The sequence below is a fragment of the Anser anser genome, assembly GCF_964211835.1.
Source record: "Anser anser genome assembly, chromosome: 22".
Lineage (NCBI taxonomy): Eukaryota > Metazoa > Chordata > Aves > Anseriformes > Anatidae > Anser > Anser anser.
Genome location: NC_139743.1, coordinates 9,816,776 through 9,958,012, shown reverse-complemented (window position 1 = coordinate 9,958,012; position 141,237 = coordinate 9,816,776). Strand labels below are relative to the sequence as shown.

The following is a 141,237-nucleotide window of genomic DNA, read 5'->3' as shown; positions in this document are numbered from 1 at the left end:
CAACAGGACTCTGCGTCTTCACTCTTTCCAAACAACCCTAAACATAACCCTAACCGGAACAAGAAGCTGAACCCGAGTTAGACCCGAAAAAACACGGACGGTGCCACTTTCTGCCATCAAAAAGTGCTCTCAGCGGAAGCCTTTGGGTACACCTGAACTCCCTGGGGGAGCCTTTACGCAACCCCACACTCAACAGGACTCTGCGTCTTCACTCTTTCCTAACAACCCTAAACATAACCCTAACCGGAACAAGAAGCTGAACCCGAGTTAGACCCGAAAAAACACGTACGGTGCCACTTTCTGCCATCAAAAAGTGCTCTCAGCGGAAGCCTTTGGGTACACCTGAACTCCCTGGGGGAGCCTTTACGCAACCCCACACTCAACAGGACTCTGCGTCTTCACTCTTTCGTAACAACCCTAAACATAACCCTAACCGGAACAAGAAGCTGAACCCGAGTTAGACCCGAGAAAACACGTACGGTGCCACTTTCTGCCATCAAAAAGTGCTCTCAGCGGAAGCCTTTGGGTACACCTGAACTCCCTGGGGGAGCCTTTACGCAACCCCACACTCAACAGGACTCTGCGTCTTCACTCTTTCCTAACAACCCTAAACATAACCCTAACCGGAACAAGAAGCTGAACCCGACTTAGACCCGAAAAAACACGTACGGTGCCACTTTCTGCCATCAAAAAGTGCTCTCAGCAGAAGCCTTTGGGTACACCTGAACTCCCTGGGGGAGCCTTTACGCAACCCCACACTCAACAGGACTCTGCATCTTCACTCTTTCCTCACAACCTTAAACATAACCCTAACCGGAACAAGAAGCTGAACCCGAGTTAGACCTGAAAAAACACGTACGGTGCCACTTTCTGCCATCAAAAAGTGCTCTCAGCGGAAGCCTTTGGGTACACCTGAACTCCCTGGGGGAGCCTTTACGCAACCCCACACTCAACAGGACTCTGTGTCTTCACTCTTTCCTAACAACCCTAAACATAACCCTAACCGGACAAGAAACTGAATCCGAGTTAGACCCGAAAAAACACGTACGGTGCCACTTTCTGCCATCAAAAAGTGCTCTCAGCAGAAGCCGTTGGGTACACCTGAACTCCCTGGGGGAGCCTTTACGCAACCCCACACTCAACAGGACTCTGCGTCTTCCCTCTTTCCTAACAACCCTAAACATAACCCTAACCGGAACAAGAGGCTGAACCCGAGTTAGACCCGAAAAAACACGTACGGTGCCACTTTCTGCCATCAAAAAGTGCTCTCAGCGGAAGCCTTTGGGTACACCTGAACTCCCTGGGGGAGCCTTTACGCAACCCCACACTCAACAGGACTCTGCGTCTTCACTCTTTCGTAACAACCCTAAACATAACCCTAACCGGAACAAGAAGCTGAACCCGACTTAGACCCGAAAAAACACGGACGGTGCCACTTTCTGCCATCAAAAAGTGCTCTCAGCAGAAGCCTTTGGGTACACCTGAACTCCCTGGGGGAGCCTTTACGCAACCCCACACTCAACAGGATTCTGCGTCTTCACTCTTTGCAAACAACCCTAAACATAACCCTAACCGGAACAAGAAGCTGAACCCGAGTTAGACCCGAAAAAACACGGACGGTGCCACTTTCTGCCATCAAAAAGTGCTCTCAGCGGAAGCCTTTGGGTACACCTGAACTCCCTGGGGGAGCCTTTACGCAACCCCACACTCAACAGGACTCTGCATCTTCACTCTTTCCTAACAACCCTAAACATAACCCTAACCGGAACAAGAAGCTGAACCCGAGTTAGACCCGAAAAAACACGTACGGTGCCACTTTATGCCATCAAAAAGTGCTCTCAGCGGAAGCCTTTGGGTACACCTGAACTCCCTGGGGGAGCCTTTACGCAACCCCACACTCAACAGGACTCTGCGTCTTCACTCTTTCGTAACAACCCTAAACATAACCCTAACCGGAACAAGAAGCTGAACCCGAGTTAGACCTGAGAAAACACGTACGGTGCCACTTTCTGCCATCAAAAAGTGCTCTCAGCGGAAGCCTTTGGGTACACCTGAACTCCCTGGGGGAGCCTTTACGCAACCCCACACTCAACAGGACTCTGCGTCTTCACTCTTTCCTAACAACCCTAAACATAACCCTAACCGGAACAAGAAGCTGAACCCGACTTAGACCCGAAAAAACACGTACGGTGCCACTTTCTGCCATCAAAAAGTGCTCTCAGCAGAAGCCTTTGGGTACACCTGAACTCCCTGGGGGAGCCTTTACGCAACCCCACACTCAACAGGACTCTGCATCTTCACTCTTTCCTAACAACCCTAAACATAACCCTAACCGGAACAAGAAGCTGAACCCGAGTTAGACCCGAAAAAACACATACGGTGCCACTTTCTGCCATCAAAAAGTGCTCTCAGCGGAAGCCTTTGGGTACACCTGAACTCCCTGGGGGAGCCTTTACACAACCCCACACTCAACAGGACTCTGCATCTTCACTCTTTCCTAACAACCCTAAACATAACCCTAACCGGAACAAGAAGCTGAACCCGAGTTAGACCCGAAAAAACACGTACGGTGCCACTTTCTGCCATCAAAAAGTGCTCTCAGCGGAAGCCTTTGGGTACACCTGAACTCCCTGGGGGAGCCTTTACGCAACCCCACACTCAACAGGACTCTGCGTCTTCACTCTTTCCAAACAACCCTAAACATAACCCTAACAGGAACAAGAAGCTGAACCCGAGTTAGACCCGAAAAAACACGTACGGTGCCACTTTCTGCCATCAAAAAGTGCTCTCAGCGGAAGCCTTTGGGTACACCTGAACTCCCTGGGGGAGCCTTTACGCAACCCCACACTCAACAGGACTCTGCGTCTTCACTCTTTCCTAACAACCCTAAACATAACCCTAACCGGAACAAGAAGCTGAACCCGAGTTAGACCCGAGAAAACACGTACGGTGCCACTTTCTGCCATCAAAAAGTGCTCTCAGCGGAAGCCTTTGGGTACACCTGAACTCCCTGGGGGAGCCTTTACGCAACCCCACACTCAACAGGACTCTGCGTCTTCACTCTTTCCTCACAACCCTAAACATAACCCTAACCGGAACAAGAAGCTGAACCCGACTTAGACCCGAAAAAACACGTACGGTGCCACTTTCTGCCATCAAAAAGTGCTCTCAGCAGAAGCCTTTGGGTACACCTGAACTCCCTGGGGGAGCCTTTACGCAACCCCACACTCAACAGGACTCTGCATCTTCACTCTTTCCTAACAACCCTAAACATAACCCTAACAGGAACAAGAAGCTGAACCCGAGTTAGACCCGAAAAAACACATACGGTGCCACTTTATGCCATCAAAAAGTGCTCTCAGCGGAAGCCTTTGTGTACACCTGAACTCCCTGGGGGAGCCTTTACGCAACCCCACACTCAACAGGACTCTGCATCTTCACTCTTTCCTAACAACCCGAAACATAACCCTAACCGGAACAAGAAGCTGAACCCGAGTTAGACCCGAAAAAACACGTACGGTGCCACTTTCTGCCATCAAAAAGTGCTCTCAGCGGAAGCCTTTGGGTACACCTGAACTCCCTGGGGGAGCCTTTACGCAACCCCACACTCAACAGGACTCTGCGTCTTCACTCTTTCCAAACAACCCTAAACATAACCCTAACAGGAACAAGAAGCTGAACCCGAGTTAGACCCGAAAAAACACGTACGGTGCCACTTTCTGCCATCAAAAAGTGCTCTCAGCGGAAGCCTTTGGGTACACCTGAACTCCCTGGGGGAGCCTTTACGCAACCCCACACTCAACAGGACTCTGCGTCTTCACTCTTTCCTAACAACCCTAAACATAACCCTAACCGGAACAAGAAGCTGAACCCGACTTAGACCCGAAAAAACACGTACGGTGCCACTTTCTGCCATCAAAAAGTGCTCTCAGCAGAAGCCTTTGGGTACACCTGAACTCCCTGGGGGAGCCTTTACGCAACCCCACACTCAACAGGACTCTGCATCTTCACTCTTTCCTCACAACCTTAAACATAACCCTAACCGGAACAAGAAGCTGAACCCGAGTTAGACCTGAAAAAACACGTACGGTGCCACTTTCTGCCATCAAAAAGTGCTCTCAGCGGAAGCCTTTGGGTACACCTGAACTCCCTGGGGGAGCCTTTACGCAACCCCACACTCAACAGGACTCTGTGTCTTCACTCTTTCCTAACAACCCTAAACATAACCCTAACCGGACAAGAAACTGAATCCGAGTTAGACCCGAAAAAACACGTACGGTGCCACTTTCTGCCATCAAAAAGTGCTCTCAGCAGAAGCCGTTGGGTACACCTGAACTCCCTGGGGGAGCCTTTACGCAACCCCACACTCAACAGGACTCTGCGTCTTCACTCTTTCCTAACAACCCTGAACATAACCCTAACCGGAACAAGAAGCTGAACCCGAGTTAGACCCGAAAAAACACGTACGGTGCCACTTTCTGCCATCAAAAAGTGCTCTCAGCGGAAGCCTTTGGGTACACCTGAACTCCCTGGGGGAGCCTTTACGCAACCCCACACTCAACAGGACTCTGCGTCTTCCCTCTTTCCTAACAACCCTAAACATAACCCTAACCGGAACAAGAGGCTGAACCCGAGTTAGACCCGAAAAAACACGGACGGTGCCACTTTCTGCCATCAAAAAGTGCTCTCAGCGGAAGCCTTTGGGTACACCTGAACTCCCTGGGGGAGCCTTTACGCAACCCCACACTCAACAGGACTCTGCGTCTTCACTCTTTCGTAACAACCCTAAACATAACCCTAACCGGAACAAGAAGCTGAACCCGACTTAGACCCGAAAAAACACGGACGGTGCCACTTTCTGCCATCAAAAAGTGCTCTCAGCGGAAGCCTTTGGGTACACCTGAACTCCCTGGGGGAGCCTTTACGCAACCCCACACTCAACAGGATTCTGCGTCTTCACTCTTTGCAAACAACCCTAAACATAACCCTAACCGGAACAAGAAGCTGAACCCGAGTTAGACCCGAAAAAACACGGACGGTGCCACTTTCTGCCATCAAAAAGTGCTCTCAGCGGAAGCCTTTGGGTACACCTGAACTCCCTGGGGGAGCCTTTACGCAACCCCACACTCAACAGGACTCTGCATCTTCACTCTTTCCTAACAACCCTAAACATAACCCTAACCGGAACAAGAAGCTGAACCCGAGTTAGACCCGAGAAAACACGGACGGTGCCACTTTATGCCATCAAAAAGTGCTCTCAGCGGAAGCCTTTGGGTACACCTGAACTCCCTGGGGGAGCCTTTACGCAACCCCACACTCAACAGGACTCTGCGTCTTCACTCTTTCCTAACAACCCTAAACATAACCCTAACCGGAACAAGAAGCTGAACCCGACTTAGACCCGAAAAAACACGTACGGTGCCACTTTCTGCCATCAAAAAGTGCTCTCAGCGGAAGACGTTGGGTACACCTGAACTCCCTGGGGGAGCCTTTACGCAACCCCACACTCAACAGGACTCTGCGTCTTCACTCTTTCCTAACAACCCGAAACATAACCCTAACCGGAACAAGAAGCTGAACCCGACTTAGACCCGAAAAAACACGTACGGTGCCACTTTCTGCCATCAAAAAGTGCTCTCAGCGGAAGCCTTTGGGTACACCTGAACTCCCTGGGGGAGCCTTTACGCAACCCCACACTCAACAGGACTCTGCGTCTTCACTCTTTCCTAACAACCCTAAACATAACCCTAACAGGAACAAGAAGCTGAACCCGAGTTAGACCCGAAAAAACACGTACGGTGCCACTTTCTGCCATCAAAAAGTGCTCTCAGCGGAAGCCTTTGGGTACACCTGAACTCCCTGGGGGAGCCTTTACGCAACCCCACACTCAACAGGACTCTGCGTCTTCACTCTTTCGTAACAACCCTAAACATAACCCTAACCGGAACAAGAAGCTGAACCCGACTTAGACCCGAAAAAACACGTACGGTGCCACTTTATGCCATCAAAAAGTACTCTCAGCAGAAGCCTTTGGGTACACCTGAACTCCCTGGGGGAGCCTTTACGCAACCCCACACTCAACAGGACTCTGCGTCTTCACTCTTTCCTAACAACCCTAAACATAACCCTAACCGGAACAAGAAGCTGAACCCGAGTTAGACCCGAGAAAACACATACGGTGCCACTTTCTGCCATCAAAAAGTGCTCTCAGCGGAAGCCTTTGGGTACACCTGAACTCCCTGGGGGAGCCTTTACGCAACCCCACACTCAACAGGACTCTGTGTCTTCACTCTTTCCTAACAACCCTAAACATAACCCTAACCGGACAAGAAACTGAACCCGAGTTAGACCCGAAAAAACACGTACGGTGCCACTTTCTGCCATCAAAAAGTGCTCTCAGCGGAAGCCTTTGGGTACACCTGAACTCCCTGGGGGAGCCATTACGCAACCCCACACTCAACAGGACTCTGCGTCTTCACTCTTTGCAAACAACCCTAAACATAACCCGAACCGGAACAAGAAGCTGAACCCGAGTTAGACCCGAAAAAACACGTACGGTGCCACTTCTGCCATCAAAAGGTGCTCTCAGCAGAAGCCTTTGGGTACACCTGAACTCCCTGGGGGAGCCTTTACGCAACCCCACACTCAACAGGACTTTTCACCTTTACTCTTTCCTAACAACCCTAAACATAACCCTAACCGGAACAAGAAGCTGAACCCGACTTAGACCCGAAAAAACACGTACGGTGCCACTTTCTGCCATCAAAAAGTGCTCTCAGCGGAAGCATTTGGGTACACCTGAACTCCCTGGGGGAGCCTTTACGCAACCCCACACTCAACAGGACTCTGCGTCTTCACTCTTTCCTAACAACCCGAAACATAACCCTAACAGGAACAAGAAGCTGAACCCGAGTTAGACCCGAAAAAACACGTACGGTGCCACTTTCTGCCATCAAAAAGTGCTCTCAGCGGAAGCCTTTGGGTACACCTGAACTCCCTGGGGGAGCCTTTACGCAACCCCACACTCAACAGGACTCTGCGTCTTCACTCTTTCCTAACAACCCTAAACATAACCCTAACCGGAACAAGAAGCTGAACCCGACTTAGACCCGAAAAAACACGTACGGTGCCACTTTCTGCCATCAAAAAGTGCTCTCAGCGGAAGCCTTTGGGTACACCTGAACTCCCTGGGGGAGCCTTTACGCAACCCCACACTCAACAGGACTCTGCGTCTTCACTCTTTCCTAACAACCCTAAACATAACCCTAACCGGAACAAGAAGCTGAACCCGAGTTAGACCCGAAAAAACACGTACGGTGCCACTTTCTGCCATCAAAAAGTGCTCTCAGCGGAAGCCTTTGGGTACACCTGAACTCCCTGGGGGAGCCTTTACGCAACCCCACACTCAACAGGACTCTGCATCTTCACTCTTTCCTAACAACCCTAAACATAACCCTAACCGGAACAAGAAGCTGAACCCGAGTTAGACCCGAAAAAACACGTACGGTGCCACTTTCTGCCATCAAAAAGTGCTCTCAGCGGAAGCCTTTGGGTACACCTGAACTCCCTGGGGGAGCCTTTACGCAACCCCACACTCAACAGGACTCTGCGTCTTCACTCTTTCCTAACAACCCTAAACATAACCCTAACAGGAACAAGAAGCTGAACCCGAGTTAGACCCGAAAAAACACGTACGGTGCCACTTTCTGCCATCAAAAAGTGCTCTCAGCGGAAGCCTTTGGGTACACCTGAACTCCCTGGGGGAGCCTTTACGCAACCCCACACTCAACAGGACTCTGCGTCTTCACTCTTTCGTAACAACCCTAAACATAACCCTACCGGAACAAGAAGCTGAACCCGACTTAGACCCGAAAAAACACGTACGGTGCCACTTTATGCCATCAAAAAGTGCTCTCAGCAGAAGCCTTTGGGTACACCTGAACTCCCTGGGGGAGCCTTTACGCAACCCCACACTCAACAGGACTCTGCGTCTTCACTCTTTCCTAACAACCCGAAACATAACCCTAACCGGAACAAGAAGCTGAACCCGAGTTAGACCCGAGAAAACACATACGGTGCCACTTTATGCCATCAAAAAGTGCTCTCAGCGGAAGCCTTTGGGTACACCTGAACTCCCTGGGGGAGCCTTTACGCAACCCCACACTCAACAGGACTCTGCATCTTCACTCTTTCCTCACAACCTTAAACATAACCCTAACCGGAACAAGAAGCTGAACCCGAGTTAGACCTGAAAAAACACGGACGGTGCCACTTTCTGCCATCAAAAAGTGCTCTCAGCGGAAGCCTTTGGGTACACCTGAACTCCCTGGGGGAGCCTTTACGCAACCCCACACTCAACAGGACTCTGTGTCTTCACTCTTTCCTAACAACCCTAAACATAACCCTAACCGGACAAGAAACTGAATCCGAGTTAGACCCGAAAAAACACGTACGGTGCCACTTTCTGCCATCAAAAAGTGCTCTCAGCAGAAGCCGTTGGGTACACCTGAACTCCCTGGGGGAGCCTTTACGCAACCCCACACTCAACAGGACTCTGCGTCTTCACTCTTTCCTAACAACCCTAAACATAACCCTAACCGCAACAAGAAGCTGAACCCGAGTTAGACCCGAAAAAACACGTACGGTGCCACTTTCTGCCATCAAAAAGTGCTCTCAGCGGAAGCCTTTGGGTACACCTGAACTCCCTGGGGGAGCCTTTACGCAACCCCACACTCAACAGGACTCTGCGTCTTCACTCTTTCCTAACAACCCTAAACATAACCCTAACCGGAACAAGAAGCTGAACCCGAGTTAGACCCGAAAAAACACGGACGGTGCCACTTTCTGCCATCAAAAAGTGCTCTCAGCGGAAGCCTTTGGGTACACCTGAACTCCCTGGGGGAGCCTTTACGCAACCCCACACTCAACAGGACTCTGCGTCTTCACTCTTTCCTAACAACCCGAAACATAACCCTAACCGGAACAAGAAGCTGAACCCGAGTTAGACCCGAAAAAACACGGACGGTGCCACTTTCTGCCATCAAAAAGTGCTCTCAGCGGAAGCCTTTGGGTACACCTGAACTCCCTGGGGGAGCCTTTACGCAACCCCACACTCAACAGGACTCTGCGTCTTCACTCTTTCCTAACAACCCTAAACATAACCCTAACCGGAACAAGAAGCTGAACCCGAGTTAGACCCGAAAAAACACGTACGGTGCCACTTTCTGCCATCAAAAAGTGCTCTCAGCGGAAGCCTTTGGGTACACCTGAACTCCCTGGGGGAGCCTTTACGCAACCCCACACTCAACAGGACTTTTCACCTTTACTCTTTCCTAACAACCCTAAACATAACCCTAACCGGAACAAGAAGCTGAACCCGACTTAGACCCGAAAAAACACGTACGGTGCCACTTTCTGCCATCAAAAAGTGCTCTCAGCAGAAGCCTTTGGGTACACCTGAACTCCCTGGGGGAGCCTTTACGCAACCCCACACTCAACAGGACTCTGCGTCTTCACTCTTTCCTAACAACCCGAAACATAACCCTAACCGGAACAAGAAGCTGAACCCGAGTTAGACCCGAAAAAACACGGACGGTGCCACTTTATGCCATCAAAAAGTGCTCTCAGCGGAAGCCTTTGGGTACACCTGAACTCCCTGGGGGAGCCTTTACGCAACCCCACACTCAACAGGACTCTGCATCTTCACTCTTTCCTAACAACCCGAAACATAACCCTAACCGGAACAAGAAGCTGAACCTGAGTTAGACCCGAAAAAACACGTACGGTGCCACTTTCCGCCATCAAAAAGTGCTCTCAGCGGAAGCCTTTGGGTACACCTGAACTCCCTGGGGGAGCCTTTACGCAACCCCACACTCAACAGGACTCTGCGTCTTCACTCTTTCCAAACAACCCTAAACATAACCCTAACAGGAACAAGAAGCTGAACCCGAGTTAGACCCGAAAAAACACATACGGTGCCACTTTCTGCCATCAAAAAGTGCTCTCAGCGGAAGCCTTTGGGTACACCTGAACTCCCTGGGGGAGCCTTTACGCAACCCCACACTCAACAGGACTCTGCGTCTTCACTCTTTCCTAACAAGCCTAAACATAACCCTAACCGGAACAAGAAGCTGAACCCGAGTTAGACCCGAAAAAACACGGACGGTGCCACTTTCTGCCATCAAAAAGTGCTCTCAGCAGAAGCCTTTGGGTACACCTGAACTCCCTGGGGGAGCCTTTACGCAACCCCACACTCAACAGGACTCTGCGTCTTCACTCTTTTTTAACAACCCTAAACATAACCCTAACCGGAACAAGAAGCTGAACCCGACTTAGACCCGAAAAAACACGGACGGTGCCACTTTCTGCCATCAAAAAGTGCTCTCAGCAGAAGCCTTTGGGTACACCTGAACTCCCTGGGGGAGCCTTTACGCAACCCCACACTCAACAGGACTCTGCGTCTTCACTCTTTCCTAACAACCCTAAACATAACCCTAACCGGAACAAGAAGCTGAACCCGAGTTAGACCCGAAAAAACACGTACGGTGCCACTTTCTGCCATCAAAAAGTGCTCTCAGCGGAAGCCTTTGGGTACACCTGAACTCCCTGGGGGAGCCTTTACGCAACCCCACACTCAACAGGACTCTGCATCTTCACTCTTTCCAAACAACCCTAAACATAACCCTAACCGGAACAAGAAGCTGAACCCGAGTTAGACCCGAAAAAACACGTACGGTGCCACTTTATGCCATCAAAAATTGCTCTCAGCAGAAGCCTTTGGGTACACCTGAACTCCCTGGGGGAGCCTTTACGCAACCCCACACTCAACAGGACTCTGCGTCTTCACTCTTTGCAAACAACCCTAAACATAACCCGAACCGGAACAAGAAGCTGAACCCGAGTTAGACCCGAAAAAACACGTACGGTGCCACTTCTGCCAGCAAAAAGTGCTCTCAGCAGAAGCCTTTGGGTACACCTGAACTCCCTGGGGGAGCCTTTACGCAACCCCACACTCAACAGGACTTTTCACCTTTACTCTTTCCTAACAACCCTAAACATAACCCTAACCGGAACAAGAAGCTGAACCCGAGTTAGACCCGAAAAAACACGTACGGTGCCACTTTCTGCCATCAAAAAGTGCTCTCAGCGGAAGCCTTTGGGTACACCTGAACTCCCTGGGGGAGCCTATACGGAACCCCACACTCAACAGGACTCTGCGTCTTCACTCTTTCCTAACAACCCTAAACATAACCCTAACCGGAACAAGAAGCTGAACCCGACTTAGACCCGAAAAAACACGGACGGTGCCACTTTCTGCCATCAAAAAGTGCTCTCAGCAGAAGCCTTTGGGTACACCTGAACTCCCTGGGGGAGCCTTTACGCAACCCCACACTCAACAGGACTCTGCGTCTTCACTCTTTCCTAACAACCCTAAACATAACCCTAACCGCAACAAGAAGCTGAACCCGAGTTAGACCCGAAAAAACACGGACGGTGCCACTTTCTGCCATCAAAAAGTGCTCTCAGCGGAAGCATTTGGGTACACCTGAACTCCCTGGGGGAGCCTTTACGCAACCCCACACTCAACAGGACTCTGCGTCTTCACTCTTTCCTAACAACCCTAAACATAACCCTAACCGGAACAAGAAGCTGAACCCGAGTTAGACCCGAAAAAACACGGACGGTGCCACTTTCTGCCATCAAAAAGTGCTCTCAGCGGAAGCCTTTGGGTACACCTCAACTCCCTGGGGGAGCCTTTACGCAACCCCACACTCAACAGGACTCTGCGTCTTCACTCTTTCCTAACAACCCGAAACATAACCCTAACTGGAACAAGAAGCTGAACCCGAGTTAGACCCGAAAAAACACGTACGGTGCCACTTTCTGCATACAAAAAGTGCCCTCAGCGGAAGCCTTTGGGTACACCTGAACTCCCTGGGGGAGCCTTTACGCAACCCCACACTCAACAGGACTCTGCGTCTTCACTCTTTCCTAACAACCCTAAACATAACCCTAACCGGAACAAGAAGCTGAACCCGAGTTAGACCCGAGAAAACACGTACGGTGCCACTTTATGCCATCAAAAAGTGCTCTCAGCGGAAGCCTTTGGGTACACCTGAACTCCCTGGGGGAGCCTTTACGCAACCCCACACTCAACAGGACTCTGCATCTTCACTCTTTCCTAACAACCCTAAACATAACCCTAACAGGAACAAGAAGCTGAACCCGAGTTAGACCCGAAAAAACACGGACGGTGCCACTTTCTGCCATCAAAAAGTGCTCTCAGCGGAAGCCTTTGGGTACACCTGAACTCCCTGGGGGAGCCTTTACGCAACCCCACACTCAACAGGACTCTGCGTCTTCACTCTTTCCTAACAACCCTAAACATAACCCTAACCGCAACAAGAAGCTGAACCCGAGTTAGACCCGAAAAAACACGGACGGTGCCACTTTCTGCCATCAAAAAGTGCTCTCAGCGGAAGCCTTTGGGTACACCTGAACTCCCTGGGGGAGCCTTTACGCAACCCCACACTCAACAGGACTCTGCGTCTTCACTCTTTCCTAACAACCCGAAACATAACCCTAACCGCAACAAGAAGCTGAACCCGAGTTAGACCCGAAAAAACACGGACGGTGCCACTTTCTGCCATCAAAAAGTGCTCTCAGCGGAAGCCTTTGGGTACACCTGAACTCCCTGGGGGAGCCTTTACGCAACCCCACACTCAACAGGACTCTGCGTCTTCACTCTTTTTTAACAACCCTAAACATAACCCTAACCGGAACAAAAAGCTGAACCCGAGTTAGACCCGAAAAAACACGTACGGTGCCACTTTCTGCCATCAAAAAGTGCTCTCAGCGGAAGCCTTTGGGTACACCTGAACTCCCTGGGGGAGCCTTTACGCAACCCCACAGTCAACAGGACTCTGCGTCTTCACTCTTTCCTAACAACCCGAAACATAACCCTAACCGGAACAAGAAGCTGAACCCGAGTTAGACCCGAAAAAACACGGACGGTGCCACTTTCTGCCATCAAAAAGTGCTCTCAGCGGAAGCCTTTGGGTACACCTGAACTCCCTGGGGGAGCCTTTACACAACCCCACACTCAACAGGACTCTGCGTCTTCACTCTTTCCTAACAACCCTAAACATAACCCTAACCGGAACAAGAAGCTCAACCCGAGTTAGACCCGAAAAAATACGTACGGTGCCACTTTCTGCCATCAAAAAGTGCTCTCAGCGGAAGCCTTTGGGTACACCTGAACTCCCTGGGGGAGCCTTTACGCAACCCCACACTCAACAGGACTCTGCGTCTTCACTCTTTCCTAACAACCCGAAACATAACCCTAACCGGAACAAGAAGCTGAACCCGAGTTAGACCCGAGAAAACACGTACGGTGCCACTTTCTGCCATCAAAAAGTGCTCTCAGCGGAAGCCTTTGGGTACACCTGAACTCCCTGGGGGAGCCTTTACGCAACCCCACACTCAACAGGACTCTGCGTCTTCACTCTTTCCTAACAACCCTAAACATAACCCTAACCGCAACAAGAAGCTGAACCCGAGTTAGACCCGAAAAAACACGTACGGTGCCAATTTTATGCCATCAAAAAGTGCTCTCAGCGGAAGCCTTTGGGTACACCTGAACTCCCTGGGGGAGCCTTTACGCAACCCCACACTCAACAGGACTCTGCGTCTTCACTCTTTCCTAACAACCCTAAACATAACCCTAACCGGAACAAGAAGCTGAACCCGAGTTAGACCCGAAAAAACACGTACGGAGCCACTTTATGCCGTCAAAAAGTGCTCTCAGCGGAAGCCTTTGGGTACACCTGAACTCCCTGGGGGAGCCTTTACGCAACCCCACACTCAACAGGACTCTGCGTCTTCACTCTTTGCAAACAACCCTAAACATAACCCGAACCGGAACAAGAAGCTGAACCCGAGTTAGACCCGAAAAAACACGTACGGTGCCACTTCTGCCAGCAAAAAGTGCTCTCAGCAGAAGCCTTTGGGTACACCTGAACTCCCTGGGGGAGCCTTTACGCAACCCCACACTCAACAGGACTTTTCACCTTTACTCTTTCCTAACAACCCTAAACATAACCCGAACCGGAACAAGAAGCTGAACCCGAGTTAGACCCGAAAAAACACGTACGGTGCCACTTTCTGCCATCAAAAAGTGCTCTCAGCGGAAGCCTTTGGGTACACCTGAACTCCCTGGGGGAGCCTATACGGAACCCCACACTCAACAGGACTCTGCGTCTTCACTCTTTCCTAACAACCCTAAACATAACCCTAACCGGAACAAGAAGCTGAACCCGACTTAGACCCGAAAAAACACGGACGGTGCCACTTTCTGCCATCAAAAAGTGCTCTCAGCAGAAGCCTTTGGGTACACCTGAACTCCCTGGGGGAGCCTTTACGCAACCCCACACTCAACAGGACTCTGCGTCTTCACTCTTTCCTAACAACCCGAAACATAACCCTAACCGCAACAAGAAGCTGAACCCGAGTTAGACCCGAAAAAACACGGACGGTGCCACTTTCTGCCATCAAAAAGTGCTCTCAGCGGAAGCATTTGGGTACACCTGAACTCCCTGGGGGAGCCTTTACGCAACCCCACACTCAACAGGACTCTGCGTCTTCACTCTTTCCTAACAACCCTAAACATAACCCTAACCGGAACAAGAAGCTGAACCCGAGTTAGACCCGAAAAAACACGGACGGTGCCACTTTCTGCCATCAAAAAGTGCTCTCAGCGGAAGCCTTTGGGTACACCTCAACTCCCTGGGGGAGCCTTTACGCAACCCCACACTCAACAGGACTCTGCGTCTTCACTCTTTCCTAACAACCCGAAACATAACCCTAACTGGAACAAGAAGCTGAACCCGAGTTAGACCCGAAAAAACACGTACGGTGCCACTTTCTGCATACAAAAAGTGCCCTCAGCGGAAGCCTTTGGGTACACCTGAACTCCCTGGGGGAGCCTTTACGCAACCCCACACTCAACAGGACTCTGCGTCTTCACTCTTTCCTAACAACCCTAAACATAACCCTAACCGGAACAAGAAGCTGAACCCGAGTTAGACCCGAGAAAACACGTACGGTGCCACTTTCTGCCATCAAAAAGTGCTCTCAGCGGAAGCCTTTGGGTACACCTGAACTCCCTGGGGGAGCCTTTACGCAACCCCACACTCAACAGGACTCTGCATCTTCACTCTTTCCTAACAACCCTAAACATAACCCTAACAGGAACAAGAAGCTGAACCCGAGTTAGACCCGAAAAAACACGGACGGTGCCACTTTCTGCCATCAAAAAGTGCTCTCAGCGGAAGCCTTTGGGTACACCTGAACTCCCTGGGGGAGCCTTTACGCAACCCCACACTCAACAGGACTCTGCGTCTTCACTCTTTCCTAACAACCCTAAACATAACCCTAACCGCAACAAGAAGCTGAACCCGAGTTAGACCCGAAAAAACACGGACGGTGCCACTTTATGCCATCAAAAAGTGCTCTCAGCGGAAGCCTTTGGGTACACCTGAACTCCCTGGGGGAGCCTTTACGCAACCCCACACTCAACAGGACTCTGCGTCTTCACTCTTTCCTAACAACCCGAAACATAACCCTAACCGCAACAAGAAGCTGAACCCGAGTTAGACCCGAAAAAACACGGACGGTGCCACTTTCTGCCATCAAAAAGTGCTCTCAGCGGAAGCCTTTGGGTACACCTGAACTCCCTGGGGGAGCCTTTACGCAACCCCACACTCAACAGGACTCTGCGTCTTCACTCTTTTTTAACAACCCTAAACATAACCCTAACCGGAACAAAAAGCTGAACCCGAGTTAGACCCGAAAAAACACGTACGGTGCCACTTTCTGCCATCAAAAAGTGCTCTCAGCGGAAGCCTTTGGGTACACCTGAACTCCCTGGGGGAGCCTTTACGCAACCCCACAGTCAACAGGACTCTGCGTCTTCACTCTTTCCTAACAACCCGAAACATAACCCTAACCGGAACAAGAAGCTGAACCCGAGTTAGACCCGAAAAAACACGGACGGTGCCACTTTCTGCCATCAAAAAGTGCTCTCAGCGGAAGCCTTTGGGTACACCTGAACTCCCTGGGGGAGCCTTTACACAACCCCACACTCAACAGGACTCTGCGTCTTCACTCTTTCCTAACAACCCTAAACATAACCCTAACCGGAACAAGAAGCTCAACCCGAGTTAGACCCGAAAAAATACGTACGGTGCCACTTTCTGCCATCAAAAAGTGCTCTCAGCGGAAGCCTTTGGGTACACCTGAACTCCCTGGGGGAGCCTTTACGCAACCCCACACTCAACAGGACTCTGCGTCTTCACTCTTTCCTAACAACCCGAAACATAACCCTAACCGGAACAAGAAGCTGAACCCGAGTTAGACCCGAGAAAACACGTACGGTGCCACTTTCTGCCATCAAAAAGTGCTCTCAGCGGAAGCCTTTGGGTACACCTGAACTCCCTGGGGGAGCCTTTACGCAACCCCACACTCAACAGGACTCTGCGTCTTCACTCTTTCCTAACAACCCTAAACATAACCCTAACCGCAACAAGAAGCTGAACCCGAGTTAGACCCGAAAAAACACGTACGGTGCCAATTTTATGCCATCAAAAAGTGCTCTCAGCGGAAGCCTTTGGGTACACCTGAACTCCCTGGGGGAGCCTTTACGCAACCCCACACTCAACAGGACTCTGCGTCTTCACTCTTTCCTAACAACCCTAAACATAACCCTAACCGGAACAAGAAGCTGAACCCGAGTTAGACCCGAAAAAACACGTACGGAGCCACTTTATGCCGTCAAAAAGTGCTCTCAGCGGAAGCCTTTGGGTACACCTGAACTCCCTGGGGGAGCCTTTACGCAACCCCACACTCAACAGGACTCTGCGTCTTCACTCTTTCCTAACAACCCTAAACATATCCCTAACCGGAACAAGAAGCTGAACCCGAGTTAGACCCGAAAAAACACGGACGGTGCCACTTTATGCCATCAAAAAGTGCTCTCAGCGGAAGCCTTTGGGTACACCTGAACTCCCTGGGGGAGCCTTTACGCAACCCCACACTCAACAGGACTCTGCGTCTTCAGTCTTTCCTAACAACCCTAAACATAACCCTAACTGGAACAAGAAGCTGAACCCGAGTTAGACCCGAAAAAACACGGACGGTGCCACTTTCTGCCATCAAAAAGTGCTCTCAGCGGAAGCCTTTGGGTACACCTGAACTCCCTGGGGGAGCCTTTACGCAACCCCACACTCAACAGGACTTTTCACCTTCACTCTTTCCTAACAACCCGAAACATAACCCTAACCGGAACAAGAAGCTGAACCCGAGTTAGACCCGAAAAAACACGGACGGTGCCACTTTCTGCCATCAAAAAGTGCTCTCAGCGGAAGCCTTTGGGTACACCTGAACTCCCTGGGGGAGCCTTTACGCAACCCCACACTCAACAGGACTCTGCGTCTTCACTCTTTCCTAACAACCCGAAACATAACCCTAACCGCAACAAGAAGCTGAACCCGAGTTAGACCCGAAAAAACACGGACGGTGCCACTTTCTGCCATCAAAAAGTGCTCTCAGCGGAAGCCTTTGGGTACACCTGAACTCCCTGGGGGAGCCTTTACGCAACCCCACACTCAACAGGACTCTGTGTCTTCACTCTTTGCTAACAACCCTAAACATAACCCTAACCGGAACAAGAAGCTGAACCCGACTTAGACCCGAAAAAACACGGACGGTGCCACTTTCTGCCATCAAAAAGTGCTCTCAGCGGAAGCCTTTGGGTACACCTCAACTCCCTGGGGGAGCCTTTATGCAACCCCACACTCAACAGGACTCTGCGTCTTCACTCTTTCCTAACAACCCTAAACATAACCATAACCGGAACAAGAAGCTGAACCCGACTTAGACCCGAAAAAACACGGACGGTGCCACTTTCTGCCATCAAAAAGTGCTCTCAGCGGAAGCCTTTGGGTACACCTGAACTCCCTGGGGGAGCCTTTACGCAACCCCACACTCAACAGGACTCTGCGTCTTCACTCTTTCCTAACAACCCTAAACATAACCCTAACCGGAACAAGAAGCTGAACCCGAGTTAGACCCGAAAAAACACGGACGGTGCCACTTTCTGCCATCAAAAAGTGCTCTCAGCGGAAGCCTTTGGCTACACCTGAACTCCCTGGGGGAGCCTTTACGCAACCCCACACTCAACAGGACTCTGCGTCTTCACTCTTTCCTAACAACCCTAAACATAACCCTAACCGGAACAAGAAGCTGAACCCGACTTAGACCCGAAAAAACACGTACGGTGCCACTTTCTGCCATCAAAAAGTGCTCTCAGCGGAAGCCTTTGGGTACACCTGAACTCCCTGGGGGAGCCTTTACGCAACCCCACACTCAACAGGACTCTGCGTCTTCACTCTTTCCTAACAACCCTAAACATAACCCTAACAGGAACAAGAAGCTGAACCCGAGTTAGACCCGAAAAAACACGGACGGTGCCACTTTCTGCCATCAAAAAGTGCTCTCAGCGGAAGCCTTTGGGTACACCTGAACTCCCTGGGGGAGCCTTTACGCAACTCCACACTCAACAGGACTCTGCGTCTTCACTCTTTTTTAACAACCCTAAACATAACCCTAACCGCAACAAGAAGCTGAACCCGAGTTAGACCCGAAAAAACACGTACGGTGCCAATTTTATGCCATCAAAAAGTGCTCTCAGCGGAAGCCTTTGGGTACACCTGAACTCCCTGGGGGAGCCTTTACGCAACCCCACACTCAACAGGACTCTGCGTCTTCACTCTTTCCTAACAACCCTAAACATAACCCTAACCGGAACAAGAAGCTGAACCCGACTTAGACCCGAGAAAACACGTACGGTGCCACTTTCTGCCATCAAAAAGTGCTCTCAGCAGAAGCCTTTGGGTACACCTGAACTCCCTGGGGGAGCCTTTACGCAACCCCACACTCAACAGGACTCTGCGTCTTCACTCTTTCCAAACAACCCTAAACATAACCCTAACCGGAACAAGAAGCTGAAGCCGAGTTAGACCCGAAAAAACAAGTACGGTGCCACTTTCTGCCATCAAAAAGTGCTCTCAGCGGAAGCCTTTGGGTACACCTGAACTCCCTGGGGGAGCCTTTACGCAACCCCACACTCAACAGGACTCTGCGTCTTCACTCTTTCCTAACAACCCGAAACATAACCCTAACCGCAACAAGAAGCTGAACCCGAGTTAGACCCGAAAAAACACGGACGGTGCCACTTTCTGCCATCAAAAAGCGCTCTCAGCGGAAGCCTTTGGCTACACCTGAACTCCCTGCGGGAGCCTTTACGCAACCCCACACTCAACAGGACTCTGCGTCTTCACTCTTTCCTAACAACCCTAAACATAACCCTAACCGGAACAAGAAGCTGAACCCGAGTTAGACCCGAAAAAACACGTACGGTGCCACTTTCTGCCATCAAAAAGTGCTCTCAGCGGAAGCCTTTGGGTACACCTGAACTCCCTGGGGGAGCCTTTACGCAACCCCACACTCAACAGGACTCTGCGTCTTCACTCTTTCCTAACAACCCTAAACATAACCCTAACCGGAACAAGAAGCTGAACCCGAGTTAGACCCGAAAAAACACGTACGGTACCACTTTATGCCATCAAAAAGTGCTCTCAGCGGAAGCCTTTGGGTACACCTGAACTCCCTGGGGGAGCCTTTACGCAACCCCACACTCAACAGGACTCTGCGTCTTCACTCTTTCTTAACAACCCGAAACATAACCCTAACCGGAACAAGAAGCTGAACCCGAGTTAGACCCAAGAAAACACGTACGGTGCCACTTTCTGACATCAAAAAGTGCTCTCAGCGGAAGCCTTTGGGTACACCTGAACTCCCTGGGGGAGCCTTTACGCAACCCCACACTCAACAGGACTCTGCGTCTTCACTCTTTCCTCACAACCCTAAACATAACCCTAACCGGAACAAGAAGCTGAACCCGAGTTAGACCCGAAAAAACACGGACGGTGCCACTTTCTACCGTCAAAAATTGCTCTCAGCGGAAGCCTTTGGGTACACCTGAACTCCCTCGGGGAGCCTTTACGCAACCCCACACTCAACAGGACTCTGCGTCTTCACTCTTTCCTAACAACCCTAAACATAACCCTAACCGGAACAAGAAGCTGAACCCGAGTTAGACCCGAAAAAACACGGACGGTGCCACTTTCTGCCATCAAAAAGCGCTCTCAGCGGAAGCCTTTGGCTACACCTGAACTCCCTGGGGGAGCCTTTACGCAACCCCACACTCAACAGGACTCTGCGTCTTCACTCTTTCCTAACAACCCGAAACATAACCCTAACCGGAACAAGAAGCTGAACCCGAGTTAGACCCGAAAAAACACGGACGGTGCCACTTTCTGCCATCAAAAAGTGCTCTCAGCGGAAGCCTTTGGGTACACCTGAACTCCCTGGGGGAGCCTTTACGCAACCCCACACTCAACAGGACTTTTCACCTTCACTCTTTCCTAACAACCCGAAACATAACCCTAACCGGAACAAGAAGCTGAACCCGAGTTAGACCCGAAAAAACACGTACGGTGCCACTTTCTGCCATCAAAAAGTGCTCTCAGCGGAAGCCTTTGGCTACACCTGAACTCCCTGGGGGAGCCTTTACGCAACCCCACACTCAACAGGACTCTGCGTCTTCACTCTTTCCTAACAACCCGAAACATAACCCTAACCGCAACAAGAAGCTGAACCCGAGTTAGACCCGAAAAAACACGGACGGTGCCACTTTCTGCCATCAAAAAGTGCTCTCAGCGGAAGCCTTTGGGTACACCTGAACTCCCTGGGGGAGCCTTTACGCAACCCCACACTCAACAGGACTCTGTGTCTTCACTCTTTGCTAACAACCCTAAACATAACCCTAACCGGAACAAGAAGCTGAACCCGACTTAGACCCGAAAAAACACGTACGGTGCCACTTTCTGCCATCAAAAAGTGCTCTCAGCGGAAGCCTTTGGGTACACCTCAACTCCCTGGGGGAGCCTTTATGCAACCCCACACTCAACAGGACTCTGCGTCTTCACTCTTTCCTAACAACCCTAAACATAACCATAACCGGAACAAAAAGCTGAACCCGACTTAGACCCGAAAAAACACGGACGGTGCCACTTTCTGCCATCAAAAAGTGCTCTCAGCGGAAGCCTTTGGGTACACCTGAACTCCCTGGGGGAGCCTTTACGCAACCCCACACTCAACAGGACTCTGCGTCTTCACTCTTTCCTAACAACCCTAAACATAACCCTAACCGCAACAAGAAGCTGAACCCGAGTTAGACCCGAAAAAACACGGACGGTGCCACTTTCTGCCATCAAAAAGTGCTCTCAGCGGAAGCCTTTGGCTACACCTGAACTCCCTGGGGGAGCCTTTACGCAACCCCACACTCAACAGGACTCTGCGTCTTCACTCTTTCCTAACAACCCTAAACATAACCCTAACCGGAACAAGAAGCTGAACCCGACTTAGACCCGAAAAAACACGTACGGTGCCACTTTCTGCCATCAAAAAGTGCTCTCAGCGGAAGCCTTTGGGTACACCTGAACTCCCTGGGGGAGCCTTTACGCAACCCCACACTCAACAGGACTCTGCGTCTTCACTCTTTCCTAACAACCCTAAACATAACCCTAACCGCAACAAGAAGCTGAACCCGAGTTAGACCCGAAAAAACACGTACGGTGCCACTTTCTGCCATCAAAAAGTGCTCTCAGCGGAAGCCTTTGGGTACACCTGAACTCCCTGGGGGAGCCTTTACGCAACCCCACACTCAACAGGACTCTGCGTCTTCACTCTTTCCTAACAACCCTAAACATAACCCTAACAGGAACAAGAAGCTGAACCCGAGTTAGACCCGAAAAAACACGGACGGTGCCACTTTCTGCCATCAAAAAGTGCTCTCAGCGGAAGCCTTTGGGTACACCTGAACTCCCTGGGGGAGCCTTTACGCAACTCCACACTCAACAGGACTCTGCGTCTTCACTCTTTTTTAACAACCCTAAACATAACCCTAACCGGAACAAGAAGCTGAACCCGAGTTAGACCCGAAAAAACACGTACGGTGCCACTTTCTGCCATCAAAAAGTGCTCTCAGCGGAAGCCTTTGGGTACACCTGAACTCCCTGGGGGAGCCTTTACGCAACCCCACACTCAACAGGACTCTGCGTCTTCACTCTTTCCTAACAACCCTAAACATAACCCTAACCGGAACAAGAAGCTGAACCCGACTTATACCCGAGAAAACACGTACGGTGCCACTTTCTGCCATCAAAAAGTGCTCTCAGCAGAAGCCTTTGGGTACACCTGAACTCCCTGGGGGAGCCTTTACGCAACCCCACACTCAACAGGACTCTGCGTCTTCACTCTTTCCAAACAACCCTAAACATAACCCTAACCGGAACAAGAAGCTGAAGCCGAGTTAGACCCGAGAAAACATGTACGGTGCCACTTTCTGCCATCAAAAAGTGCTCTCAGCGGAAGCCTTTGGGTACACCTGAACTCCCTGGGGGAGCCTTTACGCAACCCCACACTCAACAGGACTCTGCATCTTCACTCTTTCCTAACAACCCGAAACATAACCCTAACCGCAACAAGAAGCTGAACCCGAGTTAGACCCGAAAAAACACGGACGGTGCCACTTTCTGCCATCAAAAAGCGCTCTCAGCGGAAGCCTTTGGCTACACCTGAACTCCCTGCGGGAGCCTTTACGCAACCCCACACTCAACAGGACTCTGCGTCTTCACTCTTTCCTAACAACCCTAAACATAACCCTAACCGGAACAAGAAGCTGAACCCGAGTTAGACCCGAAAAAACACGTACGGTGCCACTTTCTGCCATCAAAAAGTGCTCTCAGCGGAAGCCTTTGGGTACACCTGAACTCCCTGGGGGAGCCTTTACGCAACCCCACACTCAACAGGACTCTGCGTCTTCACTCTTTCCTAACAACCCTAAACATAACCCTAACCGGAACAAGAAGCTGAACCCGAGTTAGACCCGAAAAAACACGTACGGTACCACTTTATGCCATCAAAAAGTGCTCTCAGCGGAAGCCTTTGGGTACACCTGAACTCCCTGGGGGAGCCTTTACGCAACCCCACACTCAACAGGACTCTGCGTCTTCACTCTTTCTTAACAACCCGAAACATAACCCTAACCGGAACAAGAAGCTGAAGCCGAGTTAGACCCAAGAAAACACGTACGGTGCCACTTTCTGACATCAAAAAGTGCTCTCAGCGGAAGCCTTTGGGTACACCTGAACTCCCTGGGGGAGCCTTTACGCAACCCCACACTCAACAGGACTCTGCGTCTTCACTCTTTCCTCACAACCCTAAACATAACCCTAACCGGAACAAGAAGCTGAACCCGAGTTAGACCCGAAAAAACACGGACGGTGCCACTTTCTACCGTCAAAAATTGCTCTCAGCGGAAGCCTTTGGGTACACCTGAACTCCCTCGGGGAGCCTTTACGCAACCCCACACTCAACAGGACTCTGCGTCTTCACTCTTTCCTAACAACCCTAAACATAACCCTAACCGCAACAAGAAGCTGAACCCGAGTTAGACCCGAAAAAACACGGACGGTGCCACTTTCTGCCATCAAAAAGCGCTCTCAGCGGAAGCCTTTGGCTACACCTGAACTCCCTGGGGGAGCCTTTACGCAACCCCACACTCAACAGGACTCTGCGTCTTCACTCTTTCCTAACAACCCGAAACATAACCCTAACCGGAACAAGAAGCTGAACCCGAGTTAGACCCGAAAAAACACGTACGGTGCCACTTTCTGCCATCAAAAAGTGCTCTCAGCGGAAGCCTTTGGGTACACCTGAACTCCCTGGGGGAGCCTTTACGCAACCCCACACTCAACAGGACTCTGCGTCTTCACTCTTTCCTAACAACCCGAAACATAACCCTAACCGGAACAAGAAGCTGAACCCGAGTTAGACCCGAAAAAACACGTACGGTACCACTTTATGCCGTCAAAAAGTGCTCTCAGCGGAAGCCTTTGGGTACACCTGAACTCCCTGGGGGAGCCTTTACGCAACCCCACACTCAACAGGACTCTGCGTCTTCACTCTTTCCAAACAACCCGAAACATAACCCTAACCGGAACAAGAAGCTGAACCCGAGTTAGACCCGAAAAAACACGTACGGTGCCACTTTCTGCCATCAAAAAGTGCTCTCAGCGGAAGCCTTTGGGTACACCTGAACTCCCTGGGGGAGCCTTTACGCAACCCCACACTCAACAGGACTCTGCGTCTTCACTCTTTCCAAACAACCCGAAACATAACCCTAACCGCAACAAGAAGCTGAACCCGAGTTAGACCCGAAAAAACACGTACGGTGCCACTTTCTGCCATCAAAAAGTGCTCTCAGCGGAAGCCTTTGGGTACACCTGAACTCCCTGGGGGAGCCTTTACGCAACCCCACACTCAACAGGACTCTGCGTCTTCACTCTTTCCTAACAACCCTAAACATAACCCTAACCGGAACAAGAAGCTGAACCCGAGTTAGACCCGAAAAAACACGGACGGTGCCACTTTCTGCCATCAAAAAGTGCTCTCAGCAGAAGCCTTTGGGTACACCTGAACTCCCTGGGGGAGCCTTTACGCAACCCCACACTCAACAGGACTCTGCGTCTTCACTCTTTCCTAACAACCCTAAACATAACCCTAACCGGAACAAGAAGCTGAACCCGAGTTAGACCCGAAAAAACACGTACGGTGCCACTTTCTGCCATCAAAAAGTGCTCTCAGCGGAAGCCTTTGGGTACACCTGAACTCCCTGGGGGAGCCTTTACGCAACCCCACACTCAACAGGACTCTGCGTCTTCACTCTTTCCTAACAACCCTAAACATAACCCTAACCGCAACAAGAAGCTGAACCCGAGTTAGACCCGAAAAAACACGTACAGTGCCACTTTCTGCCATCAAAAAGTGCTCTCAGCGGAAGCCTTTGGGTACACCTGAACTCCCTGGGGGAGCCTTTACGCAACCCCACACTCAACAGGACTCTGCGTCTTCACTCTTTCCTAACAACCCTAAACATAACCCTAACAGGAGCAAGAAGCTGAACCCGAGTTAGACCCGAAAAAACACGGACGGTGCCACTTTCTGCCATCAAAAAGTGCTCTCAGCGGAAGCCTTTGGGTACACCTGAACTCCCTGGGGGAGCCTTTACGCAACCCCACACTCAACAGGACTCTGCGTCTTCACTCTTTCCTAACAACCCGAAACATAACCCTAACCGGAACAAGAAGCTGAACCCGAGTTAGACCCGAAAAAACACGTACGGTGCCACTTTCTGCCATCAAAAAGTGCTCTCAGCAGAAGCCTTTGGGTACACCTGAACTCCCTGGGGGAGCCTTTACGCAACCCCACACTCAACAGGACTCTGCGTCTTCACTCTTTCCTAACAACCCTAAACATAACCCTAACCGGAACAAGAAGCTGAACCCGAGTTAGACCCGAAAAAACACGTACGGTGCCACTTTCTGCCATCAAAAAGTGCTCTCAGCAGAAGCCTTTGGGTACACCTGAACTCCCTGGGGGAGCCTTTACGCAACCCCACACTCAACAGGACTCTGCGTCTTCACTCTTTTTTAACAACCCGAAACATAACCCTAACCGGAACAAGAAGCTGAACCCGAGTTAGACCCGAGAAAACACGTACGGTGCCACTTTCTGCCATCAAAAAGTGCTCTCAGCGGAAGCCTTTGGGTACACATGAACTCCCTGGGGGAGCCTTTACGCAACCCCACACTCAACAGGACTCTGCGTCTTCACTCTTTCCAAACAACCCGAAACATAACCCTAACCGGAACAAGAAGCTGAACCCGAGTTAGACCCGAAAAAACACGTACGGTGCCACTTTCTGCCATCAAAAAGTGCTCTCAGCGGAAGCCTTTGGGTACACCTGAACTCCCTGGGGGAGCCTTTACGCAACCCCACACTCAACAGGACTCTGCGTCTTCACTCTTTCCTAACAACCCTAAACATAACCCTAACCGGAACAAGAAGCTGAACCCGACTTAGACCCGAGAAAACACGTACGGTGCCACTTTCTGCCATCAAAAAGTGCTCTCAGCAGAAGCCTTTGGGTACACCTGAACTCCCTGGGGGAGCCTTTACGCAACCCCACACTCAACAGGACTCTGCGTCTTCACTCTTTCCAAACAACCCTAAACATAACCCTAACCGGAACAAGAAGCTGAAGCCGAGTTAGACCCGAAAAAACAAGTACGGTGCCACTTTCTGCCATCAAAAAGTGCTCTCAGCGGAAGCCTTTGGGTACACCTGAACTCCCTGGGGGAGCCTTTACGCAACCCCACACTCAACAGGACTCTGCATCTTCACTCTTTCCTAACAACCCGAAACATAACCCTAACCGCAACAAGAAGCTGAACCCGAGTTAGACCCGAAAAAACACGGACGGTGCCACTTTCTGCCATCAAAAAGCGCTCTCAGCGGAAGCCTTTGGCTACACCTGAACTCCCTGCGGGAGCCTTTACGCAACCCCACACTCAACAGGACTCTGCGTCTTCACTCTTTCCTAACAACCCTAAACATAACCCTAACCGGAACAAGAAGCTGAACCCGAGTTAGACCCGAAAAAACACGTACGGTGCCACTTTCTGCCATCAAAAAGTGCTCTCAGCGGAAGCCTTTGGGTACACCTGAACTCCCTGGGGGAGCCTTTACGCAACCCCACACTCAACAGGACTCTGCGTCTTCACTCTTTCCTAACAACCCTAAACATAACCCTAACCGGAACAAGAAGCTGAACCCGAGTTAGACCCGAAAAAACACGTACGGTACCACTTTATGCCATCAAAAAGTGCTCTCAGCGGAAGCCTTTGGGTACACCTGAACTCCCTGGGGGAGCCTTTACGCAACCCCACACTCAACAGGACTCTGCGTCTTCACTCTTTCTTAACAACCCGAAACATAACCCTAACCGGAACAAGAAGCTGAACCCGAGTTAGACCCAAGAAAACACGTACGGTGCCACTTTCTGACATCAAAAAGTGCTCTCAGCGGAAGCCTTTGGGTACACCTGAACTCCCTGGGGGAGCCTTTACGCAACCCCACACTCAACAGGACTCTGCGTCTTCACTCTTTCCTCACAACCCTAAACATAACCCTAACCGGAACAAGAAGCTGAACCCGAGTTAGACCCGAAAAAACACGGACGGTGCCACTTTCTACCGTCAAAAATTGCTCTCAGCGGAAGCCTTTGGGTACACCTGAACTCCCTCGGGGAGCCTTTACGCAACCCCACACTCAACAGGACTCTGCGTCTTCACTCTTTCCTAACAACCCTAAACATAACCCTAACCGCAACAAGAAGCTGAACCCGAGTTAGACCCGAAAAAACACGGACGGTGCCACTTTCTGCCATCAAAAAGCGCTCTCAGCGGAAGCCTTTGGCTACACCTGAACTCCCTGGGGGAGCCTTTACGCAACCCCACACTCAACAGGACTCTGCGTCTTCACTCTTTCCTAACAACCCGAAACATAACCCTAACCGGAACAAGAAGCTGAACCCGAGTTAGACCCGAAAAAACACGTACGGTGCCACTTTCTGCCATCAAAAAGTGCTCTCAGCGGAAGCCTTTGGGTACACCTGAACTCCCTGGGGGAGCCTTTACGCAACCCCACACTCAACAGGACTCTGCGTCTTCACTCTTTCCTAACAACCCGAAACATAACCCTAACCGGAACAAGAAGCTGAACCCGAGTTAGACCCGAAAAAACACGTACGGTACCACTTTATGCCGTCAAAAAGTGCTCTCAGCGGAAGCCTTTGGGTACACCTGAACTCCCTGGGGGAGCCTTTACGCAACCCCACACTCAACAGGACTCTGCGTCTTCACTCTTTCCAAACAACCCGAAACATAACCCTAACCGGAACAAGAAGCTGAACCCGAGTTAGACCCGAAAAAACACGTACGGTGCCACTTTCTGCCATCAAAAAGTGCTCTCAGCGGAAGCCTTTGGGTACACCTGAACTCCCTGGGGGAGCCTTTACGCAACCCCACACTCAACAGGACTCTGCGTCTTCACTCTTTCCTCACAACCCTAAACATAACCCTAACCGGAACAAGAAGCTGAACCCGAGTTAGACCCGAAAAAACACGGACGGTGCCACTTTCTACCGTCAAAAATTGCTCTCAGCGGAAGCCTTTGGGTACACCTGAACTCCCTCGGGGAGCCTTTACGCAACCCCACACTCAACAGGACTCTGCGTCTTCACTCTTTCCTAACAACCCTAAACATAACCCTAACCGCAACAAGAAGCTGAACCCGAGTTAGACCCGAAAAAACACGGACGGTGCCACTTTCTGCCATCAAAAAGCGCTCTCAGCGGAAGCCTTTGGCTACACCTGAACTCCCTGGGGGAGCCTTTACGCAACCCCACACTCAACAGGACTCTGCGTCTTCACTCTTTCCTAACAACCCGAAACATAACCCTAACCGGAACAAGAAGCTGAACCCGAGTTAGACCCGAAAAAACACGTACGGTGCCACTTTCTGCCATCAAAAAGTGCTCTCAGCGGAAGCCTTTGGGTACACCTGAACTCCCTGGGGGAGCCTTTACGCAACCCCACACTCAACAGGACTCTGCGTCTTCACTCTTTCCTAACAACCCGAAACATAACCCTAACCGGAACAAGAAGCTGAACCCGAGTTAGACCCGAAAAAACACGTACGGTACCACTTTATGCCGTCAAAAAGTGCTCTCAGCGGAAGCCTTTGGGTACACCTGAACTCCCTGGGGGAGCCTTTACGCAACCCCACACTCAACAGGACTCTGCGTCTTCACTCTTTCCAAACAACCCGAAACATAACCCTAACCGGAACAAGAAGCTGAACCCGAGTTAGACCCGAAAAAACACGGACGGTGCCACTTTCTGCCATCAAAAAGTGCTCTCAGCGGAAGCCTTTGGCTACACCTGAACTCCCTGGGGGAGCCTTTACGCAACCCCACACTCAACAGGACTCTGCGTCTTCACTCTTTCCTAACAACCCTAAACATAACCCTAACCGCAACAAGAAGCTGAACCCGAGTTAGACCCGAAAAAACACGTACGGTGCCACTTTCTGCCATCAAAAAGTGCTCTCAGCGGAAGCCTTTGGGTACACCTGAACTCCCTGGGGGAGCCTTTACGCAACCCCACACTCAACAGGACTCTGCGTCTTCACTCTTTCCTAACAACCCTAAACATAACCCTAACCGGAACAAGAAGCTGAACCCGAGTTAGACCCGAAAAAACACGGACGGTGCCACTTTCTGCCATCAAAAAGTGCTCTCAGCAGAAGCCTTTGGGTACACCTGAACTCCCTGGGGGAGCCTTTACGCAACCCCACACTCAACAGGACTCTGCGTCTTCACTCTTTCCTAACAACCCTAAACATAACCCTAACCGGAACAAGAAGCTGAACCCGAGTTAGACCCGAAAAAACACGTACGGTGCCACTTTCTGCCATCAAAAAGTGCTCTCAGCGGAAGCCTTTGGGTACACCTGAACTCCCTGGGGGAGCCTTTACGCAACCCCACACTCAACAGGACTCTGCGTCTTCACTCTTTCCTAACAACCCTAAACATAACCCTAACCGCAACAAGAAGCTGAACCCGAGTTAGACCCGAAAAAACACGGACGGTGCCACTTTCTGCCATCAAAAAGTGCTCTCAGCGGAAGCCTTTGGGTACACCTGAACTCCCTGGGGGAGCCTTTACGCAACCCCACACTCAACAGGACTCTGCGTCTTCACTCTTTCCTAACAACCCTAAACATAACCCTAACAGGAGCAAGAAGCTGAACCCGAGTTAGACCCGAAAAAACACGGACGGTGCCACTTTCTGCCATCAAAAAGTGCTCTCAGCGGAAGCCTTTGGGTACACCTGAACTCCCTGGGGGAGCCTTTACGCAACCCCACACTCAACAGGACTCTGCGTCTTCACTCTTTCCTAACAACCCGAAACATAACCCTAACCGGAACAAGAAGCTGAACCCGAGTTAGACCCGAAAAAACACGTACGGTGCCACTTTCTGCCATCAAAAAGTGCTCTCAGCAGAAGCCTTTGGGTACACCTGAACTCCCTGGGGGAGCCTTTACGCAACCCCACACTCAACAGGACTCTGCGTCTTCACTCTTTCCTAACAACCCTAAACATAACCCTAACCGGAACAAGAAGCTGAACCCGAGTTAGACCCGAAAAAACACGTACGGTGCCACTTTCTGCCATCAAAAAGTGCTCTCAGCAGAAGCCTTTGGGTACACCTGAACTCCCTGGGGGAGCCTTTACGCAACCCCACACTCAACAGGACTCTGCGTCTTCACTCTTTTTTAACAACCCGAAACATAACCCTAACCGGAACAAGAAGCTGAACCCGAGTTAGACCCAAGAAAACACGTACGGTGCCACTTTCTGCCATCAAAAAGTGCTCTCAGCGGAAGCCTTTGGGTACACATGAACTCCCTGGGGGAGCCTTTACGCAACCCCACACTCAACAGGACTCTGCGTCTTCACTCTTTCCAAACAACCCGAAACATAACCCTAACCGGAACAAGAAGCTGAACCCGAGTTAGACCCGAAAAAACACGGACGGTGCCACTTTCTGCCATCAAAAAGTGCTCTCAGCGGAAGCCTTTGGGTACACCTGAACTCCCTGGGGGAGCCTTTACGCAACTCCACACTCAACAGGACTCTGCGTCTTCACTCTTTTTTAACAACCCTAAACATAACCCTAACCGGAACAAGAAGCTGAACCCGAGTTAGACCCGAAAAAACACGTACGGTGCCACTTTCTGCCATCAAAAAGTGCTCTCAGCGGAAGCCTTTGGGTACACCTGAACTCCCTGGGGGAGCCTTTACGCAACCCCACACTCAACAGGACTCTGCGTCTTCACTCTTTCCTAACAACCCGAAACATAACCCTAACCGGAACAAGAAGCTGAACCCGACTTAGACCCGAGAAAACACGTACGGTGCCACTTTCTGCCATCAAAAAGTGCTCTCAGCAGAAGCCTTTGGGTACACCTGAACTCCCTGGGGGAGCCTTTACGCAACCCCACACTCAACAGGACTCTGCGTCTTCACTCTTTCCAAACAACCCTAAACAAAACCCTAACCGGAACAAGAAGCTGAAGCCGAGTTAGACCCGAAAAAACAAGTACGGTGCCACTTTCTGCCATCAAAAAGTGCTCTCAGCGGAAGCCTTTGGGTACACCTGAACTCCCTGGGGGAGCCTTTACGCAACCCCACACTCAACAGGACTCTGCATCTTCACTCTTTCCTAACAACCCGAAACATAACCCTAACCGCAACAAGAAGCTGAACCCGAGTTAGACCCGAAAAAACACGGACGGTGCCACTTTCTGCCATCAAAAAGCGCTCTCAGCGGAAGCCTTTGGCTACACCTGAACTCCCTGCGGGAGCCTTTACGCAACCCCACACTCAACAGGACTCTGCGTCTTCACTCTTTCCTAACAACCCTAAACATAACCCTAACCGGAACAAGAAGCTGAACCCGAGTTAGACCCGAAAAAACACGTACGGTGCCACTTTCTGCCATCAAAAAGTGCTCTCAGCGGAAGCCTTTGGGTACACCTGAACTCCCTGGGGGAGCCTTTACGCAACCCCACACTCAACAGGACTCTGCGTCTTCACTCTTTCCTAACAACCCTAAACATAACCCTAACCGGAACAAGAAGCTGAACCCGAGTTAGACCCGAAAAAACACGTACGGTACCACTTTATGCCATCAAAAAGTGCTCTCAGCGGAAGCCTTTGGGTACACCTGAACTCCCTGGGGGAGCCTTTACGCAACCCCACACTCAACAGGACTCTGCGTCTTCACTCTTTCTTAACAACCCGAAACATAACCCTAACCGGAACAAGAAGCTGAACCCGAGTTAGACCCAAGAAAACACGTACGGTGCCACTTTCTGACATCAAAAAGTGCTCTCAGCAGAAGCCTTTGGGTACACCTGAACTCCCTGGGGGAGCCTTTACGCAACCCCACACTCAACAGGACTCTGCGTCTTCACTCTTTCCTCACAACCCTAAACATAACCCTAACCGGAACAAGAAGCTGAACCCGAGTTAGACCCGAAAAAACACGGACGGTGCCACTTTCTACCGTCAAAAATTGCTCTCAGCGGAAGCCTTTGGGTACACCTGAACTCCCTCGGGGAGCCTTTACGCAACCCCACACTCAACAGGACTCTGCGTCTTCACTCTTTCCTAACAACCCTAAACATAACCCTAACCGCAACAAGAAGCTGAACCCGAGTTAGACCCGAAAAAACACGGACGGTGCCACTTTCTGCCATCAAAAAGCGCTCTCAGCGGAAGCCTTTGGCTACACCTGAACTCCCTGGGGGAGCCTTTACGCAACCCCACACTCAACAGGACTCTGCGTCTTCACTCTTTCCTAACAACCCGAAACATAACCCTAACCGGAACAAGAAGCTGAACCCGAGTTAGACCCGAAAAAACACGTACGGTGCCACTTTCTGCCATCAAAAAGTGCTCTCAGCGGAAGCCTTTGGGTACACCTGAACTCCCTGGGGGAGCCTTTACGCAACCCCACACTCAACAGGACTCTGCGTCTTCACTCTTTCCTAACAACCCGAAACATAACCCTAACCGGAACAAGAAGCTGAACCCGAGTTAGACCCGAAAAAACACGTACGGTACCACTTTATGCCGTCAAAAAGTGCTCTCAGCGGAAGCCTTTGGGTACACCTGAACTCCCTGGGGGAGCCTTTACGCAACCCCACACTCAACAGGACTCTGCGTCTTCACTCTTTCCAAACAACCCGAAACATAACCCTAACCGGAACAAGAAGCTGAACCCGAGTTAGACCCGAGAAAACACGTACGGTGCCACTTTCTGCCATCAAAAAGTGCTCTCAGCGGAAGCCTTTGGGTACACCTGAACTCCCTGGGGGAGCCTTTACGCAACCCCACACTCAACAGGACTCTGCGTCTTCACTCTTTCCTAACAACCCGAAACATAACCCTAACCGGAACAAGAAGCTGAACCCGAGTTAGACCCGAGAAAACACGTACGGTGCCACTTTCTGCCATCAAAAAGTGCTCTCAGCGGAAGCCTTTGGGTACACCTGAACTCCCTGGGGGAGCCTTTACGCAACCCCACACTCAACAGGACTCTGCGTCTTCACTCTTTCCTAACAACCCTAAACATAACCCTAACCGGAACAAGAAGCTGAACCCGAGTTAGACCCGAAAAAACACGGACGGTGCCACTTTCTGCCATCAAAAAGTGCTCTCAGCAGAAGCCTTTGGGTACACCTGAACTCCCTGGGGGAGCCTTTACGCAACCCCACACTCAACAGGACTCTGCGTCTTCACTCTTTCCTAACAACCCTAAACATAACCCTAACCGGAACAAGAAGCTGAACCCGAGTTAGACCCGAAAAAACACGTACGGTGCCACTTTATGCCATCAAAAAGTGCTCTCAGCGGAAGCCTTTGGGTACACCTGAACTCCCTGGGGGAGCCTTTACGCAACCCCACACTCAACAGGACTCTGCGTCTTCACTCTTTCCTAACAACCCTAAACATAACCCTAACCGCAACAAGAAGCTGAACCCGAGTTAGACCCGAAAAAACACGGACGGTGCCACTTTCTGCCATCAAAAAGTGCTCTCAGCGGAAGCCTTTGGGTACACCTGAACTCCCTGGGGGAGCCTTTACGCAACCCCACACTCAACAGGACTCTGCGTCTTCACTCTTTCCTAACAACCCTAAACATAACCCTAACAGGAGCAAGAAGCTGAACCCGAGTTAGACCCGAAAAAACACGGACGGTGCCACTTTCTGCCATCAAAAAGTGCTCTCAGCGGAAGCCTTTGGGTACACCTGAACTCCCTGGGGGAGCCTTTACGCAACCCCACACTCAACAGGACTCTGCGTCTTCACTCTTTCCTAACAACCCGAAACATAACCCTAACCGGAACAAGAAGCTGAACCCGACTTAGACCCGAAAAAACACGTACGGTGCCACTTTCTGCCATCAAAAAGTGCTCTCAGCAGAAGCCTTTGGGTACACCTGAACTCCCTGGGGGAGCCTTTACGCAACCCCACACTCAACAGGACTCTGCGTCTTCACTCTTTCCTAACAACCCTAAACATAACCCTAACAGGAGCAAGAAGCTGAACCCGAGTTAGACCCGAAAAAACACGGACGGTGCCACTTTCTGCCATCAAAAAGTGCTCTCAGCGGAAGCCTTTGGGTACACCTGAACTCCCTGGGGGAGCCTTTACGCAACCCCACACTCAACAGGACTCTGCGTCTTCACTCTTTCCTAACCACCCTAAACATAACCCTAACCGGAACAAGAAGCTGAACCCGAGTTAGACCCGAAAAAACACGGACGGTGCCACTTTCTGCCATCAAAAAGTGCTCTCAGCAGAAGCCTTTGGGTACACCTGAACTCCCTGGGGGAGCCTTTACGCAACCCCACACTCAACAGGACTCTGCGTCTTCACTCTTTCCTAACAACCCTAAACATAACCCTAACCGGAACAAGAAGCTGAACCCGAGTTAGACCCGAAAAAACACGTACGGTGCCACTTTATGCCATCAAAAAGTGCTCTCAGCGGAAGCCTTTGGGTACACCTGAACTCCCTGGGGGAGCCTTTACGCAACCCCACACTCAACAGGACTCTGCGTCTTCACTCTTTCCTAACAACCCTAAACATAACCCTAACCGCAACAAGAAGCTGAACCCGAGTTAGACCCGAAAAAACACGGACGGTGCCACTTTCTGCCATCAAAAAGTGCTCTCAGCGGAAGCCTTTGGGTACACCTGAACTCCCTGGGGGAGCCTTTACGCAACCCCACACTCAACAGGACTCTGCGTCTTCACTCTTTCCTAACAACCCTAAACATAACCCTAACAGGAGCAAGAAGCTGAACCCGAGTTAGACCCGAAAAAACACGGACGGTGCCACTTTCTGCCATCAAAAAGTGCTCTCAGCGGAAGCCTTTGGGTACACCTGAACTCCCTGGGGGAGCCTTTACGCAACCCCACACTCAACAGGACTCTGCGTCTTCACTCTTTCCTAACAACCCGAAACATAACCCTAACCGGAACAAGAAGCTGAACCCGAGTTAGACCCGAAAAAACACGTACGGTGCCACTTTCTGCCATCAAAAAGTGCTCTCAGTAGAAGCCTTTGGGTACACCTGAACTCCCTGGGGGAGCCTTTACGCAACCCCACACTCAACAGGACTCTGCGTCTTCACTCTTTCCTAACAACCCTAAACATAACCCTAACAGGAGCAAGAAGCTGAACCCGAGTTAGACCCGAAAAAACACGTACGGTGCCACTTTCTGCCATCAAAAAGTGCTCTCAGCAGAAGCCTTTGGGTACACCTGAACTCCCTGGGGGAGCCTTTACGCAACCCCACACTCAACAGGACTCTGCGTCTTCACTCTTTCCTAACAACCCTAAACATAACCCTAACCGCAACAAGAAGCTGAACCCGAGTTAGACCCGAAAAAACACGTACGGTGCCACTTTCTGCCATCAAAAAGTGCTCTCAGCGGAAGCCTTTGGGTACACCTGAACTCCCTGGGGGAGCCTTTACGCAACCCCACACTCAACAGGACTCTGCGTCTTCACTCTTTTTTAACAACCCCAAACATAACCCTAACCGGAACAAGAAGCTGAACCCGAGTTAGACCCGAAAAAACACGGACGGTGCCACTTTCTGCCATCAAAAAGTGCTCTCAGCGGAAGCCTTTGGGTACACCTGAACTCCCTGGGGGAGCCTTTACGCAACCCCACACTCAACAGGACTCTGCGTCTTCACTCTTTCCTAACAACCCGAAACATAACCCTAACCGGAACAAGAAGCTGAACCCGAGTTAGACCCGAAAAAACACGTATGGTGCCACTTTCTGCCATCAAAAAGTGCTCTCAGCGGAAGCCTTTGGGTACACCTGAACTCCCTGGGGGAGCCTTTACGCAACCCCACACTCAACAGGACTCTGCGTCTTCACTCTTTCCTAACAACCCGAAACATAACCCTAACCGGAACAAGAAGCTGAACCCGAGTTAGACCCGAAAAAACACGGACGGTGCCACTTTCTGCCATCAAAAAGTGCTCTCAGCGGAAGCCTTTGGGTACACCTGAACTCCCTGGGGGAGCCTTTACGCAACCCCACACTCAACAGGACTCTGCGTCTTCACTCTTTCCTAACAACCCGAAACATAACCCTAACCGGAACAAGAAGCTGAACCCGAGTTAGACCCGAAAAAACACGGACGGTGCCACTTTCTGCCATCAAAAAGTGCTCTCAGCGGAAGCCTTTGGGTACACATGAACTCCCTGGGGGAGCCTTTACGCAACCCCACACTCAACAGGACTCTGCGTCTTCACTCTTTCCTAACAACCCTAAACATAACCCTAACCGGAACAAGAAGCTGTACCCGAGTTAGACCCGGAAAAACACGTACGGTGCCACTTTCTGCCATCAAAAAGTGCTCTCAGCGGAAGCCTTTGGGTACACCTGAACTCCCTGGGGGAGCCTTTACGCAACCCCACACTCAACAGGACTCTGCGTCTTCACTCTTTCCTAACAACCCTAAACATAACCCTAACAGGAACAAGAAGCTGAACCCGAGTTAGACCCGAAAAAACACGGACGGTGCCACTTTCTGCCATCAAAAAGTGCTCTCAGCAGAAGCCTTTGGGTACACCTGAACTCCCTGGGGGAGCCTTTACGCAACCCCACACTCAACAGGACTCTGCGTCTTCCCTCTTTGCAAACAACCCCAAACATAACCCTAACCGGAACAAGAAGCTGAACCCGAGTTAGACCCGAAAAAACACGGACGGTGCCACTTTCTGCCATCAAAAAGTGCTCTCAGCGGAAGCCTTTGGGTACACCTGAACTCCCTGGGGGAGCCTTTACACAACCTCACACTCAACAGGACTCTGCGTCTTCACTCTTTCCTAACAACCCGAAACATAACCCTAACCGGAACAAGAAGCTGAACCCGACTTAGACCCGAAAAAACACGGACGGTGCCACTTTCTGCCATCAAAAAGTGCTCTCAGCGGAAGCCTTTGGGTACACCTGAACTCCCTGGGGGAGCCTTTATGCAACCCCACACTCAACAGGACTCTGCGTCTTCACTCTTTCCTAACAACCCTAAACATAACCCTAACCGCAACAAGAAGCTGAACCCGAGTTAGACCCGAAAAAACACGGACGGTGCCACTTTCTGCCATCAAAAAGTGCTCTCAGCGGAAGCCTTTGGGTACACCTGAACTCCCTGGGGGAGCCTTTACGCAACCCCACACTCAACAGGACTCTGCGCCTTCACTCTTTCCTAACAACCCTAAACATAACCCTAACCGGAACAAGAAGCTGAACCCGAGTTAGACCCGAAAAAACACGGACGGTGCCACTTTCTGCCATCAAAAAGTGCTCTCAGCGGAAGCCTTTGGGTACACCTGAACTCCCTGGGGGAGCCTTTACGCAACCCCACACTCAACAGGACTCTGCGTCTTCACTCTTTCCTAACAACCCTAAACATAACCCTAACCGGAACAAGAAGCTGAACCCGACTTAGACCCGAAAAAACACGTACAGTGCCACTTTCTGCCATCAAAAAGTGCTCTCAGCGGAAGCCTTTGGGTACACCTGAACTCCCTGGGGGAGCCTTTACGCAACCCCACACTCAACAGGACTCTGCATCTTCACTCTTTCCTAACAACCCGAAACATAACCCTAACCGGAACAAGAAGCTGAACCCGAGTTAGACCCGAAAAAACACGGACGGTGCCACTTTCTGCCATCAAAAAGTGCTCTCAGCGGAAGCCTTTGGGTACACCTGAACTCCCTGGGGGAGCCTTTACGCAACCCCACACTCAACAGGACTCTGCGTCTTCACTCTTTCCTAACAACCCTAAACATAACCCTAACCTGAACAAGAAGCTGAACCCGAGTTAGACCCGAAAAAACACGGACGGTGCCACTTTCTGCCATCAAAAAGTGCTCTCAGCAGAAGCCTTTGGGTACACCTGAACTCCCTGGAGGAGCATTTACGCAACCCCACTCTCAACAGGACTCTGCGTCTTCACTCTTTCCTAACAACCCTAAACATAACCCTAACCGGAACAAGAAGCTGAACCCGACTTAGACCCGAAAAAACACGGACGGTGCCACTTTCTGCCATCAAAAAGTGCTCTCAGCGGAAGCCTTTGGGTACACCTGAACTCCCTGGGGGAGCCTTTACGCAACCCCACACTCAACAGGACTCTGCGCCTTCACTCTTTCCTAACCACCCTAAACATAACCCTAACCGGAACAAGAAGCTGAACCCGAGTTAGACCCGAAAAAACATGGACGGTGCCACTTTCTGCCATCGAAAAGTGCTCTCAGCGGAAGCCTTTGGGTACACCTGAACTCCCTGGGGGAGCCTTTACGCAACCCCACACTCAACAGGACTCTGCGTCTTCACTCTTTCCTAACAACCCAAAACATAACCCTAACCGCAACAAGAAGCTGAACCCGAGTTAGACCCGATAAAACACGGACGGTGCCACTTTCTGCCATCAAAAAGTGCTCTCAGCGGAAGCCGTTGGGTACACCTGAACTCCCTGGGGGAGCCTTTACGCAACCCCACACTCAACAGGACTCTGCGTCTTCACTCTTTCCTAACAACCCTAAACATAACCCTAACCGGAACAAGAAGCTGAACCCGAGTTAGACCCGAAAAAACACGGACGGTGCCACTTTCTGCCATCAAAAAGTGCTCTCAGCGGAAGCCTTTGGGTACACCTGAACTCCCTGGGGGAGCCTTTATGCAACCCCACACTCAACAGGACTCTGCGCCTTCACTCTTTCCTCACAACCCTAAACATAACCCTAACCGGAACAAGAAGCTGAACCCGAGTTAGACCCGAAAAAACACGTACGGTGCCACTTTCTGCCATCAAAAAGTGCTCTCAGCGGAAGCCTTTGGGTACACCTGAACTCCCTGGGGGAGCCTTTACGCAACCCCACACTCAACAGGACTCTGCGTCTTCACTCTTTCCTAACAACCCGAAACATAACCCTAACCGGAACAAGAAGCTGAACCCGAGTTAGACCCGAAAAAACACGTACGGTGCCACTTTCTGCCATCAAAAAGTGCTCTCAGCGGAAGCCTTTGGGTACACCTGAACTCCCTGGGGGAGCCTTTACGCAACCCCACACTCAACAGGACTCTGCGTCTTCACTCTTTCCTAACAACCCTAAACATAACCCTAACCGGAACAAGAAGCTGAACCCGACTTAGACCCGAAAAAACACGTACAGTGCCACTTTCTGCCATCAAAAAGTGCTCTCAGCGGAAGCCTTTGGGTACACCTGAACTCCCTGGGGGAGCCTTTACGCAACCCCACACTCAACAGGACTCTGCATCTTCACTCTTTCCTAACAACCCGAAACATAACCCTAACCGGAACAAGAAGCTGAACCCGAGTTAGACCCGAAAAAACACGGACGGTGCCACTTTCTGCCATCAAAAAGTGCTCTCAGCGGAAGCCTTTGGGTACACCTGAACTCCCTGGGGGAGCCTTTACGCAACCCCACACTCAACAGGACTCTGCGCCTTCACTCTTTCCTAACAACCCTAAACATAACCCTAACCGGAACAAGAAGCTGAACCCGAGTTAGACCCGAAAAAACACGTACGGTGCCACTTTCTGCCATCAAAAAGTGCTCTCAGCGGAAGCCTTTGGGTACACCTGAACTCCCTGGGGGAGCCTTTACGCAACCCCACACTCAACAGGACTCTGCGTCTTCACTCTTTCCTAACAACCCGAAACATAACCCTAACCGCAACAAGAAGCTGAACCCGAGTTAGACCCGAAAAAACACGTACGGTGCCACTTTCTGCCATCAAAAAGTGCTCTCAGCGGAAGCCTTTGGCTACACCTGAACTCCCTGGGGGAGCCTTTACGGAACCCCACACTCAACAGGACTCTGCGCCTTCACTCTTTCCAAACAACTCTAAACATAACCCTAACCTGAACAAGAAGCTGAACCAGAGTTAGACCCGGAAACACACGTATGGTGCCACTTTCTGCCATCAAAAAGTGCTCTCAGCGGAAGCCTTTGGGTACACCTGAACTCCCTGGGGGAGCCTTTACGCAGCCCCACACTCAACAGGACTCTGCGTCTTCACTCTTTCCTAACAACCCGAAACATAACCCTAACCGCAACAAGAAGCTGAACCCGAGTTAGACCCGAAAAAACACGTACGGTGCCACTTTCTGCCATCAAAAAGTGCTCTCAGCAGAAGCCTTTGGCTACACCTGAACTCCCTGGGGGAGCCTTTACGGAACCCCACACTCAGCAGGACTCTGCGTCTTCACTCTTTCCAAACAACCCTAAACATAACCCTAACCGGAACAAGAAGCTGAACCCGAGTTAGACCCGAAAAAACACGGACGGTGCCACTTTCTGCCATCAAAAAGTGCTCTCAGCGGAAGACGTTGGCTACACCTGAAGTCCCTGGGGGAGCCTTTACGCAACCCCACACTCAACAGGACTCTGCGTCTTCACTCTTTCCTAACAACCCTAAACATAACCCTACCCTGAACAAGAAGCTGAACCCGAGTTAGACCCGAAAAAACACGGACGCTGCCACTTTCTGCCATCAAAAAGTGCTCTCAGCGGAAGCCTTTGGGTACACCTGAACTCCCTGGGGGAGCCTTCACACAAACCCACTCTCAACAGGACTCTGCGTCTTCACTCTTTCCTAACCACCCTAAACATAACCCTAACCGGAACAAGAAGCTGAACCCAACTTAGACCCGAAAAAACACGGACGGTGCCACTTTCTGCCATCAAAAAGTGCTCTCAGCGGAAGCCTTTGGGTACACCTGAACTCCCTGGGGGAGCCTTTACGCAACCCCACACTCAACAGGACTCTGCGCCTTCACTCTTTCCTAACCACCCTAAACATAACCCTAACCGGAACAAGAAGCTGAACCCGAGTTAGACCCGAAAAAACACGGACGGTGCCACTTTCTGCCATCGAAAAGTGCTCTCAGCGGAAGCCTTTGGGTACACCTGAACTCCCTGGGGGAGCTTTTACGCAACCCCACACTCAACAGGACTCTGCGTCTTCACTCTTTCCTAACAACCCAAAACATAACCCTAACCGCAACAAGAAGCTGAACCCGAGTTAGACCCGATAAAACACGGACGGTGCCACTTTCTGCCATCAAAAAGTGCTCTCAGCGGAAGCCGTTGGGTACACCTGAACTCCCTGGGGGAGCCTTTACGCAACCCCACACTCAACAGGACTCTGCGTCTTCACTCTTTCCTAACAACCCTAAACATAACCCTAACCGGAACAAGAAGCTGAACCCGAGTTAGACCCGAAAAAACACGGACGGTGCCACTTTCTGCCATCAAAAAGTGCTCTCAGCGGAAGCCTTTGGGTACACCTGAACTCCCTGGGGGAGCCTTTACGCAACCCCACACTCAACAGGACTCTGCGTCTTCACTCTTTCCTAACAACCCTAAACATAACCCTAACCGCAACAAGAAGCTGAACCCGAGTTAGACCCGAAAAAACACGGACGGTGCCACTTTCTGCCATCAAAAAGTGCTCTCAGCGGAAGCCTTTGGGTACACCTGAACTCCCTGGGGGAGCCTTTACGCAACCCCACACTCAACAGGACTCTGCGCCTTCACTCTTTCCTAACAACCCTAAACATAACCCTAACCGGAACAAGAAGCTGAACCCGAGTTAGACCCGAAAAAACACGGACGGTGCCACTTTCTGCCATCAAAAAGTGCTCTCAGCGGAAGCCTTTGGGTACACCTGAACTCCCTGGGGGAGCCTTTACGCAACCCCACACTCAACAGGACTCTGCGTCTTCACTCTTTCCTAACAACCCTAAACATAACCCTAACCGGAACAAGAAGCTGAACCCGACTTAGACCCGAAAAAACACGTACAGTGCCACTTTCTGCCATCAAAAAGTGCTCTCAGCGGAAGCCTTTGGCTACACCTGAACTCCCTGGGGGAGCCTTTACGCAACCCCACACTCAACAGGACTCTGCGCCTTCACTCTTTCCTAACAACCCTAAACATAACCCTAACCGGAACAAGAAGCTGAACCCGAGTTAGACCCGAAAAAACACGTACGGTGCCACTTTCTGCCATCAAAAAGTGCTCTCAGCGGAAGCCTTTGGGTACACCTGAACTCCCTGGGGGAGCCTTTACGCAACCCCACACTCAACAGGACTCTGCGTCTTCACTCTTTCCTAACAACCCGAAACATAACCCTAACCGCAACAAGAAGCTGAACCCGAGTTAGACCCGAAAAAACACGGACGGTGCCACTTTCTGCCATCAAAAAGTGCTCTCAGCGGAAGCCTTTGGCTACACCTGAACTCCCTGGGGGAGCCTTTACGGAACCCCACACTCAACAGGACTCTGCGCCTTCACTCTTTCCAAACAACTCTAAACATAACCCTAACCTGAACAAGAAGCTGAACCAGAGTTAGACCCGGAAACACACGTATGGTGCCACTTTCTGCCATCAAAAAGTGCTCTCAGCGGAAGCCTTTGGGTACACCTGAACTCCCTGGGGGAGCCTTTACGCAGCCCCACACTCAACAGGACTCTGCGTCTTCACTCTTTCCTAACAACCCGAAACATAACCCTAACCGCAACAAGAAGCTGAACCCGAGTTAGACCCGAAAAAACACGTACGGTGCCACTTTCTGCCATCAAAAAGTGCTCTCAGCAGAAGCCTTTGGCTACACCTGAACTCCCTGGGGGAGCCTTTACGGAACCCCACACTCAGCAGGACTCTGCGTCTTCACTCTTTCCAAACAACCCTAAACATAACCCTAACCGGAACAAGAAGCTGAACCCGAGTTAGACCCGAAAAAACACGGACGGTGCCACTTTCTGCCATCAAAAAGTGCTCTCAGCGGAAGACGTTGGCTACACCTGAAGTCCCTGGGGGAGCCTTTACGCAACCCCACACTCAACAGGACTCTGCGTCTTCACTCTTTCCTAACAACCCTAAACATAACCCTACCCTGAACAAGAAGCTGAACCCGAGTTAGACCCGAAAAAACACGGACGGTGCCACTTTCTGCCATCAAAAAGTGCTCTCAGCGGAAGCCTTTGGGTACACCTGAACTCCCTGGGGGAGCCTTCACACAAACCCACTCTCAACAGGACTCTGCGTCTTCACTCTTTCCTAACCACCCTAAACATAACCCTAACCGGAACAAGAAGCTGAACCCAACTTAGACCCGAAAAAACACGGACGGTGCCACTTTCTGCCATCAAAAAGTGCTCTCAGCGGAAGCCTTTGGGTACACCTGAACTCCCTGGGGGAGCCTTTACGCAACCCCACACTCAACAGGACTCTGCGCCTTCACTCTTTCCTAACCACCCTAAACATAACCCTAACCGGAACAAGAAGCTGAACCCGAGTTAGACCCGAAAAAACACGGACGGTGCCACTTTCTGCCATCGAAAAGTGCTCTCAGCGGAAGCCTTTGGGTACACCTGAACTCCCTGGGGGAGCTTTTACGCAACCCCACACTCAACAGGACTCTGCGTCTTCACTCTTTCCTAACAACCCAAAACATAACCCTAACCGCAACAAGAAGCTGAACCCGAGTTAGACCCGATAAAACACGGACGGTGCCACTTTCTGCCATCAAAAAGTGCTCTCAGCGGAAGCCGTTGGGTACACCTGAACTCCCTGGGGGAGCCTTTACGCAACCCCACACTCAACAGGACTCTGCGTCTTCACTCTTTCCTAACAACCCTAAACATAACCCTAACCGGAACAAGAAGCTGAACCCGAGTTAGACCCGAAAAAACACGGACGGTGCCACTTTCTGCCATCAAAAAGTGCTCTCAGCGGAAGCCTTTGGGTACACCTGAACTCCCTGGGGGAGCCTTTACGCAACCCCACACTCAACAGGACTCTGCGTCTTCACTCTTTCCTAACAACCCTAAACATAACCCTAACCGCAACAAGAAGCTGAACCCGAGTTAGACCCGAAAAAACACGGACGGTGCCACTTTCTGCCATCAAAAAGTGCTCTCAGCGGAAGCCTTTGGGTACACCTGAACTCCCTGGGGGAGCCTTTACGCAACCCCACACTCAACAGGACTCTGCGCCTTCACTCTTTCCTAACAACCCTAAACATAACCCTAACCGGAACAAGAAGCTGAACCCGAGTTAGACCCGAAAAAACACGGACGGTGCCACTTTCTGCCATCAAAAAGTGCTCTCAGCGGAAGCCTTTGGGTACACCTGAACTCCCTGGGGGAGCCTTTACGCAACCCCACACTCAACAGGACTCTGCGTCTTCACTCTTTCCTAACAACCCTAAACATAACCCTAACCGGAACAAGAAGCTGAACCCGACTTAGACCCGAAAAAACACGTACAGTGCCACTTTCTGCCATCAAAAAGTGCTCTCAGCGGAAGCCTTTGGCTACACCTGAACTCCCTGGGGGAGCCTTTACGCAACCCCACACTCAACAGGACTCTGCGCCTTCACTCTTTCCTAACAACCCGAAACATAACCCTAACCGGAACAAGAAGCTGAACCCGAGTTAGACCCGAAAAAACACGGACGGTGCCACTTTCTGCCATCAAAAAGTGCTCTCAGCGGAAGCCTTTGGGTACACCTGAACTCCCTGGGGGAGCCTTTACGCAACCCCACACTCAACAGGACTCTGCGCCTTCACTCTTTCCTAACAACCCTAAACATAACCCTAACCGGAACAAGAAGCTGAACCCGAGTTAGACCCGAAAAAACACGGACGGTGCCACTTTCTGCCATCAAAAAGTGCTCTCAGCGGAAGCCTTTGGGTACACCTGAACTCCCTGGGGGAGCCTTTACGCAACCCCACACTCAACAGGACTCTGCGTCTTCACTCTTTCCTAACAACCCGAAACATAACCCTAACCGCAACAAGAAGCTGAACCCGAGTTAGACCTGAAAAAACACGTACGGTGCCACTTTCTGCCATCAAAAAGTGCTCTCAGCGGAAGCCTTTGGCTACACCTGAACTCCCTGGGGGAGCCTTTACGGAACCCCACACTCAACAGGACTCTGCGCCTTCACTCTTTCCAAACAACTCTAAACATAACCCTAACCTGAACAAGAAGCTGAACCAGAGTTAGACCCGGAAACACACGTATGGTGCCACTTTCTGCCATCAAAAAGTGCTCTCAGCGGAAGCCTTTGGGTACACCTGAACTCCCTGGGGGAGCCTTTACGCAGCCCCACACTCAACAGGACTCTGCGTCTTCACTCTTTCCTAACAACCCGAAACATAACCCTAACCGCAACAAGAAGCTGAACCCGAGTTAGACCTGAAAAAACACGTACGGTGCCACTTTCTGCCATCAAAAAGTGCTCTCAGCGGAAGCCTTTGGCTACACCTGAACTCCCTGGGGGAGCCTTTACGGAACCCCACACTCAACAGGACTCTGCGCCTTCACTCTTTCCAAACAACTCTAAACATAACCCTAACCTGAACAAGAAGCTGAACCAGAGTTAGACCCGGAAACACACGTATGGTGCCACTTTCTGCCATCAAAAAGTGCTCTCAGCGGAAGCCTTTGGGTACACCTGAACTCCCTGGGGGAGCCTTTACGCAGCCCCACACTCAACAGGACTCTGCGTCTTCACTCTTTCCTAACAACCCGAAACATAACCCTAACCGCAACAAGAAGCTGAACCCGAGTTAGACCCGAAAAAACACGTACGGTGCCACTTTCTGCCATCAAAAAGTGCTCTCAGCAGAAGCCTTTGGGTACACCTGAACTCCCTGGGGGAGCCTTTACGGAACCCCACACTCAGCAGGACTCTGCGTCTTCACTCTTTCCAAACAACCCTAAACATAACCCTAACCGGAACAAGAAGCTGAACCCGAGTTAGACCCGAAAAAACACGGACGGTGCCACTTTCTGCCATCAAAAAGTGCTCTCAGCGGAAGACGTTGGGTACACCTGAACTCCCTGGGGGAGCCTTTACGCAACCCCACACTCAACAGGACTCTGCGTCTTCACTCTTTCCTAACAACCCTAAACATAACCCTAACCTGAACAAGAAGCTGAACCCGAGTTAGACCCGAAAAAACACGGACGGTGCCACTTTCTGCCATCAAAAAGTGCTCTCAGCGGAAGCCTTTGGGTACACCTGAACTCCCTGGGGGAGCCTTTACACAACCCCACTCTCAACAGGACTCTGCGTCTTCACTCTTTCCTAACAACCCGAAACATAACCCTAACCGGAACAAGAAGCTGAACCCGACTTAGACCCGAAAAAACACGGACGGTGCCACTTTCTGCCATCAAAAAGTGCTCTCAGCGGAAGCCGTTGGGTACACCTGAACTCCCTGGGGGAGCCTTTACGCAACCCCACACTCAACAGGACTCTGCGTCTTCACTCTTTCCTAACCACCCTAAACATAACCCTAACCGGAACAAGAAGCTGAACCCGACTTAGACCCGAAAAAACACGGACGGTGCCACTTTCTGCCATCAAAAAGTGCTCTCAGCGGAAGCCTTTGGGTACACCTGAACTCCCTGGGGGAGCCTTTACGCAACCCCACACTCAACAGGACTCTGCGCCTTCACTCTTTCCTAACCACCCTAAACATAACCCTAACCGGAACAAGAAGCTGAACCCGAGTTAGACCCGAAAAAACACGGACGGTGCCACTTTCTGCCATCGAAAAGTGCTCTCAGCGGAAGCCTTTGGCTACACCTGAACTCCCTGGGGGAGCCTTTACGGAACCCCACACTCAGCAGGACTCTGCGTCTTCACTCTTTCCAAACAACCCTAAACATAACCCTAACCGGAACAAGAAGCTGAACCCGAGTTAGACCCGAAAAAACACGGACGGTGCCACTTTCTGCCATCAAAAAGTGCTCTCAGCGGAAGACGTTGGGTACACCTGAACTCCCTGGGGGAGCCTTTACGCAACCCCACACTCAACAGGACTCTGCGTCTTCACTCTTTCCTAACAACCCTAAACATAACCCTACCCTGAACAAGAAGCTGAACCCGAGTTAGACCCGAAAAAACACGGACGGTGCCACTTTCTGCCATCAAAAAGTGCTCTCAGCGGAAGCCTTTGGGTACACCTGAACTCCCTGGGGGAGCCTTTACACAACCCCACTCTCAACAGGACTCTGCGTCTTCACTCTTTCCTAACAACCCTAAACATAACCCTAACCGGAACAAGAAGCTGAACCCGACTTAGACCCGAAAAAACACGGACGGTGCCACTTTCTGCCATCAAAAAGTGCTCTCAGCGGAAGCCGTTGGGTACACCTGAACTCCCTGGGGGAGCCTTTACGCAACCCCACACTCAACAGGACTCTGCGTCTTCACTCTTTCCTAACCACCCTAAACATAACCCTAACCGGAACAAGAAGCTGAACCCGACTTAGACCCGAAAAAACACGGACGGTGCCACTTTCTGCCATCAAAAAGTGCTCTCAGCGGAAGCCTTTGGGTACACCTGAACTCCCTGGGGGAGCCTTTACGCAACCCCACACTCAACAGGACTCTGCGCCTTCACTCTTTCCTAACCACCCTAAACATAACCCTAACCGGAACAAGAAGCTGAACCCGAGTTAGACCCGAAAAAACACAGACGGTGCCACTTTCTGCCATCGAAAAGTGCTCTCAGCGGAAGCCGTTGGGTACACCTGAACTCCCTGGGGGAGCCTTTACGCAACCCCACACTCAACAGGACTCTGCGTCTTCACTCTTTCCTAACAACCCGAAACATAACCCTAACCGCAACAAGAAGCTGAACCCGAGTTAGACCCGAAAAAACACGGACGGTGCCACTTTCTGCCATCAAAAAGTGCTCTCAGCGGAAGCCTTTGGGTACACCTGAACTCCCTGGGGGAGCCTTTACGCAACCCCACACTCAACAGGACTCTGCGTCTTCACTCTTTCCTAACAACCCTAAACATAACCCTAACCGCAACAAGAAGCTGAACCCGAGTTAGACCCGAAAAAACACGGACGGTGCCACTTTCTGCCATCAAAAAGTGCTCTCAGCGGAAGCCTTTGGGTACACCTGAACTCCCTGGGGGAGCCTTTACGCAACCCCACACTCAACAGGACTCTGCGCCTTCACTCTTTCCTAACAACCCGAAACATAACCCTAACCGGAACAAGAAGCTGAACCCGAGTTAGACCCGAAAAAACACGTACGGTGCCACTTTCTGCCATCAAAAAGTGCTCTCAGCGGAAGCCTTTGGCTACACCTGAACTCCCTGGGGGAGCCTTTACGGAACCCCACACTCAACAGGACTCTGCGCCTTCACTCTTTCCAAACAACTCTAAACATAACCCTAACCTGAACAAGAAGCTGAACCAGAGTTAGACCCGGAAACACACGTATGGTGCCACTTTCTGCCATCAAAAAGTGCTCTCAGCGGAAGCCTTTGGGTACACCTGAACTCCCTGGGGGAGCCTTTACGCAGCCCCACACTCAACAGGACTCTGCGTCTTCACTCTTTCCTAACAACCCGAAACATAACCCTAACCGCAACAAGAAGCTGAACCCGAGTTAGACCCGAAAAAACACGTACGGTGCCACTTTCTGCCATCAAAAAGTGCTCTCAGCAGAAGCCTTTGGCTACACCTGAACTCCCTGGGGGAGCCTTTACGGAACCCCACACTCAGCAGGACTCTGCGTCTTCACTCTTTCCAAACAACCCTAAACATAACCCTAACCGGAACAAGAAGCTGAACCCGAGTTAGACCCGAAAAAACACGGACGGTGCCACTTTCTGCCATCAAAAAGTGCTCTCAGCGGAAGCCGTTGGGTACACCTGAACTCCCTGGGGGAGCCTTTACGCAACCCCACACTCAACAGGACTCTGCGTCTTCACTCTTTCCTAACAACCCGAAACATAACCCTAACCGCAACAAGAAGCTGAACCCGAGTTAGACCCGAAAAAACACGGACGGTGCCACTTTCTGCCATCAAAAAGTGCTCTCAGCGGAAGCCTTTGGGTACACCTGAACTCCCTGGGGGAGCCTTTACGCAACCCCACACTCAACAGGACTCTGCGTCTTCACTCTTTCCTCACAACCCTAAACATAACCCTAACCGGAACAAGAAGCTGAACCCGAGTTAGACCCGAAAAAACACGGACGGTGCCACTTTCTGCCATCAAAAAGTGCTCTCAGCGGAAGCCTTTGGGTACACCTGAACTCCCTGGGGGAGCCTTTACGCAACCCCACACTCAACAGGACTCTGCGTCTTCACTCTTTCCTAACAACCCTAAACATAACCCTAACCGGAACAAGAAGCTGAACCCGAGTTAGACCCGAAAAAACACATACAGTGCCACTTTCTGCCATCAAAAAGTGCTCTCAGCGGAAGCCTTTGGGTACACCTGAACTCCCTGGGGGAGCCTTTACGCAACCCCACACTCAACAGGACTCTGCATCTTCACTCTTTCCTAACAACCCTAAACATAACCCTAACCGGAACAAGAAGCTGAACCCGAGTTAGACCCGAAAAAACACGGACGGTGCCACTTTCTGCCATCAAAAAGTGCTCTCAGCGGAAGCCTTTGGCTACACCTGAACTCCCTGGGGGAGCCTTTACGCAACCCCACACTCAACAGGACTCTGCGCCTTCACTCTTTCCTAACAACCCTAAACATAACCCTAACCGGAACAAGAAGCTGAACCCGAGTTAGACCCGAAAAAACACGTACGGTGCCACTTTCTGCCATCAAAAAGTGCTCTCAGCGGAAGCCTTTGGGTACACCTGAACTCCCTGGGGGAGCCTTTACGCAACCCCACACTCAACAGGACTCTGCGTCTTCACTCTTTCCTAACAACCCGAAACATAACCCTAACCGCAACAAGAAGCTGAACCCGAGTTAGACCCGAAAAAACACGTACGGTGCCACTTTCTGCCATCAAAAAGTGCTCTCAGCGGAAGCCTTTGGCTACACCTGAACTCCCTGGGGGAGCCTTTACGCAACCCCACACTCAACAGGACTCTGCGCCTTCACTCTTTCCTAACCACCCTAAACATAACCCTAACCGGAACAAGAAGCTGAACCCGAGTTAGACCCGAAAAAACACGGACGGTGCCACTTTCTGCCATCGAAAAGTGCTCTCAGCGGAAGCCGTTGGGTACACCTGAACTCCCTGGGGGAGCCTTTACGCAACCCCACACTCAACAGGACTCTGCGCCTTCACTCTTTCCTAACAACCCGAAACATAACCCTAACCGGAACAAGAAGCTGAACCCGAGTTAGACCCGAAAAAACACGGACGGTGCCACTTTCTGCCATCAAAAAGTGCTCTCAGCGGAAGCCTTTGGGTACACCTGAACTCCCTGGGGGAGCCTTTACGCAACCCCACACTCAACAGGACTCTGCGCCTTCACTCTTTCCTAACAACCCGAAACATAACCCTAACCGGAACAAGAAGCTGAACCCGAGTTAGACCCGAAAAAACACGGACGGTGCCACTTTCTGCCATCAAAAAGTGCTCTCAGCGGAAGCCTTTGGGTACACCTGAACTCCCTGGGGGAGCCTTTACGCAACCCCACACTCAACAGGACTCTGCGCCTTCACTCTTTCCTAACAACCCGAAACATAACCCTAACCGGAACAAGAAGCTGAACCCGAGTTAGACCCGAAAAAACACGGACGGTGCCACTTTCTGCCATCAAAAAGTGCTCTCAGCGGAAGCCTTTGGCTACACCTGAACTCCCTGGGGGAGCCTTTACGCAACCCCACACTCAACAGGACTCTGCGCCTTCACTCTTTCCTAACAACCCTAAACATAACCCTAACCGGAACAAGAAGCTGAACCCGAGTTAGACCCGAAAAAACACGGACGGTGCCACTTTCTGCCATCAAAAAGTGCTCTCAGCGGAAGCCTTTGGGTACACCTGAACTCCCTGGGGGAGCCTTTACGCAACCCCACACTCAACAGGACTCTGCGTCTTCACTCTTTCCTAACAACCCGAAACATAACCCTAACCGCAACAAGAAGCTGAACCCGAGTTAGACCCGAAAAAACACGTACGGTGCCACTTTCTGCCATCAAAAAGTGCTCTCAGCGGAAGCCTTTGGCTACACCTGAACTCCCTGGGGGAGCCTTTATGGAACCCCACACTCAACAGGACTCTGCGCCTTCACTCTTTCCAAACAACTCTAAACATAACCCTAACCTGAACAAGAAGCTGAACCAGAGTTAGACCCGGAAACACACGTATGGTGCCACTTTCTGCCATCAAAAAGTGCTCTCAGCGGAAGCCTTTGGGTACACCTGAACTCCCTGGGGGAGCCTTTACGCAGCCCCACACTCAACAGGACTCTGCGTCTTCACTCTTTCCTAACAACTCGAAACATAACCCTAACCGCAACAAGAAGCTGAACCCGAGTTAGACCCGAAAAAACACGTACGGTGCCACTTTCTGCCATCAAAAAGTGCTCTCAGCAGAAGCCTTTGGCTACACCTGAACTCCCTGGGGGAGCCTTTACGGAACCCCACACTCAGCAGGACTCTGCGTCTTCACTCTTTCCAAACAACCCTAAACATAACCCTAACCGGAACAAGAAGCTGAACCCGAGTTAGACCCGAAAAAACACGTACGGTGCCACTTTCTGCCATCAAAAAGTGCTCTCAGCGGAAGACGTTGGGTACACCTGAACTCCCTGGGGGAGCCTTTACGCAACCCCACACTCAACAGGACTCTGCGTCTTCACTCTTTCCTAACAACCCTAAACATAACCCTACCCTGAACAAGAAGCTGAACCCGAGTTAGACCCGAAAAAACACGGACGGTGCCACTTTCTGCCATCAAAAAGTGCTCTCAGCGGAAGCCTTTGGGTACACCTGAACTCCCTGGGGGAGCCTTTACACAACCCCACTCTCAACAGGACTCTGCGTCTTCACTCTTTCCTAACAACCCTAAACATAACCCTAACCGGAACAAGAAGCTGAACCCGACTTAGACCCGAAAAAACACGGACGGTGCCACTTTCTGCCATCAAAAAGTGCTCTCAGCGGAAGCCGTTGGGTACACCTGAACTCCCTGGGGGAGCCTTTACGCAACCCCACACTCAACAGGACTCTGCGTCTTCACTCTTTCCTAACCACCCTAAACATAACCCTAACCGGAACAAGAAGCTGAACCCGACTTAGACCCGAAAAAACACGGACGGTGCCACTTTCTGCCATCAAAAAGTGCTCTCAGCGGAAGCCTTTGGGTACACCTGAACTCCCTGGGGGAGCCTTTACGCAACCCCACACTCAACAGGACTCTGCGCCTTCACTCTTTCCTAACCACCCTAAACATAACCCTAACCGGAACAAGAAGCTGAACCCGAGTTAGACCCGAAAAAACACGGACGGTGCCACTTTCTGCCATCAAAAAGTGCTCTCAGCGGAAGCCTTTGGGTACACCTGAACTCCCTGGGGGAGCTTTTACGCAACCCCACACTCAACAGGACTCTGCGTCTTCACTCTTTCCTAACAACCCAAAACATAACCCTAACCGCAACAAGAAGCTGAACCCGAGTTAGACCCGATAAAACACCGACGGTGCCACTTTCTGCCATCAAAAAGTGCTCTCAGCGGAAGCCGTTGGGTACACCTGAACTCCCTGGGGGAGCCTTTACGCAACCCCACACTCAACAGGACTCTGCGTCTTCACTCTTTCCTAACAACCCGAAACATAACCCTAACCGGAACAAGAAGCTGAACCCGAGTTAGACCCGAAAAAACACGGACGGTGCCACTTTCTGCCATCAAAAAGTGCTCTCAGCGGAAGCCTTTGGGTACACCTGAACTCCCTGGGGGAGCCTTTACGCAACCCCACACTCAACAGGACTCTGCGTCTTCACTCTTTCCTCACAACCCTAAACATAACCCTAACCGCAACAAGAAGCTGAACCCGAGTTAGACCCGAAAAAACACGGACGGTGCCACTTTCTGCCATCAAAAAGTGCTCTCAGCGGAAGCCTTTGGGTACACCTGAACTCCCTGGGGGAGCCTTTACGCAACCCCACACTCAACAGGACTCTGCGTCTTCACTCTTTCCTAACAACCCTAAACATAACCCTAACCGGAACAAGAAGCTGAACCCGACTTAGACCCGAAAAAACACATACAGTGCCACTTTCTGCCATCAAAAAGTGCTCTCAGCGGAAGCCTTTGGGTACACCTGAACTCCCTGGGGGAGCCTTTACGCAACCCCACACTCAACAGGACTCTGCGCCTTCACTCTTTCCTAACAACCCTAAACATAACCCTAACCGGAACAAGAAGCTGAACCCGAGTTAGACCCGAAAAAACACGTACGGTGCCACTTTCTGCCATCAAAAAGTGCTCTCAGCGGAAGCCTTTGGGTACACCTGAACTCCCTGGGGGAGCCTTTACGCAACCCCACACTCAACAGGACTCTGCGTCTTCACTCTTTCCTAACAACCCGAAACATAACCCTAACCGCAACAAGAAGCTGAACCCGAGTTAGACCCGAAAAAACACGTACGGTGCCACTTTCTGCCATCAAAAAGTGCTCTCAGCGGAAGCCTTTGGCTACACCTGAACTCCCTGGGGGAGCCTTTACGGAACCCCACACTCAACAGGACTCTGCGCCTTCACTCTTTCCAAACAACTCTAAACATAACCCTAACCTGAACAAGAAGCTGAACCAGAGTTAGACCCGGAAACACACGTATGGTGCCACTTTCTGCCATCAAAAAGTGCTCTCAGCGGAAGCCTTTGGGTACACCTGAACTCCCTGGGGGAGCCTTTACGCAGCCCCACACTCAACAGGACTCTGCGTCTTCACTCTTTCCTAACAACCCGAAACATAACCCTAACCGCAACAAGAAGCTGAACCCGAGTTAGACCCGAAAAAACACGTACGGTGCCACTTTCTGCCATCAAAAAGTGCTCTCAGCAGAAGCCTTTGGCTACACCTGAACTCCCTGGGGGAGCCTTTACGGAACCCCACACTCAGCAGGACTCTGCGCCTTCACTCTTTCCTAACAACCCGAAACATAACCCTAACCGGAACAAGAAGCTGAACCCGAGTTAGACCCGAAAAAACACGGACGGTGCCACTTTCTGCCATCAAAAAGTGCTCTCAGCGGAAGCCTTTGGCTACACCTGAACTCCCTGGGGGAGCCTTTACGCAACCCCACACTCAACAGGACTCTGCGCCTTCACTCTTTCCTAACAACCCTAAACATAACCCTAACCGGAACAAGAAGCTGAACCCGAGTTAGACCCGAAAAAACACGGACGGTGCCACTTTCTGCCATCAAAAAGTGCTCTCAGCGGAAGCCTTTGGGTACACCTGAACTCCCTGGGGGAGCCTTTACGCAACCCCACACTCAACAGGACTCTGCGTCTTCACTCTTTCCTAACAACCCTAAACATAACCCTAACCTGAACAAGAAGCTGAACCCGAGTTAGACCCGAAAAAACACGGACGGTGCCACTTTCTGCCATCAAAAAGTGCTCTCAGCGGAAGCCTTTGGGTACACCTGAACTCCCTGGGGGAGCCTTTACACAACCCCACTCTCAACAGGACTCTGCGTCTTCACTCTTTCCTAACAACCCGAAACATAACCCTAACCGGAACAAGAAGCTGAACCCGACTTAGACCCGAAAAAACACGGACGGTGCCACTTTCTGCCATCAAAAAGTGCTCTCAGCGGAAGCCGTTGGGTACACCTGAACTCCCTGGGGGAGCCTTTACGCAACCCCACACTCAACAGGACTCTGCGCCTTCACTCTTTCCTAACCACCCTAAACATAACCCTAACCGGAACAAGAAGCTGAACCCGACTTAGACCCGAAAAAACACGGACGGTGCCACTTTCTGCCATCGAAAAGTGCTCTCAGCGGAAGCCTTTGGGTACACCTGAACTCCCTGGGGGAGCTTTTACGCAACCCCACACTCAACAGGACTCTGCGTCTTCACTCTTTCCTAACAACCCAAAACATAACCTTAACCGCAACAAGAAGCTGAACCCGAGTTAGACCCGATAAAACACGGACGGTGCCACTTTCTGCCATCAAAAAGTGCTCTCAGCGGAAGCCGTTGGGTACACCTGAACTCCCTGGGGGAGCCTTTACGCAACCCCACACTCAACAGGACTCTGCGTCTTCACTCTTTCCTAACAACCCTAAACATAACCCTAACCGCAACAAGAAGCTGAACCCGAGTTAGACCCGAAAAAACACGGACGGTGCCACTTTCTGCCATCAAAAAGTGCTCTCAGCGGAAGCCTTTGGGTACACCTGAACTCCCTGGGGGAGCCTTTATGCAACCCCACACTCAACAGGACTCTGCGTCTTCACTCTTTCCTAACAACCCTAAACATAACCCTAACCGGAACAAGAAGCTGAACCCGAGTTAGACCCGAAAAAACACGGACGGTGCCACTTTCTGCCATCAAAAAGTGCTCTCAGCGGAAGCCTTTGGGTACACCTGAACTCCCTGGGGGAGCCTTTACGCAACCCCACACTCAACAGGACTCTGCGTCTTCACTCTTTCCTAACAACCCGAAACATAACCCTAACCGCAACAAGAAGCTGAACCCGACTTAGACCCGAAAAAACACGGACGGTGCCACTTTCTGCCATCAAAAAGTGCTCACAGCGGAAGCCTTTGGGTACACCTGAACTCCCTGGGGGAGCCTTTACACAACCCCACACTCAACAGGACTCTGCGCCTTCACTCTTTCCTAACAACCCGAAACATAACCCTAACCGGAACAAGAAGCTGAACCCGAGTTAGACCCGAAAAAACACGGACGGTGCCACTTTCTGCCATCAAAAAGTGCTCACAGCGGAAGCCTTTGGGTACACCTGAACTCCCTGGGGGAGCCTTTACACAACCCCACACTCAACAGGACTCTGCGCCTTCACTCTTTCCTAACAACCCTAAACATAACCCTAACCTGAACAAGAAGCTGAACCCGAGTTAGACCCGAAAAAACACGTACGGTGCCACTTTCTGCCATCAAAAAGTGCTCTCAGCGGAAGCCTTTGGGTACACCTGAACTCCCTGGGGGAGCCTTTATGCAACCCCACACTCAACAGGACTCTGCGTCTTCACTCTTTCCTAACAACCCTAAACATAACCCTAACCGGAACAAGAAGCTGAACCCGAGTTAGACCCGAAAAAACACGGACGGTGCCACTTTCTGCCATCAAAAAGTGCTCTCAGCGGAAGCCTTTGGGTACACCTGAACTCCCTGGGGGAGCCTTTACGCAACCCCACACTCAACAGGACTCTGCGCCTTCACTCTTTCCTAACAACCCGAAACATAACCCTAACCGGAACAAGAAGCTGAACCCGAGTTAGACCCGAAAAAACACGGACAGTGCCACTTTCTGCCATCAAAAAGTGCTCTCAGCGGAAGCCTTTGGCTACACCTGAACTCCCTGGGGGAGCCTTTACGCAACCCCACACTCAACAGGACTCTGCGCCTTCACTCTTTCCTAACAACCCTAAACATAACCCTAACCGGAACAAGAAGCTGAACCCGACTTAGACCCGAAAAAACACGGACGGTGCCACTTTCTGCCATCAAAAAGTGCTCTCAGCGGAAGCCGTTGGGTACACCTGAACTCCCTGGGGGAGCCTTTACGCAACCCCACACTCAACAGGACTCTGCGTCTTCACTCTTTCCTAACCACCCTAAACATAACCCTAACCGGAACAAGAAGCTGAACCCGACTTAGACCCGAAAAAACACGGACGGTGCCACTTTCTGCCATCAAAAAGTGCTCTCAGCGGAAGCCTTTGGGTACACCTGAACTCCCTGGGGGAGCCTTTACGCAACCCCACACTCAACAGGACTCTGCGCCTTCACTCTTTCCTAACCACCCTAAACATAACCCTAACCGGAACAAGAAGCTGAACCCGAGTTAGACCCGAAAAAACACGGACGGTGCCACTTTCTGCCATCGAAAAGTGCTCTCAGCGGAAGCCTTTGGGTACACCTGAACTCCCTGGGGGAGCTTTTACGCAACCCCACACTCAACAGGACTCTGCGTCTTCACTCTTTCCTAACAACCCTAAACATAACCCTAACCGCAACAAGAAGCTGAACCCGAGTTAGACCCGATAAAACACGGACGGTGCCACTTTCTGCCATCAAAAAGTGCTCTCAGCGGAAGCCGTTGGGTACACCTGAACTCCCTGGGGGAGCCTTTACGCAACCCCACACTCAACAGGACTCTGCGTCTTCACTCTTTCCTAACAACCCTAAACATAACCCTAACCGCAACAAGAAGCTGAACCCGAGTTAGACCCGAAAAAACACGGACGGTGCCACTTTCTGCCATCAAAAAGTGCTCTCAGCGGAAGCCTTTGGGTACACCTGAACTCCCTGGGGGAGCCTTTACGCAACCCCACACTCAACAGGACTCTGCGTCTTCACTCTTTCCTAACAACCCTAAACATAACCCTAACCGGAACAAGAAGCTGAACCCGAGTTAGACCCGAAAAAACACGGACGGTGCCACTTTCTGCCATCAAAAAGTGCTCTCAGCGGAAGCCTTTGGGTACACCTGAACTCCCTGGGGGAGCCTTTACGCAACCCCACACTCAACAGGACTCTGCGTCTTCACTCTTTCCTAACAACCCGAAACATAACCCTAACCGCAACAAGAAGCTGAACCCGAGTTAGACCCGAAAAAACACGGACGGTGCCACTTTCTGCCATCAAAAAGTGCTCACAGCGGAAGCCTTTGGGTACACCTGAACTCCCTGGGGGAGCCTTTACGCAACCCCACACTCAACAGGACTCTGCGCCTTCACTCTTTCCTAACAACCCTAAACATAACCCTAACCGGAACAAGAAGCTGAACCCGACTTAGACCCGAAAAAACACGGACGGTGCCACTTTCTGCCATCAAAAAGTGCTCACAGCGGAAGCCTTTGGGTACACCTGAACTCCCTGGGGGAGCCTTTACACAACCCCACACTCAACAGGACTCTGCGCCTTCACTCTTTCCTAACAACCCTAAACATAACCCTAACCGGAACAAGAAGCTGAACCCGACTTAGACCCGAAAAAACACGGACGGTGCCACTTTCTGCCATCAAAAAGTGCTCTCAGCGGAAGCCTTTGGGTACACCTGAACTCCCTGGGGGAGCCTTTATGCAACCCCACACTCAACAGGACTCTGCGTCTTCACTCTTTCCTAACAACCCTAAACATAACCCTAACCGGAACAAGAAGCTGAACCCGAGTTAGACCCGAAAAAACACGGACGGTGCCACTTTCTGCCATCAAAAAGTGCTCTCAGCGGAAGCCTTTGGCTACACCTGAACTCCCTGGGGGAGCCATTACGCAACCCCACACTCAACAGGACTCTGCGCCTTCACTCTTTCCTAACAACCCGAAACATAACCCTAACCGGAACAAGAAGCTGAACCCGAGTTAGACCCGAAAATACACGGACGGTGCCACTTTCTGCCATCAAAAAGTGCTCTCAGCGGAAGCCTTTGGGTACACCTGAACTCCCTGGGGGAGCCTTTACGCAACCCCACACTCAACAGGACTCTGCGTCTTCACTCTTTCCTAACAACCCGAAACATAACCCTAACCGGAACAAGAAGCTGAACCCGAGTTAGACCCGAAAAAACACGGACGGTGCCACTTTCTGCCATCAAAAAGTGCTCTCAGCGGAAGCCTTTGGCTACACCTGAACTCCCTGGGGAAGCCTTTACGGAACCCCACACTCAACAGGACTCTGCGCCTTCACTCTTTCCAAACAACTCTAAACATAACCCTAACCTGAACAAGAAGCTGAACCAGAGTTAGACCCGGAAACACACGTATGGTGCCACTTTCTGCCATCAAAAAGTGCTCTCAGCGGAAGCCTTTGGGTACACCTGAACTCCCTGGGGGAGCCTTTACGCAGCCCCACACTCAACAGGACTCTGCGTCTTCACTCTTTCCTAACAACCCGAAACATAACCCTAACCGGAACAAGAAGCTGAACCCGAGTTAGACCCGAAAAAACACGGACGGTGCCACTTTCTGCCATCAAAAAGTGCTCTCAGCGGAAGCCTTTGGGTACACCTGAACTCCCTGGGGGAGCCTTTACGCAACCCCACACTCAACAGGACTCTGCGTCTTCACTCTTTCCTCACAACCCTAAACATAACCCTAACCGGAACAAGAAGCTGAACCCGAGTTAGACCCGAAAAAACACGGACGGTGCCACTTTCTGCCATCAAAAAGTGCTCTCAGCGGAAGCCGTTGGGTACACCTGAACTCCCTGGGGGAGCCTTTACGCAACCCCACACTCAACAGGACTCTGCGTCTTCACTCTTTCCTAACAACCCTAAACATAACCCTAACCGGAACAAGAAGCTGAACCCGAGTTAGACCCGAAAAAACACGGACGGTGCCACTTTCTGCCATCAAAAAGTGCTCTCAGCAGAAGCCTTTGGGTACACCTGAACTCCCTGGGGGAGCCTTTACGCAACCCCACACTCAACAGGACTCTGCGCCTTCACTCTTTCCTAACAACCCGAAACATAACCCTAACCGGAACAAGAAGCTGAACCCGAGTTAGACCCGAAAAAACACGGACGGTGCCACTTTCTGCCATCAAAAAGTGCTCTCAGCGGAAGCCTTTGGGTACACCTGAACTCCCTGGGGGAGCCTTTACGCAACCCCACACTCAACAGGACTCTGCGTCTTCACTCTTTCCAAACAACCCTAAACATAACCCTAACCGGAACAAGAAGCTGAACCAGAGTTAGACCCGGAAACACACGTATGGTGCCACTTTCTGCCATCAAAAAGTGCTCTCAGCGGAAGCCTTTGGGTACACCTGAACTCCCTGGGGGAGCCTTTACGCAACCCCACACTCAACAGGACTCCGCGCCTTCACTCTTTCCAAACAATCCTAAACATAACCCTAACCGGAACAAGAAGCTGAACCCGAGTTAGACCCGAAAAAACACGGACGGTGCCACTTTCTGCCATCAAAAAGTGCTCTCAGCGGAAGCCTTTGGGTACACCTGAACTCCCTGGGGGAGCCTTTACGCAACCCCACACTCAACAGGACTCTGCGTCTTCACTCTTTCCAAACAACCCTAAACATAACCCTAACCGGAACAAGAAGCTGAACCAGAGTTAGACCCGGAAACACACGTATGGTGCCACTTTCTGCCATCAAAAAGTGCTCTCAGCGGAAGCCTTTGGGTACACCTGAACTCCCTGGGGGAGCCTTTACGCAACCCCACACTCAACAGGACTCCGCGCCTTCACTCTTTCCAAACAATCCTAAACATAACCCTAACCGGAACAAGAAGCTGAACCCGAGTTAGACCCGAAAAAACACGGACGGTGCCACTTTCTGCCATCAAAAAGTGCTCTCAGTGGAAGCCTTTGGGTACACCTGAACTCCCTGGGGGAGCCTTTACGGAACCCCGCACTCAACAGGACTCTGCGCCTTCACTCTTTCCAAACAACCCTAAACATAACCCTAACCGGAACAAGAAGCTGAACCCGACTTAGACCCGAAAAAACACGTACGGTGCCACTTTCTGCCATCAAAGTTTTCACCTCTCCATTTCAGAGTTCTTCCCCACAATTTTGGTGTTCCTTCCCCTATTTTGTTGCTTCGCCCCCCTAGTTTTGGGGTTCCCCCTCCGTTTTGGGGATTCCCCCCAATTCCAAGCCCCCCACAATTTTGGAGTCCCCCACCATCCTTTCTTGGCCTGCCACTTTAATATTAAGGTTCTTTCCCCCAATGTTGGGGTTCTCACCACATTTTTGAGGTTCCTTCCCTTAATTTGGGGCTTAGCTCCCCTGGATCTGGGGCTTTAACTCCAATTTTGTGGGTCCCCCCCAAGTTTGGGTATTCCTCCCCAGGTCTGGGGGGGGTCCACATTCAATTCTGGAATTTCACACTTCCATTTAAGTCTTCTTCCCCCCCCAATTTGGGGGTTCGCCCACCCAATTTTGGGGGTTCCTCCCCTAATTTGGGGGGACCCGACCAATTTTGGGTGTCCCCCCCAATTTTAGAGTCCCCCACCCTCCTTTTTTGGGTTCCCCCTTAATATTAAGAGTTCTTCCACCCAATTTTGGGGGACCCCACAATTTTGACGTTCCTTCCCCTAACTTTGGGCTTCAACCCTTCAATTTTGGGGGGCTCCCCCCCTCTTAGTTTGGCCTTCCACCCTAATATTGGGCCTAACCCCTAAGAACCCTGACCCCTAACCCTATGGCAACCACACATCTAACCCTAACCCCTACCCCAACAAACCCTAGAAACCCTAACCCTAAAAACCCTTACAGCCCTAACCCGATAAAATTTACCACACTAAACCCCTGAAGACCTACGCCTAAAACCCGTAACCCTAAAAATTAGGACCCTCTAAACCCTAACCCAAAAAGTAAAGATTCTCAAAGCCCTAACCCTGGAGACCCTAACCTTAATTTTTTTTTTTTATAAGACCTTAAAACCCTAACTCTAAATACCTGACCATAACTAAAACCCTAAGACCCTAACCCTAAAAACCCTATCAACACTAAAACCACAAAATATTTTAAAACCTTAACACACTAACCCCCAACCCCTAACCCTTATAAGTCCAGCCCTAACAACCTTAAAATCCTAACCCTGGAAACCCTAACCCTGAAACCCAACCCTAGTGCCTTAGCCCTGAAACCTTAAAACCGTAACACCTTGTTAGAAACACTCTGTAACCAATAACATAGGCTCAGGCAAGGATCTCAGAGAAGTAGCATTTTTATTCATGATTGCAATGGCAGGCGTCCCACAAACTACCTACTAGTTCCATAACACAGTTTTTATAATTTTTTTTTTCCTCTCGGTGACCAGGACCCTCCCCAGTATCCCCATTGACTGGGTAATCCAGGTTCACAATCTATCCGGTGCTTCACTGAAAATACACAGCTGCTGGCCTGTTACAAGTCAATTTTCTTTTTTCCTTGACTGTTTTCCTCTTTGAGGTGGTAATGTTTCTTACACCGTGATTTCCACCCAATTGCTCTAAGGATTCTGGTTGTCTGCATTTCACAAGGTTGTCTGGTAAGCTTTCTTCTCACTGCAAGCATATCTCAATACCACCTTCCTTCCCTCTAAACAAGGTAACTCTGTGCAAAAACATTTTTATTCCCACAACCTTGATCCCCTTACCCTAAAATCCTTATTCCCTTTAACCCTAACAACTCTAACCACAACCCTAACCCTTCATATCAACCCCCCGACGCTAATGACACTGACTAATGATCCAAACCCCAAACTGCCCCTAACCCCAGGCAACTGACAAAGAAACTGACACAAAGCTGAAAACTACAAAAAAAGGCAAAACCCTGGATACAGACCCCAAATCACAAACACGCGACCAAAATGCTACAGAAAAGCCCCAGACGCAGGCCCCAAGCACTACAGCTAGGCCCCAGAAGCTCAAGACACATCCCAAAGCCAAAATGCAAGCCCCAAACGCTACAGAAAAGCCCCCAAACACCAGACGCAGGCTGCAGAAGTCTACAAGCGGGCCACAACCCACCCCCAGACACAGGCCCCAAGCCCCAGCCCCAGCCCCCACACCCCAGACTCAGGCCCCAAGGTGTACAACCAGCTCCCAACTGCCCCCCTCAAAGGGAGGCTCCAAAGCCCGCCAGAGGACCCTAGAGCGTACAAGCAGCTCCCAACCCCCCCGGCACAGGCCCCAACCCCCCCCAGACACAGGCCCCAAAGGTGTACAAGCAACTCCCCGCCCTCCCCAGAGGCACGCCCCAAAGGTGTACAAACAGCCCCAACCCCCCAAGACCCAGACCCCTACAGCATAGAAGCAGCTCCCAACCCCATCCCCAAAGGCACATGCCCCAACCCCCCCCCCCCCAAGGCAGGCCCTAACAGTGTACAAGCAGCTCCCCCCTCCCCCCCCCAGACGCAGGCCCCAAAGGTGTACAAACAGCGCACAACCACCTCCCCCCAAAAGGCAGGCCCCAACCCCCTCCAGATGCAATCCCGAAAGGTGTACAACCAGCTCCAAACTCCCTCCCCCAAAACGCAGGCCCCAAGCCCCCCCAGACACAGGCCCCAAAGGTGTACAAGAAACTCCCTCCCCACCCTCCCTCCCCAGAGGCAGGCCCCAAAGGTGTACAACCAGCACCCAACCCCCCCCAGATGCAAGCCCCAAAGGTGCACAAGGCAGCTCCAAACCTCCCCCCCAACCCAGGCGTCCAGTGCACGAGCAGCTCCCAACCCCCCCCAAACGCAGGCTCCTATACTGTACAACCAGCTCTGAACCCCCCCACTCCCCAGACGCAGGCACCAAGCCCCCACAGAGGCAGGCCCCAAGGGTGTGCAAGCAGCTCTCAACCCCCCCCCCGAGGCAAGCCCCAAAGCCCCATAGAGGGAAGCCCCTAGCGTGTACAAGCAACTCACAACCCCTCCCAGCTGCAGACCCCAAAGCTGTACAAGCAGCTACAAACCCTGCCCAAGGCAGGACCCTCCAGTGTACAAGCAGCTCCCAACCCCCCCAAGACGCAAGTCCCAAAGGTGTACAAGCAGCTCCCAACCCACTCCAGATGCAAGTCAAAAAGGTGTACAAGCAGCTCCCAACCCCCCCAGATACAGATCCCTACATTGTAGGAGCAGCTTCCAACCCCCCCAGATGCAGGCCCTGACCCCCCCCCAAAAACACAGTCCCCAGAGGTGTACAAGCAGCTCCACACACCCCCAAGACACAGGCCCCAAAAGCCTAAATATATGCCAAGAAAGTACTAATGCAGGTGCCAAACGCTACAGACAGGCCCAAAAGCACAGGCACACGCCCCAGATGCTCGAGGCCGAGACGTAACTTGGCTTTCTGAATTACTGGAAAGCGGCTTTCCTTCTCAGCGAGGTGTGCGCAGGCTAGACAGGATGGGGCTTCAGGCACCTCTTCACCTGTGGAAACACACTGCCGTCAGGCACTGCCATGCCAGACAAGCTTTTTCTGTTAAAACACCCTTCTCAGATGCCCTGCGGCATTCAAGTGACCTGCTTTGCTCCGATTCTAAAGACTAGTGTCACAGCCCACCTTGCCTGTGGCACCTGACCAACAGAAGAGAAAGCAACCATACCGTTTGGAAACCGTCACTGCACGTGCCGCTCCTGGATGCTCTGTAACCTCTTCTCAAATCCTCAGCCACTTCTGTGTAGAGCCTGCCATGACACCTGCAAAGCAAGATGGATACCCTTCGCAGTCACCTTGCGCAACTTGGCCATTCTGCTCCAACCCCACTCACGACCAGCCTGCCCTTCTCGTGCTGCTCTTCAGAGTGCAGCTTGGCCCCTCTGAGTCTGTGCAGGGCACCTGCGAAAGAAAAAGAAAAGCATAGGCCGTGGCAGCATCCAAAGCCGCAGCACAGCTAGGACAGGTACTCTCACCTGCTCCCTTACTCTGCCCCCTCACCTGCCCTCGAGGCAGATGCTTCCATCTGCTCTCTTAAGCCAGCTACAACACCTCTGGAATATAAATAGGACTTTAACTGTATTTTTTGTAGTTAAGTAACTGCAGTGACAACCGCACCCCTAAAATAACTGCTACATCTGTTCATCACTCACCTCGCCAAAACCAGCTCTGGTCGTGAAGTCCCAGGTTGTATGCTGTGTTTCAGCTTTAACAAATGAAAACAGTCAGAAGGTAATCATTCAGATGCCAGCATTAGCACCCATCCCTCAACAACACAAGGGACCCCATGGCTAATTTTATCATTTCAAAACAGCAGCCCCCTTGCCTCAGCACCTGGAAAGTAGATCAAGCCAGTCACCGGGTTGCCTACCGAGTCCTTGACAGTTCCAAAAGGAGCTCTTTCCTGTGACCAGTTCCTCCTAAGGTTTACCCCTCTACTGGGGAGGGGAAAGAAATACAAACAAAAAATCAAAACCCCACATCTGTGAGCTTTCAAGATTCAATGACAGACCTCTCCTCTAGCACTACTCAAGCACTATGCAAACAGCTGCTCGCAAGCAGCTCAGGTCTCCCCCTCCACATTTGCCAAACACCACGGAGATGACTCTGTGCCAGCTGCCCTTCAGTACGTGCCCAGAGGCAGACCAGATGTCTTTGCCAAAACAGTCCGGACAATGTATTAGTACACCGATGGACCGCCACGGTAGCTACCATCACTAACTGCCAGGCAGGACAGCTCCAGGCCAAACACACACACACAGGCACGCTACAAACATTACGAACAAAACACAGAACACAAGGCGCAAAAAAAAAAAAAAAAAAAAAAGGACTCCCAGAGGGAAGCCCTACAGCGACAGCTAGTCAGAACAGGTGCTCTGCAGCAGACCCAAGGAGAGACTCAAATGTCACGACCTGCGACTGGAAGCAACTGCCAGAACTGGGATGATGGAGGCATACAAAGCCTGCCTTTAAGACAAGAGACCAGAAGGATGGGGAGTGCAAACCCCGGAAGAAAAATGCTTCGGAAATGAACTCCCAAGACAGAGCTCCTGATGAAGCCCACATGACTTCCGCAACAGCGAGGATGGAAACAGATGCCATCTGAAACCGAGTATGATGCACAAGACCTGAAACACATCTGCGCTTTAAGCTGCGACTGCCAGTCAAGAAGTGCTCAGATCAGCCCTACGATGATGAAACAAGCATTTAGGACCTTTGGTGTGGCTACCGAGTTGCCCATCTAATCTGTCCAGTGGAAAAAGGCAATGAGGATATCAAGACCTGAGGAGCGCGTAACATATGATCATCACATCAGGAAACATTTGATACAAAAAGTTACACGCATAGAAGAAATGATCTCTTTAGGCTCCCGCTGCAAGACAAGAAATGCTCGGTTTCCGATTGAGCATCAGCGTTATTCCAGTGAGGTCAAGTGTTCAGCACCCTCAGGATGGCTTCCCCAGGGCCTGCCAAGCACCAAGAGCAACAGCACAGCACAGACAACACAGAACACAGACACCAAGCTGGAACTGCCCTGCCTGGCACGTGCTCAAGCCTTACCTGACAGAATCCCACGCCCCCACACACACTGTCTGACCGTGATCAACCCTAAAAGGCCCCATCCACTGCAATGACTTAAAAGCACAGACCCTCGCCCTATGTGTGCATTCAAAACCCGAAAGCAAACATAGCACTTGCCCCACAACTTACCTTGGGAATGATGGGAGGCGGGTTCCATCCTCATCAAGGAACACAAAGGCCAGCCAGGATATTGCTTCCGGCATGAGGCTCCTCTTCACCTGTAGAAATAAAGCGCCATCAGGCACTGGCACACCAGCCAAACTTCTTCCAGTGAAACACCCACCTCAAAAACAAAACAGTAGTCCACTGACCTGCTCTGCTACTGAAGTCAGATAGACCAACTCGAGACAACTGCCCGCCTTCCCCTGCCAACCACCCCCAAACACACAGTATTTGCCCCTGGACTTAAATCTCAAGGGTCAGAATCCATCCTCAAGGTGGACCACAGAGGCCAACTAGGATGTTCCCAGTATCTTCTTTGTCCCCGGAAAAGAGGAGTCACCAAGAGGTGGGACCAATAGACTACCAAACCAAAACCAATGCCCTTTTTCCAACTGTACTCCACTCACCTTCCCGATCCAGGCTTAGCGCTTCCATTTACGGTGCTGAGCCAAGGTCACGTAACTTAGACCAAGGAGAAAGAACAAACAAAAATGACAATCCACGAAACAGTCTATACCCACTCCTCTTCTTTCCTCCCCTACCCCAACAGCCAGGAAGCCCCAGACCCACGTTCCCCAACCCAGTACCACCGCTTCGCTCACCTAACATCCCAAGGAGATGCATCACGCTCCCAGCTCCTCTTGCGCTCCGAGCATCTCCAGCATTTCAGGAACTGGAACCGCTGACGCCTGGCACGCCTCAGGAACGTGGCAGGAGATGTACTCTGCTGTCGCAAGGTGCTTCCAAAGCCTGCCAACAGGCAAAGCAGACTAACACAATCCACTGACCAACTCAGGGCCCACACTGCTGTCTACTCACCCTCATGCCTCATTCAAGTGTTTGTGCCCATGCCCTGGGCTACAAGAAACAAAAAGAGAAGGTCATATCCGTGATGGACACGCAAACAGTACAGCTCCTTGCAGAGGACTCAAACAGAGACGAGAGCCAGAAAAAAAAAAAAAACACACCTTCGGGTCCACAAATGCCAAAAGGCCATGAATGCACAGCAGCCCCAACAGGGGTAATCACAGACTTATCCTTTACAGATGAGAACGGTGACCCTGCTCAGTCTCTCCATAATACTGCACTTATGCGGTCAAGCCCCTTGTGATGCATACTGAAGCTCCTTGTGAAGCCTCTGGACATTTATGCAAATGGCTTGATATACCTAGAGATTAAAAGATAACTCAAAAAAAAGGAACCGTACCCCACCATTTCTTAAAAACGAGTTAGCCAGCAACACCTCCTAAGCACACCTCTATTACGTGAATTCTAAGCACTTAAAATCTAGAAGGCTGCAAGGTCTAAAGACTCTACAGCCACCCAAACCGCAGGCAAAAGCTCCAAAAATATAACAAACTGTCCCTAACCCTGAGAAAGATTACCCCTTACACGCCTACTGCTGCTGTTTTCAGATACATGCTTACACAGGGAGCTTCGATGATACTTATCTCCTAAACCCTGCTCCATCAATTTGCCACTAAGGTTATAACTTTGATAATATTTGCCTTAATTCTGCAAAAATCATAAGTGACCCAGAACCACAAAGCAAACACACAAAGTAAGATTGCCATCCTATCCGTAAACATGCTATAACAATTACTCACCTGAAGAAGAGCTGCATGCAATACAGGCACCTATTACTAGATTGGTTTGCTCTAACAGATCCTACTAGTTGTTACCTCACAAAGATGGGCGTACCGGTCTCTACTTGGAAACACATCAGTCCATAGACTCTGACCTACCTAAAGACCCCTGCAAATGACTGAAGGAAAAACAAAGCACTTACCCCAAAGTGCAGCCCAGGCAGAATGAGCTCTCTGATGGGATGCCTGTGACTCAATGACCACTAGGCCCTGCCTGGAACCCAAAGCCAATCACCTGGGAAAGGGGAGGGACAAAGCACAAGAAAGTAGAAAGAGAATTAGCAGCAGCTGTGGTTTATTTTTGCTTCAGCTTTGAATATTGAAAGCTTTTCTCCTCTACAACACCTGTCTCAGGAACCAAACAGCATTCAAGTGACCTGCATTGCTCCTATTCTAAAGCCTATCACAGCCCACCTTGCCTGTGGCACCTGATAAACAGAAGAGAAGGCAACCACAGCAGCAAAAGCCACGGCACCCTCAGGACAGTTACTCTCATCCCGTCCTTTACCTCAGCCGCTTACCTACCCCACATGGCAGATGCTTCCACCCGTTCTCTGAAGCCACCTATAGCACCTCTAAAACAGAAACTGGAATTTTACTCTATTTGATGTAGTAAAGTAAGTGCAGCAACAACCGCACCCCAAAAATAACAGCTACCTCTGTTCATCACTCACCAGAGTCACTCCAGAGGTAGCTCGGGTCGTGACGTCCTGTACTGCACACTGCGTTTCAGCCTGAACAAAGGAAAACACAGTCAGAAGACAAACATTCAGCTGACAGCATTAGCACCCATCCCTCAACAACATAAGTGACCCCATATTTAATGTTTTCGTTTCAAAACAGCAGTCCACTTGCCTCTGTACCTGGAAGTTAGATCCAAGCTCGAAAGGAACGGCCACCATCACCCATGCCACCTGGGAACACAGAAGGACAAAATGACCACTGTGCTTGCAAGCCACCACCTGCCACACTGCTCCTCTGTCCCAGCCAGCCTCACCTCAGACCCTCAGAGGGAAACACCTGAATGTCTTCCCCTGTGGTAGTTTTACTGGGGTGGGCAACCAAGCTCCACCACAATCACTCTCTCACTCCCCCTCCTCAAAGAATAACAGGGAAAAAATATGATGAAAAGGGCTCAAGGGTTGAGATAAGGACAAGCAGATCACACAGTAAATATCGTGACGGGCAAAACACGCTCAGCATATGAAGATAGTCAGATTTATTGCTTATTACTACACAACCTAGAGAAGCGAGAAACAAAGGAAAGCAACCAAAAGCACCTTCCCCCCCCAACCACCCTCTTCCACCTTCTCCCCCCCAGCGGTACAGGTGATCGGTGTTTATGGTCAGTCTATAGCGCTTCTTTGCCGCCACTCCTTATCGGACGCCCTCATCCCCTGTGCTGTGGGGTTTCTCCCACAGGATACAGTCTTTGGTGAACTGATTTGGCATGAGTTGCCCACAGGCAGCGGCTTTTCAAGAACTGCTCCAGATGTAGGTCCATACCACGGGGTCCATCCCTCAGGAGTAAACTGCTCCAACCTGGGTCCCCCATGGGCAGCAGTTCCTGCCAGCTCACCTGCTCCTGCGTGGTCTCCTCTCCACAGTCTACGGGTCCGGCCCGGAATCTGCTCCGGCAGGGGTCTTCCACAGGCCGCAGCCTCCGTCAGTGCAGGTCCACCTGCTCCACCGTGGCCTCCTCCACCAGCTGCAGCATGGAACCCTGCTCCACCGTGGTACTCCGTGGGCTGCAGGGGGACAGCCTGCTTCACCATGGTCCTCGCCACAGGCCGCAGGGGACTTCTGCTCCGGCACCTGGAGTACCTCTCCCCCTCCTTCTTCACTGACCTTGGCGCCTGCAAGGCTGTTCCTCACTCCTCTTGCTCTCCCAGCTGCTGTGTGGCACAGCATGTTTGTTTTTTTTTTTGCTGTCTTAAATATGCTCTCACAGACGCACAAACAACATCACTTATTGGCTCTGCTCGGCAGCAGGGCCCTTATCTAACGTGGGGCAGCTTCTAGATTCTTCTCACAGATGCCACCCCTAGAGCCCACTGCTACCAAAACCTTGCCACATAAACCCACTACATCCCTTCACTTCGGTTAAGGGATGATCAGGCTGACAGCACTCTCACCTTCCCTCACTGCTCCCTGACACGGGGATTTCCCTGTCCAAGACTGCACTAGGCACCTGCAGAGGCAAGAGACAAAGCACACCCTGAGGCACCTCACAGCCACAGCGTACCTGCTGCAATACCTCCCTCTTCCCAGCTACTTTACCTCAGCTGCTTGTTAGCTCGATCTCAGATAAATGTGCCCGGGCGGCACCGCGTGAAAATGTGCCCAGGGGTTTCCCCTCAATTTCGGGTTTTCGCCTCTCCATTTCAGGGTTCTTCCCCACAATTTCGGGGTTCCTTCCCCTAATTTGGTGCTTCGCCCCCCCCAGTTTTGGGGTTCCCCCTCCATTTTGGGGATTCCCCCCCAGTTCCAAGCCCCCCACAATTTTGGGGTCCCCCACCATCTTTTTTTGGCCTGCCACCCTAATATTAAGGTTCTTTCCCCCAATGTAGGGGTTCTCACCACATTTTTGAGGTTTCTTCCCTTAATTTGGGGCTTTGCCCCCCAAGATCTGGGGCTGGATGCTGAAACAAATCCTTTTACTGGCAGGCGGCAGCCCCTGGGCTATGGGGCTCAGGGCCTTGTCCCCTTGCCAAGGGCAGGAGGGACAGGAGCACAGTGGCAATGCCAGAGTCCCCTTGGCTGAGGTAAAATCCAGCTTTTTTCATTATTTTTTTTCCCCCAAAATGAGCTTTCCACTAGCAAAAGCCCTGTGCAGAGGATGAGTGGTACCAAGGCAAGTGAGTGTCCCTCCTCTCCTGTGTCTTTGCCCTCCCCAGCATCCTTGTCTTCCCTAACTAATGTTGTCCCCAGGTTCCTCGCACCTCCTGATCACTCTCATCCTTCTCCACCATCTTCAGCCCTCCCAGATGTCTTTGTCCTCAGGCTCCTCCACCTTCCTTAACACCCTCATCCCTAGTAACTGTCCTTGGCCATTCCGAACCTTCTCATCCCTCCTGAGCATCACTGTCTGTCCTGACCATCCTTATCCCCAACCAAACACCCTCATCCCCTCGACTTGCTGCCCACTTTGCTATCAGCTGCTGGCAGCTACGTGCACTGCTTAGACAGAAATTAATGAGCATCCTCTGTCTCCCCCAACGCGCTCTGTGTCACTGCCCACACTGCTTCTTCTCTCCCCCTGCAGGGTGACAGGCGGCTGGGTGGCAGTGGTGGCCATTCCCTTGCCACAGTCCCCTGTCATCCAGTGGCACCCCAAGGACCCCCTGTGCCGTGCTGCACCAGAGCAGGATGGAGTGGTACTGCAGTGGCACAGCTGGGTGACAACAGCACATCTGGGTGGCAATGACATGGAAGGATTGAAGCAGGACAGCTGGATCACAGAAGCACAGCTGGATTGCAGTGACGTGGCTGGACTGCACTGTCACTGCTGGATCAGTGCCATAGCTGGATCACAGCTGGATGTCTGGGTTAAAATGGCATAGATAGGTGATTGCAAATGCACAGCTGGATTGCACCAGCACATCTGGCTTGTGACAGCACATCTGGATCACAGGCGCATTGCTGTAATGCAAGTGCATGGCTGGAATGGGATGGCACAGCTGGATCACAGCCACGCATCTGGGTTGCAATAACACAGCCGGACTGCAATGCCGCAGCCAGCTTGTGGTGGTGCAGCTTGGGTTGTGGTGCCCTGGCCAGACACACCGCGCCTCAGAAGGGTTGTGGCAACGGGTCAGATGCACATCTGGTCCGAGTAAGGGTCAGGTGGCAATGTCCTCGCTTTGGGGTTCATGGCCATGGAGCCCTCAGCCTCGTGGCAGGCCCTAAGTCATGCCTCAGCTGTGCCTGGGCCCCTGGTTGGCCCCAGCCCTTGTCTCAGCCCAGTGCAGGGTAAAAATGTAATCAAAATGGACAGTCAGGTTGGTTTGTAGATTTTCATGTGCCCTTTGCAGAATGGGAAGGGTGGGCAGCTGCTGAGGTGTGTGCCACCCTTTTGGTGAATAATGAAAGGGCTGGGATGAATTAGGGTAAATAAAACCCTTTTGGGGACAGAGCCAGCTCTGCCTCCTTCTGGAATACCAGACGGTCCTGGACCAGGAAAAAAGGCCAACAAAGCGGACAGAAAAAAAAAAAAGGAGGGGGTGAGAGAGGGGGTTGGGGAGAAGAAATGCAAAGGACTTCCCAGTCCTGGGCTGGACTTCAACTGGGTTGGCATTTCTGGGTTTTAAATCCAGCCCGGTGTCAGCCCCGCCCCCGGGAGGGAGCTTCATGAATATTCCGTTCTCGTGCACATTCACGGGGGGGGCGGGGCGGCTGACCCCGGGCGGGCGCTTCCGGGGTAGCGGCACCGGCACCGGCACCGGCAGAGGCAGCGGCGCAGGTAGGGGCGGCCCTAGGGCGGGTGCGGGCGGGGGGCCCTGGGGGGCGGGCAGCGCCGGGAGGAGGCAGCCGCGGCCCTGCCGCCGAGGAGCGGGGGCCCGGCCTTGCTCTTGGTGCCTCCGCTCCGCAATCGGCGGGCGCGGGCGCGCGGAGCGGCGCGGGAGGGGCTCTGAACGCGCGCCCTGGAGGTCGTTGTTAAAATGAGGTTAAAAAAAAAGAAAGAAAAAAAGGGGGGGAGCTTAGAGTTTGGCGGTGCAAGGGTATGCCTGGGACGATAGGCGCTCACCGTGAGCTTTCGGAGAATCCTGCGCCACGTGGTCTTTCTAATTAATCCACCCAGCTATAACAGAATCTTCTCACACGCTTTATTAAAGAAGCATATTGCCAAGACGCCTTAAATAAAACAGCTCACACAGCAACCGATTCAGGGGAACTGCCCCAATTCAATGCAAAAAATCACAAGCCTCGTTTTATTGTTTATTCTCTAGAGCATGAAAGTCTTGTAATTTGAGTGGGTTTACCCTGTCTGCTTCCTATACCTTCTGATAGTTACTCCAAATGAAGCCTTGCATGATGTAATAGGGAAGCAGAGATGTTCACAGCCCCATAACCTGAGGAGCTCGGTAAAGTTGTACATCATAACCAACACACTTGTACATCATAACCAACACACTTGTATAAACGCAAAGGAGATTTTCAGAGTTGTTGAGGAACTGGAGGAGGAGAAAACATCCGTGAATAGAGTGTGGGCGCTGCGGGACTTCAGAGAAAGGTGCTTTTTCGGGGGATGAGGCCGTTGGCCAGGTCCCAGCGCACCTCCCACCGCAGGGCAGCTCTCTTCTTCTCCGTGGGCACCGTGTAGGCATTGGGGACGCAGGTGCGCTGCGGCCTGCTGGGGAGGCCAGGCTGGTCGAGCATCTGCTCCCGAATGCCCCAGCGCAGGTCCTTCCGCTGGTCCTCGCCTGGCACATGGAACCTCTCCCACTCTCGCTTGTATTCAAAGTACTTGGCAACCCGATCGGTTTTGCCACGGTTTCGGCCCAGCGCTTCTAACCTTGGCGGAATGAAGGACTTGGGTGGTCCTGTTGTGGCCATGTACTGAGAGGTGGGAGAGCCCTGGAGGACCCTGAGAAGAAAGGGGGGACCGTCCCCAGGGGTCTGTCGGTGACAGTAAGGCTCCAGGGAGGACTCTTCAAGGGAGCTGCTGCTTGTCTCAATTTCCCCCTCAGAAAGGCTGTCTTCTGGGCCAGTACTCAGCTGACACATTTTCTGTCTCAGGCTCCAGACCTCATCGCTGGTCTCCCATGTGCTGATGACCGACTCGTCAGAGACCTCAACTCCTCCATCAGGTCTCCGCCTCAGCACCTTCCTCTTCATTGCCAGCCTCCTTGAACTGCCAGGGGACCACGGTGCGGCGGTGGGCTCTGCAAATGTAGGAAGGGCTGGCTTCAGCCCCGTGGTCTCAGTGTAGGGGTCACAGTGGGGGGGTGGTCTCCAGCTTTCACTGCTGCCTTCCTGCTCCTCATCACTCATAGTGGCCCACCTATACCGGTCTGCTCCCCGTGTGTTCTCCATGGTTTCTGCTGGGCTGGGTGGATCCTGCAAAAATAAACTTGCAGTTAACGTCTTGCAGTGCATCCAAGTTGGATGAAGGCATGTAAAAAGGGGCTCTGAGAAAGCTATCTCTGACTCTTGGCCACCCTGAAGCTTCTCAGGTTTATGGGTGTCAATCTAGGCTCCGGTTACACAGAGGAGTCTCTATATAACTATATACAACTCTACTGAAAACTGTGGCATTGCATATGAAGTATCAGTGTGAGATTGGACAAAACACGGCAGATTCACTTCGCTCTGTGGCTGTAAGCCTTGTCAGAGGTACTAATGATTCTCCCTTTATGCAAACCACTGTGCTCTTTCAAAAACACCATACCTAGTTGTGATTAAATCTAGGGACATCAAAGAAAGGGTGTTCTATTTCCACAGATGAGGAAAAGATGTTCATTTAGATGTTGACCATCACAGCCTAAAGGCAGAGCTCCAGGCTGAGTTGTGTGGGGGTCTGGTTGAGGTAAGCGTCTGCTTAGACTGGCTGCTATAGGGATGTGGACACTGTTCACATTCAGTGTGCAGGCTTGGGGCTATCTTTATGCCGTTAAACAGGGTTGGAAATGCAAGTTTCAATCGTGTAGCAGCAATGCCATTATGAAATGTTAGAGCAGATGGTGCTGCGAGATGACTGGTAGCTGTTAGCAGGCTGTCTGAAGTGTTGATGCTAGCTGAGCACACGGCGAGAACGGGAACCGCTCCGTGACAGCTTTGCACAGGAAATGTGGGAATGTGCTGCTGCCGTGCTGGGCTGCTGGAGCAGAGCTGGTCTGACAGCAGTGGCTGGAGGAAGACGAGTGATTAAAAGTGCCAAAGAGATTTGGAGCCTCGAGTAAGATAAAATTGCCCCAGCCAAGCCCCTTGACTGTTCCCACATGCTGCTAGGAACACTGAATGATGAAAAAGAGGCAAAAGAATCATTGTGCAGATAATAATTCCTTTACAGAAAGCCTACAGGCACTTGTGTAGTAAAAACTGCACAAAAAGGCAGAAACACAGATTTTCTCCTTTCTCTGCAGGACCTGAGGAGCTACCAGCCACCAATTAAAACTCCAAGGGACGCACTCACTATGGCAGATGGGAGTGGGGCTACTGATCGAGAGCAGCTCCTGAAGAGGGTGCAGGACTTGGAGGAGGAGGTGAAGCGACTGCAGGAGAAGCTGTTGGAGGGCAAGGAGGGCACTGCAGCAAAAGACACAGTTTCAGCCTCCAGGAAACCCAGGAAGCAGCAGCAGCGGCCATTTGATTTCAGCGCCTACGGCCGCAGGCACGTGGCACTGAAGATTGCTTACCTTGGCTGGGGGTACCAAGGCTTTGCCAGCCAGGAGAACACCAGCAACACAATCGAAGAGAAGTTGTTCGAAGCCTTGAAGAAGACGCGGCTGGTAGATGACAGACAGACCTCCAACTATCACCGCTGCGGGCGGACAGACAAAGGAGTCAGTGCCTTTGGGCAGGTCAGGATGGTTTTACAAGCTCCAGTGTGGGGAGCTCGGGATGGAGATTCTGTGGGATTAGTGATGAATGGTGATGAGCCCGGTGCTCACTACATGGCAGTGCAGGTTGGATTTGTTTTTAAAGAACTTTTTCAGACACTAATAGATCATTAGTGCTGTTTTTTTCCAGGGGAGGATGGAATGCACTTTAGGCTGCCATTTCCTGAGCCAGGGCAGCTACCAGAACAGCTCAGCACTGCCAAAAAGGGGAGATGCCCCTTCTTCCCCACATGCACATGTTGCTCTTCCTGTGCCAATTGCAATGCTTGGCAGACCCCTCTCAGCTGAGTTAACTCACTAACACAGCAAAAATAATAACTGGATGGCTTCCCACAGAGTGAGAAAGCTGAATTCCCGTGCAGAAGGGTCTGAGGAGAGCTGCAGCCAGCGGAAGGGAGCGTGGGAGTGGGAGCTGGAGGGAGGGGAGCAGCTGGCCCACATGGTGGCAGGGAGCCATCAGGAAGGCGCAGCCTCCTCACGCTGCCATCAGAGCTTAGGGTGGCTTTGCTTTCCTCCTCTTCCTCCTCCTGCTTGTGCTCCGAGAGCAGATTGTACTTAGCTTTTGCCTTGCTGGGATGGTTTTAACCTGCATCACTCATCTGCTCTAGGTCACAAAGCAAACCACATGAAATAAAGGAATGGACCACCTCTGCATGTGCTGCTTGATGCGCTCACAAACCTGCAAGTGTTAATTCACCTGTTCCCGTGCTAGGTTTCTCAGCAAGTTGAACTGTTAGTGGGTTCAAGTCATGATCTCCAGTTTGGGGGGGGGAGGGAGGTGGGAGGAGTGAAAAAAAAAAAAAAAAAGCACATGGGTATCTTGCAGACTGATTAAAACTGAAGCCATTTAGAGACCATGCTATGTAGGCAGTTTGCAAGTTTCTCTGTTTTATTAAAGGAATCTGTAGCATCTGGTAGGAAGCTTAGTAGAGGCGCTTGCAGTTTTACCCACAGGAAGGAGTGGTAAGACAGACCAATTTAAGATACCTTCCTCTGTAGGAGATCCTGAATTTCTACCAAAATGTAAGGCAGAGGTGTAGGAAGACTTGGCTTTACATGCCAAGTACACCCATCCACTACCTAATCCCAGTTTTCCCAATTTTGCAGGTGATTTCCCTAGATCTCCGCTCAAATCTGTCAGAGGGGAAGAAACTAAATGGTTGCAAGGAAGACTCAGAAGGGAAAAACAGTAAATCAGAGGAAGAGCTCCGCTACACCCATATTCTGAACAGGGTGCTCCCACCAGATATCCGCGTGCTGGCCTGGTCCCCTGTGGAGCCTGACTTCAGCGCCCGGTTCAGCTGCCTCAGGAGGACCTACCGCTACTTCTTTCCCTGCGCGGACCTGGACGTGGCCCTCATGCATGCCGCCGCCCAGAGGTACGTGGGGACACATGATTTCCGTAACCTGTGTAAAATGGACGTGGCCAACGGTGTGATCAACTTCCAGAGAACAATTCTCAGCGCCCAGGTGATGTGGGTGGACAGGGGAGCTGAAGCTGGGCTGCGGGACCCTTTTCGACTATGCCAGTTCGAGGTGACGGGACAGGCATTCCTCTACCACCAAGTGCGCTGCATGATGGCCATCCTCTTCCTGATCGGACAGAGGATGGAGAGCCCAGAGATCATTGACGAGCTGCTGGATGTAGAGAAGAACCCCCGAAAACCACAGTACAGGTATGGACAGCTCAGGAAACCTCCCAGGCTGCTTCTCAGAGACCACTGTGCGAAGCACTGTGGGCAAAGCCCTCTTCTGCCAGCCTGCAAAGCCATCTTGTACAGGAAGGAAGCAAGCTGCCAGTGGCCTCTCTGTAAGATAGCATTAAAGATCCCCTTTTCTTGTTACTGCTTTACTCTTAGACAAGTTATTGGTGGTTTTAGCCCTAGGCATTTGGTAAAAAACAACTCAGAAAAGCAGTTTTGTGAGAGGCAGCACTGTCGTTAGCAGAAAGAGCTGGCTGTTGTGCTGTTGCATTAGCCCTGTGATCCTTTTTATCGCAGGCCCTCTCTAGGATGCCTCCAAACCCTTGGCCATCTGTTTGTAACACCTTCTCTCCTTTTCCCTAGCATGGCCGTGGAGTTTCCCCTGGTCCTGTATGACTGTGAGTTTGAGAACATTCAGTGGATCTATGACCGGGAGGTACAGGAATTCAACGTTACCCACCTGCAGCAGCTCTGGGCCAGCCACGCAGTCAAAACTCAAGTGCTGCATAACATGTTACAAGGCCTGGATGCTGCTCCAGTGGCTGCAGGGAAAGGTAAAAAGATGGCAGAAATGATATAGGGATAGGATTAACAGGTTTTTAAAAAAAACACTAAACAAGGGGATAATCAAACAGATGTTTGAAAGCATTGCTATTTCTTCACTTGTGTTGCAGGCCCAGGGGATGTCACTACTACTGTCCTCTGGGGAGATCTGAAGCCTCCAGTGCAAAACCAGGCCAGCAGCTTCATGGAGGGCGTCAAAGCCCGCGCATACAAGCCCTTACTAGAGCGGCCCAGGTGCGAGGGGCTGGAGTCCCGCATCCAGCACTGCCTGCGGAGGGGCCGCAGCCAGGCTGCCGAGCGGGCCACCAAGCGGCTCCGCACCACGGGGGGCCCGGAGCTCGCCTCACCAAGCGGTGACTCCTGAAGGGATGCTCACCTTTTTTTTTTTTCACCTCCTCTCCTCATTTCCCCTTGCGAGTTTGATAAATTTCCGTCAATTTGGGTGAAACGCTGCTGCGTCGCGGCCTGTGGAGGGGCACGAGCTGGGGGGCGGGGGTTAGCCTCTTCAGAGCAGCCCCCGTGCGGTGTGGCAGCCCCGGGCTTGAAGTACCGGGGCCTCCCCATGCACTGTGGAAGGCGGGACGGGACGGGACGGGACGGGACGGGACGGGACGGGCTCCGCTCCGCTCCCCCCCCAGCCCGGTACCTGCCGCCCCTCAGCTGCTGCTGTCCTCGCGCCGCGGCCGTTACCGACCCCCAACCGCCGCCCGCCTTCAAACGGCCGAAGGGGCGGGACGGGAGGGCTGCCCTGCTCTTTCCCATTGGCGACGCGCCTTGTCGCTCATCTCCCTCCGCCTTTCCCCGTTGGGTGGGGAGGCTGAGGGACCGCCTTCGCGCCGCCGCCATTGGCCGGAAGGGCGGAGGGGGAAGGAGGGAGGCAGGGAGGGGAAAATGGCGGCGGCGAGCGGCGGGGCGCTGTGGCGGCGGCGGGCGGCGGCCCTGAGGCGGGCGGCGCGCTCCGTCTGCGGGTGGGCGGCGGGGGCGGAGCGGCTGGCGGGGCGGCTGCGGGCGCGGCGGAGCCAGGAGGAGGAGGAGGAGAAGAAGAAGCAGCGGGAGGTGAGCGCGGGCGGGCCGGGGGCGCTGCTCCCCTCGCTCCGCGGGGTGCCCGGCAGCGACCGCCGGGAGCCGTCCTCCCGCCGCCCGCCTCTCGTCCCCCGCAGGTGCCCGGGAACCCGGCGCGGAGACGGGCCCGAGAGCTGGCCGCGCTGCAGCTGGTGCACCCCAACGTGTTGGCCAGAGCGCTGAAGCAGGGAGCCGTGTACCAGGACGAGGAGGTGGTGGTGCTCAACAAGCCCTACGGCCTCCCCGTGCACGGTGAGGGGCGCCCGTCCCGCCGGGTGGGACGTCTGCTGGTCCCCCTCACGGGCAACAGCGCCTTGGGAGGTGGTGGAAAACACCCCCAAACGCGAATGCAGCTGCTGCCGTGCTAGCTGCTGTTACGTTATGAGACTGCAGATACCTCGCGTATTTCCCGCGCGGTGTGGGTCGTTGCTTTGGGTTCAGCACGTAGCGAGTTCAGAAGGGGCCTTGGGCTTGGGGGTTCTCCCATCTGACCAAACGGGAGAATAGCAATGCCCTTCACAGTGCCAGGGGGGTCCTCTGTCCCTGTCCTTTTTGTGCTGAGGTTTCCCTTCTTCCTTTCAGCTCCAAGGAAAGGTGTGGGGTGTTTGCCATCTTTAGATCATGGCTCAAATTGAGTTGCCTTAGCAGCTTGTTTTGTAGAAGAATTACGTAGTGCTGCCTCTCTCACTGATCACTGTTAAGAAGAGAAGAATCCCGCTATATTTTGCAGCCCATTCATCTTGCTTTGTGGGGTTAGTTTAAGCTAGACGAGGATGTGAATACCTGCCCTTATTGCCTTGCTGTCTGTGGGTTATGCAGGTGGCCCTGGGGTCAAGAACTGTGTCACTGATGTGCTACCAATTTTGGCCAAGATGCTGAAAAACATGAGAGCTGAACCTCTGCACCTGTGTCATCGGCTGGACAAAGAGACCACAGGTGTCATGGTACTGGCGTGGAGCAAGGAGGCAGCAGACAGGATCCGACTCCTCTTCAAAACTCGCCAGGTGGAGAAGATATACTGGTAGGAACGGTTTCGGAGGAAAAAAGTCTTTGGCAATTCTCCTTTTGCTCCTCATCAGTGTGCAGATGTTGGAAAGTGGGGCTCTGTGGAAATGATGGGTATTTGATCATGACTATTTGGGTCCCCCATTAGAGGGCTGGCTCCTGGGAAGAGGGACGAGGGAGGGTTCCTATCCTAGATGTGCAAAGGGCTGGAGCCGCACCCCACAGACCTCTGCTTTCCCTCCACAGGGCAATTAGCGTAGGGCACCCTGACCCTGCTGAGGGCATTGTGGAAATCCCCATGGTGGAGAAGGAGGTGCGGAGCCACCAGCCTCACTACAAGGTGAGCGAGCATCCTCTCAGCCACAGTTTGAATGCTTTCTTCCCTTTCCTATGGGCTCACCCTCTCGTTATTGTTCAGATGACACTGGCTCCAAACTACCGCCTGTCTCCTGAGGATGGGAGGGTGCTGAAAATTCGCAAGAATTGCAGTGCTGAAAGCGCTGTGACACGGTACCGCATTCTGGCTAGCTCATCTGCCTGCTCTCTGCTGGAGCTCCAGCCCATCACAGGTGAGGTTTGGCCATGTTTCTGCATTGTGCCAGCTACCCAGCTGCTTTGTTACCCTGACTGTGCTTTCTGTGCAGTCAGGAGCAGTCCTGGAAGTAGGAACAAGCTGTAGAGCTTGGCCAAGGCTCTGGGAAGTAACGGTTTGCTGCCAGCGGTCTCAGCACAGGGTTATCTGGTGCAAGAATGCTGGTGGATGGATGGCAAGTGCAGAGCTGATGCCCACTGTGGCAGATGTGATGTTTCTCCTCTTCTCCCTCTTCATCTCAGGAGTGAAGCACCAGATCCGGGTTCACCTGGCCTATGGGTTGGGGTGCCCAATACTGGGGGATCACAAATACTCACACTGGAACAAGCTGGCACCCCAGGTAAGGCAGGTACCGTGCCACAGAGTGTTGCAAGGACCAGCTGCCTGGTGGCACCTGCTGGGGTTTTGAGGTCAGGCTGCTGACATGGGATTGTGGAAGGGATGTCCTCATGCCACTCTCTGTCCTCACTGCAGAAGCTTCCTGAAGTCACCCTGAGGAGGCTGAAGCTGGAGCAGAGCAAGGCTCGCCACCTCCCCCTGCACCTCCATGCCCGCCGCCTCTCCCTGCCACTGGGTGCCAGTGGGGGCAAGTGGATAGACCTCGTGTGTGAGCCACCTGTCTTCTTTCACAGGACATTGAGGAAGCTGGAGCTGGACATTGATAAAAACTAGGATGAGGCTCATCAGCAGGACAGCACTGGTCCTGTGCATCTCCATGCCTCTAGCACATGGTAGTGCTGGATCCAGCCTTGCTGCAGTGATGCCTGCCTTGCAGCAAGCGGTGTGATATGGTCTGTGGTCTCTGCTGCTTGGGAGAAACCTCACCTGATGGGTAACAGCGTTGCTGGCTTCAGCATGTGCACTTTTGCCCATAGTCCAGGCCTGATTTAGAGCAGAAATGCGGCTAGGTGCACTCAGGAGCCTCTTGTTCATGCTGATAAAGCTGGGTAGAAACTGGGCATCACCCAGTCTGTGTTTTGAACTTGACCCTGCACAATAAAGGACCCATCTCCTGCGGAGGTGAAGGTTGTGTGGTTCTCTGTGGGCAGGGCAGGACGATCTCAGTGCCTGGGCAGGTTTGAGCCCATGTGGGTGCAACCCCACCTGGTTCAGGGCCTCCATGGCTCATCCCTTCTGTGCCGTCTATCATCCTGGCACTCTGATTTGGAGACTCCCTTTGTCTGAAAACGCAGCAAAAGTGAAATTTGGCAGCAGCTGTGAGTTTAGACTGTGTTGAGAGACTGTTCAGAGCTGCAGCATGGTGAGGACTCCCTCTCGGCTTGGCTGAGCAGCCCAGGGCTCCCCCAGCTTGGTGCTGTCAGCACAGGGCTTTGGCTGCCTGCTTTTTGGGCAGCAGCCGTACTGCCAGAGTGGGGGAGCTTTTCTACCCTTCTCTTTTCCATCCCGCCACCCCCCTTCTGATTTCCATATTGCTTATTTCCAGATCCCTCTACTTGCATTGCTCTCCCACTGGAGCTTGCTGCCTTGTCCCTGATTGTGTGGGCTGCTGGTCCCTTGGTGCCAGGCTGGAGAGGGTGACAGAGGGAGAGATTAAAAAGCTGGCATGCAGGGAATTGCAGCCTATGCTCTGCATCAGTAGTGCAGCCACTGACATCTTCTCAGCTCCCACTGTCCCTTGGCCTGTCCCCAAGTCTTGGGACTGGGCAGCAGGACCTTCAGGAGCCCTAGCTCTCTGCCCGTGCAGGATTGCTGGAAAGGGCTCTTTGTACCCTATGGGGCCACTCCGTACCTGGCTGGGGCTTTTTCAGTAGGGTGATGCCCCATACTTGCTTGTTACAGGACGCAAAAATAGCTTGGGAGTCCCACACCCCATGAACATGCTGCTGGAAATACATCTGCTTATGAGAGAGGGGAGTAAAACCACGGAGATCTGGTATGCAGTGGGACAAGTGGTGGCTGGGCAGGAATGCTGTCTTCCCGGCCATGGTGCCGTGACCGCGAGGTTTTTTTTTTCTATTTCAGGGTATGCTATTTGCATCCTCACCAGGGTAAGGCTTCCCCTGTAATTATCAGTCAATTTAATGCACTGTCTAAGCTGTCGTTTACAGCTGCCTGGCTGGTAGTGCTTGGCATGCGATACCTTCAGACATACAAAATCACTTGCCACGCTGTTTGCACCTCAGACAGCACCAGAGCCCCAGGCAGCAGCACCAACTTCCATTTCCCTGTGGCGTGTCCTGTCCCAGATAGAAAAATGTCCCTGTCACACACAGCCGCCGAGTACATGCTTTCGGATGCCCTCCTCCCAGACCCCAGTGGCTCCCGTGCCAAGGGCTTGCGTCTGGAGCTGCCGAGTGACCGCGTGCTGAAGTTCATCACAGTGGGGCTGCCCCTCTTCCTCGTCTCTCTGGCGTTTGCACGGGAGTTCTCTGCTGGTGAGTTGTGGGGGACGGGGGTTTGCACCAGCCAGTGATCACATTTTGTTGCTGAGACAGATTTGGTCTATGGGGGTGGTGGGTGCTGCAAATGCTTGGTGTTTTCGCACACATGGGCACGCCCTGAGACAGAATGCTGAAATCCCCTAAAATGGGATTTCCAGGTTTTTTGTCTCGGGTCTATTAGTTGATTGTGGATTTTAATTGATTTTGATCAATCTGATGGGGTTGTATTGTTTCGTCTAATTTCTGGTAGCCATCAGAGTGCACGAACAGCAATCCTAATACCCCAGCAATCTTAAAGGCACTGGTGTGTCTGTGCTCCGCTCCTCACCTGCTGCTCTGCTTACAGCACTCCTGTGTGTTCCCACTGCAACAGCAGGGTTGTTTCAGAGGAGTTGCTGGTGGGGTGTCGGGGTTCCCCATGGTGCTCTCTGGGGGCTTTACTGTCCCAGGGTGCTTCCGTGTCTTGGTGCTTGCCTGGATGATGGGGATGGGCTGGTGATGGCAGTACGCAGGGCTTCACTGGTAGAGCTGTTGGGTGTTTCTCAACCTCAAGCCAGAACAGGATTTGGCTAATGTTCTGCTGCAGGGTTTGGTTTCACGCTGGGTTCTGGCTGGGCTTAAATATTGCTGCCATGAACCCGTGGCTGTGCTCAAAGCGAAGTGTTCAGAAAGTGATGGTAAAGCCCATCTGACAGCCAGAAAATGCAGTGGGGACAGACATTTACAAGAGACATTCAAAAAGAGCCCTGTCCCACCTGCTCAGCTCCTCTCCTCCTTTGTAGGCTCGCAGATCAGCTGCTTCTCCCCTTCCAACTTCACGGGGAAGCAATCTGCCTATGCTGACACGGCTTGCTGGGACTCACTCCTCCACCATGGCTTTGATGCTGAAGGACATGCTGTCACCAAGTCCCTTTGGGTTCTCAAGGTATGTCGGTGGGCCAGGATGGGACCACCAAGATGGCGTCTGGGCACTACCGGCTCTCACCATGATGTCAGTGGGGACGGATCTTGCAGGAGCAAAGTAGTCCGGCACCTCAGCCCCCCTAAAATCCCCCTACCCTGGGGATACTCTAAGACGATTTCTCTAACCTGGGGGTGGTCTTCTCCACCCAGGTCTTCCCATACTCGCTGCTGGTGGTGGCAGTGCTCATGTACCTGCCCTACCTGCTGTGGCGCTACGCAGCCACCCCTGCCCTTCACTCCGATCTCCTCTTCATCATCGACGAGCTGGACAAGTCCTACAACCGCTCTGTACGGCTGGTACAGCACATGAGGAAGGTCCAGCAGTCCAGCACTGAGCCAGAACAGTTTTGGGAGGAATATGAGAGGTGAGATGGTGGGATGGGGACGTGCTTCTTTAGCCCCTCTGTGCTGCATTTGGGCCACATCCTCACTCAGGGTGGCTTCAGTGAAGCAGTGGGGTGGCTTCAACTCACCGCTTTCTTTCCAGGGCTCGCCAGGAGAGGTACTTCGAGTTCCCACTGCTGGAGCGCTACCTTGCCTGCAAGCAGCACTCCCACTCCCTGGTCATAATCTACCTCCTGAGGAACCTTCTCCTGCTCTTGTTCTTGGCTGCCACTTGCCTCTACCTGGTCTTTCTCCATCTCAACATCTTCTTTCAGGATGAGTTCAGCTGCTCCATCAAAACAGGACTGCTTCAAGCTGAGCCCCATGTCCCCCTGCTCATCCCTTGCAAGCTGGTCTTCTTCTCTGTCTTCCAGCTCATCAGCCTCACGGTTGGTGGTGTCTATGTCCTCCTTATGCCTGTAGTCATCTACAGTGCTCTGCAGCTCTGCCAGTGGGACAAAGGGCTCCTCTCTGTCTATGAGATGCTGCCTGCCTTTGACCTTCTCAGCCGCAAGATGCTCACCTGCCCCATCAATGACCTCAACATCATCCTTCTCTTCCTCCGGGCCAACATCTCCGAGCTGACATCCTTCAGCCGCCTCAATGCTGTCAGCGCCTTGCGGGAGGCCACTGCTGACAAGCAGGACATTGATACCGTTGTTGACTTCATGACCCTGCTGGCTGGGCTGGAGGCCACCAAGCCGAAATACCAGGCTTGTGTGCCCGTGGCCAATGGCGAGGCCATAGGTAGGTCTTTGGGGTAGCGATGACCTCTTTGCGGTCTTCTCAGCACGCACGCCGTCACATCCTACCTTGTGGATGAGGCTGAACCTGTCCACTCTGTACCTTAACCTTTTGCCGAGACCTTAAACCTTTTTGGGCGAGGGTTGGGGTGCTGCAGGGGTCACTGAGGGGGCTGGTGGCTTTCTCTCCCCTTTCATGTCCAGGGACTGGTTTGGCAGCCAGGGCCGTGATGCTACCACAAGCCCACACGTAGGCAGGGGTTGCTATAGGAACAGTTTTGCTGAGAAAACTGCAGAGCTTAAACCCAGGCTCTGGGCAAACTGGGGGACTGGGAGGGTCCTCATTTTTGAGGAAGACAACAGTCCAGCCTATTAATGGGTGGGGGCTTAGCCTTAAATTTTGGGGTGCTGGTGTAATATTCTCATGTTACCATGGTTGTGGGTGGTGGATGGGCTCCCAAAGCACCAACGCTTCCTCTAGCACGTGCTTAGATTTTGTGGGGAGGTGGGGGGGCACCTCCTTTGTCATCTCCTGGAGTAGCTCACAGTGGTTTCTGGGCTCTGCAAAACAGCTCACCCCTGGCAGGGTGGGAGCCAGGATGCCTCTGCTCCTTTCCTGACCCTGAATATGCAGTCTGAGGTCTGTGGTTTTAAAATGAATAAATATGGAAAGAAAGAGACATTGAGCTGTATTTAGCATCGTTGTTGGCATGGCAACTGCAGGGCTGGCACAACCAGCTCTGGGTCTAGCTGGTAGAGAAAGCCCAGGATGCTGGTGTGAGGTGGCTCAAATGCCCAGGTACTGAATTCTTCCTCTTTTCCCTGCCCTATCCAGAAATGAAGCCTGGAGTGGAAGCAAAGGGAAAAGCTACCCGTGACTCCCTCGGCTCTGCCTGAGCCTGGCCTCAGCAGCTTCTGGATCTAAGCCTGGTCACTTTGTTGGGATCCACTTCCATCCTCTTTGATGGCAGCAGCATTGGTTGTGTACATTAAACTCAGGTTTTGATACAGGTGTGATGGCCTCTGTAATATGGCACTGGCAGCCGGGCTGAGCTCACCTGTCTGTCTCCCTTTCCATTGTGCTGGGGTTGGATCCTCCCCACCTCTCCAGCCAAAAAGGGCCAAAACATAAAGCAGTACAGTAGCTCTCAGACATCTGAGTGCTGCATGCTGTAGTGCTGCTTCCATGAGAATTTTTCCTGATGTCACAGCAGGAGCGGGAAATGAGTGTTTGAGTGATATGATTGGATGGGGTGGGGGGGAGGACCCAAGAACCCCCTAGCCATTCTCTTGTTATTAACTAGGACATCCTCTGCAGCAGACAGTCCTGTTACAAAGAGATGTATGAAACAGGAGCCCTTGGCTATACCTCTGCCCCTTTACCTGATGGGATGTGCCCTGTGCTTTCAGCCCTAGAGGGAAATCGTCCTGCAGGGGGGTGAAATCTTCCTAGAATGACTCCTGGCACGTTGGGGAGAGCAGTTGGGCTTGGGGGCCACCCAGTACTGCTACAGCAGAGCAAGGGCCAGAAGGTGGGTGGGAAGGGAAGGGAAAGAGGAGCTGCAGGGACTGGGATGCTCCTGGAGTGGAAGGGAGCCTTTCTGCTGGAACACAGAGCCCTTTGCCAGGACCAGGCAGCTTCTGGCAGCTCGGTGGGGACTGCAGCAATGGAGAAGTGACATCCCTGTGACCCAGGTTTCCTCCAGGTCTCCAAAAGCCAAAGAAAAAGGGGGAGGGAAAAGAGAAAGAAACAAAAAACACTTAAAGTGTGTCAGAGCAGATGATGCCAGGAGGAACAGGCTTGCAGGAGCAGCTTGGTGCTTGTGACACTGCAATGCCTCCAGCTAAATTTAGAGGTGTAGGGTGGAGGCATGAAGCCACACTGGGCGTGCGTGGCCAGGATGCTCTGGGGCAGGAGCTGCAGCTCTCACTTGGAGCTCTGCCTAGGGGTGGAAGAAGAGCGAGTTGCAAGCTTGTGGGTAAGGATTAAAGGGCAGGCTACCATGCCTTATACTGTTGTGGGTGTTTGCTATGGGCCACCTGATCAGGAAGAGGAGGTAAATGAAGCCTTAAGACAGCTGGAAGTAACCTCTCAGTCACAAACCCTGGTTCTCCTGGGGCACTTCAACCACCCTGAAATCTGCTGGGAAGACCACGGAGCTAGGTACAGAGTTCAGGAGGTTCCAGCAGTGCACTGATGACAACTTTTTGACACAGGTGGTGGAGAAGCCAACAAGGAGAGTTGTGCTGCTGGACCTTGTATTAACAAATGAGGAAGGATTAGCTGGAGATGTGAGGGTCGGGGTCACTATGGGGGGAACTACAGGCCAGTCACTCTTCTCAGTCCCTGGGAAGCTCATGGAGCCAACTAATGCTGAAAACCGTTTTCAGATGCATGGAGGACAGGAAGGTGATCATCACTAGTCAGCAGGGAATTTACAAATGGGAAAATTGTGCCTAAGCAGCCTGATAGCTTTTTACAATGAACTTGGTGGATGAGAGGAGAACAGTGGAGGCTGTTTCCCTTGGCTTTACTAGGGCTTGACACTGTCTCCTGTAACACTGTCTCCTCATAGACAAACTGATGAAGTATGGGTTAGATGAGTGGACGGTAAGGTGGACTGAAAACTGGCTGAATGACTGGTCCTGGAGTATGGTGATCAGTGTGGAAAAAGTCCAGATAGAGGCCAGTCATGAGGACAGTGCCGCCTGGGTAGGCACTGGGTCCAAGAGTATTTAACGTCTTCGTTAATGACCTCAATGCCAACCTTAATGCCAACGTTAATGACCTAAGCCAACAAGGAGAGTTGTGCTGCTGGACCTTGTATTAATGAAATGAGGAAGGACTAGTTGGAGATGTGAGGGTCAGGGGCAGCCTTGGCTGCAGTGACCATGATACGGTGGAGTTCAGGATCTTGCGAGGAGGAAGCAGGGCAAAAAGTAGGATTGTGACCCTGGACTTCAGCAGAGCAAACTTTGGCCTCTTCAGGGATCTACTTGGAAGAATCCCATGGGTAAGGACCCTAGAAGGAAAGGGGGGTCCAAGACAGGTGGTCAATATTCAAGCATCACTTCCTCCAAGCTCAAGATCGGTGCATCCCTATGAGTAAGAAGGCAAGCAAAGTGGGCAGGAGACCTGCATGGATGAGCAGGGAGCTCCTGGCAAAGCTCAGACAGAAGAAAGAATTCTACAGCATGTGGAAAAAGGGACAGACCACTTGGGAGGAATATGGGGGCCCTGTCAGAGTATGCAGGGATGTGAGAAGGAAGGCCAACGCCCATTTGGAATTAGATCTGGCAAGGAATATCAAGGACAATAAGGGCTTTTTCAAATACATCAGTAGAGAACGGAAGACTGGGGAAAATGTCAGCCTGCTGCTGAATGGGGTGAGTGCCCTGGTGACAAAGGATACGGAGAAGGCAGAGTTGCTGAATGCCTTTTTTGCTTCAGTATTTCCTGCTAAGATCAGCCCTCAGGAATCTCAGACCCTGGAGACGAGAGAGGAAATCCGGAGAAAGGAGGACTTTCCCTTGGTCTAAGGGGATCGGGTCAGAGATCATCTAAGCAAACTCGACGTCCACAAAGCCACGGGCCCTGATGGAACATACCCACAGGTGCTGAAGGAGCTGGCTGATGTTACTGTTACGCTACTCTCCATAACCTTTGAAAAGTCGTGAAGAACAGGAGAGGTGCCTGAGGACTGGAAGAAAGCCCGTGTTATCCCAGTCATCAAAAAGGGCAAGAAAGAGGACCCAGGCAACTACAGGCCAGTCAGCCTCACCTTCATCCCTGGAAAACTGATGGAGAACCTCGTCCTGGAGGTCTTCTCCAACCATGTGGAGGATAAGAGGTGATCAGGAGTAGTCACCATGGATTCACCAAGGAGAAATCATGCATAACCAATCTGATAGCCTTCTGTGATGAGATGACTAGCTGGGTAGATGAGGGGAGAGCGGTGGATGTGGTCTACCCTGACTTCAGCAAGGCTTTTGACACTGTTTCCCATAACATCCTCATAGATAAGCTCAGGAAGTGCAGCCTAGATGAGCAGTGAGGTGGATTGATAATTGACTGGATGGCAGAGCTCACAGGGTTGTGCTCAGCGGTGCGGAGTCTAGTTGGAGGCCTGTAGCTACCAGTGTCACCCAGGGGTCAGTAATGGGTCCAGTGTTGTCCAACTTATTCATGAACGACCTGGATGAAGGAATGGAGTGCGCCCTCAGCAAGTTTGCTGATGACACGAAGCTGGGAGGAGTGGCTGATACCCCAGAGGCTGTGCTGCCATTCAGAGGGACCTGGACAGGCTGGAGAGATGGGCTGGGAGGAACCTCATGAAGTTCAACAAGGGCAAGTGCAGGGTCCTGCACCTAGGGAGGAATAATGCCAAGCACCAATACAGGCTGGGGCTGACTTGTTGGAGACCAGCTCTGCAGAGAGGGACCTGCGAGTCCTGGTGGACAGCAGGCTGACCGTGAGTCAGCAATGTGCCCTTGTGGCCAAGGCGGCCAAGGGGATGCTGGGCTGCATTCGGAAGAGCGTTGCCAGCAAGTCAAGCGAGGTGATCCTCCCCCTCTGCTCAGCCCTGGTGAGGCCACACCTGGAGTGTTGTGTCCAGTTCTGGGCTCCCCAGTACCGGAGGGACATAGAACTACTGGAACGAGTTCAGAGGAGGGCTACTGAGATGATTAGAGAACTGGGGCACCTGTCATATGAGGACAGGCTGACAGAACTGGGCCTGTTTAGCCTGGACAAGAGAAGACTGGGGAGAAACCTCGTTAACGTCTGTACAAATGGCTGAGGGGAGGGGGGCAGGAGGACTGAGCCCGCCTCTTTTCTCGCCCCGTGGCTCTGTGACGGGAACGGCCTCGTCCCGGCCGGGGGGGTGGGGTCCGCGCTCGGGGCGGGGTCAGCGGGGACGTGGCCGGGCAGGCGTCGCTCCGCCCCTCCGCTGCCGGTGCCCCGCGGCCGTGGTTCGGCGGCTGTCTCCCCGCGCCGGGCGGCACCGGCGGGGCCTGGTCGGGCCCGGGGGGAGGGGGAAGGGGAGAGCGGGAGGGGGGGGGGGCCTGAGGGCCGGGCCGGGGGGGGGGCCTGAGGGCCGGGCCGTCCCGCTCGCCCCGCCCACGCCGCCGCCGCGCGCGTCGGGCCCCGGGCGGCTTCTGCGCGGGCGCGGCGGGAGGAGGGGAGGGGCGGCACCGGGCGGCGCCCCCTGGCGGCGGCGCGGGGCGGGGCCTCCTCCCGCCCCTCCCGGCGGGGCCGCCGCCGGTTCGAGCCCCGGGGCGGCCCGCTCGGGGCCGTTCCGGGAGGGCCGGGCCAGCGGCCCCCGGCTCCGGCCCCGGCCCGCGGCCGCCGAGCGGCTTCGAGGGGAGCCCGGCCTCCGGCCTCGCCTCTCCCCCGGAGAGCTCCGCCGCCGGGGGGGCCGAGGAGGACGAGGGGGCCGAGGCGGGGAGCGGGCGAGGAGGCGAGGAGCCCCCTCGGAGCACCCCATCGCCCGCCCGGGAGCGGGCTCCGAGTGCCCCCCGTAACGGGGACGCCTCCCTCGGGACCCAGCCCGAGCGATCGCCTCAGCCCCCGCTGGGAAACGTCCTAACCCAAAACGAGGAGCCACGATTGGAAAACCTGAATTTCCCTACCAGGTGGTCTCGCAGGGCAGAAAATAATCTCCCACGCTGCCACCGAGGCACTTCCATAATAAGAACTTAATAAAATGCGGCAAATAATCCTCTCCCAAGGTCCCTGCAGTTATTAGCAGCTCTCACCTGAGGTCTCTCCACATAAAGCTCAAATTTAGGAGCTTGTTTGAGTGCACCCTGCCCTTCCAGCATGACCGAAGGAGGGAGAAAATCTCTGTAAGGATGCGAGCCTTGAGATGATATTTAATGCTCTATATTTAGGCCCCTGCATCCCTGGAGGTTGTCAAAATTTAATACCGTCCCTGTGAGAAGGAGGGATGTGACATTGCTCCTCTTCCACCACCCCCCCACCACGAGTGGGGACGAGGTGCTGAGACACCTTCCTAGCTCTGCCGCGATTTGGGGGGGGGGGGGGGGGGGGCGGCACGATTCCTCCTGGACACATTTGGGAAGCACCAGTGAAACCCAGCAAAAATGAAAATCCCTAGAAAAGGGGTGATGGGGGGGCTGCTCGTTTTTGGAGGGTCTGCAGCCTCTTCCCCGCCCCCCTCCGCTCACCTCGGGGGGAAGCCATGCCACCCCACAGAGCTGGCGGCGGGAGCTGCCATATGCAGCCTGAGAAAAACAGGAAGGAGGGACGGGGACAGCTGGCGGGGACCCTGTGCGGGGCCGGTGCCAGCTGCTGCACGGTGACCCCGCAACGCCCCACCGACTGCCAGCCCTGGCAGAGCCCTGGCAGCTCCCCTTGCCGCTCCCCAAAGTGCTCGGTGCCGGTGCCAGAGTGTCCCCAAGTTGGAATGTGCCATCCCCTGCAAGTGCGGCGTGGTCACCCATCTCCATCCCCGCGCTGCGTGGACATGAGTTTTTACCTCTGCGTCCCAGGGTCATGTCTAGGAGATGCTGAGCGCCTGGAAAGCATCACCCAGGGCGGGTGGTTTTCAGGGGGCCCCCACCATGAGCAACAGCCCTGGTAGGAAAATGCACAGGCTGGCTCAGGCTCAAAACACTGCTAATGATTAGAAATGTTCTGGCATTTTGCGTCCCTCCTCCGCAGCCTGCGGGATTTGCGGCGCTAAGAGGCTCTGCCAGGACTGGGGGGCTGCGGATGGAGCGGGTTTTGGGGGGACCTGGGGCAAAGCTCCCCCCAAACTGTGGAATTTTTCAGGTTTTGCATGTAACTGGATGATGCTCCCAATGTTTTGCACAGTGATTTTGGGGGGGGCCTTCCCACTAGCACAGATTTTCCTGGAGCCATCCCCGTGATGCATAGATCACCCCGGCTTCGCTCAGCTCCCCAAGAAATGCCTCGTCTTGCTTTGCTGCAGCAGGCAGCCGTGAGCCAGCGATCAATCTGGAGGCTCTAAAAAGGGAAGGGGGATTGGTTTCCCATCTAAAAGCGCCGTCTGAGCAGTGCAGCCTTTGTCTTGAAGCTGGAGCAGGCTTTTGGGAGCAGATCGGTGCTGGGAGCGCAGCTATTTTTTCCCCTCGCTGGTGGGAAGAGGTGGCATTTGCAGCAACTCGAAACTGGCTCAGGGAGAGCGGGTGCGAGCGGCTCGCAGGGATTCAAGGGATGCTCAACCAGCACCCCGCTCCCCTGTGTGCTGCCTTGGCTGATGCGCCCTGGGGGGGCAGTAGCTGTGGACCCCTCCCACCCCCTCTTGGGCCCTGGAGTGGGATGGGGATGTTGGGATGGGGATGAGATGAGGGACGGGGAGGGGGACAGGGACAAAGACAATGAGGGAAATGAGGATGGGGATGGGGAGGGGGACAGGAACAGGGATGGTGATAGGGACAGGGATGGGGATGGGGACAGGGATCAAGCTGATGGGGACAGGGATAATGATGATGTTAAGGCTGGGGATGGGGACATAGGTGGGGATGATGAGGGGAATGATGGCAGGGATTGGGAATGGGGACGGGGGTGGGAATGGGGACATGGATACAGGGAGGGGATGGGGACAGCAACGGAGATGGGGATGGTGGCAGTAGCAGCAGTGGGGACTGTGACAGTGACAGGAATGGGGATGGTGATGACAATGGGTCAGGTATGATGACCACCTTGATGGTGAACGAGGGTACTGGTGATGCCATCAAAGGGGCAGGTCAGTGCCACCAGACACCCGAGCTGGTGCAGCCCCACAAGCCAGCCTGCCCGGGGGTCCCTGTCCATGCTGGGGGGTGGGGGGCCTCAGCGTGTTTTGGGGGCTGGTTGGAGCGAGCACCAGTGCACGGAGCCCACAGGCGAGTCGTGTGGTTGCTTAGCAACCCCAAAATGGATTCGAGGCATGTGAGGTGGGTGATGCAGGGGGCTGCGGGGCTGCACCCCCTGAGGTGCCCTGTGGGTCCCCCATCTCGGTGTCTGAGGGGTCTGCACACTGCCCCCAAGGGCTGGGAAAATGGCTGGGCTCAGACGTTCTGACAGAAAACATCCCAAACTTGGGGAGCAGATGCTGCTGCAGGCATGCCCCGCATGCCTACCCGGCCTCACCATCTTCATCCTTGGCCCTCCTTCAGGTTTGAGCTCTAAGTAGGTCAGAGCTGGTGCGAGAAGGTTTCCCTCTGCTCCCACAAAAGCAAACCTGGGGGCAAAGCCCCCAGTGTGGGAGCTAAGTATCACCCCCAAACAGTCGCATCACCCCTACTTGCTGCAAGTTCATCCATGTGTGCATGACCCCGGTGCAACCGCTTCCCCAAATCAGCACAAATTCAGGCACAACCCTAATAAATCAGTCCCGCTGAGCACAAAGCACAGCCCCCTGCCCTATTACGAGCCCCAAAGCCCCATGCCATAGGCACAGAGCCTGTCCCATTAAATATTTGATAGCATCCTCTGTGCTGCTGAATTTATATTGCATGAAGCCCCCACGCAGGCTGACGGCTCCTTTAAGCATTAGGAGGGAGTTGGAGGCGAGGGGAGTTGCTGCAAGAGAAATTGGAGGAGGCAGAGAGAGAGAGAGAGAGAGAGAGAGAGAGAGAAGGGGGGAAAAAAAATTAAAAAACTAAAGCCCAAGCCTGGCAGGAGCAGCAGTGCTGGCGGGGAGGTGGGCTGATAGGCTCGCCCCGAGGAAGCGCATTACGTAGGCAAGCAGCTCTGCTCAACTTGCCACCTGCGCCGGGAGAGCGAGCCCCTGCGTGAGCCCCTCACCACCATGGACTGCTGCAACGTATGTACCTCGCGCCCTCCGGCTTTCTGGGTTTAATTACTTTTTTTTTTTTTTTTCCCACTCCTGTTTTCATGCAGGGCACGGTGGCAGGGATGTGGGGTGGGGGGGTGGGGGGTTGTGCTGTTGTGGGGGGGTGATGCTGCAGGAGTGTGGGTGCAGCACCCAGGAGCCAAACCAACTCCATTCCCTCCCCAAGATCTGCTGCAAAGCCTTGCACCCCAAGGTCCCTGCTGCTCCCATGGGTGCTGCCGGGGCTTGGAGGAAAGCACCCCAAAAATCCCTTTTCCAGCCAGTTTTGCATGGCATCCCAATAGGGCAGGGCAGGAAACCCCCCCTTTCCCCAGACCCAGCGGGCAGATGCCTCTTTCTGCTCTTCTCCAGCATTACATCCCCCCAAAAGCCTCTCCAGGAGGCAATGAAGGTTTCTTACAGTCAAGGGAGAAGCTGGTGCTCCCCCCCGCTCACAGAGGGGATCGCAGCGCTGCACCCTCCAGCCTCACCCCGGGGTGAGCCCCCACTGCCACCCAGCCACCAAACAGCTCAGAGAGCAGATCTAGCAGAATGACCATATGGTTTTTCCTCTTTTCATCCCCCTCTTTTTTTTTTTTCTTAATTTTCCTGCCTTTTCCCCTTTTTCTCTCCTTTTTCTTTTTTCTTTTCTTTTTTTTTTTTTTTTTAACCCTCTTGCCCCAGCTGGCATTACAGCACTTCTGGCTGCATCTGGGGTGGCAAAGCCCACCCTGGATACGGGATTTCCCCCAACAAAGCCCACCCTGGATATAGGATTTCCCTGTGGATATACAAATCCCCCCCCACCCCCACCCCCCCCACACCCCGGATATAGGATTTCCCCTGTGGGTATAGGATTTCCCCCGTCTATAACATTTCCACCCTGACTATCACATTTCCACCCTGGACCTGCCCCTTAAGCTCCTGTCCCCCTTTCCATCAGTTCAACAAACCTCGGCGCCTCCTGTGCCACTTTGCAGTGACATCGTGTCGCCTCTAAGGCAGCGCAGGGCTTTAGTGTCCCATGCATCCCTAGTGCTCCCACAGAGCCCTTGTGAGAAAAGGAACACACACACACAGCCAGGGCGCACGCTTTTGCATGAATCAGTCCTGGGCGCTTTCTCTCGTGGGTGGGATGAGCCACGGCTGCCATTCCCCCCCCAGCCCAAACATGCAGCTTGCAAAGAACCCGAAAAAAAAAACTCTTCAAAAAGTCCTTTAAGGCAAACAGGGGTGGTGATGTGAAGGATGCAGTGGGCTGCCCAATGCCAGCTCCCTCTGGTCCCATTTGGGTGCTGTGTGCTTCCCCCCCCCCCCCCCCCCCGCCCCCCCCCCTCCAGTTTTTCACCTGTTTCCACTGCTCAGCAGTGATAACTTTAATGGGGTTTGACCACTCCAATTGCAGTGGCAGGAGGGGACTGGGCTGCAGGGCGTTATATGGGGGCCATTGCACAAGGAGGCATGCTTTGGGGTCAGGATGCAATGCACAGGTTGTGCATTTTCAACAGAGTGTAAATGTAGTTATTTCCCCACCACTACTCCTTCCCAATTTTCCCATTGATTTTCTGCATTTTGCAGCACTTTCGGTTAAAAAGACTTGGGCAGTCAGCGGGAGCAAAGCAGGGTGAAAGTGATGACCACCCCAAAACCTCCCTCTGTTCGCCTGGATGGCCCCTCCTGGTATCCAAGCACTCAGGGGACCAGGATCTGGCCCTGGCAGTGCAGTGGGTCTGGATGGTGTTTGCAGCAGGGTGGTATTGGAGGGTGGCTATGGGAAAGAGCAGGGTTAAAAGCGTCTTTCTGACACTGTAACCATGCCCCGTTGCTTGCATGCACCATGAATCCCCTGAGGACCTTGATTTTTTTTTAGCAAAAGACCAGGTTTAGGAGCTCCTGGCATGGGGCAAAGCAGGGTCCCCCACCCCGTAACTGCCCCCTCACTGCCAGCAGGAGGGAGCCTGCACGAAGCTGGACGAGGACATCCTGGACATCCCCCTGGACGACCCCGACGCCAACGCGGCAGCGGCCAAGATCCAGGCCAGCTTTCGTGGCCACATGACCCGCAAGAAGATCAAGGGGGGGGAGATGGACCGGAAAACCAAGGATGCTGAGTGCGCCAACAGCACCCGCGGTGGAGACCTCCGCAATGGTGACTAGGTACCCCCTAATGTCCCTTTCTCTTAAAGCAGGGATTCTTCGAGTAGCCTTCCCCATCCCAGCTCCTGCTGGACCACTTGGGCTGGAGAAGGGTTTTTCTTATTCCAGGAGTCAAAAAGCAAGCAGGAGGCGTTCAGGCAGCCCTGCCTTGCCCTAATTTTGCGGGCGCGCCGTAGTAGTTAGCATAGGAATGGCGGGGAAGGCAAAGCCCTAGATTTGAATTGAATTTCTCCCTTAGCAACACCACCCCAAACGCCTCGCCTCAGCACATGCTATTTTTAAAAGCCTGTGTCACAGTCTCCTGGCAGGAAAAGGGAAATTTAAAAGCGCCCACGGCACCAGGGCTGTGGGGCTGGGGGTGCTGGGGGTGCCGGGGGTGCAGGGAACAGTCCCAACCCCTGGACACTGCTTTGGGGTTGGCAGCTGTGCCATCCTACTGCTGCCCCAGCTCCGCGCAGGGCACTGGAGTGCAGATGCAGCTGGGATGCAGTGGGGCTGTAGCAGGGATGCAATTGGAATTCAATGACAGTGCAGTAGGGCATGGACTTGGGATGCGATGGGCATGTGGTGGGGATGCAATGGAACTGCAGTGAAAATTCAGTGGGGAAGCAGCAGGGATGCAGCTGCCAATTGCCGGTGCTGCAAAGCTCATTAAGGCCACAAGGCTCATTAGGGCTGCCTCTCTGGGTCGCCTGAGCAGGGTCTCTTCCTGTGTCGGCTCCAGCCCACAGTGAGCAGGGTTCAGCTCCCACTCCCCACTGAGGTCCTTGGAAAAGAGGTGCCCAGGCTGGGTGTCTCTGCCCCCCAAAACCCAAAGGTCACCCCAGTGCCCCAGCTGCCTGGACAGGGCAGGGGACGGGCAGGGGACAGGCAGGAGCAGGGGCAGTGGAGGACAGGCAGAAGTTGCAAGGACAGGGTGCAGGCAGGGCGTGGAGGAGGTGCAGGATGCAGCAGCTGGGTGCAGGAGCAGGGCTTGAGCAGGGTGCAGGTGCAGGGTGCAGGTGCAGGCAGGGCCGTGCATGCAGTCTGACTGCTCTGCTCTCTTCTTGCTTGCAGGGCCCACCGGAGCCACCCTGCCGAGCCCCCTCAGTCGCCAAGGCGCAGGAGCCCCCGCTTTGCCCTGACCCCGCATGCATCCCCTGGGCCCCCGCAGCTGGGCCCCCCCCTCGCCCCCACCCCAATAAAGGTCCCTGCCGGAGGCCGGGCTGTCCTTGCCACCGTGGGGACATCACAGCGCCGGGAGAGACGTCACCCGATGGGGGGAGTGAGGTCACGCTGGTGGAGCTGCGACAGCCGTGGGTGGGTGGGGTGGGGTAACCGGTAGAACCGCGATGTCTGGTGTGAGGTCACACCTGCACGTGTGATGTCACTGGCAAGCATGCAATGTGTGATGTCATGCAGGCACGTGTGACATCACTGGTGGACATGTGATGGCTGGCATGACGTCACACAAGTGTGCGTGGCACCCCTGGGGGACAAGAGCTAGCTCTGGTGATCCTCTGCAGCCCTCAGTGGGCGGTGTGACATCCCCACGGGACACGTGGTGGCTGGAGTGACATCATACGGGTGTGTCTGATGTCACGACTGGATGTACGATGACGGGTGTGACATCATGCAGGCATGCGTGATATCTCTGATGGACCCGTGACAGCCAGCCTGAAGTCACACAGGCAAGAGTTGAACGCTGTGATGCCACACGCCCCCCCCCATGACATCACACCACCGGCCACTGCAGGCGTGATGCAGACATGGCAGGCTGTGACATCACAGCGAGGGACAGCGGGGCAAGTGGTGCACCAACACACACCGTCAGCGTGACCCCGAGGGCCCTGGCTGCCTGGTGTGACGTTACACAGGCATGTGACATCGCACACTCATTGCGGCTTCACCCTGAGGGACGTGGGGCCAACAACCCACTGCATCCTCACAAAATCAGCCCAAAGCATTTTAATCAAAAAAAAAAAAGAATTTAAAAAAGTGCTCCTCCCACCTCCCCCCATGGCTACCTCCAACCCCCACCCCCAACACTTTTAATGTTCGTTTGTGAAAAATGCCCCATTTCCACTGATACATAAAAAAAAAAGAGGACCCCTCCTCCAGTTGGGGCTGTTTCGGGGTGCTGGCATCGGCGGGGAGTCTCGGGCCACCAAAACCCGGAGCGCGGGCACCTCCCACACCCATTAAATAACTGCAGGACAAGTGCAGCTGCTCCAGGTGTCTTTTCAAAAAAAAAAAAAAGTGGAAAAAAGCCCCCAAAAGTGGGCAGGGTGGGATGTCAGAGGGGGACATCCCATTATTCGGGGGGTCACACCAAGGAGCCAGCCCGGCTCTGCGCTGGCACCATGACAGGGATGGCGCCTGCCCGTGCCAGGCTGGAGGGGGGCAGCCCCCCCGGGGGGCCAGGGGCTTGCGGGGGGTGCCAGGGGGCCCCGTTGGTGGGGGGGGGACGTCCCCCGGCCCGGGGGGGTCCCCGGTAGCTGCCGGCAGCTGTGAGGACAGAGGCAGTGTCGGAGGGGGGTGAGGCCCCGTAGGGTCTGTCCCGGACACCCGCAATAGAAGACAAGGTGCTGGTCTTGGAGATGGCATCTGCGGGGGGGGTCCGCGTCCAGGAGGGGGTTTTGGGGGCCACGGCGTCTTCCCTGTGGACAGGGGAGAGAATGGCAACACCTGCTGGAAATCTGACTGCTCCCCGCCACGAACTCCACCAAATCACCTGTATTTTTGGCTGACACCCCCCCAGCCCCCAAAGCAACAGAAGAGCTCAGCCCTGATGAGCTGCAGGAGCTCCCCCACGTAGGGGACAGAAAGAGGGATTCACCCAGTAGGGAGGGGGAACAGAGGTGGAAAATATCCTCATTAACTCTAATGATGACCAGAAATCTCCTCCCCTCATTAATTCCGAGACATAGCAATAACTTGTTGAACCTCTGTCACAGTTTTGGGGGGGGGGGGGGGGACTGCCCTTACTTGATCTCGTTGGCTGCCTCCTCCTGGCCGTCACGTTTCTTCCTCCGGTAGCCGACGAGCCGGTGGGCAAAGAAGGCGACGGTAGCTAGAGCACCCAGGGAACCCAGCACGGCACCAGCAATGATGGCCCCCTCGCTGGCTGCGGGGAGAGAGGTGGCAGGGGCAGTTTTGCCTCTCCCTCACCTCGCTGCGAGGACCGTGCCCCCGGTCCCCAGCCCTGCGGACACGTACTCACTTGAGTGCACCTCCAGGATGATGCTGCACTCAGCCGACCCCGCTTGGTTCTCAGCCACACACACGTAGAGGCCCGACATGTCCAGCGAGAGGTTCGTCAGCTTGAGGGTGCCCCTAGCCCGGTCTGCAGGGGAGGAATTGGGGTGCTGCCCCACGGCTACCCCCCTGCCCCACACCCACCTCGGTACGGCAGGGATAGCAGGAAGCAAGGTTAAGGGGATGCTCACCCTCCTCCCCCCTTCGCACAGCAAGGCTGGGAGCAGGCAGAGCTCAGGGGACGAGACCCCAGCCCCTCCGCCTCTCCCCCTCCTCCAAAGCTTCCCAGGACTTCCCCCCACCCCCAGCCCCACCTTACCCTGGGCAGGGGGGAAGAAGACCTGCAGGGTGGGCGCCCTGCGCTGCCACTGGTAGGCGGGCGAGGGCTTGCCCTTCTCGGAGGCACAGCTCAGCGTCACGTTGGCCCCCACCGCGGGGCTGCCCCGCAGCCCGCAGGCGGGGGGGGCTGGCGGCACTGCGGGCACCACATTAGTCCCGGCCCCAGGGACACGGAGGGGCACAGGGGACCGGGGCGCCCTGCAGGCCCTTACCCAGCACTGTGAGGTTGATGACGGCCACGTTCTTGCCCGTGCTGGTGGCATCATCCACCACGTTGACAGTGCACATGTACTGGCCCGAGTCACGCTCCCGTGTGGCATTGATGAAAACTGAGATGTTGTGGGTGAGGACAGGGTACAGGAACCCCACGCGGGGCTTCAGCTCTGTCTCCTCCACCTTCACCACCCCATCCAGGTATGTCAGGATCTGCGCAGAGAAAATGCCTGCTCGGACATGTCCGGATGGCACTGCAGGAGGGGAAACCCCTCCAAACCCCACATTTTGGGGAGCAGCAGCAGTCACGTGAGCTACCTCCATCCTCACCCACCCTGAGCATCCACAGCATGGGAACCAAGGGCACATCCCCACCATGGGCACCATGAGCACCCTACCACCATAGGCACCTCCCCATTGTGGGCACCAGGAGCATCCTCCCACCATAGGAACCTCGCTATCAGGGGCACCCCAAGCATCTCTCCATCATGGGCAACCCCCCAGCACGGGCATCCCTCCCAGTGGGCTCCACGACCATCGCGGGTACCATGGACATCTCTCCATTGTGGACACCTCCCCACCGTGGGCACCCCCCCGCACTGTGGGCAACATGAGCATCCCCCATGTTGAAGGCACCACAGGCACCTCCCTACTCTGCCCCCCCCCCAGTCACCTGGAAGGGGTCAGCATCAGCCTTATCCAGCAGCCAGGTGACATAGGGTTTTTTCTGAGAGCGGCTGGTGTACCAGGCAGGCAGCACCACTCCCTGCCCCTCCACGGAGAAGACGGAGCCTGTCCCCACGTGCACCTCCAGCACAGCCGAGCAGACACCTGCCCAGCAGGAAAACGGGACGTGACTCAACCCCAGGTGCCAGTTTTACAAAAAAAAAAAAAAAAAAGAAAAGAAAAGAAAAGAAAAGGAAAAAAAAATAACAACCCCACCAATTGTTAGAAAAACACCCTGTTCCAAAGAAAAGAAAAGAAAAAGCATATTATCGCCTGGAGGCTGGGACAGGAGGAAATTTTTCCTCCTTCCCTGCCACGGGAAGGGCTTTCCGGCCAGCCAGAGGATGCAGGACAAAGCCTTCCCCTCCCACGGCCACTTCCCCCCACTAAACGAGCATGGGAAAGCCTCTGCCCCAGGCTGCCGGGTGCATCAGGGATAAATCCCCAAGCTCCCCAACCGCTTTTGGAGAAGCCCACAGGATGCCACGCAGCCCTGGGGCTGGGGCTACCTCCTGCCCCTGGGCGATTTCATTTTTTATGGGGGACACCCATATAGCACCTGCTTCAGTGTAGGCACCCAGCCAGCACCCCCGCATCATTTTGCACCCTCCCAGGTCCTTTGCCACCCCCACAAGTGCTAAACCAGGATAATTGCTGTGTGGCCTCCTGTGCCCCCCCCACCCCCCCACCGTCATCCCACGGGGTTGTGAGGGTGTCAGTGCCCCCACCAAAGTATCCCCCCCCAGCGTCAATTCCCTCAAAAATAAAGTCAGGAGCAGGGGGGGATCAGAGTGGGTGCCACAGGTCAGGGAAGGGGGGTGCCTGGCTTGCGGGGGGTGGGATTATTTCCCGGCTTTGCTCTGAAAAGGATCAGCTGGAAAATAATCTGCTCAGGCGAGGTCGGTTGCCCAGAAAGGGTTTGCATTGGGTTCCCTCCAGGGCTGAGAATTAAATGCCATGGGTGACCCCAGCACGGCTGCCCCATCCCCACATCGCTGGCTGTCCCCATCCCATTGTCCTCATCCCGAAAAAATGGGGGGGTGGGGGGCTTTGCTGCTCCATCACAGCCAGGCATCGTGGCCTGGGGGGGGGGGGGGGGGATTGGGGCAAATTTTGCAGGAAAAAGGAGAAAAGGAGCTAACAGGGGGATTTGGGCATCAGTGCACAGCCTGGATGGGTTTAACCCTCAAATTAACTCACACCCAAGCACAGCCCCCGCTCTCACAGCCCCCTTTCTCTCCATCCCCCCCTCCCCCCCCCAACACGCACACAAACTTCTCCAGGATTTTTTTTCCAGGGCGGGAAGATGAAAACAAGGCGCCCGGGGGTATTTTTAGCCTCCTGCATGCATCCGCTCTTCCCCCAGCAAGGCTTCGGCGCAGCTTCCCGATGGCGCCTTGCGGCCCCAGGCAGGAAGCCTTGCGCCAGCTGATAACACAGGCTCCCCCTGCAAATTCAAAGTCCTAACACACACACACACACACACACACACACACACACACACCGGTCCCCTCCTTGGGCCGGTTTGGCCAAGGAAAGGCAGGAGAAATCAGCCCTGGCTGGGCGAGGGCGGACACCTCAGCGCTTAAAAATAGCTAAACCCAACCTAAGAACATAAAACCTTAAGTCCTACCCAGGGGGGAAAACATGGTGGAGACAGCAGCGCAGGTCACTCGAATGCAAGCAGCATCACAGAAATAAAAAATGAAATTGAATTAAATTAAATTAAAAGAAGTTAAAATAAAATACAGAGGATGGTTCATTAACTACTCAGATGAGCCCAAGTCGCACAAGTGGTTTTGCATTTTTGATTTAAGGTCGGAAATGGGAAGCCGAAGGGTCACAGCAGGTTGGGAGTGAAAAGCAGTGATTTGGAAACCAATCACCCCCAACATCTGCACTCTTCACCCCATGAAAATTCAGGATTTTCAGCCCATCAGCATCTTTATGTCCCAGGTAAAGCACAGCGAAAGCCGTGCACAAGAGGCAAAGTTAAGGTAGAAAGCCAAGTTCTTGGAGCCGAGCAGCGGCCGGGCACCAACATTGGCTCAAGAGGGAGTGAAGAGCAAGATGCTCTTGGCACCGGCCACAGGCTTCCCATCAATTTTGCCTCAAGATAAAGCCCTGAAATCTTTCCAAGATCAGAGACGGCAACAAATACATATATCATTACTCACAGGGTTACCATGGCCATGAGCAAACACTTCTGCACCGAGCTCCTATGTCATCGAGTTGTTATTTCAAAAGAGGGCTGCAGGACCAGCCTGAAGTTGTCCCAGTGTAGCCAGCCCAAGCCATGTTTTCCCAGTCCCACTGGGAATCAGTGGCAAAGCTCAGCAGACGCCTTTTTCCAGTGGTTCTATCCCTCCCTGTTGCTGGTTAGTACCCATACACGTGGAAATGTCTAAAACACATCAAATCCACCAGCGCTTACCCCAGACCAAGCTCCCTTTGCTGTTACAAGCATGCATTAATGCTGAAACCTAGTGACAACCAATTCGATAGCGATCTGTGGCCGCAGCATTGCTCTGTCATCCTTCAGCAATGGAGATCTGAGATCGCAGCTCCATCATCACCCCCAGCATGCTGGGGAGAAGCGACGCTATCATCAAAGCACAAATGTTGTCTTTCTGGAGGATGCTTGCTTCCAAAATCACCTTTTTTTTTTTTTTTTCCTTGGAGAACTGACCCACAGCCTCTCATGCAGGAGGAATCGCCCCAAAAGGTGCTGGAAGAGCAGGTGCTTGAGCTCAGGCCAGGGATGCAGCACCAGTGGTCAGCTCCCTGGCGATCAGGACCGAACCCTTTGGCGCACGGGTGCTGCTGCTGGCATCAGCTCCAGATTTAGCCACCTCGCCGCTGCAAATCCTCTAATGCTTTAAACAGATAGAAAAAATTAAGCTGCTCGGGGTGTGCATATGCATATCGGCATGGGTGCCCGGGGCGCTCGCCTGCTGCCGTCCCTGGGGGCCATCCGACTGCTGTTTGGGATGAAAAACTCAGGTTTTTATCCAACTGCCTTGAGCTAAGCACCTGCCTGGGGAGGGCTTCCCTCTGCTTGAGCCCATCTGCCAGTTTTTTTCCTTCAGAAAAAGCCTTTAAATCCCTGCACACCTCTAGCAGTGATTGCGCAACCTCATTGACAAACTGCAGCACCTGTATAAAACACTGAGCTGCCCTCTCCCCCTCCTCCCCCCCACCCCACTGGCTAAATCCTACCATTTCAGCCCAAAATGCTGCCTCCCACATTAAAACGCCCCCCTCCCGTCCCCCCCCAAATCCTCTTGCAAAAAGCATCCTCCCCAAAACCGCAGTGCCCAGCCGGACCCTATAAGCTATTAACCACTTGGGAATTAATGGGCTGAAGACGGATTGTGTTTGATGCCCTCACTCTATAGGATTAAGGCGATCTGGCCATGTGAAACCGAGAGAGAAATTAAACCGAGAGACGACGGCTTGGGTTTAATATGCTCGGCTCGTGCTTCTCCAGAGCGGAAACGGTGGCCGAGCAGGAATCTGACTGGAAAAACGGCCCCTAAGAGCCTTGGAGAAAGGTCAAGAGACCGCCTTGCGTGGCCCTTCAAGGAAACGAGCCTGCACCCACCCAGCCGTGGGGTTTTCTTCCCTCCCTCAGCTCCGGACTATTTATAAACGGGCCGATAGGAGCTGCTGGTCTGCGGAACGGCGCCCGTTGGGAAAATCCACAGCGGCTTTTCTCACGACCCAGGGGCAGAAAGTGCCGTATCCTCTGGAGAGCCAAAATCAGGAAAAAAATGCGACTTTGCTATAGATAGACATGGGCAGCCAGCTTTAACCCCCGCCATGCCCAGCCCCAAATTTCACTGCGCGGCCGGTGATGCGGGGACAAGGAAGAAGCAACGGGGCCACCAAGCATCATCCCTCATTTTTCTTTCTTCTTTCCCATCTTTCTCCCATCACTAGTTTTGCTATGATCCCATGTGGACCCCATAGAGTAGGATGGGATGTTTGAAAGCATCTGAACCCACCGATTTGGTGCCCAAACATCTTTTCACCGCATTTCTATGCTATGGGGTAATTTGGGTCTTGTAGCATCATGTCCGAAGACTTCATCACGACTTCGTCCAGGCAACCTGGCACGACCCTATGCAAATTTACATTGCAGACAACACAGAAGCTCATCCCAGCACCCTTTAATGGCTTTTTAATGGAAAAAAATAAAAAGAAAAAGGAAAAAAAAAAAGAAAAACAGCTGTCTCCTGGGACCGGGGACCCCTAGACAGTGTCCCGCCATGGAGGAAATGCCACCCAAGCACGCCACACCACTGCCATTGTTTTGGGGGCCATTTCCTTTGCCAGCAACTCAAAGGGCTGTTTCCCTTTGAAGCACACCCAGCACTTCCAACCTTTCCCTTAAGATCACAAAAAGGGATGGAAATGGATGGGGGGGGGGGGGGAGGAGGAAAAAAGCCCCTAGACAGAGAGGGGTTGAGACCCTCTCCACTTGGCATGGCCAGGCCAGCTTGGAGGCATCGGTAAACGAGGGGGGAGGCAGCAGGTTTTATCATGGGAAAAAAATAAATTGATTTTTTCTGCTCAGCGCTGCGCAGGAGAGCAAGTTGTCAGCAGGGGAAGGGGAGAGCGGACCAGGAGCACATCCACATCCCCGCGCCCCAGTCCCGTCGGGGTGATTCGGCTCCGGGGCTTTGGGGGCGCAGCGGGGTTCCGCACCGCCCCGGGGTAACTCCGCGGCCCCGTTTGCTTTCCCCGCCTCGGAGCACCCAAGGAGCGGCAGCTGCCCCTGGCAGGGATCGGGATCGGGATCCCTGGGATCGGGAACACGGAGAGGAGCCGGGGGTGCCCCCGGGGCTCCCCCCGTCGGTCCCCGCTTCCCTCCCGCCCCGCAGGTCCCACCGGCTGCCCCCCCCCCCCCGGTACCCCCGCGCCGTGCCCGGTGCCCCCCGCTCCCCATCGGTCCCACCGGTATCCCTCCGCCCTCACCCCCCCCCCCGGCTTCCCCAGCCCCCGGGTGCCCTGCCGGGAGCCCTGCCGGGTGCCCCCCAGCTCCCCGCCCGGTGCCGCGCCGCGGCGCTCACCCAGCAGCGTAGCCAGCGCCAGCGCGCCCGGCGGCAGCGCGCCCATGGCCGGAGCCGGAGCCGCAGCAGGTGCCGGGGCCGCGCCGGGGCGGGGGGGGCGGGGGGGGGCCGGGGGGGGGGGTCTGGGGCGGGAGGGAGTGGGCGGGGCCCAGGTGGGGCCGCCCCGCAGGTGGGGGGCGGGGCTCGGGGGGGGGGGGGGGCGGGGCTCGGCGGGGGGGCGGGGCTCGGCGGGGGGCGGGGCTCGGCGGGGGGCGGGGCTCGTCGGGGGGCGGGGCTCGGCGGGGGGCGGGGCGGCGGGGCGGGGCTCGGCGGGGCGGGGCTCGGCGGGGGGCGGGGCGGCGGGGCGGGGCTCTTCTCCCCAGCCACACCCCGGGGGTCCAAACCGCCCCCCCCCATTCTGGGCAATCACGGTTATTTGTTAATTAGCAGGATTATTAATAATCAATAATTATTAATTAATAATTAATAACGAAATTAGGATATTATGGCGGGGGGGTTGCTTGTCACCTCCCCAGGGGTCACGCCACTGCTCCCCTAGGGACCCCAGAGCCCCGCAGGGCGCTTCCTCCCGCCAGCGGCCCCTGACCGGCCGCATTCCTCCCCAAAAAGCGCCAAAAAGCCGCTCAGAACCGGACCAAAAGGACAAGACGGGGACGTTCCGACCCCCCGGCTGGAAGCAGCCCCGGCTCGCTGCGTGGCCTGGGCCTGCCTGCGGCTGGGGTGGGCAGCGGGGACGGGGCCTGGAGCAGAGGCAAGGTCCCAGAGGGATTTGGGGGGGCCCGGGGGGGGATCTGCAGGGCGGGGGGACGCGGCGCATCCTCCCAGAGCGAGGACTGCGGGTACCCAGGAGGCAAGGAGCTTGGCGGGCCCCAACCGACGGAGGACACCAGCGGATCCCTTCGGCAGCAAAAGCAGCCTCGAGCGTGGCAGGACGCGGCCCTGCGGACAGGCGAAGCTTTGGGGACCGCTGGGGGATCCACCCCGGGCCGGCGGAACAGATCTTGGCAAGGGAAGAGCGGGGAAGAGACGGGCCGGGGGCTGCAGGCCGCCGATCCCGGCCGCCGGATGCCCTCTGCTGGGAAGAGCACCGGGAGAGGCTTTGCTGCTGAGCCTGGCCCTAACGGGTGGTAGAACCCTTATTTCTCCCCGAAAAGCCTCCCCACGTGCTGCCATCGCTCAGCACTCCAGGAGAAACAAAAAGTCCCTCTGCTAGGCGAGGCCACGCACCGGACAGCCTGAGAAGCCTTAAACCCACGCAACCCACCCTTACTGCCAGAGGATCCCAAGTGCAAGAGCCCCATTTCCACCCATTTTTCCAGCCCCACGCTCAGCGCCTGGCCGCATTTGCAGCTTTTTTTGACCTTAGCTTGCTTTTTCCAGTCCCAAATTGTCAGGGAAAGTCGTCACTGAACACACAAGGAGTCCTTCAAATGCTGCCGTGCAGCAGCCAGGAGCCGAGCCACATCGAGCGTGAGGAAAATGATGGGGGCAAAGGCGTCTCCGTGCGCTTCCTAAATGGCGGGGGGTCGATGCAGCTGGGAAGCGGTGCCAAGGGCCACGGAGCACTTCCAAAGGCTGTTTGTCTTCCCTGCTGCCACTCCGCAGATGATGTTCCCAAGCTGAAGACATGTCCAGAGCTGGGGGGGGAGGGGGTCAGAAGGCAGAGGCTGGAGGCAAAGGAGGAGACTCAGCTCCACCACGGGGCACGCTGCTGTCCCACAGCCCTTGAGGCACAGCCACCAACCAGGGCCACAAAGCCACCTCCACTCCCTCCTCTCCCCAAACCTTCTGTCCAAGCCTGGCAAGAGGGATGCTCACGCACCCATGCTAGTAACAAAACAAGCAGAGCCGCACTCACCATTCTCCATAGCTGCCGACCCCGGCCACAATGCAAACGAAACGGAAAGGCTCTCGCAGGGACGACCTCTGGAACGAAGCCCCAGGAACGAAATTTCCAGGGTGCTGCTCAGAGCAGGAAAGCTGTCCCCCTGCAGATGGATCCCACCCCAGGAGGAGAAAGACAGCTCTAGGAGTCCGTGCGCATTTGCTTGATTTTATTAGGACCGACACATTCATCGTATGTCACAACGTCACTGATCAATGAGCTTTAGAAAAACCAAAACGCCAGCACCAGCCAGCAAAGTAATGGGGCTTATATAGTAACACTTCTGAAAAGGCTTTAAATGCTTCCTCCCGGCCCTCGTGCCCCCCGCCCCACCCACCCCTTTCCCCCCACCCCAGTTCTCACAGCTTTGATTGTATCCATAAGCATGGTTTGACAAAATGTTTCCCAGCTGCCAGGTTATTCTCACAGAGGCTAAAGAGAACTCAAAAAAAAAAAATAAAAGCCCAGGAATTATTTTAACGTTAAAAATAAAATAAAATAAAATAAAAGCAGATATGGCAACACTACTAGTAAAGTGGAATACATCACAGAAACAAAAGTCTTTGCAGGCAACACTGTTTGGATAGGAGAACACTTGATGGGTGAAAAAATGTGAAATTCTAAATTATATACAATAGTATCTAGGGTGGCTTTGAAAAACAGTCTCATTTAATGTGATTCAAGGTTTAACTTGCCATTATCTATTGCTTATTTATTCAGATCTGTAATAACACTTAGAGACAGATGTGTAAAAATGAGACAGTGGAAAAACCGCTTTTCGTATGAAACGCCAAGCGTACGCTCAGTCCGATGTGGAATGTACCTACAGTCATTTCATGTCGAGGGCTCTCATCGCAGCGCTGCTCGGTGCAGATCCAGCTGGTCTACGGCTGTCCCGCATGCCTGGGGCGAGCTCTTTGAAACCGCCCGCAAGCATCTTTCCCTCTGAAACGCGTTTCAAGTGGAAAGTCTTACTTGCCCAGCTGTGAACAGACAGGATCTGAAAACGTCCAGTAGTGAGATGGAAACAGGCACAAGCCCTAATCCTTATGAAGGACGAGATTCAGTTGTTAAATTTTAAGGGGTATCCAATGGCTTTTTCCAGGCACTCTACCAAAGAGCCAGCAGAAAGAAAATCCCTCTCCACTTCCACAAATTTGATGTAGATGGATTTTGGTGAGACACCGGGCTCTACAATGCAGTTCTGAGATAAAAACGCATTGATCCCAACCCACTCTTTGCTGAAGGTTTTGGTGTTTGCCTGAAAATGTAAAAACAGGCACTGCTGGAGAGTCCTGACCTCAGCAATGCCAAGGTAACAGTAGATAATTCGGGCAGACTCCATCTCCACCCCCACCCGGAGAGAAGCCTGCGGTGATGGCACCTCCAGCTCCCCTTGAGTCTCATTGCCAGGATCGGGGCCTCGGTGCTCTGTGAGAGGCGAGTGGGGCTTCTCATGACACTCTTCATACCCAATGGCATACAAGCCCGGGCTTTTGGGGATGCCTCCTGGTAATAAATACTGAACGATATTTCCTCCCGTTGGCTTGGAGTGAGCAATGGGTATCCAGTCAATCTCCATGTGCAGCTCGAGGCACCTTGCTTCACTAATAGTGATCTCTAGGAATTTGTAGTAAACGTTTTTCCAGTTCATTTTCTGTACTCTGGTCATGATAACCCTGCCCTCTGGCTTCTCCGAGTTGAAATACTCCCGGAGCCGTTTGCCAAGGGGCACCTGCGAGCTGATCTCTGCGTAGTGGTAGCGAATGTCCTCCTTCCAGCGCGTGTTGTAACCGATGCCAAAAATGGCCAGTTTGTTAGAGAGATGTAGCCTGGAGAAGTCTGTCCAGCTCTGAAACAGCTCCCACTTCAACTGGACAGACTCCAGGATTTGCATAATGTTCTGCATCACGTCACGCTTCCTGGAAAAATGAACAGAAGGGTAAGCTGTCAGTAACCGCTCGGCTAAAATCAGAGCTGCTAAACCACCCCAGCCAACACACCAGCTTTCAGAAAACACTAATCTGCTGCTCGGCACAAGGCACAGCAGAGAAGGTGCGAGCAGGGCTGCTGCTGTCTGCATGGGGAAGGCTCGATCTCAGCGCTGCTTTACAGAATCTTTATGAATTGGGCAGTGTCAAGGCTGAAAAGACAATTGCGAAAATTCACGTGCTGAGGAGCTGAAGAACCACCACGCTCCACATTTGCTAGACTGCTTTTTAAGCTGTGGGTATTTAATTACTGTATACATCCTACATTGCTACACGAATTTCCAGACTGCAACACCACACTGATGTCTTTTAATTAACCTCATCAAAAACAAAACAAAAAAACTCTCAGAGAAGAAACTGAACTCCATCCAATCCCCTCTAGCAAACTGTGCTTTCTGCTGGAAATAACCCGGAGAAGAAAACGTGAGCTGCCCTGCTGAGAGATCTCCAAGTTCAGGTTCAGAGAAAGATTTCTGCTCTTATTGCTACCACCACACCCAGAACCACGCTGTAGAAATGTACCTGTATTGCTTAAAAGCAACTGCAAGCATTTCTCTGGTACTACTAAATTAATGTGAACTTTTTTTTTTTAACAGATGCATGTACAGCCCTGAAATACTTTGCTTCAGCTTGTCCTGCTGTTTCCTCACAGAAGTCTAAGTGCATTTGCCTTCACCTTGCTCAAAAAAAAAACCAAAAAAACCCAGAACTTCCTTTCTTCTTGAAGCAAAAGGGTTGTCTGTTTTTACCTCCATGCTTCCATAATTCCAAAAATGGAAATGGATTTTGTTTCAGCTTCCCAAATAAAAAAAAAAGTTTGCAAGCACAGTGAGCAACTACAGTGAAGACCAGGGCTGACTTTTCCAGAGCAATCCCCCTCTTTTCCTCTTACCTAAGGCTCTCGTTTCAACCAGCTGCATGCAGACATCCTCTTCTTGCTTATTTGGAAAATTACTATCTTGCCCAGAAGCTGTGCGTGCACATCAGCACGCGGTCCATCAAAGACAACTGAAGCTGCATCCCTAATTTGTTACCAACACTCACATGCTTCCACCTAAGTCATTACCCTGAAATTAGTGTCAGCGAACAACGGGTTGTAATTGTAAAAACACAAAACAAGCCAAGGAGATCCAAAGGCTTGCTGCCAGCACTGGGCAAGAAACAGGGCTCCCGGGACGTGGAGAACTCACCCAGGCCACAAACCACAACCCAAATCCACCCACGACAAGTGCGCCTCTGCAGAGCAGAAGATGCAAGTGAAGATTCCCTACTCCACAGCTCGCTGCTGGATCGGGACACAAGCGAAGCATTAAGCTGCACCATGGTGCATATCTGAAATCCCTCCAGAGATCAAATAAAGAAGCGCTTGCATTACTAAAGATTTCTTTTGGCTGCTAATAACAACGCCAGTGTCAAAGTAAGTTTCGCTGCAGGGATTCACACATTGCTAAGCGATCAGGCAGGAGCATTTGCATACATCTGAAGTAAGCTGAACAGCTTCATTCAGGATGAATGAGACACTTCGAACATAATTAGTAGACAGAACTATTGATTTTGAGAATTCTTGCCCTATAATCCAAGTCATAGGAAGATAGCACAATACTGTTGGTAACTGAGAAACATCTTGGTCCAGCCAAGGTCATTTGAGAGCTAGCTCCACTCAACTCTCCTCACCTACCTGTTACACTACATCTGTAAATCTGCACTGCAATCATACGGGTGTCACCACATCCCAGAGAAGATCAGGGGCTGAAGCTACTGGATGCGTTTTCTCCTCCTACTTCCCATCAGAACAACATAATGCACCTCAGTCCCTGCAGCGGGTGACAGAGCTTTCTTCTGCGGGGTGCACATGAACTCCCTTCTTCGTACGGGCTCTTACCACCCACCTCTGCCGATTCATCATGGACCAGCACCAAAGGCAGCAGAGCTGCACAAGCATGCAGTAAGTGAGGAGCTGCCAAAAGCTTCTTCTTTTTACCTGAGGCAACTTGTGTTTGCTGTGTTCACGAAGATTGCTTTAATTCCCTAAAATCAGCCTTCTGTAACAGCTCCCTATAGAGTTAGGGCATGAGACTGGTGAGACAGTAAGGTCAGAAGTATCAACCGGTTATGAAACAACTCCTTAAGCAATAGCAGACAACACCCCACAAACTGCACAGGACAGACACGGGGCTGAGATTCTCACAGTTACTTTTCTGCCCAAAAAATCTCTACATGGAACACAGGCAGGTTATAAAGGTATCTCTTCCCACTTTTGCATTATATTGATCTAACGGTTCAAAGGAAAAAAAGGGTTGGGAGCTTCAGACCCTTTCCACAGTGCGAGAGGGGTTCAATCATTCAATCAACTTCACAGCTTCTCAGCTCAAAAAGCTTTTTTTTTTTTTTTCCTCTAGGTGCTGCACATCCAAATCAAGCCTAGTATGCTCCAGCTTACTTTACAGGGACAAAAATGAAGAGGCAACAGCATCCCAAGTTTTATCTATTTTACTCAGAGGACTGCTGGGGACTGACTTCAGTTTGCCAGGCAGGTGGTTCAACTCCACAGTGAAGTTTAATATAAAGGAACACGGACTGGCACACTGCGTTTTCCCAAATGCAACACATGATTTTGGGAAAGCTCTCCAACTGCTGGGTTTACTCTAAGCTATCCATTTCTTCCTTGGCAGACTGAAGTCGGCCTGGTCTCAGGACTGTTACGCTCCCTGCTGAACAACTTTACACGTGTTAGGTGACCACTGGCTCTGCAAGCTTCACACAAGCCCAAGCCCAACACACTGAGTCTGAGCAGCCCAGGTCAAAATCACTCACTCTACCCAGTGAGAGGTAGGGCTTTATCCGTCTAGCATGCAGTGTATTTCAGCTTTCTAGCAGCAGCAATCTTGCCAACCAAGCAGAAGAATGTCTGGATAAACCTTAAAAGGCATTTTGGTAAGTGCATCACTACTGTGATCAACACATAACAGAGTTTGTAGAGCACTAAGGAGGGAACCTGCTTGGAAAGCACAGGATAAGAGCCAGAGGTTGTTAAAAACACCTGTTGCATTGTCAACAAACCCTTATTTCTTATTTTAAATTACTTCTTAGAAGTCACTTCCACTTTCCCCAGCCTAGCAGCAGAAGAGAAGGCAAGGAGAGAAACACCATACAAGAAAAGCGCATGAGTATTTACTTCAAATACATTTATGTTTACAAACCCTACAGCATACAAGCCTGAACTTTTTCAATGGATAAAAGTGGAAAGAACATTCTCTATAGCTTTCCTGATGCTTCTTCAGATGCTGAGCAGCAGTGTCACTACGCTTGAAGATGTCATCTCAGACTTGCACTTTAGACTTTTGGAAGTGTAAGTTCATCCTCTGGGGACAAGACACACAAGGTGACATAGTAAACAGCTGGCTCAGTGCAGGGCTGTGCAACAGCAGCCTGTTTTTACCAGCGTTACACATTCATTCCATTAAAGAGAGACAGAAGAGAGACAGCCAAACTCAGTTTAAGGAAACGGTCCCATCCAAACTCAGATACATGAGAACACAGTGTGGGTAGATTTTCATTCAACAGTGAAGGAAAGAAGCTAGGAACAAAAAAAAAAAAGCCACCTTTATTAATTACACCATAAATACTATTGCTAAGCTTAGTTCAGCATAAAATAGAGCTGAAGCTCTGGTAAAAAAAAAATTAGTCACTCATCAAACAACTCCTGCTTGGAACAAGAATAACTTCACTAGAGACAATCTCCAGCAGCACCTCACATATCAGAGAAGATACGGGCTTCCCATGGAGGGAATCTATCAGCTTGAGCACAGAGGAAGCAGTAGGGAAAAAGAAATGTTAAAAAAATGCTCTGCTTTTCATTTTAGCATCTCCCCTTCCCACTTACACCAGGATTCAACAGCTCAGCAGCAGTCCCGCTGCTGAGCTTCATTTTCCCAGTCCCCACCCAGCATGTCCAGGTATAAGGGCACTCTGCACCTTGACCAAAACACTGGCTGATGAAAAATGGTACCAAGTACCCCCAAATCATGCTACAGTCACGACTACACACGGGGCCAAGCCCAGGAACTGGGAAGCATGCAGTACTGTAGCTGTGCTCCCCCATTCTCCAGAGCCAAGAGCTTAAGGCACAGCTAACTCTGTGAAGACAGCCTCTCCTTTCACAGGCATGCAAAATTTGGGCGGGGGAATGACACACTGGGTAGGGGGGCAATTGAGTGGGAACTGGGAATAAACCTGTATAAATAAAGCTGTATATGTATATGGAATAAAGCTGTAGTTTTGCAATCACTTACACCGCAGCTCTGTCCTGCTAGGTAACAGCTAAATTAATGTGATGTGGCTCAAGCACAGGCAGCTGCTCTGCCAGAACACAGAGCTGAGAGTGCTTCTTGTCTTTCTGCTGGTTGCAGGAAGACAGAAACACCTAACATGGCACGGTCAGTAGAAGCCGAACTGTTATTTCTCTCTCTCTTTAGAACAAGGAAACAAAATCTGAGCAAGTAAAGAGTTTACCCTGGTTCAGCCCTGTGACACACAGGGCCATCTCATTTTCCATCTGCAGAAGGTGCCCTAGAGCTGCATTTTACCACGTTGCATACTACGACCCTCAGCACCTGGCTCAGACTGGTCATCTGCACTTCCTTCTCAGAAGCTTTTGCAACTCAAATGAGGAAAGTCTCAAGACTTGGTGCAAATTTATTCTCAGGCACTGTTTCTAAACAAAAGCAGACTTCAAAGAAACTGAAACAGCTGGTTTCAGTGAAGGATCTAACTCCCCAGGCTTTTTCTATTTCATCTTCCAAAAGCCTGCAGTGAAAAAAACAAACTCCTCAAATTTAAAATAGTAGAACAGCATCCTAAGTAGCATTTCACTTTTCAAAACAGTTTACTGGGAGGCAGTAGCATGCCAAGGGAATGTAACAGCATGGCCAACAGGGGAGAGTCCACCTGACAGAGTAGTTGTTTTAAAGAGTAGTTGTTTTCTATCTGAAGTCAAGAGGTGCAGTGCTGTCAGTGCTAACAGGCTGTGCAGCTTGCTTGGAGATACGAGGCACTAAGTTTGTTGGTGCATAACCAGGTCCTGGTGCTGGCTAAACTCCAGGAAGAGCTCAACCCCTGGCACACAGCAGGCAGAAGCAAAGCACGCTGTCTTGCTTCTGCAGACCTCTGGTCTGTTGATAGCAATGGTGACTTCTTATGTGTATGTTTTATCGGAAGAAGAATAGTCAGAAAAAATTCCAGTGCTCAGAGAGCTCAGTATTAAAGCCTGAAGCTGTGCACTTGTAGTGGAAAGATAAGTTTCCTATAGCAAGCACGTTAGAGACACCCTCGCCTTCATCCCTCCTGTTAGGGAAATAATCTTTATGTGTTTTCTACAACCATGCTCCCATGTTTTTCTACAAGCTGCTCAGCTCAGCTCCTGGAATCTGCTCCCTCATAAGGGGAGCAAAGGATTCCTGCTGGATTGCTGCTGGTTTTCACAGTGCCACGCTCAGCCTCAGCAGGCTACCACCTATGGAGGTGATAGCACTGCAGAGAAATCCCTTCCAAAACCCCATGGGAGGGAGAAGCAAAGACAGCAATTTAGGAACACATGTGCAAATAGCCAGGCATCTCCACACTGGAAATTCTCCATTTTAAACATCTCAACACAAGATTCACCAGAAAACGTGAATGTGTCTTCTCAGAACACATCATCACTTCCACCAATTTTACTGAGATTATTTCAGCTTTAACTTTCCACATGCCCAAGAAAGCAGACAAACTGGAGGCCTGTGTTCTTTGAAATAAGCTACATGCATTTTAAAACACCGTCCAAAAACATGAATAAGTTTGGCATCTATTTATTCTCGGCAGCTTTCAAAATTAGACATTTTTCTCCCCTTTTTTTTTTTTTTTTTTTTTAAGTTTTTAAAAGTTTTTTAAGTTAAAGATAATAAATACCCAGCTTATCTACAGTATCTGTCAGGCTTCTCCAGACTGCTTGTAATCACTCCAATCTGAATGTTCATTTCCTTATCTGATTTCCAACTGCTGATTTTCCAATTGCTGATCAGCAATTTCCAATTGCTGATTCCAACTGCTGACAACTGCTGAGGTGCTAAACTGGACAAAGTAAACCCTGGCACACCAGCATGCAGCAATCTTCCACTTTTCAAACCCCTAACTTGAAAATCTGCTTTTGACACTGCTGGGCCACACTGCCCAACCACATGAAGTTTAGCAAGAATGCGTGCCAGATTCTTTACCTGGGAGGGGACAACCCTGTCTATACGTACAGCCTGGGGGACAAGAGGCTGGAAAGCAGCTGCAGAAAGAGATCTGGGGGTTCTGGTTGACAGCAAGGTGAAGACAGGTCAACAGAGTGCTCTGGCAGCCAAAAGGGCCAACCGCACCCTGGGGTGCCTCAGGCACGGCGCTGCTAGCTGGCGCCAAGGGAAGGGACTGTCCGGCTGCGCTCTGCCTGGTGAGGCCTCACCTCAGGCACTGTGTGCAGGTTTGGGCACCACAGTATGAAAAGGACATAAAACTACTAGAGAGTGCCCAAAGGAGGGCTAAAAAGATAGTGAAGGGTCTGGAGGGGAAGACGTGTGAGGAGCGGCTGAGGTCCCTTGGTTTGTTCAGCCCAGAGCAGAGCAGGCTGAGGGGAGGCCTCATGGCGGCCTGCAGCTCCCTCACGAGGGGAGCGGAGGGGCAGGCGCTGAGCTCTGCGCTCTGGGGACAGCGACAGGACCCGAGGGAACGGCCTGGGGCTGGGACAGGGGAGGGTCAGGCTGGGGGTTAGGGAAAGGTTCTGCACCCAGAGGTGGTCGGGCACTGGGACAGGCTCCCCAGAGATGTAATCACAGAATTGAGCCTGTCAGAGCTCAAGAGGCGTTTGGACAGCGCTCTCAGACACATGGACTGATGTTTGGGTTGTCCTGTGTGAACCCAGGAGCTGGACTCGATGATCCTTATGGGTCCCTTCCAACTTAGGGTATTCTATGATTCTATAACACCTTCTACTTCACATCCCTGACAGTGCAGAAGGCATGAAGAACGCTTATTTACTTCTTTGCTTTTCATTGCTTGATGTAGCGAAACAGCATATTTTTCAGGTTTCTTTACAGCTTTAAAAGACACAATCTGAGTTGGTTTGATCTGAGTCTGACTTCCTTGCTCCTCAGAGGGGAGAAAAAAAGCCACTTTCTGCAAATCACTGTGTTGGAAAATGCTCTGTGTTTCCACTGAGCACGTAAGATTGGCTTTTCACCTGCATGCTTCACAAAATGCCCAAGAGTTCAGAGACACCCGTGAATTTTAGAGAGCTTGGGAGGAGAAAATAAAACCCCAGCTCTGGACAGTCTGATCCAGCCATGCATCTACACAACAGAAATCTGGAAGAGAAGATCAGATAGTATGAACGCACCACATGCTCCTCTGAGCCTTGACCTCAGAACATTCAGGTTTATTTTCAATGCAACTCCCTAAGGCACATCCTGAACGTCAAATTAACCGTGAGGAGCTTCTTAGGGCTGTTCTAAGAGGCGACAATAATGATTAGAATGAAAAAAAAATATTTTTCTCCAGTTGCTAACTGGAATTTGCTCTACATTAAGGAAAACAAAAGTGACCATCAGGTACAGGCTAATCCTGGAAAATGAATCTGAAGAGAGGAATTTGATGAAGCTAAGCCATTACAAAGGTCACTTTAAAAAAAAAGACTTGGGAGATTTTTTTTAAAAAATTACTCAGTTATAGTAAAAAAAAAAACTGTTACATTACTAGCTAGGGACACTTTGTAGATGTGTACAGCAATGATGAATTATCATCATACACAAGCTCACTTTCCAGCATAGGAAATACTGTATTTGCTTTAGCCAACCCTATAAAAGGGTTGGTGGTGTAAGACACCATGGTCCACATGTGTTCCCACCCTAAAGGGCCTGCAAGCCAATTTGAAATAGCTCAGTTCATCACATTCTGATCTACAGTTACCCTACGAGTATTAAAACACGAGAGGCTGGAAGAAAGTAGCCCTGGTCTGAAGAAATACGGCACAATTCCTTTCATTTTTTGAAATACTCTGTGTTATTGTTGGCGAGGCAATGGAGATTCACATGCTCAAAACATTTTAAATGCTCCAGTATTTGTCAGATTAAACCAATCCAAAAGGTTACAAGTCAGATCTGGAAAGTTATAAAAATAAAAATCACGAGCTTTGGCATGCCTTCCCACCAAGGAGGGGAAATGCATGAACTTTTCATGCAAGCATTACTCACACCAAGCCAAGTCAACAATACACACTACTACAGAGATGGTGTCTCGTCAGTCTCTTTCCTCCACTTCACCTGTATCCTCCTTTTGATCCATTTTAAATATCTAGTCACTGTGCATCATTGCACATGTAAACACCTAGGTATCCAAGTTATGATCCTGTAATTGGTTTAGTGGAAAAAAAATGTTACAACATAAAGACTGCTTTATAAAAAAAAAAAGTTATTTTTTCCTTATGTCCAAAGGGGCAAAATTCAGGCAAGTTCAAGCAGATGGAAAAAACAGATTATAAATAGATTGAAGAGTTTGGACTCAACTCATGACAACTGCAGCCTGCCCACACACATCCCTAACAGTTCTGATGTGTATTTTATCCACTTTTTAAGTCCTTGCATTCATGCAGTGAGTCTTATTTGCTGTATGATGAAGCCAAGAATGGACAAAGTTGTGAAGCTTTTCAGATGTTCTGAGGTAACTGGAATAATGCATAAAGCAGATTCAACTGTATGAATAGTCTTGCACAATGTATTTATAATTATAATCAGAAGTTTCAAATATCCTCCCTCCTGCACAATATCCCCAGGGAAATACATTCCAGGGTAAAACATTCATAAATTACTTACTGAGTGTCTTCTGAAGATTCCTGTTTTATCTTTAATGTTCTTTTTGTGGTAGGCATTTCATCTGAAAGGTAGAATTCCAACACACGGTTATGTTTTAAATAATGTTCCTGGTGTTTTTTTTTTCTTCCCTTTTTTTTTTTTGTGTCTCTGTGTGTGTGTTTTTTAAGGCTGAAATTAAAATCAAACTTGCTTCTTAAGTCCACTAAATTCTGCCACGTACACAAGACAGCTCCAGATCCTACACCCTTCTTACAAGAAAAAAAAATAATTCTTTTATATGACATGGTCAGTTACAAGATCTGAATCTCTCTCTGCAAGTGCAAAACCTTTCGAGGACAATAGCATAATTCCTGTTATTAAATCACAAGTCAATTTAATTACGAACTACATTGTGGGAAAAAAAAAAAAAGAAGAGAGACTATTCTGCTTTCAATGGCACATTTGAAGAGCAAGCACCAGAACAAATGCATCTGTATTCCATTTGGATTTTGTGTGCTAAATGCTTTTCTCATAACTTCTCTGAACATTAAGAATATTGTAAGCCTAAGTGCACCCAAATGCCTCTGTAATACAACTGAATGAAAATGGTGACAAACTAGGAGACCACAGTTTGAGTCACCAGAACAACTAGATGGAATTAGCTGTCATTTACTTATGTTTTGAAACATCATCATCTCCCCACCATTTCTCTCCTAAGAGAAATCCTCTCACCATATTTCTGACTCCTAAACTCCTTAGGGAAGAACTCTAAGAGAACTAGAATATGGTTAATTTGTAAGTTGGCTGTTTTAATATCAAATTGCAATTCAATCCTCTTTCGAAGCATCTGCATTCACTGGTCCCCTGAACACAGATGTGTATAGGTATGTGACTGCAACTCCCGTTCCTGTTCAGCCTACAAATCACAAGGAAAGGCACACCAACAGCTTTTCCCCCAATTCATCTTCTAACTACTGCCTCACCTGAGTCTCTGCTGAATTTGATCCACTTCAAGTTTCTGACATGAAAATAAGACCTGTTTCTCTATGCTTACACAAGGGAAGAACACGCACCATAAGGTCCATAGCTCAAGAGATACAAATATGCTTAAGGAAACCCACTTTTCCACTGCAGCTGGACAAAACTGCCCAGATTCATGTGCTTTCTTTTTTGATTAAGAATATGGTCGTTGGCTCCATTTGACGACATTAAATAAACCACAGGCAACAAGCAAATCTCCAAATCAATTAATGTACTGATTCTTACGCAGAGAAACTGATACCACTAATTCAAGCAGGAAAAGCATGTGAGCTTGCTTACTTTTTGAAAGCCACATCTGGACATAAGCATATTTACATGTTTAAAGCAAACATACCAGTTAGGACAAATGGGAAGAAGGAAAAACATTCTTATAGTCCTTGGTATCAACAGCAGCAGCTTGGACATTGTTGACCTGACCTTGTTCACCCCTCTGATTATTACCCATTAGTGATAATTCAGGCTGGCAGAAATGAAATTGCTGAGAGAAGCCTGAGGGCTATCAAAAGGGACTTCAGGGGATTGGGGTGGTTGCTGGATGGAATGGGTGTGCAGGTGGTGTTTTCCTCAATCCCTTCAGTGGTGGGGAGGGATACTGAGCAGACCTGGAAGGCCCAGCTGATTAATACATGGCTGAGAGGCTGGTGCTGTCACAGCAATTTTGGCTTTTTTTTTGATCATGGGGAGGTTTACTCGGCACCTGGCCTCATGGCTCCTGATGGGTCCCACCTGTCCCAAAGGGGAAAACAGACTCTAGCCCGAGAACTGGCAGGGCTCATCAAGAGGGCTTTAAACTACGTATAAAGGGGGTTGGGGGGAAAAGAGACTCGACAGAGATAAGCCTGGTGGAGCAGTCCCAGGGTTGAGGGCGAAGGCAATGGTGCAACTCAAGTGCATCTACACCAATGCACGCAGCATGGGCAACAAACAGGAGGAGCTGGAAGCCATTGTGCAGCAGGCAAACTATGACCTAGTCGCCATCACTGCGACGTGCTGGGACCACTCCTGTAACTGGAGTTGGCTACAGTGGATGGCTACAAGCTCTTCAGAAGGGATAGGCAGCTAAGGAGGGGCAGTGGCGTGGCTCTGTATTAGAGACTGTTTCAATGCTGTTGACCTCGGGGTTGGGAATGAAAAGGTAGAGTCCTTGTGGATAAGGATCAGGGGGTTGGCCAATAAGGCAGGCATCCTGGTGGGGGTCTGTTATAGACTGCCAAACCAGGATGAAGAGACAGAGGAGGAGTTCTCCAAGCAGCTGGCGAAGTCGCTCAATCGCCAGCGCTTGTCCTCATGGACAACTTTAACTTCCCAGACATATGTTGGAAAAACAATACAGCCCCGAGGAAGCAGTCTAGGAGGTTCCTGGAGTGCATGGAAGAGAGCTTCCTGTCTCAGCTGGTTATTGTGCCTACCAGAGGGGGTGCCCTGCTAGACCTCCTGTTCACAACCAGAGAAGGACTGGTGGGAGATGTGGTGGTAGGGAGCTGTCTTGGACAGAGTGACCGTGACATGGTAGAGTTCAATATTATTGGAGAAGTCAGGAGGGGCATCAGTAAAACTGCTACCTTGGACTTCTGAAGGGCAGACTTTGACTTGTTCAGGACACTGGTAGGGAGGGTCCCTTGGGAGTCAGTCCTGAAGGGCAGAGGGGTCCAGAAAGGCTGGACACTCCTGAAGAAGGAAGTCTTCAAGGCGCTGGAGCAGGCTGTCCCCGTGTGCCATAAGATGAGCCGGCAGGGAAGAAGACTGGCGTGGCTGAACCAAGGACTTTTGCTGTGTCTTCAGGAGAAAAAGAGTTTATGCCTGGTGGAAGAAAGGGCAGGCAACTCAGGGAGAGTACAAGGAAGCTGCCAAGACATGAAGAGAAAAAATCAGGAAGGCCAAAGCCTAGCACAAGCTCAACCTGGCCACTAAGGTCAAGGATAACAAAAAATGTTTTTCTAAATATATTAATGGCAAGAGGAGGGCCAAAGAGAATCTCCATTCTTTACTGGATGCAGGGGGGAACATGACTGCTGAGGAGAAGGAAAAGGAGGAGGTTCTTAATGCCTTCTTTGCATCTGTCTTTACTAGCCAGACCACTGATCCTCAGAGTACTCAGCCTCCTGACCTGGAAGTCTGGGATGAGGAGCAGAAGAAACCCCCCACAGTTCAGGTGGAACCAGAGACCTGCTGCTCCACCTGGACTGTCACAAGTCCATGGCACCAGATGAGATCCACCTGAGGGTGCTGAGGGAGTTGGCAGATGTGATTGCTGGGCTGCTTTCCACCATCTATCAGTGGTCATGGTCATTCGGAGAGGTCCCAGATGACCGAAGACTTGATAATGTGATGCCCATCTATACGAAGGGTCATAAGGAGGACCCAGGGAACAACAGGCCTATCAGTCTGACCTCGGTGCCAGGAAAGGTGACGGAACAGGTCATCTTGAAGGCAATCATGCAATGTATGCGGCACCACTGGGGGATTAGGCCCAGTCAACATGGGTTCACGAAAGGCAAGTCCTGCCTGACCAACCTTATCTCCTCCTATGACTGGTGACCCTCCTGGTGGATGAGGGAAAGGCTGTTGATGTCGTCTACCCAGACTTCAGCAAGGCCTTTGACACGGTCTCCCACAGTGTTCTCCTGGAGAGACTGGCAGCCCGTGGCTTGGGCAGGTACACGCTTTGCTCGATTAAAAACTGACCGGACGGCAGGGCCCAGAGAGTAGTGGTGAACGGAGTGAAATCCAGCTGGTGTCTGGTCACCAGGGGTGTTCCCCAGGGGTGGGTGTTGGGGCCCGTCCTCTCTAATATCTTTATTGATGACTTGGATGAGGGAATTGAGGGCACCCCCACTAAGTTTGCAGACAACACCAAGCTGGGGGGAAGTGTTGACCTGCTGGAGGGTAGGAAGGCCCTGCAGAGGGACCTGGACAGGACGGGTCGATGGGCAGAGGCCAAGGGATGAGGTTCGACATGGCCAAGTGCCGGGTCCTGCACTTTGGCCACAGCAACCCCATGCAGCGCTACAGGCTGGGGGCAGAGTAACTCAAAAGCTGTGCAGAGGAAAAGGATCCGGGGGTGATGATTGATGCTCAGCTGAACATGAGCCAGCAGTGTGCCCAGGTGGCCAAGAAGGCCAACAGCCTCCTGGCTTGTGTCAGGAACAGTGCAGCCAGCAGGATCGGGGAGGTGATCGTCCCCCTGTACTCTGCTCTGGTGAGGCCGCACCTCAAGTGCTGTGTTCAGCTTTGGGCTCCTCACTACAAGAAGGACATCGAGGGCCTGGAGCACGTCCAGAGCAAGGCTACGAAGCTGGTGAAGGGCCTGGAACACAAGTCCTGTGAGGAGCAACTGAGGGAGCTGGGGTTGTTTAGTCTGGAAAAGAGGAGGCTCAGGGGAGACCGTATTGCTCTCTACAACTACCTGAAAGGAAGGTGTGGGGAGCTGGGGGTTGGCCTCTTCTTGCAGGTAACTAGTGACAGGACTAGCGGGAATGGCCTCAAGTTACACCAGGGGAGGTTTAGGTTGGAAATTAGGAAACATTTCTCAGAAAGAGTAGTCAGGCATTGGGACGGGTTGCCCAGGGAGGTGATGGCGTCATTGTCCCTGGAGGCGTTCAAGGAAAGGTTGGAGCTGGTGCTTAGGGACATGGTTTAGTGGGTGACATTGGTAGTAGGGTGATGGTTGAACCAGATGATCTTGGAGGTCTCTTCCAACCTTAATGGTTCTATGACTCTAAATCCTGCTCATATTTAAGCGAACAGCGTTTGAATGGTAGCTGGCACCCAAGGGCCTCCAAAGCAGAACACTGCTGACAGGGAAAACATCTGGTAAAACCAAGGTAGTGGGTGGAAGGAAAGGAGAGACAGGGAATGCATTGTCTTCTTTTCCAAGGTTTCTGGCCACATAACCCTTTTCTCCTGATCTGGATACTCCACCAGCCTTCAAGAACCACTGTTTGCTTTTGGTGATGAACAGGGAGCAATTTCTCTCCATGGAGATCAGCTGTTTAGCATCTGAGCACATTATGTCCCAAACATCAAAGTCAGTACTGTATGAATGCAAAGCACAGGTAACATCAGAGGGTGGAGACGCACTAACGGGATTTCTTACCCAATTCCTGTTCACCAGTCTGGTAGCAATGAAGATCCTGACTGTGGTTTCCCCAGTCCTCCTGCGAATACTCTTCCATCGTGCTGCCATCTGACTCCAGCTCTTGGTACAAGCCACTGCTGTTAATGAGGACAGGCTGGCAGGGCTGGGAATCCCATCCTCCCTGTCCAAACACCTGCTCCAGCTGTTCAAACGTGTAGCTGCTTTTCCTCTTCCCAACACCATGCTCCTTCACACGGCTGTAACACCTGCGAAGGGTCTAAGACAGAAAACTGCATGTTAATCACCTGGAGGCGATGCTTCGGAAGAGCACACATTCACTTGCAGACAGTTACACAACTGCTAGGCAGAGTTTAGGTTTTTACTTCTGCTGCTCAGTATTTGCCACACGCTCACAAGCTAAATGCAAGGCTGTCAAGTTAATCTATGCCTGGCAGGAAGCATCGTTTTTATCCGAGGTTCCTGATGCAGTGTTTTAGCTTTAACATCTACAACACAAAGTTGCATAGCAGCTACAGGTTCATCAGATTTAACTTGGGCAACTTATTCTCCTCCCCACTTCAGAATCCCCAGACCTGCTACGTAACATAGGGAAAAAAAAAATAGATCCCCAGTCAGAGATACCAACCAGCCAAGAAAATGCACACCTATTACAAGGAGGAGAAAGCAGAGCTGGTGTTGTGGCCACAGCTTGGAGAAGGTGAAGCAGGGAGGAGAAGGAAAGGAAGAAAGAAAGAAGAGTCCCCAAAAGCACAGACAGTCCAACCTTCCTTACTCTGGTAAGAAGACATAAGGTACAAAATGTATGCCTAAGCTATTCAGCTAATAAAATATATATTACTTACATATTTTGCATTCCTTACTAACTCACTCTGTCTCTTGTGAAGCTGCTGAAATTTAAAAGAGGTCAAATCAATAATGCTCCAAATTCCCAGACTTCGATATCAATCATTAAGTAAGAAACAGTACTCAGATGGCTCTGTCTAATAATCCATTACAACAGATTTCAGTGCAGAGGCCAAAACCTCCAATAAAGACAGATGCAAAAACCTGTTCTGGTTTTGGTGATCTCTGCAACATCCTGTACTGATGGCCAAGTTGGCGGCTATGCATAGGACAAAGCCATAACAAGCCTACGAATTCCATCTACATTTCCCCCCTAATCCAGAGCTACAGGCAAGTTATTTGGGGGGAAGTCTTTATGAGCAACCACCATTCTGCTTTTAAAAGATAACACCCTGCTCCAGGTTTATTGTATCTGAGCAATTTGCTGTTTGGTAGATTTCTAGAAAGCGTTTTTTCCACATTAAATTTCTTAGATTGTTCAGGTGCTAACTTAAATGGCAATCAGAGCCAGCTCTAGAGTTCAAAAGAGGCATTCATTTGGGAATAACTAGTCATGTCACCTTGTTTTCTGGTGGAGGATTACAGCTCTTAAATGACTAGCAAGTACACAGCATTGCAGAAAATGTTTGGTTTTCCCCCAAAAGGAACCTTACATCTCCAGAAAGCTCAAACGTACCTAATGCTCCTCATATACTGGTTTAACAGCATCAGCAGGAGAGGAATATATTTCTAACCAGTTTCCTCGTGATATTCAGAGCCCTGGGGGCAGCAGCAAAGCTGCTAAGCAGCAAGTCAGTTTTACCCTGCTGTTTCAAAAACAAAACACAACAGAAAACCCACATAAGCACAAAGGCAGCAATAAGCACAAGAGTCATCCCATGGTTTAGGAAGAGAACCTGAAAGCTTTCACCTCACCCGCTGTTGGGAGGTTTCAAAGCAGAGACCCCTTCTTCCACCACGGCAGAGGCAGTTTCAGACCACTGCAGTTCGGGTCACAAGAGCTACAGCCCAAGTGACACCCGAGCATGATTTTCTAGCAGCCACTTCGGAAGAGTGATCGGGGCAGCCCGACACATCAGCAGTTTGAGGTTTGGTGACCTGATTTTGCCTTTGCTACCTCTCAGGATAAGCAGGCAGGTCCTCTTTGGATGGACACCAGCAAATTTTAAGATTCCGTCACCTCTGCTGCAAATGGGGTAGAAAACAACCGTCTACATAATCCTGAAACCAAGAACCCATCCAAGAAAAACATCAACACTCACTGGAGACAACTTCCATTCCCAGTGGCTGGGCATACAGATGAACTTGGTTGTTAAACTTGGCACCAAGAACCCCTCGGGAACACCGAGGCAGTTTTAAATGGTCAGGTTTGCCCTGTGCTTCCCTTTCAGAGAAGCGCACTCGAGAATATATTGCCTATGTCTTTTAATCTAACTTCTCTCCACTCAGTTCAAGTCTCAGAGCAATACAGGCAAACTCACGTATCCGGCCCAACTCTCTTTTTAAAATCCATACAAGGCAGATTTGGGAAGTATGCTTCCCGATCTCTAATTCCTCCATCTGCCCCAGCTCATGCACCAGAGCTAACTACAGTTAGAGTCTCTAGCTGATTTTGTTAGCAGTCAAGCAAAACAAACAATCTTTAGCACAAAAAGTCTGTATTCTTGGACAAGCTCTTTTGGGAACGCTCAACATCTGCAGTTGCTTGCTCTATTTTAAGTGTGTTTCAAACAACACTCCCTACTCGAGTATCTCACACTGAGCTGCAGCCTAGTAGCAATTAGTTATTCCATTCAGGTTATGAACAGGTTTATTTTGTCATGAATAAGTGAACTGAGCATCAACAGAGACCGGTATAAAAACTAAAGGGAGTGATGGAAAAGGGGGGCAAAAATAAGCAAGCAATATTCTTGGTCAAGAGTACTTCTGAGGTTACTGCCCAGATGGCTCTGGACAAGGCTGTGTGATCCACCTGCTGGATCCACCTCCACTTCTGCTGATACGTTATCCAAAGTTTGAGCATTCAAGCACTTCCCTCCGGCCTTCAAAAGCAGGAGAAAGCCTGCAGCCAAGCAGCTGGTGGCTCCTCGGCCCAGTGTCCTGGAGACTGGAGTTTCCCAACAACTCTTCCTTCTTGGAGGTGTTCTCCAGTGCCTCCAACAGACAGGCCCTATCACCTACATGATGTTAACTCTGCACAACATGAGCCAGCTCTGTTTCACAGACGCCCGCAGGCTTCTGCATGGCAGGGATGAAGTGAACTAGACCAACGGCTTTCCCTCTGCAGCTCCTGCAACGATTTTCTTCACTTATTCTCTGATGAGACCTAAAGAATTGCTCGGACTTCAGCGTAAGCTCCCTGGACATTTTATGGCACTCAATGGCTTGGACACCCCTTTGCCCCAGCAGGGTATTTTCCTCACTACGATTTAAGATCTAGTTTTTCCTAACACACCTCCTGGAGTACAGCTCAAATCTTGCCAGGTGGTTCCTAAAGCAGATATACACGTTGACACATTGACACAGATACAGACAGAAAACCAGCACGTTTAGGGCCAGTCTGTTTTCAGTTCCTTGATTACTGATTGATTTCAGTTCCTCGGTTACTGGTGATTGCGCAGACCGGAAAACACAGAGCCTTCTGCTTACTGTTCTGCAACACTGCCTGCAATACAAGGATAAATTACCCCCACTTAAATTATAGTTTAAACACTACGTCAAAATCCAAAGGAGAAGGGAGTTAAGAGGCTCAGTGTGGAGGCTTGCCACCTTCTTATTTTAGCACCACTTGTAGCTTCGGAGCCCTCACCTCCTCTGTGAGAAGCAAAACCACCTGACGGGTGTTACTCTGCAGGAACTGCAGCACAAAGGGTAGGAACGCTGCTCAGAAACACCCTACTAAGAGGTGTGGAGGAAAACTGTAGATGCAGTCCTTTTCCCAGCAAAAAGATGAGGACAAGCTGTGCCACAGCAAGCTTTTCACGTGCAACCCCAGAGAGGTGGTCCAAGACAAGAAGCTTCAGATCTCTGCTCTGAGGTGCGCCCTTACTCAGCCAGACGCTACAGGCTCCACCGAGCAGCTAAGTGGTCTATGTGCGTGTCTGCATTCAGTGGCCACATTTACCTATTGGCATCTATTAAATGAGAGCTGCTGGCCTAGCCCAGGTCCCGGCGGCCCAGAGTAGCACTTAAGTGCTATTCAGCCTTGACAACGCGCTTTCACTTAATGGAAGAGAGGAGTCCTTGGCTTTATACGCTGAATTAAGAAAGGCAGTATCAAACAGCTGCCCGTGGTGCCTCATCGTGCCAGGACACTCGCAAGTAACAAAAGACGAAACCATACGGGGATGAAAGAAATGGTTCTTCGAGTTAGGAGAGGTTGCACCGCACGTGGGGATGACTGGCAGAACGAAAGCTCTTGAACCCTTCATTCCCATGCTGGCAGGTTGGAGCACAAGGAAACAAACAACTACAGATGGCCGATACCTCTGCTCAACACGCTAGATCATGAACTGCCTTTGTTAAAAGATGTGAAAGCCAGGAGACCATCAGACGCAAATGGGAATATCACCACAAGAAGCCCTATTTCTGTAGGTTAGGTGTCGTTTCTACCTAGAATAAAAGGAGAAGAAAGCACAGCTTGAACTCAAGAAAACCGTATACCACGGCAGAAAGGCAGCTGAAGACTTCAGTGCATCTCAAGCAGTGCCTGAGACACTGAGTTGTTGCAATGCTCCACAAAGAACACAAGCAGCCTCACAGAAACCCACCCTTAAAACTTTGCAGTCGTGCACTGCAGAAGCTGCTGCAGACCTGTCTGAAGACACTCCAGCCCCGCAGGTGGCTGCACATCTGCCAGATCACAGCACTCGGGGATACGCCGGCAGTCAAAATAAATCATACTTTACACCAAAGAACGAAGCCTCAATTGTATCCTGATGTGCCCCAATGCCCAGAGACTTCCTGAAGGATTTGGCTCCTGCCCAAGGGTGTCCAGAACGAAACAATGAAAGTGACATGAATGTACTGAGGGGAGAAGGCTGGTCGGGGGAATACAGAGAAGTTGCTCATCCAACCGAGAAAGGAACCAGAGATTGCTTTGGTCAATGACTTGAAGAAGCAAAGTCACACTACAAGACGCAGATGAGATGTTCAGTCTGTACAGGTAAGCCACATGTTTTTAAGGTGGATTAGTTAGCAAGAGCTATAACCTAACGAAAAATCACAGTGGATTTTTCGTCACTGCCGATTTCTAAATCACAATTGAATATAATTAAAATAAGCCTGAACAAGAATGACCTGTAGAGGTCAGCCTAGATGATTATCAAGGTCTTCATACACCCCATCGCTAAAGGACATGTGGCTCCCGTTAGCTCTCTGAACTGCCACAGCACACCTCAAGCTAGCCTGTCCATTTTGCTCACCAAGACAGCAGAGTTCAGAAACAGCAGCCCCACAAGCTTCAAGATGCAAGCCTCGTCGTGCTGGCAGGATTTCATAGAGTGCAAAAACAGGCACGGCAGGACTTTGCCAGAAACCAAGAGGGAAAGAAGCCAGGTGAAAACAAGCTGTGGCCTGGCTGGGCAAGGAAGACACAGAGTGCCGAAATGGCAAATTTCCCTGCAGTGGCAGTGGGCTGCACCTCGTGGCTCAAAATAGCCGCCTGCAAAGATCCTCCACTGGCTGCTGCTATTACAGAGCTGAGAATAAAATTATTCATACACTTCTCACGGATTTGACGTTGATCAGGCTAGACACCCAGAGAGAAAAAATTCTCCACTACTGCCTGCAAAAAGGCAGACAGTGGCAAACTTCCCTCTCCGGATGGACTCAGCTCCTGGTCTAAGATTGCTCTGGAGGAAAACTACCTAGTTAGCGCTCATTACCTTGAGAAGGCAGATCAGCAAAACCCTCTCTGCCTTGCCAATCTACAACAGCAATGACCTCCAGCTCTGTAAAGCTTTTTGGAGGGATGGATATGTCACAGAGATGGAGCTCAGCTTACAGAGGCGCATGGATAAGGTTCAGCCCAGTCCTGGCACGAACTGCACCTGGCACCAACTGCCCAGTAGCCAGAGGACTGGGATGACATCTCCTCATCACCAAGCCTTTAGTGACGGATCTCGTAATCATGCAACAGCAGCATGTCCAACAAATATCAGGGGAATGAAGTGCCACAGAAACATTGCAAATGCACGTGAAGGAACGCCTGGAGGGACGCAGACTCGTGCTCACTTGGGCTATCAGCTGGCCAAGCCTTTCCCCCCAGGGTTAGACTAAGACTAAGGGACGGCTGGGGGCTTTGCCCTTGCGTAACACAGGACAAATTCCACTTCCAAAGCGCATATGGGACTGCAGACACTTTCACTGCAATTCAACCAATACTAAGGACTTACTTTATTCCCACTAAGACCTAACAGCAAAACTTTTAAGGGCTATGACACCTAGCAATAGTCTTGCACACCTGTTTGCTCAATAAATGTATTCTTTCCTACACTACCCAAAAACAGTTTAAAACTCATTGCTACTTACTCCAAAGCAATGAAGACTACGCTTGTGCAGATCATCTTTTCTCTAGAAACAGAATCACTCCTAAAAAAAAAAAAATCAATCATACTTGAGCTTTCATGCTAACACTGCGAATGGGACAAATATTTCCATGACACCTATCAAGTCTGCCCTGAAAGAAAAGCCCTAAGTGCAGCAGTCTGGACCAAAGAGATCCAACAGGTTAGGTTGGAGGAGAGAGACTGCACAGGTCTGTCCCTGTTGGTTCTAGGTCTCAAATGAACTGGCAGAGCGAGGCCACTGCCCCTCCAGAAGACGAAGAGCAGCACAAATCCTCCCGCAGGTGGGAGGGAAAACACTCCACTCCAAAACAAGCTCCAAATGGGTGGCAGAAAGCATCAACACGGGTGGCACCCCACAGCACACAACTTCTATAGTTCTAAAAGCTGAAAGCTTTACACACAACCTTAGAAGGATGCAAGCGCCCGTCCTAAGGCTGGAGTCCCCAGAGAAAGGTCCCTGCCAGGCAAGTCCAACCTCAGCCTTTGTGCTTCAGCTGCACTGAAAAATCGTTATCAATGGGGAGCAATGTCTACATCCAGAGCAGCAGGAAAAACTGGAAGTGAAATATTAAAGGTTGCTTTAACTCCAGTTTTCACCAGAAATAACGGTCAAAATAAAGGCTGGTGACCGGTGAGACCACAGAGGTCCAGAGAGCATCATCTCCTTAGCCCCCAGATTTACACATTTAACAGGATGCTCATCTGGAACAGTGGTTAAAGTGAACTGGTTCCCACACAGGCACTTGAAGCTCTGCTCTTTCATGCCAGCTCCATTCTGTTGAGCATTTCAGGTGCATCCAGTTGCTACTAAAATAAATATAATCCATGATAAACCACGTAACAACTCCTGCATCACTGCCACTGGGACTCTTTTCTGACATCAAAGAAATTTCTGCCAATGCAATGTCCAAAATTTCAGCCCACCTTTGTGTGTTGGCTAAGGACAAACGACAAAAATCAGCAGGATTTTAAAACCTTTCCAAGTCTTGCATGGTTCTCCTCCTGAGGGGGACAAGACGTGCTCTCACCCTAAGATGTAACGTTCATAAACATGACTTGCTGCCCGCTTAAAGACACGCGTGAGCTGCTTTTAGCCCTGTAACTTGCAGTAGAAGCAGCAAGCTAACTTCGCTTGCCTGGGTGTGCAACCTTAGTGCACGTCCGCATCATAGAACCACTACCAAAGTGCAGCTGGCAAAGCTGCCCTCCAGAAAAAAGGCAATCTGGCCTGTGGTGCTAACCTACCTCCCTGAATGGCTTGAGACAGCATTCTGGCAACAGGTCTGCTTCCATGGCTAGCTTCTGCCAGCTCTGTTACAGCAACTGAATTTTCTTCCTCCATGCTTTCTTCCATCTCTGCCAGCCAAGTTGTAAGATGTGAACCAAGCTGTAAAGGTAATACACCACCTACAGGACTTCGGGGAAAAATAAAGTTTAACCATTTTGTCCCTCTGCAACGAGTTCCTGGCCTCGACTGTGTGTGTCAGCAGGATAATCTGGTGCCTCACTCCCAAAAAGACAGCAGAAGCTACTGGACAGTAAAGATACTCGTCCAGCACATGCAAAGCAAGACAGATGGAGAAGAGCATGACAGCACTCTGCAAATACACTATAGCAAGTGGCCCAGCCAAAGGGGGCAGATACAGCTGCTGCGCAAGAGGGTTCACTCCACATGATGCTCACATTTCCAGAGATCCTTCTCTGCTGCAGTACCATAATACATCCAAGAAGGAGTAAAGCAAATAAATCTGTTCTTTGTCACTGAAGAGTGTATTTTTTTCCAGCTTATAAATGTCAACAGAAAGTTGCTCCCACCTACTGGGGTCAGTGAGATTCTCCTGCAAGAAGTGAGTTCTTGGAGAGGATTCAGAACAGGAACTGCAAGAAATGACCTAGCCTGGAAAACTAAAGGCATCTGAATCTAAGCCAAAGAAAGATCAAGAGGTGACTTGAACACTGCCTGTGCACATCTCAGTGAGTAGAACCACAAGGACAAGGATCTCTGCCTGAGGTAACAGGAGAGGAGGTAACAAACACAAGACAAAGGTAAAACATGTAAATTAATAGAAGGCAAAGCTGTTCTGAAGGTAGTCAGTTGGATGGGCTGCTACTAAAGGTACCGATACTCCATCCTCTGAAATATTCAAACTAAAAGACAGCCACTGCTTTAGGTTATTAAGCCCAATGACGAAATTCAATCTCCTGCATCATGCACGAGGTCAAACTAGATTACTGCAGTAGTCTCTTCTGAGACAGTCTGGTTAGCACAGCATTTCCTTCCTTAAAAACACCTTCATGCTACAAAGATTTTAAAATAGATTGTTTACATTGTAAAGCAGCAAAAACCACAGCCACATTAAAGTAAGCCCCTGTCATCATCGTTTTACTTATAGCTTAAAGCAAGAGAACATGAACAGCTGATATTCAAGTGTAATTTTTCATTCCATCCTGTTTCATGTGGGTTAGTGGCATTCACTTCTCCCCTCTGCGCCTACATTCTCCATGTGAAAGCATGGAACCAGTGTCTTCAAGGTGTTTTTTGTCTTTGCGAAACAAATCACAGATTTGCGGACAACCACAACCCAACAGAAATCTCCAGCAACCTGTCCAGGGTGACAGGCAGGTCACCGTGCACGTAAAGTCAAACATGAGGGCAGCAGGCTTGCAGTCAGCAGTAGAACGTGTGAATTGTCACAGCTGAGAGTTAGGTACTAGGTCTGTTCTTTGAATGAACAGCTTGGCACCCACTGCTGGAAGAGGCAAACAAATTTCAGCATCTCAGTGGCTAAATAAAAGCAGAACCCATGTTTTCACAATTTTACACGGGAGCTGAAGAAACGACACGTTAAGAATGACCCTGAATTCACTTTAACAGTCCCCCAGCTGCTGAACTGCAACTTTTAAGGAGCGATTTCTCTTTGCTCGAGAGAGGGTCGCTAGCTGCAATTGCAGCCAGTGAACTTCTAGCACCGAAACACTCACAGCCCAGCTAAATGACGCGCTGTCAGGACAGCAAGTCTTTTGATTTCGCCTTTGATGAAGAAAGACGCACACGGCAGAAACAAATTATTTTTCTGCAGATTTAAAAATGCATAAGCTCCAGTACTGAAAAAGAGCTGAAGCACTTTATAGAACGATCCTTTCAAAAAAAAAATTTCCTGAAAGTTGTCCTTGACTTGCATGGCTCATGCTATGCCACACTGGTCAGTGAAAACCGTAAAGCCTGAGCTCATCCGCACTCCCCCAGAGCATCCACCTCTGCCGGACATTGCAGCCATATGCAGAGGCTGGAAGAGAATGAAACAGCAATGTCCAAGTGCGTTTATGTGACTGAAAGCGATGACAGAACATACGTATTGGATACATCAGCTTTCTTGGCCGTCATATGGGAACTTCAGAGCACGAGGCGAAAGCTCATTTTTCTGCGGTTGGCAGCCTCTGCCCTTTGCAACCCCAGTCAGTAGCTAACCTCCCGCCCTCTGGCTGAAGTAACGGCACTGCTAGGTGAAGGGCACAAAACAGGGGTGACTGCATATAAATCCGGAAAGGGTTTTGCAAAATATCCCGTTCCTTTGCTTTTAAAAAAATAGTTCTAAGGTCAAACTGAAGAGCTGAAGATGCTCCACACCGCTGCGTAGAGGGACCAGTTTCAGGACACACAGATGCTGAGCCAGGCTAATTCCCTCGTTATCATTTCTGAGTACGAACATACTTAGCAAAGAGGAGCAGGGCTGGAAGAGAAGCACATGTGTTTTAGTAAACAATTCTTTAACAAGAGCTGTGAGACCACAGTCGTAGGAACAGTTGGAGCAAATTACCAAACAAGTCATGATTAAGGATACAGCTTGGCATGCCAGGATGAGGAAGCTATGGAGCACAACACGGCTTCTGGGAACCCAACCGGCAGAAATCAAGACGCTTCAGTTCTTCTGCAGTTCCTGATCGCTGAGCTAACTTGTCCACACACATCAGAGCAATGAAGTCAGGCTCAAGATCTCTTTCTGCAGAAATAAACTAGGAATAGTTGTTGGAACTGTTACGTGTGAATCCCCAAATTTGAAACAGACGCCCAGGAGTGGCCAAACTGAACAGCGGTCTCATTTCCAGACTGCAGGCCAGCACTGCTTATGTGCAGAAAAGCACATGCAGATGTTAAGAAACAGACAAGATTTGAACTGGGACCTTACTTTACATCCTGTTTGAATTAGAAGAGAACGCATATATGTGATACAACTGGAGAACTGGAAAACTTTCTTCTTCAGAGTTGGCTTTTTCCTTTCCACTTGCTTCTAACTCACTCTTCAAGATTTGGCAGAGCCCAGGAATTAGATGTCCTGAAGAAAGCCAATACAGAGTTCTTATCTAAAATGTATTTATAAGGTAAGTTGGGTCCAAAACATTTTAAGCATGATTTACACTTATAATCAATCAGCAAATACTTACAGTACTCTCCCTTGAGGGACATTAAGTCAAAGTATCCTATAAAGTCATGGAAATATGGAACATTACGACTACAGTAGGCAAGTGGAATGATGCAACTAAGCACTCATTCATCACCATCGCCCTTGGCTCTGCTTTTAGCTCTGACGACCGACAGCATAAGACTGTGAAGTACCTGTGACCTGCCCTTGTTCCCGCAGCAAGTCCAAGTCTTCATGCTCCATCTTAAGAGCACCTTCAAACATCAACCACTCTGCATCCAGAAGTGATTTTCACCCTCGGTTGAGCATGAAAGAGCCAAGCAGCCAATTCTGCCTGGAATTCTACAAAAAAACAGGATTTTAGGATTGGCAGCAGCTACTGCAACTACTTCAATAATTCCTGTAACAATGTCAACTCTTGGCTCTCTCGAAAACCTCAGCTTTCAAAGAGCGCTCATTTTACAGCGATTCTTGAAAAACCTACTGCAAGCCTGAAGGCTTTGTTAAAGCTCCACCATCGCAATGTTTTTGCATCTCCAAGACCGCAGCGATGAAGACCCTCACACCAGCACGGATCCAGGATATGCAAAAACTCGGGCACCAGCAGGACCTCACCACCGGGCGCAGGGTAAGACAGAAGCCCTGCTCCAGGATGTGCACGGGATGCTGAAAGCCTGCAACGAGGAGGCTCCGTTGCTGACGTCAAACTGCTGCTGTTCCCCTGGCCATGCTGGCAGAAAGCCCATGACCGAGTAGCGCAGGACAGTGCACCGAGGGGAAACAGGCAGCCCCTCCACGCCGAGCCTTTCAACCAGATGCCGCGGGGCACGTTATTTCAGACTCCATGCAGACGCGCGATGCATCGATCCAGAAGCACCTGTAGACAAACGCCTGGCAGATATTTCGAGCGGTGCTCTTGAAGCCATCGCAATGAGAAAAGTAAAAGCCTTGTAGTCTTTCATTCCCTCTAAACTCTTTGACGCATACATACGGAAACACAACTTGTGGTTTCTTTGCAACTTCAACGTTTCATTGACGACAGATCTGTTGAAGCACTTCTCAATGGGGGAGAAGTCTCTCCTGCAGTAAAGTGGCCAACTGCTGGGAAGAGGGGATCTTTCACCAGCCACAGCCCCTGACCAGCATCCTCCAAAAGCATCGTATGACCAGGACGGGCAGCTCTGGGCTGCTCTGGTAGCCAGGCTTCTCCTTGCTTCTCCCTCGCTTTGCATCCCGCGAGGCAACTGCTTGCGGAGCCTACAGTCAGAATTAAGGTAGCAGTCCTCAACCGCCTCTGCAGGAGCTGCTGCAACAACCAGAAACCATCAGAGCCTTACGGATGAGGAAAACTGCCTGAAGTAGGTTTTCCGTCAAGCAGTGGACTCTAGCAAAACCCAAAGCGTCCCAGTTTTGCGGAAGAAATGATTTATGTTGGAAGCTGCTCAGAAAACAAGGGACTTTGAGAAGTTTTGCAGTGGATGAAGCATCTGTTTAAAAGCAACATTTCTCTCAAAAACATTTTGATGCGTTTGGGGAATTAAAGCCCTACACAGCAAATGCATGGAGACAAAGAGATGACACGCGAAAATACGTTTAGAAACCATAACATCCTTAGGAAGGGGCTTTGCCTCGTTTCAACCATCTTTCCAAAAATGAATGCTGATCTAATTATCGGGTGGATGCTGAAGGCGAGTCCCCTTCTTGCTTATTGCTGAGCATCTCTCAGGATGCTCAGCAGCACGCGTAATTGCCTACAAGACATAACTGCCACTGGTCTTCTTTATCGATACTGCAGAATTGGAGTCCCTTATTTCGCATACTTTGCGAATCAAAGACAGCCTGGGTACGTGTGCCTAGACAATTCCAGACAGGATGGGCCAGCACAGCCATATTTAGTGGCTAAAACAAGGCACAGAGGAGCAAACATCCTTGCTGATCCCCAGCAGTAACAAGAGACAACAGGATGTTACTTCTTAATCCATCAACATTTCAAGTGACCGCACAGAAGACCTAATGGGTCACGAGAGGGAAAAAGAAAAGCCTCAAGGGAATTCAGAGCATTTAACCTGCTGAGTTTCATTCACACTTATGAACTGAAACCCGTAGCAGTACTTATGGACTGCGGGCACTGCTGGGGCACCGCTGCCTGCCCATCGCGTGACCCGTGCCATCCCTTCCACCCCACCACGTGGTCCTCCACGCAGCTCCCTTTGTAAAAGCACACCGAGTAAGGGCACACCGAGTAGCTACTCCCAAATGGAACCCAACCTCTCCCTTTTCGCTAGGGAACGATGCGATTGGAAACCCTCTAAAACCTACCACCGGAGGAAACACAGCTGTAACACGGCTCAATTGCCGGAGAAGCTTTCTGAGATTGCAGCATGCTCTATGAGGTCGTAACCCAGAGAGAGCTTCTCATCTGCAAAGCGAACCCCGAGCCACGCAGGGACTGCAAACTCCACAGGGCCAACCTGAACGCGCGCTGTTCCTCAGCGCTGCAGAAGCTCCCTTTCCCACAAGGCTGCCAATGCCACCCTGCCGGTGGCCGAGGGCCGCTGGAGGATGCCTCAGGGGACTGATCCAACCCACCCAGGGCCGTAGGGCTCTGCGGAAAGACCTGGGGCTGCCTGGCACACCCACGGCATGGTGCCGCGGGGCCACCGGGCCTCCCGCGGCCGAGCCCTGAAGAAACTGCCCGCGCAAGGGGAACCCAACGGCCGAACCCCCGAGGGCGCAGCGACGCCCGCAGCCCTGCAACGCTGCCGGGGGGGGCTCCCCGCGAGGGGCGAGAAGCGAACAGCGGGGGGAGGAGGGGGAGAGGGACCCGCACGACCCCGAACCCCCCGGGACAGGAGATGCCACCGCCCTCCCGCGGTGTGTCCCCCCCCCCCAACCCCACCCACCCACCTCGGGCCCGCCACCCCCCGGTGCCCAGGGCCGGCCGGGGGTACCTTGATGCGCTCCCGGCACTGCGAGGGGGTGCGCTCGTAGCCCAGCTCGGCCAGCGCGCGGGAGACGCGCTCGTACATGGCGGGCCCGGGGGCCTTGCTGCCGAACACGGTGCCGGCGCCCTCCAGCTGCTGGTAGCGCGCCTCCACCAGCCGCTCGTTGCCCCACACGGCGATGAGCGCGTTGGTCTCCGCCGGCGTCCAGGACATGCCGCGGCAAGCGGCGGCGGCGGCGGCGGCTGCGCCGCCCGGCGAGAAGGAGACGGAGGGCGAGGCCCCGCCGCGGCCCCCCGCGCCGCCGCCGCCGCCGCCCCCCAGCCCGGCCCCGCCGACCGCCGGTCCCGGGCCGAGCGGGGAGGCGCCGCTAGGGGTGGACGGGTCGGAGAGGCTGGGGTTGCCGTCGCTCAGCGCGCCCGGCGAGCCCGGCGACAGCACCTCCATCTTGGGGATCTTCAGCGGCGGCTCGGCGGCGGGGAGCTGCGAGGAGCCGCAGGACGCCGCCATGTTGGAGCTGCCGGACCGAGCGGGCGGAAGTGACGCGCAGGCTCCCCTCGGGAGGGGCTTCCGGCGGCCCCGAGTCGACAGGACCGGGGGGGGGGGGGCGGTGGAGCGCTGGGGGCGTGGCCACGACGGATGGGGGCGGGGCTTCGCTGGGTTTGAGGCGTGGTCGTGGGAGGAGGGGGCGTGGTTAAACGGCAGGGGGCGGGGCTTCTGTCAGCGGGGGTGTGTCCTAACCGGGCGGGGCCGAGCGGGAGGAGGCCTGTCCCGAGGGGGCGGGGCCTGTCCCGAGAGGGCGGGGCTTGCCACGAGGGGCGGGGCTTACCACGAGGGGCGGGGCTTACCACGAGGGGCGTGGCCTGTTCCGAGGTGGGTGTGTCTGTCCAGAGGGGGCGGGGCTTGCCTCGTGGGGGCGTGGTCTGCCGAGGGGGCGGGGCCTGCCTCGCGCGCTGCCCCGCGGCCTCGGGGTGCCGCCGCCCGGAAGGCGCCGGGCGTGCCCCGCAGCGCCCCCCCCCCCCCCCGCCGAGACCCCCGGCACAGCGGCTGCGGGGCCTCGGTTCGTGAGCTCGGGGGGCGCTAACGAAGGGCAGCGGGGGCCGGCTCCGCGCCTCGCCCTTCTCCCGGGAGCCTCCCCGAGCCCCTCGCGGGGTCCCCACGGGTTGGCACCGCCCGGCTCCATCCCCGGCCCGTCCCCGCCCCGTGCAGCCCGTTAAGCGAAATGCTTTAATTCGCGCCGCGGTGGTTAAACAAACCCGTGCTTGGCACAAGGCGGCTCTTCAGGCAGGACTGGGGGGGGGCGGCGGGCTCCCCCCCCCCCGGCTGCTGCAGCACATCTGGCGGGGAGCGGCCCGGGAGCAATCAGGGCCGTAATTATCCAATTCTAATTACGGGGATTACCGCGGTTGTGGCGTTACAAATTTCATGAGCTGCAGGCGCTGGAATACATTAAACCGCCTCCACCCCAGCGAGGGGAACGCTGTCGGGGCACAGGAACGCGGGGCTCTTTGTGAGCGGCAATGGGGGCAAGGGGCACCCCGTGGGACGCCGCATGTCCCCGAGGGGTGCACCCACGGCCAGTTTGTCCCCAAAGGGGTGAACCCACCGCCAGCCCTGCAAAGCGTCCCCCAAGGGATGCACGCCCTTGCTAGCACGTCCCCAAAGGGTGTCCAAAGGGACGCACCCGCTGAAACCCTCCCAGCGCGTCCCCTGACGGATGCCCCTGCTGCCTGCCTTGCTGCGTGTCCCCCAATCCAGGTCCCCAGGCAGATGTCCCCCCCTCAGTCCCTGACGGTTTGTCCCCCCAGCTGGGTTCCCGAAGGGATGTGCCCGCTGCTGGAGTGTCCCCAAAGGAGTGCACCCATCACCACCCCTGCCGGCGCGTCCCCAGAGCACATCCCCAAGACTGCGTGCCCCGAACGATGCAGCCATTGCTGCATATCCTCAGTGCTGGGTGTCCCTGTGCCCAAGCCCCCAAGTGTCCCCGTTACCATCCGCCCCTTCTCCCCCCAGCACTGCACACACACACACGCCCCATTTCTGAGCTAATCAGAACCCAATTAGAGGGGCTCTCCATAATGCAGGGGAGCAGGCGGAGGGGAGGGATGCAAATGAGGTTAACGGTTAATTACATATTGAAAAATTCATTATTCCTCTAGAGCAGCTGATTGCGATGCAGCCCTGCATCTCCATTAGGGCTGTTTGACCATTTGCAAATGAAATGTTGGCATGGGGCTCGTCCCCCTCCTTGCCCTGCCAAGGAGCTCGTCAGCAGTGCCGGTCATTCCTGTACCGAGTTGTGCCCATCCTTGGCCACCCTGCAGGCTCCTGCTTTGCTCCCAGATATCTCAGGACAGAGGCAAATTTAGAGCATTCTTGGTGTAATGGAGAGGAAAGGGGTGCAAATGGGAGCCAGGATCTCTGCGGTTGCCCCCACACCAGCAAAAAGCTCACTCCGTGTTAATTGGTGCTGATTTCCTCTTCCCTCAGCTTTCCTATTTCATTTGAAGCTCTCTGTTTAATTGGGGAAAGCAGGGAAATGCAATAAAAAATAAAAAAAATAAAAATAAAGACTCTGTGCCGTCTTTTGCTGAGCAGCAGCAAGATGCAGACTGAGCTTGGCACCAGCTGGGTGAGCGTTCGCATCGCATCGCATCAACCAGCACCGCTGGCAGTATACATTGGTCAGGATTAATTTAATTAGGGATGGATGCGGGGTCTGAAATGCCACCACGAAGGCACCCCAGCCGCACACTCTGGGTTGGTACTGGTGTCAAGAGAACGAACCACGTCTCCTTCATTGCAGTGACACCAAACCCAGGCGGTTCATCTATTGACCACAACACACAGTTGCTGTTGTGGTGTCTCCGGGGGTGTTTCCAGCCATGCTGGAGGGTGCTGGTGCAGGTGGTATGACGAGCGGTGGCCATTCTCAGCTGGCATCACCTGTGCAGCGAGGCAGCTTTGGAGACACACGGATGGGGGACAAACAGCCAGTGGCTGCCCCACCATGCTGCCACCCTGGGGACCCCAGCGCCTCGCTCACACCACCCTTCCAACCCAATCACGATGATTAACAATCAGCAAAGAGCCAAGTGGGCAAGCCATTAGATATTCCCGGACTAGTGTTTACTGCAATTTACTGACCTGTTCATAATTAACCTCCCATTGCAAAAGTATGTTGATGAAAAGAAGTGTAAACTTATTAACAGTGATGGTGGCTGATGCCAATTAAAGCAGAAGCTCGAACGGTTTTCCCGGCATGTGGCAGTGGGCAGCAAAGAGCAGGGGCTGATGAAAGGAGATGAAAGGCGTTGGATGCCTGCGGTGGCGATGCAATATTTAGGAGGACGTGGGGATGCCAAGCAAGGCAGCACACTGCCACTGCGCCTGGGGACACCCTCGGGGTCCACATCCCAATGGGCAATGGCGAGGAGGAGGAGGCAGCATCCAGCTGCCCAGCCCCACGCACAAAGGGGCCCAGGCAGGCTTCTTTGGTGGGGGCGGACTGTCACGCCTCCGCCTTTGTCTCCCTTTCAAAGCCAATATCCCAGCCCCAGATGGGTTAATACATAATGCAGACAAGCAAGTAATTGGTTGCCTTTGTATGGCCGTCAGCTATCAGTCCCTGGCCCTCTGATCCCCCATTAGTGGCCATGCAAACAACCCTTCCACCCAATTAAGCACAGCTTTGATAGCGCCTTTCCCAATGATGCGCCAGCCCCAAAGCAGTGATTCGCACATGAGCCACTACCTGTTAGACCCGGCTTCAGGGACGCGCAGCCCTCGCTGCTCGCTGTGACCCAGCTGCTGGGCTCTGCCTGGTTCCCCTGGCCCTGAAGGGAGGCCCGGCTGATGAATGATCTGGGCAAACTCTGTATTGAAGAGGTGGAAATGGGATGTTAATATACACCAAGCTGCTCATCTCGAGAACACATGGGCTCCGGCTTCCCAAAGGCAGTGGTAATGAGGCAGGCTGTGATGCCCTGCAAGGAGCCCCTGACTCACTGCCCTGCTGCGCCTGCCAGGCATGGGGGAGAAGACATCCCGACGCCACTCCTCTA

The 141,237-nt window shown here is 52.2% G+C and overlaps 6 protein-coding genes and 2 long non-coding RNA genes across 30 annotated transcripts; 4 read left to right on the top strand and 4 right to left on the bottom strand.

Annotated features, from left to right (window-relative positions):
• Positions 1–63,541: 63,541 nt before the first annotated feature.
• On the bottom strand, positions 63,542–66,298 carry LOC310885269. Of its 2 annotated transcripts, none has more exons than XR_014574661.1 (3): positions 64,604–66,298; positions 64,272–64,504; positions 63,542–64,095 (listed from the first exon to the last, which is right to left on the bottom strand). It is a non-coding gene; the product is annotated as an uncharacterized lncRNA (long non-coding RNA). The 2 variants fall into 2 exon arrangements; XR_014574662.1 differs by having other exon boundaries at positions 64,756–66,298.
• Positions 66,299–66,311: 13 nt separating this feature from the next.
• Positions 66,312–68,536, bottom strand: LOC310885270. The gene is made up of 6 exons (XR_014574663.1): positions 68,514–68,536; positions 68,136–68,227; positions 67,166–67,514; positions 66,949–67,096; positions 66,754–66,808; positions 66,312–66,402 (listed from the first exon to the last, which is right to left on the bottom strand). It is a non-coding gene; the product is annotated as an uncharacterized lncRNA (long non-coding RNA).
• Positions 68,537–72,263: 3,727 nt separating this feature from the next.
• Positions 72,264–78,269, top strand: PUS3 (pseudouridine synthase 3; the record flags this gene model as incomplete). Of its 5 annotated transcripts, none has more annotated exons than XM_083808381.1 (6): positions 72,264–72,454; positions 73,732–73,885; positions 75,078–75,620; positions 76,662–77,230; positions 77,621–77,811; positions 77,932–78,269. In XM_083808381.1, the coding sequence occupies 5 exons, from the start codon at positions 73,766–73,768 to the stop codon at positions 78,183–78,185; spliced, it is 1,677 nt and encodes a 558-aa protein (XP_083664507.1). In that variant the 3' UTR covers positions 78,186–78,269. The 5 variants fall into 5 exon arrangements, with proteins under 5 accessions (XP_083664507.1, XP_083664509.1, XP_083664508.1 ...); XM_083808383.1 differs by having other exon boundaries at positions 72,297–72,454; positions 75,078–75,515; XM_083808382.1 differs by lacking the exon at positions 72,264–72,454 and having other exon boundaries at positions 73,621–73,885; positions 75,078–75,515.
• A 418-nt stretch (positions 78,270–78,687) lies between these two features.
• Positions 78,688–81,499, top strand: RPUSD4 (RNA pseudouridine synthase D4). Its single transcript, XM_083808388.1, has 7 exons — positions 78,688–78,877; positions 78,982–79,135; positions 79,703–79,904; positions 80,135–80,228; positions 80,307–80,457; positions 80,723–80,820; positions 80,955–81,499. The coding sequence occupies exons 1-7, from the start codon at positions 78,713–78,715 to the stop codon at positions 81,150–81,152; spliced, it is 1,062 nt and encodes a 353-aa protein (XP_083664514.1). The 5' UTR covers positions 78,688–78,712; the 3' UTR covers positions 81,153–81,499.
• A 140-nt stretch (positions 81,500–81,639) lies between these two features.
• PANX3 (pannexin 3) lies at positions 81,640–85,984 on the top strand. Of its 3 annotated transcripts, none has more exons than XM_083808387.1 (7): positions 81,640–82,374; positions 82,464–82,489; positions 82,715–82,876; positions 83,665–83,807; positions 83,996–84,210; positions 84,333–84,976; positions 85,808–85,984. In XM_083808387.1, exons 1-7 carry the CDS (start codon positions 82,313–82,315, stop codon positions 85,867–85,869), a joined length of 1,314 nt encoding a protein of 437 aa, XP_083664513.1. In that variant the 5' UTR covers positions 81,640–82,312; the 3' UTR covers positions 85,870–85,984. The 3 variants fall into 3 exon arrangements, with proteins under 3 accessions (XP_083664513.1, XP_083664512.1, XP_083664511.1); XM_083808386.1 differs by having other exon boundaries at positions 82,625–82,876; XM_083808385.1 differs by having other exon boundaries at positions 82,464–82,876.
• A 7,497-nt stretch (positions 85,985–93,481) lies between these two features.
• Positions 93,482–98,132, top strand: NRGN (neurogranin). The gene is made up of 3 exons (XM_083808323.1): positions 93,482–93,767; positions 95,727–95,933; positions 96,990–98,132. Exons 1-2 carry the CDS (start codon positions 93,753–93,755, stop codon positions 95,931–95,933), a joined length of 222 nt encoding a protein of 73 aa, XP_083664449.1. The 5' UTR covers positions 93,482–93,752; the 3' UTR covers positions 96,990–98,132.
• Positions 98,133–98,137: 5 nt separating this feature from the next.
• On the bottom strand, positions 98,138–105,622 carry ESAM (endothelial cell adhesion molecule). 3 transcript variants are annotated; one of them, XM_083808320.1, is made up of 7 exons: positions 105,524–105,622; positions 100,396–100,553; positions 99,722–99,935; positions 99,490–99,645; positions 99,136–99,258; positions 98,901–99,039; positions 98,138–98,572 (listed from the first exon to the last, which is right to left on the bottom strand). In XM_083808320.1, the coding sequence occupies exons 1-7, from the start codon at positions 105,567–105,569 to the stop codon at positions 98,239–98,241; spliced, it is 1,170 nt and encodes a 389-aa protein (XP_083664446.1). In that variant the 5' UTR covers positions 105,570–105,622; the 3' UTR covers positions 98,138–98,238. The 3 variants fall into 3 exon arrangements, with proteins under 3 accessions (XP_083664446.1, XP_083664447.1, XP_083664448.1); XM_083808321.1 differs by lacking the exon at positions 105,524–105,622 and adding an exon at positions 104,456–104,553; XM_083808322.1 differs by lacking the exon at positions 99,490–99,645.
• Positions 105,623–107,537: 1,915 nt separating this feature from the next.
• Positions 107,538–137,750, bottom strand: MSANTD2 (Myb/SANT DNA binding domain containing 2). Of its 14 annotated transcripts, none has more exons than XM_083808302.1 (5): positions 137,183–137,726; positions 124,240–124,284; positions 123,395–123,653; positions 118,279–118,339; positions 107,538–109,330 (listed from the first exon to the last, which is right to left on the bottom strand). In XM_083808302.1, exons 1-5 carry the CDS (start codon positions 137,681–137,683, stop codon positions 108,472–108,474), a joined length of 1,725 nt encoding a protein of 574 aa, XP_083664428.1. In that variant the 5' UTR covers positions 137,684–137,726; the 3' UTR covers positions 107,538–108,471. The 14 variants fall into 14 exon arrangements, 7 of the variants coding, with proteins under 7 accessions (XP_083664428.1, XP_083664429.1, XP_083664430.1 ...); XM_083808303.1 differs by having other exon boundaries at positions 124,240–124,281; XM_083808306.1 differs by lacking the exon at positions 137,183–137,726 and adding an exon at positions 131,056–137,098 and having other exon boundaries at positions 107,735–109,330; positions 124,240–125,046.
• Positions 137,751–141,237: the final 3,487 nt, after the last annotated feature.

Bases quoted from the DNA above. Each gene is read 5' to 3' on its own strand.
- PANX3 (XM_083808385.1), top strand. From the start codon at position 82,313: ATGAACATGCTGCTGGAAATACATCTGCTTATGAGAGAGGGGAGTAAA. The intron at 82,375-82,463 runs GTATGCAGTGGG...TTTCTATTTCAG, and splicing joins AGTAAAACCACGGAGATCTG to GGTATGCTATTTGCATCCTC. The intron at 84,977-85,807 runs GTAGGTCTTTGG...TGCCCTATCCAG, and splicing joins GGCCAATGGCGAGGCCATAG to AAATGAAGCCTGGAGTGGAA.
- MSANTD2 (XM_083808302.1), bottom strand. From the start codon at position 137,683: ATGGCGGCGTCCTGCGGCTCCTCGCAGCTCCCCGCCGCCGAGCCGCCG. The intron at 124,285-137,182 runs GTACCCCCGGCC...TTTAAATTTCAG, and splicing joins AGTGCCGGGAGCGCATCAAG to CAGCTTCACAAGAGACAGAG. The intron at 123,654-124,239 runs GTAAGTAATATA...TTTCTGTCTTAG, and splicing joins TAGTAAGGAATGCAAAATAT to ACCCTTCGCAGGTGTTACAG.
- ESAM (XM_083808320.1), bottom strand. From the start codon at position 105,569: ATGGGCGCGCTGCCGCCGGGCGCGCTGGCGCTGGCTACGCTGCTGG. The intron at 99,936-100,395 runs GTGACTGGGGGG...TTCTCTGCGCAG, and splicing joins CTGATGCTGACCCCTTCCAG to ATCCTGACATACCTGGATGG. The intron at 99,259-99,489 runs GTAAGGTGGGGC...CCTCCCCTGCAG, and splicing joins CTTCTTCCCCCCTGCCCAGG to ACCGGGCTAGGGGCACCCTC.
- RPUSD4 (XM_083808388.1), top strand. From the start codon at position 78,713: ATGGCGGCGGCGAGCGGCGGGGCGCTGTGGCGGCGGCGGGCGGCGGCC. The intron at 78,878-78,981 runs GTGAGCGCGGGC...CGTCCCCCGCAG, and splicing joins AGAAGAAGAAGCAGCGGGAG to GTGCCCGGGAACCCGGCGCG. The intron at 80,821-80,954 runs GTAAGGCAGGTA...TCCTCACTGCAG, and splicing joins GGAACAAGCTGGCACCCCAG to AAGCTTCCTGAAGTCACCCT.